The sequence below is a fragment of the Acartia tonsa genome, chromosome 8 (assembly GCF_053477335.1).
Source record: "Acartia tonsa isolate MP-2025a chromosome 8, ASM5347733v1, whole genome shotgun sequence".
NCBI lineage: Eukaryota > Metazoa > Arthropoda > Copepoda > Calanoida > Acartiidae > Acartia > Acartia tonsa.
This window is the reverse complement of record NC_137267.1, coordinates 53,212,811-53,336,284: the sequence shown is the minus strand read 5'-3', so window position 1 is coordinate 53,336,284 and position 123,474 is coordinate 53,212,811. Positions and strand designations below refer to the sequence as shown.

The 123,474-nt window shown below is 33.5% G+C and overlaps 3 protein-coding genes and 2 long non-coding RNA genes across 5 annotated transcripts; 2 read left to right on the top strand and 3 right to left on the bottom strand.

Annotated features, from left to right (window-relative positions):
- Window positions 1–23,949: 23,949 nt before the first annotated feature.
- On the top strand, window positions 23,950–28,497 carry LOC145325730 (uncharacterized). Its single transcript, XM_080168678.1, has 5 exons — window positions 23,950–23,990; window positions 24,704–24,758; window positions 25,159–25,257; window positions 25,470–25,568; window positions 27,997–28,497. Exons 1-5 carry the CDS (start codon window positions 23,973–23,975, stop codon window positions 28,098–28,100), a joined length of 375 nt encoding a protein of 124 aa, XP_080024804.1. The 5' UTR covers window positions 23,950–23,972; the 3' UTR covers window positions 28,101–28,497.
- Window positions 28,498–28,880: 383 nt separating this feature from the next.
- LOC145325729 (uncharacterized) lies at window positions 28,881–36,325 on the top strand. Its single transcript, XM_080168677.1, has 16 exons — window positions 28,881–28,944; window positions 29,923–30,024; window positions 30,270–30,368; window positions 30,454–30,555; window positions 30,787–30,885; window positions 31,091–31,189; window positions 31,395–31,493; window positions 31,904–32,002; window positions 32,128–32,217; window positions 33,339–33,437; window positions 33,523–33,630; window positions 34,213–34,311; window positions 34,816–34,914; window positions 35,070–35,168; window positions 35,400–35,498; window positions 35,949–36,325. The coding sequence occupies exons 2-15, from the start codon at window positions 29,937–29,939 to the stop codon at window positions 35,495–35,497; spliced, it is 1,377 nt and encodes a 458-aa protein (XP_080024803.1). The 5' UTR covers window positions 28,881–28,944; window positions 29,923–29,936; the 3' UTR covers window position 35,498; window positions 35,949–36,325.
- Window positions 36,326–47,996: 11,671 nt separating this feature from the next.
- On the bottom strand, window positions 47,997–66,668 carry LOC145326693 (adhesion G-protein coupled receptor F1-like). Its single transcript, XM_080170059.1, has 25 exons — window positions 66,638–66,668; window positions 66,338–66,415; window positions 65,936–65,999; window positions 65,351–65,403; window positions 64,816–64,877; window positions 64,657–64,733; window positions 63,898–63,960; window positions 63,525–63,592; window positions 63,389–63,446; window positions 62,986–63,088; window positions 62,783–62,895; window positions 62,421–62,473; window positions 62,072–62,151; window positions 61,918–62,007; window positions 58,622–58,724; window positions 58,260–58,341; window positions 55,267–55,364; window positions 53,659–53,745; window positions 52,330–52,434; window positions 52,157–52,211; window positions 51,831–51,901; window positions 49,387–49,453; window positions 49,215–49,306; window positions 48,837–48,937; window positions 47,997–48,576 (listed from the first exon to the last, which is right to left on the bottom strand). Exons 4-25 carry the CDS (start codon window positions 65,361–65,363, stop codon window positions 48,487–48,489), a joined length of 1,731 nt encoding a protein of 576 aa, XP_080026185.1. The 5' UTR covers window positions 65,364–65,403; window positions 65,936–65,999; window positions 66,338–66,415; window positions 66,638–66,668; the 3' UTR covers window positions 47,997–48,486.
- Window positions 66,669–84,185: 17,517 nt separating this feature from the next.
- LOC145325728 (uncharacterized) lies at window positions 84,186–90,121 on the bottom strand. Its single transcript, XR_013881555.1, has 3 exons — window positions 90,059–90,121; window positions 86,325–86,402; window positions 84,186–84,229 (listed from the first exon to the last, which is right to left on the bottom strand). It is a non-coding gene; the product is annotated as an uncharacterized LOC145325728 (long non-coding RNA).
- Window positions 90,122–109,257: 19,136 nt separating this feature from the next.
- Window positions 109,258–111,000, bottom strand: LOC145325727 (uncharacterized). The gene is made up of 4 exons (XR_013881554.1): window positions 110,952–111,000; window positions 110,263–110,449; window positions 109,978–110,041; window positions 109,258–109,451 (listed from the first exon to the last, which is right to left on the bottom strand). It is a non-coding gene; the product is annotated as an uncharacterized LOC145325727 (long non-coding RNA).
- Between the last annotated feature and the right edge of the window lie 12,474 nt (window positions 111,001–123,474).

Sequence of the window (123,474 nt, the reverse complement as noted above, 5' to 3'; positions counted from 1 at the left end):
ACCTAACCTAACCTAACCTAACCTAACCTAACCTAACCTAACCTAACCTAACCTAACCTACCTAACCTAACCTAACCTAACCTAACCTAACCTAACCTAACCTAACCTAACCTAACCTAACCTAACCTACCTAACCTAACCTAACTAACCTAACCTAACCTAACCTAACCTAACCTAACCTAACCTAACCTAACCTAACCTAACTAACCTAACCTAACCTAACCTAACCTAACCTAACCTAACCTAACCTAACCTAACCTAACCTAACCTAACCTAACCTAACCTAACCTAACCTAACCTAACCTAACCTAACCTAACCTAACCTAACCTAACCTAACCTAACCTAACCTAACCTAACCTAACCTAACCTAACCTAACCTAACCTAACCTAACCTAACCTAACCTAACCTACCTAACCTAACTAACCTAACCTAACCTAACCTAACCTAACCTAACCTAACCTAACCTAACCTAACCTAACCTAACCTAACCTAACCTAACCTAACCTAACCTAACCTAACCTAACCTAACCTAACCTAACCTAACCTAACCTAACCTAACCTAACCTAACCTAACCTAACCTAACCTAACCTAACCTAACCTAACCTAACCTAACCTAACCTAACCTAACCTAACCTAACCTAACCTAACCTAACCTAACCTAACCTAACCTAACCTACCTAACCTAACCTAACCTAACCTAACCTAACCTAACCTAACCTAACCTAACCTAACCTAACCTAACCTACCTACCTAACCTAACCTAACCTAACCTAACCTAACCTAACCTAACCTAACCTAACCTACCTAACCTAACCTAACCTAACCTAACCTAACCTAACCTAACCTAACCTAACCTAACCTAACCTAACCTAACCTAACCTAACCTAACCTAACCTAACCTAACCTAACCTAACCTAACCTAACCTAACCTAACCTAACCTAACCTAACCTAACCTAACCTAACCTAACCTAACCTAACCTAACCTACCTAACCTAACCTAACCTAACCTAACCTAACCTAACCTAACCTAACCTAACCTAACCTAACCTAACCTAACCTAACCTAACCTAACCTAACCTAACCTAACCTAACCTAACCTAACCTAACCTAACCTAACCTAACCTAACCTAACCTAACCTAACCTAACCTAACCTAACCTAACCTAACCTAACCTAACCTAACCTAACCTAACCTAACCTAACCTAACCTAACCTAACCTAACCTAACCTAACCTAACCTAACCTAACCTAACCTAACCTAACCTAACCTAACCTAACCTAACCTAACCTAACCTAACCTAACCTAACCTAACCTAACCTAACCTAACCTAACCTAACCTAACCTAACCTAACCTAACCTAACCTAACCTAACCTAACCTAACCTAACCTAACCTAACCTAACCTAACCTAACCTAACCTAACCTAACCTAACCTAACCTAACCTAACCTAACCTAACCTAACCTAACCTAACCTAACCTAACCTAACCTAACCTAACCTAACCTAACCTAACCTAACCTAACCTAACCTAACCTAACCTAACCTAACCTAACCTAACCTAACCTAACCTAACCTAACCTAACCTAACCTAACCTAACCTAACCTAACCTAACCTAACCTAACCTAACCTAACCTAACCTAACCTAACCTAACCTAACCTAACCTAACCTAACCTAACCTAACCTAACCTAACCTAACCTAACCTAACCTAACCTAACCTAACCTAACCTAACCTAACCTAACCTAACCTAACCTAACCTAACCTAACCTAACCTAACCTAACCTAACCTAACCTAACCTAACCTAACCTAACCTAACCTAACCTAACCTAACCTAACCTAACCTAACCTAACCTAACCTAACCTAACCTAACCTAACCTAACCTAACCTAACCTAACCTAACCTAACCTAACCTAACCTAACCTAACCTAACCTAACCTAACCTAACCTAACCTAACCTAACCTAACCTAACCTAACCTAACCTAACCTAACCTAACCTAACCTAACCTAACCTAACCTAACCTAACCTAACCTAACCTAACCTAACCTAACCTAACCTAACCTAACCTAACCTAACCTAACCTAACCTAACCTAACCTAACCTAACCTAACCTAACCTAACCTAACCTAACCTAACCTAACCTAACCTAACCTAACCTAACCTAACCTAACCTAACCTAACCTAACCTAACCTAACCTAACCTAACCTAACCTAACCTAACCTAACCTAACCTAACCTAACCTAACCTAACCTAACCTAACCTAACCTAACCTAACCTAACCTAACCTAACCTAACCTAACCTAACCTAACCTAACCTAACCTAACCTAACCTAACCTAACCTAACCTAACCTAACCTAACCTAACCTAACCTAACCTAACCTAACCTAACCTAACCTAACCTAACCTAACCTAACCTAACCTAACCTAACCTAACCTAACCTAACCTAACCTAACCTAACCTAACCTAACCTAACCTAACCTAACCTAACCTAACCTAACCTAACCTAACCTAACCTAACCTAACCTAACCTAACCTAACCTAACCTAACCTAACCTAACCTAACCTAACCTAACCTAACCTAACCTAACCTAACCTAACCTAACCTAACCTAACCTAACCTAACCTAACCTAACCTAACCTAACCTAACCTAACCTAACCTAACCTAACCTAACCTAACCTAACCTAACCTAACCTAACCTAACCTAACCTAACCTAACCTAACCTAACCTAACCTAACCTAACCTAACCTAACCTAACCTAACCTAACCTAACCTAACCTAACCTAACCTAACCTAACCTAACCTAACCTAACCTAACCTAACCTAACCTAACCTAACCTAACCTAACCTAACCTAACCTAACCTAACCTAACCTAACCTAACCTAACCTAACCTAACCTAACCTAACCTAACCTAACCTAACCTAACCTAACCTAACCTAACCTAACCTAACCTAACCTAACCTAACCTAACCTAACCTAACCTAACCTAACCTAACCTAACCTAACCTAACCTAACCTAACCTAACCTAACCTAACCTAACCTAACCTAACCTAACCTAACCTAACCTAACCTAACCTAACCTAACCTAACCTAACCTAACCTAACCTAACCTAACCTAACCTAACCTAACCTAACCTAACCTAACCTAACCTAACCTAACCTAACCTAACCTAACCTAACCTAACCTAACCTAACCTAACCTAACCTAACCTAACCTAACCTAACCTAACCTAACCTAACCTAACCTAACCTAACCTAACCTAACCTAACCTAACCTAACCTAACCTAACCTAACCTAACCTAACCTAACCTAACCTAACCTAACCTAACCTAACCTAACCTAACCTAACCTAACCTAACCTAACCTAACCTAACCTAACCTAACCTAACCTAACCTAACCTAACCTAACCTAACCTAACCTAACCTAACCTAACCTAACCTAACCTAACCTAACCTAACCTAACCTAACCTAACCTAACCTAACCTAACCTAACCTAACCTAACCTAACCTAACCTAACCTAACCTAACCTAACCTAACCTAACCTAACCTAACCTAACCTAACCTAACCTAACCTAACCTAACCTAACCTAACCTAACCTAACCTAACCTAACCTAACCTAACCTAACCTAACCTAACCTAACCTAACCTAACCTAACCTAACCTAACCTAACCTAACCTAACCTAACCTAACCTAACCTAACCTAACCTAACCTAACCTAACCTAACCTAACCTAACCTAACCTAACCTAACCTAACCTAACCTAACCTAACCTAACCTAACCTAACCTAACCTAACCTAACCTAACCTAACCTAACCTAACCTAACCTAACCTAACCTAACCTAACCTAACCTAACCTAACCTAACCTAACCTAACCTAACCTAACCTAACCTAACCTAACCTAACCTAACCTAACCTAACCTAACCTAACCTAACCTAACCTAACCTAACCTAACCTAACCTAACCTAACCTAACCTAACCTAACCTAACCTAACCTAACCTAACCTAACCTAACCTAACCTAACCTAACCTAACCTAACCTAACCTAACCTAACCTAACCTAACCTAACCTAACCTAACCTAACCTAACCTAACCTAACCTAACCTAACCTAACCTAACCTAACCTAACCTAACCTAACCTAACCTAACCTAACCTAACCTAACCTAACCTAACCTAACCTAACCTAACCTAACCTAACCTAACCTAACCTAACCTAACCTAACCTAACCTAACCTAACCTAACCTAACCTAACCTAACCTAACCTAACCTAACCTAACCTAACCTAACCTAACCTAACCTAACCTAACCTAACCTAACCTAACCTAACCTAACCTAACCTAACCTAACCTAACCTAACCTAACCTAACCTAACCTAACCTAACCTAACCTAACCTAACCTAACCTAACCTAACCTAACCTAACCTAACCTAACCTAACCTAACCTAACCTAACCTAACCTAACCTAACCTAACCTAACCTAACCTAACCTAACCTAACCTAACCTAACCTAACCTAACCTAACCTAACAAGGACTTACCTACCCTTTTCTCGCACACTTGCACACTTGCACACTAAGGTAGGTTTGAATAACGTGCAGCTAACTGTGCGGGCTAAGTTAGGTTTCAAACTTAGTCTTTTTTTATTGGAGTATCAGGGGGGGTTCAATGTTTTGGGGCATAACTTCCTTATTTATTGTCCGATTTTAACCATCCGGACCTCTATGGAAACGGGGGAAGCTAACCAATACAGCCAGGGTGTTTTTAAAGGGGAGGGGGGTGGGGGGAGGGGAGAAAAAGGGAAGGAAGCTAACCAAAGTTAACTTTTTATCATATATTGTCTGTTTTTAGTGATGAAGTATCCATGGATAGGTGAACTTTGGGGGATTTTTCAAGGGCGAGGGGGGGGGGGGAGGGAGAGGGGAAGGAATCTAACCTAACCATCATAACTTCCTTATTTATTGTCCGATTTTAACCATCCAGGCCTCTATGGAAATGGGGGAAACTGCCCAATACAGCCAGGGTGTTTTTAAAGGGGTGGGGGGTGGGGGGAGGGGAGAAAAAGGGAAGGAATCTAACCTAACTATCATAACTTCCTTATTTATTGTCCGATTTTAACCATCCTGACCTCTATGGAAACAGGGGAAGCTAACCAATACAGCCAAGGTGTTTTTAAAGGGAAAGGGGGAGGGGGGAGGGGGGAAAAAGGGAAGGAAGCTAACCAAAGTTAACTTTTCATCATATATTGTCCGTTTTTAGTGATGAAGTATCCATGGATAGGTGAACTAAACAAACATTTTTCAGGGGGGGGGGTGACCTAACCTAACATTGTAAATTTTTCTAAAACTGTTCAGGGAGGTGGGGGGACCTAAAAATACATTTTTCAGGGGGGGGGGGTGACCTAACCTAACATTGTAAATTTTTTTAAAAATGTTCAGGGGGTTGGGGGGACCTAAAAAAACATTTTTCAGGGGGGGGGGTGACCTAACCTAACATTATAAATTTTTCTAAAAGTGTTTAGGGGGGTAAGGGGACCATGGATAGGTAAACTAAACAAACATTTTTCAGGGGGGGGGGGTGACCTAACCTAACATTGTAAATTTTTCTAAAACTGTTCAGGGGGGTGGGGGGACCTAAAAAAACATTTTTCAGGGGGAGTTGGTGACCTAACCTAACATTGTTAATTTTTCTAAAAATGTTCAGGGGCGTGGGGGAGAGACCCCCCCACCCCCCAAAAAAAATTTTTTTTTTAATTTTTTATTTTTTTGTCAGGGACATGGGGGTAAACTTCTCGAAATTTTTTTTTAAATTTTTTTTGTCAGGGACATAGGGGTGACCAAACCCCCCCAAAAACCTAATTTCTTTGTTTATGGACCGATTTTAAAAATTCTTTCAACATCCCTTAGGGTTGGAGGTGGGGGAGTCTCGGCGGGGGGGAGGGACCCCCCCACCCCCCCAAAAAAAAAAAAAATTTTTTTAATTTTTTTTTTTATTTTTTTTGTCAGGGACATTGGGGTGACCCCCTCGAAAATTTTTTTTTTTTATTTTTTTTTTCAGGGACATGGGGGTGACCACACCCCCCCAAAAACGATAACACGATAAACAGAGTAATATTCAAAGCAGATTCATAGGATGGTTTAGGGAATGGGTTCGATCCCCACTTGTTTTAACACAATAAACAAAGTAATATTCCATGCAGATTCATAGGGTGGTTTAGGGAATGGGTTCAATCTGGGAATGGGTTCAATCCGGGAATGGGTTCGATCCCCACTTGTTTTAACACAATAATAGTTAAGGGAATGGGTTCAATCCCCACTTGTTTTAACACAACAATGGTCTAAAAATGTTCAGTGGGGAGATGTTTGGTTAGGTCAACCCCCCTTAAACATTTTTAAGAAAAATCAATGATATTTGGTTAGGTTACCTCCCACCCCCCTGAACGTTTTTTTAAAAATAAAATTTTTTGAAACTTTAAACGAGTGTAGCGCACGAACCCCTATAGCTAGAGTCCAGCAGTTAATTTCATTCAAAAGCTCTCAAAACGTACATGCGATTTGTTGTCTTTAAAAGCCAAATCGGTCCAGGAATCGCCCTGTATGATTAAAAACCTGATTTTGCTTAAAATCGCCCTAGTCTAACCTAAAGTTTCGAATTTTGCGCTTTTTTTTACATGCGCTGATAAATATTTACTGCCCCTTGCTTATGGTGAAAACTAGAACCCTGTAGGTTGAGTGAATCACGCAACCTTTCCAAAAATAGGAAAAACCTAACCTAATTTTCAAATCGTTATTACTCGGTAACCACTGAACCGAATTGGACAAGACCAACGTGGTTGAACGCGTCTTGACAAGACAATTATTTTGAGTACTTACACGTCATTGTAGCTCAAAAATTGACTGTTTGACAGATGTATTTTTGACATTTTTAAAAAAAAATGTCAAATGATTTTTTGAAACTTTAAATGAATGTAGCGGACAAACCACTGGACCAATCGGTTTAAAATTAAAACCATTCAAAAGCTCTCAAAATGTACATGCAATTTGTTGTCTTTAAAAGCCAAATTGGTCCAGGAATCGCCCTGTACGATAAAAGACCTGTTTTTGCTTAAAATCGCCCTAGTCTAACCTAAATTTTCGAATTTTGCACTTTTTTTTACATGTGCTGATAAATATTAACTGCCCCTTGCCTATGATGAAAACTAGAACCCTCTAGGTTGAGTGAATCACGCAACCTTTACGAAAATAGGAAAAACATAACCTAATTTTTAAACCGTTATTACTCGGTAACCACTGAACCGATTTGGACAAGACCAATGTGGTTGAACGCGTCTTGACAAGACAATTATTTTGAGTACTTACACGTCAATGTAGCTTAAACATAGCCGAATTGAGATCAAAAAACTAGCTAAGACGTTTTTTGATCTCATTTCGGTTAGGTTAGACCTAGGAAGCTGGTCAAGTACTCTAAATGATCGTCTCAACGAGACAAACAACTTTGTTTTCCATGGTCTGGAGCTGAGACTAATTTTAAGACACGTTTTACAAGGTAAAGCGATGAGGCTAAAAATTACGTTTCATAGGTTAAGTTAGGTTACGGTGAACCACTGGACCGATTTGGACATGACCAACGTGGTTGAATTCGTCTTGAAAAGACGAATTTTTAGAGTACTTACACGTCAATATAGCTTAAAAATTGACTGATTGGCGTCAATTTTAGAAAATTTTAGGATTTTGAAGAAAAAAATTACAAGTGTCTTTTTTAGTTTTTCGAGGCTGGAGGCCGCCAGAGGCCTCTGGCGAGGTCGATTACATCGGACACTTTTGAAGAGCTCGTCGCGCTGATATCCGTAGACACTTAAAATGTTAGATTCGGTCAACTAGAACCGAAGTTACGAATTTTCTTAATCTAGACAAAAATAGGGATATATATGTAAGTTTCAAAATATGGTCTATTTTCTGGGGTATAGGTTAAAAATCTAACCTAACCAAAGAGGAGTCGATTTTTTCAAAATTTTTTTTTATAGGCATCAAGAACATGCCCATGAAAGCTTAAGTTATAAAATGCTAAGATTTTTGTTGAAAAATAAGCGCGCTACAGGCCTCGCACACTTTTTTTGCTTTTCGCACAGTTTGCAAGTGTGCGGCACAGTTCTAGGTTTGAGGCCTAACCTAACCCACTTCTAAGCTACTTTTTAGGTTAGCATTTTTTAGGGAAGCCTTAGTAGGTCCCAAACTACCTATTAATAAATTTGCTAACCTAAAAATGTTAATATTTAAAAGCTAGGTTAGTCAACTTAACCTAGATTCTGCACAAAAGGGTAGGTTAGTTTTACCTAACCTAACCTAACCTAACCTAACCTAACCTAACCTAACCTAACCTAACCTAACCTAACCTAACCTAACCTAACCTAACCTAACCTAACCTAACCTAACCTAACCTAACCTAACCTAACCTAACTAAGGCTTCACTACCCTTTTCTCGCACAGAAGCACACTTGCACACCAAGGTAGGTTTGAATAACGTGCGGGCTAAGTGTGCAGAACAGGGTAGGTTTCAACTTAGTCTTTTTTTATTGGAGTATCAAGGGGGTTCAATGTTTTGTGGCATAACTTCCTTATTTATTGACCGATTTTAACCATCCAGACCTCTATGGAAACGGGGGAAGCTAACCAATACAGCCAGGGTGTTTTAAAAGGGGAGGGGGGTGGGGGGAGGGGAGAAAAAGGGAAGGAAGCTAACCAAAGTTAACTTTTTATCATATATTGTCTGTTTTTAGTGATGAAGTATCCATGGATAGGTGAACTTTGGGGGATTTTTCAAGGGCGAGGGGGGGGGAGGAGGGAGAGGGGAAGGAATCTAACCTAACCATCATAACTTCCTTATTTATTGTCCGATTTTAACCATCCAGGCCTCTATGGAAATGGGGGAAACTGCCCACTACAGCCAGGGTGTTTTTAAAGGGGTGGGAGGTGGGGGGAGGGGAGAAAAAGGGAAGGAAGCTAACCAAAGTTAACTTTTCATCATATATTGTCCGTTTTTAGTGATGAAGTATCCATGGATAGGTGAACTAAACAAACATTTTTCAGGGGGGGGGGGTGACCTAACCTAACATTGTAAATTTTTCTAAAACTGTTCAGGGGGTTGGGGGGACCTAAAAAAACATTTTTCAGGAGGGGTGGGGGGTGACCTAACCTAACATTGTAAATTTTTCTAAAACTGTTCAGGGGGGTGGGGGGACCTAAAAAAACAGTTTTCTGGAGGGGGAGGGTGACCTAACCTAACATTGTAAATTTTTCTAAAAATGTTCAGGGGGGTGGGGGGACCTAAAAAAACCTATTTTTAGGGGGGGGGGTGACCTAACCTAACATTGTAAATTTTTCTAAAAATGTTCAGGGGGGGTGGGGGGACCTAAAAAAACATTTTTCAGGGGGGGGGGTGACCTAACCTAACATTATAAATTTTTCTAAAAATGTTCAGGGGGGTAAGGGGACCTAAACACACATTTTTCAGGGGGAGTTGGTGACCTAACCTAACATTGTTAATTTTTCTAAAAATGTTCAGGGGCGTGGGGGAGTCTCGGCGGGGGGGAGAGACCCCACCAACCCCTCAAAAAAAAATTTTGTTTTTTAATTTTTTAATTTTTTTTGTCAGGGACATGGAGGTGACTCCCTTGAAATTTTTTTTTTAAATTTTTTTTGTCAGGGACATAGGGGTGACCAAACCCCCCCAAAAACCTAACTTCTTTGTTTATGGACCGATTTTAAAAATTCTTTCAACATCCCTTAGGGTTGGAGGTTGGGGAGTCTCGGCGGGGGGATAGGACCCCCCCACCCCCCCCACAACAAAATTTTTTTTCTTAAATTTTTTTTTTATTTTTTTTGTCAGGGACATTTGGGTGACCCCCTCGAAAAATTTTTTTAAAAATTTTTTTTGTCAGGGACATGGGGGTGACCACACCCCCCCAAAAACGATAACACGATAAACAGAGTAATATTCAAAGCAGATTCATAGGATGGTTAAGGGAATGGGTTCAATCCCTACTTGTTTTAACACAATAAACAAAGTAATATTCCATGCAGATTCATAGGGTGGTTTAAGGAATGGGTTCAATCCGGGAATGGGTTCGATCCGGGAATGGGTTCGATCCCCACTTGTTTTAACACAATAATGGTTAAGGGAATGGGTTCGATCCCCACTTGTTTTAACACAACAATGGTCTAAAAATGTTCAGGGGGGGGATGTTTGGTTAGGTCATCCCCCCCCAAAACATTTTTAAGAAAAATCAACAATATTTGGTTAGGTCACCCCCATACCCCTGAACATTTTTTTAAAAATCAAATTTTTTGAAACTTTAAACGAGTGTAGCACGCGAACCCTTTTAGCTAGAGTCCAGCAATTAATTTCATTCAAAAGCTCTCAAAACGTACATGCAATTTGCCGTCTTTAAAAGCCAAATCGTTCCAGGAATCGCCCTGTACGATTAAAGATCTGATTTTGCTTAAAATCGCCCTAGTCTAACCTAAAATTTCAAATTTTGCACTTTTTTTTACATGCGCTGATAAATATTAACTGCCCCGTGCCTATGATGAAAACTAGAACCCTCTAGGTTGAGTGAATCACGCAACCTTTCCAAAAATAGAAAAAACCTAACCTAATTTTCAAATCGTTATTTCTCGGTAACCACTGAACCGATTTGGACAAGACCAACGTGGTTGAACGCGTCTTGACAAGACAATTATTTTGAGTACTTACACGTCATTGTAGCTCAAAAATTGACTGTTTGACAGATGTATTTTTAACATTTTTTTAAAAAAGTTCGATCCCCACTTGTTTTAACACAACAATGGTCTAAAAATGTTCAGGGAGGGGATGTTTGGTTAGGTCATCCCCCCCCAAAACATTTTTAAGAAAAATCAACAATATTTGGTTAGGTCACCCCCAACCCCCTGAACATTTTTTTAAAAATCAAATTTTTTGAAACTTTAAACGAGTGTAGCGCGCGAACCCCTTTAGCTAAAGTCCAGCAATTAATTTCATTCAAAAGCTCTCAAAACGTACATGCAATTTGCCGTCTTTAAAAGCCAAATCGTTCCAGGAATCGCCCTGTACGATTAAAAATCTGATTTTCCTTAAACTCGCACTAGTCTAACCTAAAGTTTCAAATTTTGCACTTTTTTTTACATGCGCTGATAAATATTAACTGCCCCGTGCCTATGATGAAAACTAGAACCCTCTAGGTTGAGTGAATCACGCAACCTTCACAAAAATAGAAAAAACCTAACCTAATTTTCAAATCGTTATTACTCGGTAACCACTGAACCGAATTGGACAAGACCAACGTGGTTGAACGCGTCTTGACAAGACAATTATTTTGAGTACTTACACGTCATTGTAGCTCAAAAATTGACTGTTTGACAGATGTATTTTTAACATTTTTTTTTAAAAATGTCAAATGATTTTTTGAAACTTTAAATGAATGTAGCGGACGAACCACTGGACCAATCGGTCTAAAATTAAAACCATTCAAAATTTCTCAAAATGTACATGCGATTTGCCGTCTTTAAAAGCCAAATCGTTCCAGGAATCGCCCTGTACGATTAAAAATCTGATTTTGCTTAAAATCGCCCTAGTCTAACCTAAATTTTCGAATTTTGCACTTTTTTTTACATGCGCTGATAAATATTAACTGCCCCGTGCCTATGATGAAAACTAGAACCCTCTAGGTTGAGTGAATCACGCAACCTTCACAAAAATAGGAAAAACCTAACCTAATTTTTAAACCGTTATTACTCGGTAACCACTAAACCGATTTGGACAAGACCAACGTGGTTAAACGTGTCTAGATCAGACAATTATTTTGAGTACTTACACGTTTCTGTACCTCAAACCTAACTGATTTGAGATTCAAAAAACTAAAAAGACGTTTTTTGATCTCATTTCGGTTAGGTTAGACCTAGGAAGCTCGTTAAGTACTCTAAAGACGCGTCTTAATGAGACAAACAATTTCTCTTTCCATGGTCTGGAGCTGAGACTAATTTTAAGACACGTTTTACAAGGTAAAGCGATGAGGCCAAAAAATACGTTTCATAGGTTAAGTTAGGTTACGGTGAACCACTGGACCGATTTGGACATGACCAACGTGGTTGAATTCGTCTTGAAAAGACGAATTTTTAGAGTACTTACACGTCAATATAGCTCAAAAATTGACTGATTGACGTCAATTTTAGAAAATTTTAGGATTTTGAAGAAAAAAATTACAAGTGTCTTTTTTAGTTTTTCGAGGCTGGAGGCCGCCAGAGGCCTCTGGCGAGGTCGATTACATCGGACACTTTTGAAGAGCTCGTCGCGCTGATATCCGTAGACACTTAAAATGTTAGATTCGGTCAACTAGAACCGAAGTTACGAATTTTCTTAATCTAGACAATAATAGGGATATATATGTAAGTTTCAAAATATGGTCTATTTTCTGGGGTATAGGTTAAAAATCGAACCTAACCAAAGAGGAGTCGATTTTTTCAAAATTTTTTTTTATAGGCATCAAGAACATGCCCATGAAAGCTTAAGTTATAAAAAGCTAGGATTTTTGTTGAAAAATAAGCGCGCTACAGGCCTCGCACACTTTTTTGGCTTTTCGCACAGTTTGCAAGTGTGCGGCACAGAGCTAGGTTTGAGGCCTAACCTAAGCTACTTTTAAGCTACTTTTTAGGTTAGCATTTTTTAGGGAAGCCCTTACTAGTCCCAAACTACCTATTAACAAATTTGCTAACCTAAAAATGTTAATATTTAATAGCTAGGTTTACTGCCTTAACCTAGTTTCTGCACAAAAGGGTGGCCAAGCATAACCTAACCTAACCTAACCTAACCTAACCTAACCTAACCTAACCTAACCTAACCTAACCTAACCTAACCTAACCTAACCTAACCTAACCTAACCTAACCTAACTTAGGCTAACTGAGCTAAAACTGAGGTTTTGAACTCAGAATCCTGAGTTCAACTCAGTTTAACTGAGTTAGAGTCTGAGTTCTAACCTCTTGAGTTAGGTAGGTTCAACTAACTTTCACTGAGGTTGTTAGTTGACAATACCTTCTCAACTCAGTTAGTGCTAACCTTAGGTTAACTTAAGCTAAATTTTTTTTTTGTCAGGGCCATGGGGGTGACCACACCCCCCCAAAAACCTAACTTCTTTGTTTATGGACCGATTTTAAAAATTCTTTCAACATCCCTTAGAGTTCGGGGTGAGGGAGTCTCGGCGGGGGGGGGGGGGACCCCCCCCACCCCCCCCCAAAAATTTAAAAAAAAATTTTTTTTTTTTTTTTTTTTTTTCAAGTTAGGTTAGCAATTTAGGTTAACTTGCAAATTTTTTTTTGTCAGGGCCATGGGGGTGACCATACCCCCCAAAAAACCTAACTTCTTTGTTTATGGACCGATTTTAAAAATTCTTTCAACATCCCTTAGAGTTCGGGGTGGGGGAGTCTCGGCGGGGGGGGGGACCCCCCCCCCACCCCCCCCAAAAAAATTAAAAAAAAATTTTTTTTTTTTTTTTTTTTTCAAGTTAGGGGTGGGGGAGTCTCGGCGGGGGGGGGGGGGGGGGGTTACCCTCTCACCCCCCCCCAAAAAATTTTTTAAATATTTTTTTTTTTTTTTTTTTTCAAGTTAGGGTTGGGGGAGTCTCGGCGGGGGGGGGGGGTACCCCCTCAACCCCCCCCAAAAAATTTTTTTAAAATTTTTTTTTTTTTTTTTTTTTCAGATTAGGTTAGAAAGTTGGGTTAACTTGCAAGTTTTTTTTTGTCAGGGACATGGGGGTGACCACACCCCCCCAAAAACCTAACTTCTTTGTTTATGGACCGATTTTAAAAATTCTTTCAACATCCCTTAGAGTTCGGGGTGGGGGAGTCTCGGCGGGGGGGGGACCCCCCCACCCCCCCAAAAAAAATTTTTTTTAAATTTTTTTTTTTTTTTTTTTTTTTTCAAGTCTCGGGGGGGGGGGAACCCCCCACCCCCCCAAAAAAATTTTTTTTTAATTTTTTTTTTTTTTTTTTTTTTCAAGTCTTGGGGGGGGGGTCAGCCGATAACACCATCGGCTTCTCCTTGATTAGTAGATGCTTTTAGACACTTAAAACGTTAAAATCCATTAATAAATAAAGAAATGACAAGATTTTTAAACTTAAGTACAAATTTTTTCACTGAATAACAAGGAAGGATTCGAACCCGCGGCTATAATAGGTGATTTATGGCCGCGGTTTACGGGCACTTAGAGTGCTCCTAGAGGCCAGTTTACATCAAGATGATTTGTTCTAAATTGCCTCAAGACACTCTCCACAAAGATTTGTTTGGCTAACTTAACTGTAGATTCCCTGGTAGAGGGACAAAGTAGACGGATTCGAACTCGCGGCCATAATAGGTGATACATTTATTATTAAGTAACCAAGTAATATTCAATGCAGATTCAAATGGGCAAAAGATTTGGAAATATTGGAGTGTGTAGATATGATTAGCCACAAAAAACATGCATTTATGTCAATAAATCACATAATATGACTTTTAAAATTTAAAAAAAAAACGTAATTTTCAATCAATTATTACTCGGTAACCACTTGACTGATTGGGTTCAAATCTTCTGCATAGTCAAGGGGCAGTCCATATTCATCAGGGCATGTAAAAAAAACCTCAAAATTCAAAACTTTTTATAGAAAGCAAAATCCATTTAAAGCCAAAATAAATATTTTTTTAAAAATTGGTTCAAAATTGGGTCCAGTGGTTAGATCTTTTTATGAATCAAAAGATAATTATAAGACAATGATTTTAGAAAAAAAAAATATTAAAATTGCTTAATTTTTGATTGATTAATAATAAAAATAAATTTTAAAAATTTTCAAAAACATTAACCACTGACTTTATTTTCAAATTACACGATAACCACTGGACCAAATTGAGATTGGTCAACAGATTCAACTTTACCACGTTCCGCTGATATTTTTAGACACCTTGGAAATCCAAATTGGACAAGGAATCACCATTTTATGATGAATTTTTACCTAACTTGACCGACAACCAAATAACGACCGAAATCCGGCTTTTTCGGCCGAATTTCGGCCGGCCGATAACAGGAATAGCTTTGTCTCGACGAGTACATATTCTTAGCCACCTTGGAAGTCCAAATCGGACAAGGAATCACCATTTTATGATGAAATTTTACCTAACCTAAAATAAAGATTTTTAATCGGCCAAAATCGGCCTTTAATCGGCGAAAATCGGTCAGCCGATAACACCATCGGCTTCCCCTTGATGAGTAGATGCTTCTAGAGGCTTAAAACGTTAAAATCCGTTGAAAACTAAAGATTTTAGAAAGAAATAACTCTAGCCTAAGTTAACCTAAGACCTCTTAATCGGCCAAAATCGGCCTTTAATCGGCGAAAATCGGTCAGCCGATGAAAGAATTAGCTCCCCCTTGAAGAGTAGATGTATTTAGACATTTAAAAAGTTAAAATCCGTTTACAAATAGAGAATTGACAAGATTTTTAAACTTAAGTAAATTTTTTGTCAGCTTACTTAACTTTTAATCGGCGAAAATCGGCCTCTAATCGGCAAAAATCGGTCAGCCGATAACACCATCGGCTTCTCCTTGATGAGTAGATGCTTCTAGATACTTAAAACATTAAAATCCGTTGAAAACTAAAGATTTTAGAACAAAACTTAACCTCATACCAAAACATACTTACATATGAACTTTATATAATCACTCCATTTTTTTGAGACAAAGTTAGGTTTTTAGGGTTTCGTCAAAACATGCCTCTAGAGGCATCTGATCAAAATCTCTCAGAGTAACGACCCCCCCTAAAATGGCCGATTTTGGGGGGGTCGTTACTCTGACGGAAGTCAAAAAAACGACTCCTTCACCCTTAAATTAGGTGAGTTGGGTTCTGAGTTGGAACTGAGTTGACCATCCTGAGTTGAGTTGGGAAATTTTCGGTTAGGTTACTAACAGGGTTAACAACAACTTTTTTGAGATTTTCTTTTAGATTCCGAACTGTTGGGCTCTGAACTAACAACTAACTTGATTAGAATCCCCAAAAAAGGCTTATTTCTCGTACCTAACCTTACGGATTTTTGGCACTTAGGTGGGTTAGCATAACCTAACCTAACCTAACCTAACCTAACCTAACCTAACCTAACCTAACCTAACCTAACCTAACCTAACCTAACCTAACCTAACCTAACCTAACCTAACCTAACCTAACCTAACCTAACCTAACCTAACCTAACCTAACCTAACCTAACCTAACCTAACCCAACCGACTTTGACCAGACACCACGACCCACACAGACCAGATATCCTAATAAAATCAACTTTTGCCGACGTATAATTACTAAACCTAAAAAGTCATGAAGTTACAGCTCTCCATCTTACCTACAAAAAAAATGAGATTGAAAAAACTAGAGGGGGGGGGGGCTTTTTGAGCCCCCTCCTTGATCTGTAAGGGTTAATATTATTCTGACACACAGTTTATTTGTAAATACTTTTTTAATAAAAAGAAATCTTTATAAATAATATTTCTTCTATCTAAAGGGGAGATCTGACTTACATCCTTGTTCCCTTTAAAGTAGCATAAAACCTGTTCTAGCTTTAAAAAAACATGTCTGAAAATTGTAGAATATTTTGTTAGTAGTTTTCCAGATTTCACTGGACATTATATATAGACATAAATAAGGATATGAATATGTTTTATAATAAAAGTATTTTTGGGATTAACAAAACTTTATTAAAGTGTAATTCACAAACAATGTTTAATAAAATCTTCAGAAAAAATTATCTTAATGTAGTTAGATATTTGGAGTTTTTTTATTTATTGTCCCCCTATTAACTCAGCTCCTATTAGAGCTAGAGGGCTTAAAATTTAAGTGTATGTCCTTTGTTTGATAATGAATTTCCAACTATAAGTAAGTCAAAGTCAATTTTCGCTTCCTTCACCCTTTTACTTAACAATCTTTTTTTTTAGCTCCTTTTTCTTAAAACTTCAAAAAGCTGTCATTTTCTTCTTTTTAAAGTTAGAAAAACTATTTTTTTTCAGTTGGTGGTTGGCAGAAAAATGGAAGCAGATCTTTATGAAATTTTAATGCTTTATGTAGACATGTAATAAAATAATAAAGGTGCAATATTTCTTTATAAACAGTCTGGTAAAAGTGGGTTATTTATTGTCCAAACAATTAAAAAGGATATTATCATTTTAAAGAGATCACGAATTAGTTTTTTCAGAATTAATTTTTATTTACCTTTCCATATTTTTAAGTAATTTTTGTACAATAATTTCTTAAAAGCTCCAAGAAGTTAGAAAAAAATTTTATTAAAATGCCAAAATCAATTCCACACAAAGTTAATGTTAAAATTTGAGCAATAATTAAACTAAAGAAAACAAGCCAATTCTTCGCTTGCAGATAAAAACAAAAAAATCAATACTTAGGAAGTAATTTTGTAATAAACCTGTATTAATGTTTGTCTTTGAATTTTCTTTAAAATGTAATGAAAAAGTTTGGTTTATTTTATAAAATCATTAACAAAATTTTGGTATGTTTGAGTTGTTATGAAGACAAAAGAAAAATTGATTAAATCTCTATAAAGAATAATATTTAAGAATTAAATTGTTTAAACAGTGAAAGTATATTATATTTGCTACACACTTTTAGCAAAAGATTTAGTCATTTTACTAAAATATTTCCATAAAAATTAATATTCTTTTTTTTAAGTCAATGAAAGATTAGTAATAATCCACACACACACATTGACACACCCCAATTATCTACACACACACACACTATGTAGCCTAACATTCACACACACACACATGCACACACCCACACACACTCATTCTGCCTAACACGCCCACTTCCCAAATATATCTACACACACACACACACACAAACACACACCCTCACACACTCATTCTGCCTAATACGCCCACTCCCCCCACGTATATACATACACACGCACACACACTCAAACGCAAACACCCACACACACTATTCTGCCTAAAACGCCCACTCCCCTAGGTAGAGTTAGGTAAAAAGATGATGGGTAATAAATATCTGAAAATAGAAATGTAGCATAAAAGTAGCTTAGGTTAGCTTCTAAAAATTTCAATTTCCGCACACTTTGCAAATTGTGCGAGAAGCAAAAAAAGTGTGCACGGTGAATAACATGCTCAATTTTCATCGAATTGACTTCTCCTTTTAAACTTAAGCTTTTATGGGCTGTCTGCAGCTATGTACAAAATTTCAAGGCTCAAAATTGACTCCTTCTACCCTCAGGTTAGGTTTCTAATCTATACCCCAGAAAATAGACCATATTTTGAAACTTACATACGTAGACCTATTTTTGTCTAGATTAAGAAAATTCGTAACTTCGGCCCTGGTTAACCGAATCTAACATTTTAAGTGTCAAATGATATCAGCGCAATGAGCCCGTCATAAGTGCACAATGTAATCGAGGTTGCCAGAGGCCTCTGGCGGCCTCCAGCCTCAAAAAACTAAAAAAAACACTTGTAATTTTTTTCTTCAAAATCCTTAGCTCAGCTATTATTTGACCTAAATCAGTCAATTTTTGAGCTATATTGACGTGTAAGTACTCTAAAAATTTGTCTTTTCAAGACAAATTCAACCAACCACGTTGGTCTCATCAAAATCGGTCCAGTGGTTGTCCGTAACCTAACTTAACCTATGAAACATATTTTTTTGCCTCATCGCTTTACCTTGTAAAATGTGTCTTAAAATTAGTCCCAGCTCCTGACCATCAAAAAAGAAGTTGTTTGTCTCATTGAGACGCATCTTTAGAGTACTTAACAAGCTTTCTAGGTCTAACCTAACTGAAATGAGATCAAAAAACGTCTTAGCTAGTTTTTTATCTCAATTCAGTTACGTTTGAGCTATGAAGCTGGTTAAGTACTCAAAATAATTGTCTCATTTAAACGCGTTTAACCACATTAGGCTTATCCAAATCGGTCCAGTGGTTACCGAGTAATAAGGACTTGAAAATTAGGTTAGGTTTTTCCTATTTTAGAAAGGTTGCGTGATTCACTCAACCTAGAGGGTTCTAGTTTTCACCATAGGTAAGGGGCAGTTAATATTTATCATTGCATGTAGGGTGATTTTAAGCAAAAACAAGTCTTTTACCATACAGGGCGATTCCTGGACCAATTTGGCTTTTAAAGACGGCAAATCGCATGTACATTTTAAGAGCTTTTGGATGGTTTTAATTTTAAACCAATTGGTCTAGTGGTCCGTGCGCTACATTTGTTTAAAGTTTCAAAAAATCTTTGGAAATTTTTTTTAAAAAAATGTTAAAAACACATCTTCCAAACAGTCACTTACCAGACTGTTTATAAAGAAATATTGCACCTTTATTATTTTATTACATCCTTATACTAAAGTAACAAGATGTCTGTGTGTCTCTGTATCTGTGTATCTGTGTGTCTGTGTACTGAAGGATCTCGCTAACTGCTGAACTGATCGGGTTCTCCTTAACAGGGTAGCTTCTCATGGGAAGGTTTATAACTATTTTTTTGGGGGATGGGACACCCCAACCCCCCCAAAAATGAAAAATCCCCCCCCCCAAAAAAAAAAAAAAATTTTTAGAAATTTTTTAACTAAAATTAAAAATGAGGGGGGGGGGCACCCGGCACCCCCCTCATCAAAAAATTTTTTTCCCCCCCCAAAATTTTTTTTTACATTTTCTTTAAAAATTTAAAATAAGAAATTGGGTTATTAAATTTCACTCTCTCCTCCTCAAGTGCCTCTAGAGGCCTCTAGGGGCGTAGCCACTAGTGTCTACATAAAGCATTAAAATTTCATAAAGATCTGCTTCCATTTTTCTACTCTTCTACGATGGTGTTATCGGCTGACCGATTTTTGCCGATTAAAGGCCGATTTTTGCCGATTAAAGGTGTTAGGTTAAGTTAGGCTAGAGTTAAATTAAGATTTTTTTTTTCTAAAATCTTTAGTTTTCAATGGATTTTAATGTTTTAAGCCTCTAGAAACATCTACTCTTCAAGGGGAAGCTAATTCTCATATTGGCTGATTTTGGCAGATTAAAGTTGACCAAAGTAAAAAATCTTGGTTTAGGGAATGGATTTGATCCCTACTTGTTTGAATATAATAATGGTTTAGGGAATGGGTTTGATCCCCACTTGTTTTAACACATTGATGGTTTAGGGAATGGGTTCGATCCCCACTTGTTTTAACACAACGATGGTTTAGGGAATGGGTTCGATCCCCACTTGTTTTAACACAAAAACCCCTTACAGTCGGTCCCCTTGCCGCACCTTAATCAGTTGGGGGGGGGGGGGGGGGGGGTGGGGGCGTTCAACGCCCCCCCCTATTATCTCAGTTCCTATTAGAGCTAGAGGGCTAAAAAATTTTGTGCAAGTCCTCTGTGTTATGATGAATTTTCGACCTTCAGTAAGTCAAAGTCAATTTTCGCTTCCTTCACCCTTTTATTTAACAACCTTTGTTTTTAAGTCCTTTTTTACTTAAAAATTTTAAACGGCTGTTGTTTTTGCAGAAAATGTTTATTTTTATGTAAATTTTATGTTTAAAATATCAAAACATAAATTTCAGCGGCCGCAGCTGTACTTGGCAGCTGCCAGCCGCCGCAGTCGTCGGTTGGCAAGAAAACGGCGGCGGATCTTTATTAAATTTTAATACATTATGTAGACATGTAAGAAAAGCTTAAGTTTAAAATTTGAAGTCTCTAAGTCAAAAATTGTGGCCACAGGAGCCTTTTAAAGATTTCTAGAGACCTGGAGGATCAGGACCTGCAGGATCATACCTGGAACCTGAAATTGACTTCAACACCTGTATTTAATATGAGGATGTACTACTAGAGGATATTTTAGTATTTTGGTAAGATAAAATGCTTTGTTTAAGTCAAAAAAATATTTTGATCTTTACCTGGATGACCCTGCCAGGTTTGCTGGCATCCTGTGCCCGCCAGGATGGAGATATTCAAAAAATTCCAACTCTAAGTTATGTGTCATACCCAAACTTAAAAAGTCAGGCAGTTTGGGCTCTTTATCTTTCACACACAGAAAATGAGATAGAAAAAACTGGATGGGGGGCATTCAACGCCCCCTCCCCCCCTACCATTAAGGGATAATGGTGTAGGGAATGGGTTTGATCCCCACTTGTTTTAACACAACAATAGTTTAGGGAATGGGTTCGATCCCCTTTTGTTTTAACACAATATAACTTAACTATAGATTCCCTGGTAGAGGGACAAAGTAGACAGATTCGAACCCATGGCCATAATAGGTGAGACATTTATTATTAAGTTACCAAGTAATATTCAATGCAGATTCAAATGGGCAAAAGATTTGGAAATATTGCAGTGTGTAGATATGATTAGCCACAAAAAAACATGCATTTATGTCAATAAATCACGTAATATGACTTTTAAAATAAAAAAAAATGTAATTTTCAATCAATTATTACTCAATAACCACTGAACCGATTGGGTTCAAATCTTCTGCATAGTCAAGGAGCAGTCCATATTCATCAGTGCATGTAAAAAAAACCCCAAAGTTCAAAACTTTTTTTAGTAAACAAAATCCATTTAAAGCCGAAATAAATATTTTTAAAAAAAATGGTTCAAAATTGGGTCCAGTGGTTAGATCTTTTTATGAATCAAAAGATAGTTATAAGACAATGATTTTAGGAAAAAAAAATATTAAAATTGCTTAATTTTTGATCTAATAATAAAAAAAATAAATTTTAAAAATTTTCAAAAACCCTTGAAGAGTAGATGTATTTAGACATTAAAAAAGTTTACAAATAGAGAAATGACAAGATTTTTAAACTTAAGTAAATTTTTGTCAGATAACCTAACACCATCGGCTTCTCCTTGATGAGTAGATGCTTCTAGAGGCTTAAAACGTTAAAATTTTAGAAAGAAATCTAACCTAGGACTTTTGTGGCCTATCAATTTAGTTTCTATGTTCACTCCAAGTTTTTGACCTTAACTTAGATTTTAGGAAGTTGGTGAAGGAGGCCCTGGATCGTTTGCGAGCAGAAAAGAGACCCCCCTTAACCCATTAGTGCCGAACCGGGTTTTAAAACCCGGTTCCAGAAAATGTAAAAAAAACGGTTTCCGGCTTCATAATTGCATCATTCTCAGTATGAATCCCCCCTCTACTACCCTGGCTTTCATTTCCCCCTAGAGCAGACAGTTTTGCTTACTTCCGTTTGCCGGTATAGATCAACAAAGTTTGAAAATCATGAAAATTCAAAATACCCCATCTAACTTTTTTGTTTTTATAGTAAAGTCGCTGATTTTTTTCGTTAAATCTAAAGTTTATTGACAAGTACATCTATTTGTGAATTCGTTTTATTTAAATTATTATTTTTTTTCGTTTTTTTACGCCCTATATAAGCCCGGTTCGGCATTTCCATTTGGAGTCTGAAATTATTATTACCTGGTTTCACTAATAGATCTTTTTTGACAACAACAACAAAACAGGGTTTTTTTACCCGAAATCGCCGGCTAAACACTAAATTTGAAATAAATTGCTTCGTATTATACTTGTAGCTCTATAGATTACATGAGGTTGTGTAGTTTTCAATTACGGATCTTATCAAAGTTCTAAAAAGTGTTCATCTCACTTTTGGCGTACAAAAATTACATTTTTCGATTTTTGGTCAAAATAACCGGGTTTTTACAGGAAAACCGGGTTTTAACGCCGGGGGAAAGCACCAAAAACGGGTAATAATGCCTGGTTGGTATTTATGGCCTAGCCGAACCGGGTTTTTTTGCAACTTTCCTGTGCACGCCACTAGAGCAAAACAAAAAAATATGAATTCCGTTTTGACCATTATAAAGCTTCCCTGAAACTTTCAGCTCGATCGGCCAATAAAAGTGGTGCTCGGCACTAATGGGTTAAGATAATTTTTTCTGAAGATTTTATTAAACATTGTTTGTGAATTACACTTTAATAAAGTTTTGTAAATCCCAAAAATACTTTTATTATAAAACATATTCATATCCTTATGTATGTCTTTATATAATCTCCAGTAAAATCTAGAAAACAACTAACAAAATATTCTACAATTTTCAGACATGTTTTTTTAAAGCTAGAACAGGTTTTATGCTACTTTAAAGGGAACAAGGATGTAAGTCAGATCTCCCCTTTAGATAGAAGAAATATTATTTATAAAGATTTCTTTTTATTAAAAAAAGTATTTACAAATAATCTGTGTGTCAGAATAATATTAAGGTTTTCAAACATAAACTAATGTAGAGTGGCTACACTACTTAAATAATAATGATTTTAATGTACAAGGTTATGTTGGTTATATGCTCAATATGACCTTGTGTGCATAGGCATGAGTGTGTGTGTGTCTGTGGGTGTGGTGTGTCCCTGAGTGTAGAATGTTTTGTGTGTGCTTGAGTGTGCATGTGTGCCTGAGTACAAATAAGCATGTGTGTGTGTGTGGGTGTGTGTGTGTGTATGAGTGTTGGGTGTCCTAAGTGTAGAATATTTTGTGTGTGCTTGAGAGTTGGTGTGTGAGAGTGTGTTGGTTTGTATACAAGGGATGTAATGGATATAGTATGCATGGATATTGTGACAGGGTAACCTTTTATTCAATTAGGTTGCTAATATAGTTGCTGAGATATTGGTGAGTATATTCCTCCATGGTCAGGATAGAGGAAAGGGTAAAGTCATGAGAAAGGGTAGGGGGTAGTGTTATATTAGCCAGCTGGGAGAAACATTTAATATTAGTATGTGAGATTCTTTCACAATATCCATGTATTATGTATCCATTTTGGTAGCTAAGCTTTAACCATGACCTTGAATTATCTTTCACAATCTAAAAAAAATTGTAAATCACAGATTTTTATTTATTCAACTATCAAATTCCACAGAATACACTGTCTCACACTCAGTTCTATATTATCTTTGAACTTGGTAACATGGCTAGACTAGGCTTAGTGAGTTATCTTTTTAGTTATTGAGCTGCTCTATGTATAAGTTATGTTATTTAATTAAAATGATCCTATTTTTTAAAATTTTAAAATAAGAATTTAAAAAAGTATCCATATTGATCATTACCCTAATTGACCCCTTTCATTATTTTGTGAAATAGCTTAAAATCAGCCTAGACCAATTTGAAATTATCTTTAAATTATTGAATGCTCAGTACATTTATTTACAAGATCATTTGGAGTATACCAATAGTAAATCATGTTATATAAAACACACGATTTTTGTGATTCACAAAAAATTTATCAGGTGTAATTTACAGATCTTTTAAATCCTATGCATTATGAACAAATGAAATACGTGAATGTCTAATATTTAGTTTGGACACAATGCAATTGCATTAATTTGAACATTTATCCATACCAGGGGAGTTATTTAATGCCCCCCTTAGTTTTTTTGTGTAAAAAATTTAGGGCTAAAAATAATTTACATTTAAAGTGGGTAATTAGGCAATAACAAAGGGAATTTTTGAAGTTCCGAAATAATATAATTCATCACAAAAACATTGTTCTTCTTGATATAAATAATAAAAAAATAAATGATAAAGGAAATTTAAATAAAGGGGTGATATAGGACTTTATAATTTTGTAGTCTTTTAATAAGTCATGAATATTATTAAATTTTGGAAAAGGTTGATATCAATACAACATTAATTGTTTAGATTTGTATACTATTGTATGTTGGTTACAGCAAACCAAATCCGGTTTCTTATCCAAGTAAGTTTTTTTTTCATGTAATTAACAAATAAATGACCTTTCATTTATTTAAAAGACCTGAGTGATTTCACATAAAGTACCTGTGAGGTCTCAAACCCCCCTAAAGAGGAGTTTTTCTAACCTTTGCAGGGGACTCTAACCCTGTGGTGCCTATAAAATATAGGGTTTCATTGCTCAATTAGAGTAAAATAAAATAATTCTTGCTCTATGTTTTTAGTAGAATATGTGATTCATTGAAATAAGTCAGTTACAATTTAATATAGATATGGTAAAGATATTGGTAATTTGATTTTTATCAATGCATTGTTCCTGTCTATTTGCTTTAGAAAAAGGCACAAAAAGTATTATTTAAAATATAACTAATCAATATAAAAAAAAAACACACTGTACTTTTATCTAGGAAATTATAATCTTGTAAATGCAGCAATGTATGGATACACTGATGCTGTGAATTATCTATTAGAAGATGGGGCTGATGTCAATGATGAGGACAATAATGGTAAGATACATAATGTTTTTATTTCTTCTCATTTTACAAAAAGATAAACTTATATTAATAGATTGTTGAAAAAAGTATTGCTTCTTCGGGAAAGAGGGCATAAAGAAATAGGTTGCCAAATTTTATCTGTTTATCTGCATATTTAAAAAAACTCCCTTAAAATTATTAATCTTGTAATTCATAAACTAACTAACTGTATTATCTATGTATAGGAAACACCGCATTGATCCTTGCTGCTAAGAATGGACATTTAGATACTGTTCAAGAGCTCATACAGAATGGAGCTCAAGTGAAACATAAGAATGAAGATGGTAAGATTTCCCTTTCTACCACTAGAAAATATCAAAGATTGCATTTTAACCAACAAAATCTTTGTCTTACTTAAAACAATCTATGCTAATATAAAATACTATTAATATTTTCATATAGCAACCCTTTTAATACATATAATATACATGCTTTTCCTCAACAGTTTAGCCAATTTAAGACCAACACGCAACAAGTTGTCAATGGATCCTATTAATAGATATTTGCTGAATCAAAACTGGTTTTACCTAAATTGTATCTGCTTCTTCTTCATCCTTGTTTATATAGAACAATAAGCAATTTAACACTCAAATTTTGTATAAAAGACACAATTGTATAAGTTATCAAACACATAAACAATAGATTGTTGAAGAAATTAGGCATTTAATTGATTATATCAAAGGAAAGTTATTAATAAGTCTAGTCTAATTAGTTAAAAACTAAATAGTTCATTATACACTAAATAGTTTTACTATTAATTAAATTCGTTGCAAAATACAACATACTGTTTAAGGACGTTCCTACATTTTTAGGACTTTATTATAAATGTGTCTCATTTATAACGTTGTACCTTGTTTTAGTATTTATTACAAAAAGGTTTAAAATCAACTTTTTGTAAACTGCTATGCTTTATAAATCGTACCTTACTACTAAAGGAATAACCATGCCAAGTATGAAATCAATAGGACAATTATAAAAGGCCTAAATTAATGATAAGAGCTATCTGTTATGGACAGACAGACTAACCCTTAATAAAGAAAAGCTTTACTGTTAAAATCAAGCATCAGAAAAAGTCTTGTTTTTAAAATTATAATTATAGATCCACAACGACCAAAATCTTTGACCTATGTAGATTATGATCACATTTGAAAAAGGTTTTGCCATGTCTTAAATAAAATACAAAATTAAATAAAAATTGTTTTCAATTGCTAAATAATCTTTAATAAACAAGATATTAATTTGATGTTAAATTAAAGTATACTATATATATCTCTATATAAAAAAATAGTGATTGTGCCCCTAGCATCTAGTTGGTCTGACTTAACAAAGACTTAAATCTAAAAATCAAATAGCCTGAACCCATCCTGGGACCTATGTGAAGCTCTCCTGTAGTGTAGAACTGAATCAGCTATCAAAATCTTAGGCTACAGACAAAATACATAAGTAATAAATGGTAAATACAGTGTATTCAAGTATATTTTTTAAAAACTGTTATAAAAGAAACCTTTTGTGTCATATATTAACCTACTTACTGTTTCATTATATCATTTTTTTTATCCATATAAAATTCAAAATGGTTTAGAATAGAAAAAGTATACTTTTGTGTAATAAACAGCTAAGTATCTAAATAATTAGGATTAGTGTTTTTTTTATATGACTCTTTATATCACTAATAATCCATAAAATAACCACTGTTATGCATCCTAAGTATACAGCGTTGAATTGTCTATCGAAATATTGTTTTTAAGCCTCAACAAATATGACAAAATTATTCACAATTCATAAACCATAAGATGATTTTTAATTAAAGGTTATTTTAAAGTCAAATAATCACACATTTTTAGTTCAAATCTTTGAAATTCTATAATCCTGTAGAAGGAGCAGAAACAATTTAGGTAAAACCAGTTTTGATTCAGCAAATATGTCTATTTATAGGATCCATTGACGTTGTGTGTTGGTCTTAAATCCGCTAAACTGTTGAGGAAATGCGTGAATAATTAGGGATCTAAAATTCATTTTCATGACTGTCTTGGACTTTGGATACTAGAAATATATCCATCCAGATATCAACCTATCTATTTAATAATCTACCAATCTTCTATCTATCAATATGGTAACTGTACTCTGAACTATAGAATATATAAAGTATCTAATATAATAATTTTTTTATTTGTAGAAAATTTAATTGCATTTTTATTATTATTTTGTGAACACATTGTTTACAAAATATACATACCTAAAAAAAATTTTAAAAAAAGAATGGGGGGAGGATTTTTTGTTTTTTGGGGGGAGTTTTTTATCTAGTTTGTAGTGAACTAATTAGTTTCTACTCTTCAGGAAATATACCACCTGGCCATGTATTGGTCTTAAGCTATTCTCCCCCCTCCTATTTTTTCTATTAAAAAAATAATAAGTGGGTTGGAGTAATCTGTAGTGCACTATGGGGCAAAGTCCGTTTGAATAAAATACCCTCTAAAAATTTCTTTAAAAATAGTAGGAAATTCTAATTTACACCCTAACCCCCCTCTCTGAAAATAAAATCTATAAATTTATTCTGAACAATATGTAATGTATTTAACATATTTTTATCTAAGAATGTCATTTATCTATCTAAAAATCATTATATTACACTATTTAATCCATAAACATCTCCCTGTGTGTCTTTAACTCTACTCTAAACTACAAATATATTAAAATCTAATTTATATCTAGGATGGACCAGTCTTATGTATGCAGCAAGTAATGTAAGAACAGATGTTATGAAGACATTGCTAGAAAATGGAGCTATTATCAATGCAGGAGATTACTATGGTTAGTTACATTATACATTATATGTTATTATATCTTAATATATCCTTCCTGCTATCTGATTATATTTCTACCTACCTATTATCTACATAAACATATCTTTATGTCTGACTATAAATCAAAATATTATACATTAAACGCCTTGGCCCATAAACAGGTGCAACTTATTACCAAGCAAAGTTGAGACTAGGACCAGTCTTATGTATGTGGCAGAGAAAGGAAATACTGATGTTATGAATATATTACTAGAAAATGAAGCTGATATCAATGAGAAGCATAATGATGGTTAGATTATGATTGTTATTATAATACATTATTTTCATAATTTTCATATTATTCATCAGTATATTCTATCTTTATATCTCTCCATCTATCTTACTACACATGGTACTATGTCAAACCCTAGATACATAAAACAATAGATGCAACAAACGCTAGACAGACAAACAGTAGATTGGACTAATGCTAGATTGCAACAAACACTAGAATATGACAAATGCTAGAATTAGTATTTTTGGTACAATACAATTTTTGGGCAAATTTATGTGCACTACTTTGATACTTTACAGATTTTGTCACTACAACTCCGAGCCCAATTATAAAGAAAATGATGTAATTATTCTATATTTCTCATAGAATTGGAATTTATCACTTGTGTCTTGTCAATAACCTGAGGTGAATTCTTTAAAAAAAATTTGCCTCACTACAATAAGTTTGCCCACTAAAATTTTAGTGAGGCAAAATTATCCCCTTTAAATTGTTAATGATCTTCAATGATTTTAGTGGGGCAAACTGATCTTGTAAAGATTTTATTAGAAAATGGAGCTGACATCAATGCAAAGGATAATGATGGTTAGATTTTATTATCATTATAACACATTATTTTCATAATATTTATAATATCTATCAAAATATCTATCTCACTATACATTACCCCCTCCCGTTTTAGAAAAATTTTGTTAAAATTTTGGCCCTCAGTCATAATATGTTAGATTTATGCAAAATAATGACCCATAAAAAATATTTCTTCTGTAATGCAAAAATTGCGATGGTACAAGCACTGCAAAGTTTTTAAAATTTGCAAAAAGACCTGTTTATAAAGCTCTATTTTAAAAATTTTACAAAATTTCAATTCTAGTGTGTCGATATGAACCTAAAATTTATCAAAAAAAATGGGGGCCATCCCAATTCTAACATTTGAAGGACAAAGGTATAGCAAGTAATTTTCCAGAGTAAAAATTGCCAAATTTCACACATAAATAATAGGGTTGGGCTGGATTGGACAGATACAGATATCCAGCTGATTGATAATGCTGGATATCTGGTATTCAGGTTTATATTGACACACTAGAATTAAAATTTTGTAAAATTTGTTAAAATTGAGATGGAACAAAAGCTTTAAAAATGGTCTTTTTGCATATTTTATAAAGTTTGTACCATCTCAATATTAAAGATTTTCACAAAATTTCAATTCTAGTGTGTCATTGAAATTTGACAATTTTTACTTTGGAAAATTACTTGCTACACCTTTGTCCTTCATGTTATGATTGAGATGGCCCCCATTTTTTTTGGTAAATTTCAGGTTTATATTGACACACTAGAATTAAAATTTTGTAAAAATCTTTAAAATTGAGATGGTACAAGAGCTTTCAAACAGGTCTTTTTTGCAAACTTTAAAAACTTTGCATTGCTTGTACCATTGCAATTTTTGCATAACAGAAAAAATATTTTGCATGGGTCATTATTTTGCATAAATCAACCATATTATGACTGGGAGCCAAAATTTGTAAAATTTTTTTCTAAAACGGGACGGGGTACTATACATACTAGGAAAGACCAGTCTTATGAATGCAGCAAAAAATTGGAAAGGAAATATTGATGTGAAGATTTTATTAGAAAATGGAGCTGATATACATGCTAAGGATAACTATGGTAAGATTATTATTATCATTTTAACCCATTGCTATCCACCCAAACTTTTTCTTACATACTTTACTTACTTGCATGTAAATCAAAAGAAATTTTTATTATAACCACTATAACAGAAAATATTACCAATTCTATAACTAGAATCAATTATGATAACTAAAATATCTAAATATATTTTATCTCTCTATGTATCTATAACTCTTCTGTAAGCTACTAAAAATATTAAATTTAATATTTTAAATATGTAGGAAGGACCAGTCTTATGTATGCAGTAAAGCATGGAAACTCTGATCTTTTAAAGATTTTATTAGAAAATGGAGCTGACATCAATGCAAAGGATAATGATGGTTAGATTTTTATTATCATTATAACACATTATTTTCATAATATTTATAATATCCATCAAAATATCTATTTCACTATACATACTAGGAGAAACCAGTCTTATGAATGCAGCAAGAAAATGGAACGGAAATAATGATGTGAAAATTTTATTAGAAAATGGAGCTGATATACATGCTAAGGATAATGATGGTAAGATTATTATTATCATTTTAACCCATTGCTATCCACCCAAACTTTTTCTTACATACTTTACTTAATTGCATGTAAATCAAAAGAAATTTTCATTATAACCACTATTACAGAAAATTTACCAAGTCTATAACTAGAATCAATTATGATAACTAAAATATCTAAATATATTACCTCTCTACTCTACTGAAAGTTACTAAATATAATACATTTAATATTTTGAATATCTAGGAAGGACCAGTCTTATGTGGGCAGTACAGAAAGGAAAAACTGAAACTGTGAAAACATTATTAGAAAACAGAGCTGATATCAATGCTAAGGATAGTAATGGTTAGATTATTATTATCATAATAATACTTCTTGCATGTAAATCAAAAGAAATTTTCATTATAACCACTATAACAGAAAATATTACCAAGTCTATAACTAGAATCAATTATGATAACTAAAATATCTAAATATATTATCTCTCTATGTATCTATAACTCTACTGTAAGTTACTAAATATAATACATTTAATATTTTGAATATCTAGGAAGGACCAGTCTTATGTGGGCTGTACAGAATGGAAAAACTGAAACTGTGAAAACATTATTAGAAAACAGAGCTGATATCAATGCTAAGGATAGTAATGGTTAGATTATTCTTATCATAATAATACTTCTTGCATGTAAATCAAAAGAAATTTTTATTATAACCACTATAACAGAAAATATTACCAAGTCTATAACTAGATTCAATTACGATAACTAAAATATCAAAATATATTATCTCTCTATGTATCTATAACTCTACTGTAAGCTACTAAAAATATTAAATTTAATATTTTAAATATGTAGGAAGGACCAGTCTTATATATGCAGTAAAGTATGGAAACTCTGATCTTTTAAAGATTTTATTAGAAAATGGAGCTGACATCAATGCAAAGGAAAATGATGGTTAGATTTTTATTATCATTAAAACACATTATTTTCATAATATTTATAATATCCATCAAAATATCTATCTAACTATACATACTAAGAAAGACCAGTCTTATGTATGCACCAAAATTTAAAAGTACTGTAAGGGAACCAAAAAAATGAAAGACTGATGTTTGATTTTATTGGAAAATGGAGCTATTATTAATGCACAGAATAAAAATGGTAGTTACATAATATCATTTGTACAGTATTTCTGTCATAGTATATAATCTTAATTTTTCCTTCATTAAATCTGTGTATATTTCTATCTATTTTTCTTTCTCTAAATCACAATATTATAACTAATAACTGTCTATCTCTCTGTGTATCTATAACTCTACTCCAAATTACTAAATATATATAAAATCTAATGTATTTATATCTAGGAATGACCAGTCTTATGTGGGCAGTATTTAATGGAAATGCTGATGTTGTGAAGATTTTATTAGAAAACGGAGCTGATATCAATGCAAAGAGTGATAGTGGTTAGTTATATAATATTACTATAATACAATATTTCATAGTATTATATGTATTATCTTGATTGCTCCCTTATTACATCTCTACTTTAAACTACAAAATATAATAAATCTAATGTATTTATATCTAGGAATGACCAGTCTTATGTGGGCAGCAGAGACTGATGTTGTGAAGATTTTTTTAGAAAACGGAGCTGATATACATGCTCAGGATAATGATGGTTAGATTATTATTATCATTTTAACCCATTGCTATCCACCCAAACTTTTTCTTACATACTTTACTTACTTTCATGTAAATCAAAAGAAATTTTTATTATAACCACTATAACAGAAAATATTACTAAGTCTATAACTAAAATCAATTATGATAACTAAAATATTGAAATATATATTATCTCTCTATGTATCTATAACTCTACTTTAACCTTTAACAGTCGGGCCCCTTGCCGCACCATAATCAGTTGGGGGGGGGGGCGTTCAACGCCCCCCCATATTATCTCAGTTCCTATTAGAGCTAGAGGGATAATTTTTTTTGTACAAGTCCCCTGTGTTATGATGAATTTTCGACCTTAAGTAAGTCAAAGTCAATTTTCGCTTCCTTCACCCTTTTATTTAACAACCTTTGTTTTTAGGGACTTTTTTACTTAAAAATTTCAAACGGCTGTAATTTTCTTATTTTTGAAGCTAGAAGAACAATTTTTTTCCAGAAAATGTTTATCTTTATGTAAATTTTATATTTGAAATGTCAAAATATAAATTTCAGCCGCCGCAGCTGTATTTGGCAGCTGCCAGCTGCCGCAGTCGGCGGTCGGCGGGAAAACGGTGGTGGATCTTTATGAAATTTTAATACGTTATGTAGACATGTAAGAAAAGCTAAAGTTAAAAATTTGAAGTCTCTAAGTCAAAAATTGAGGCCACAGGAGCCTTTTGAAGATTTCTGGAGACCTGGAGGATCAGGACTTGCAGGATCATACCTGGAACCTGAAATTGACTTGAACACCTGTATTTCATATAAGGATGTACTACTAGAGGATATTTTAGTATTTTAACAAGATAAAATACTTTGTTTAGGTCAAAAAAATATTTTTGCTCTTTACCTGGATGACCCTGCCAGGTTTGCTGGCATCCTGTGCCCGCCAGGATGGAGATATTCAAAAAATTCCAACTCTCAGTTATGTGTCATACCCAAACTTAAAAAGTCACACAGTTTGGGCTCTTTATCTTTCACACACAGAAAATGAGATAGAAAAAACCGGATGGGGGGCGTTCAATGCCCCCCCCCCCGACCGTTAAGGGTTAAGCTACTAAAAATAATAAATTTAATATTTTAAATATGTAGGAAGGACCAGTCTTATGTATGCAGCAGATTATGGAAACTCTAATCTTGTGAAGATTTTATTAGAAAATGGATCTGATATCAATGCTAAGGATAGTAATGGTTAGATTATTATTATCATAATAATACTTTATTTTCATAATATTTATCATTTCCATCAAAATATCTATTTAACTATACATACTAGGAGAGACCAGTCTTATGTATGCAGCAGCTTCATATTATGATGAATGGACTGATGTTGTGAAGATTTTATTAGAGAATGGAGCTGATATCAGTGCAAGAAATAATGGTGGTTAGTTACATAATATTATCATAATACAATATTTCTATCATATGTATATTATCTTATTTTTTCCTTTATTTTTCTGTCTATATTTCTATCTATTTATAAAAATATTATTAGCTTTAAGAGAGTTTGCTTGTTTTGATATTTAAATGGTTGGATTATTATTCCTTAATTGCAAAAAAAGCATCTCTTGTGTGATTCACAAATATTAAGCAAAGCTTACCTTTTGTAAAAGTTTTACCTTTCATCATTTTAGTATTAGTAAAATGAATATTCATTTTTACATTAAATAATATAATTGCCTTAAATATAATTTGTAAATATATTTATTCTAACCTTCATAAAAAAAGGGAAATTACTACAGGGCCTTTAAAGTTAGTTACATAATACTGTTTAAATTATTATATATTACTCTGTATATTAATATTAATATGTTTTTTTTTGTAAGAAAATAGTTTTTGCAGATTTGCAGTAACTTTTTAGAGCACAATTATTAAAAAGTGGGTATGGATTATCAAATCACAATACCACTGATCTGTGAACAGAACAGGGTTTTTAAATGCTATTTATTAACTAAATCTTGAATAGGAAACACTCCTTTGTTACATGCTGCTAAAAATGGAAATGAAAATATTGTTGAAGAGCTCGTACAACATGGCGCTGATGTGAATGATAAGGATAAAGATGGTAAGCTTTTTCCCTTTTAGCTTACTGCAACTTCTCTCTTATTTTTATATTAGAATATAAATAAATAGATTTTATTAATTTAAATTTTTTACTGTAGTTTTCATTGTAACTATTTTCTCTATATTATTTTAAGTTCAAGAAAATGAAAAATGCATTACATAGTTTAAGACATTTTAATAATCATTTTGACTATCTCAAATTTAATATACACATAATTTAAAATAATTATATTAACACTGAATTCTTTTTAAAAAATTCTTGATAATTACCTCCTGATAGAAGAGAATATCTATTAATTTAAATGTTACATAAATTTGGAAGAAATTTTTGCCATTATTTATTATTTATAGCTATTGTAAGTATACAGGTTTATATTTTTAAATATTTTTTTTTTGATTAATTATTACCTATCTTTTATACATGATTTATTTTTCCTTAGATTTAGAACATGAAATTAAAAGAGTACTATTTAATCACTATAATTCCTTTGACATAAATTTTCAGGATGGACTCCATTGATGATGGCAGCTCGTAAAGAACATGAAGCAGTTGTAAAGTTCCTCATCAACCAAGGAGCCACTGTGAATGATAAAAATCTGGAGGGTAAGTTCTTCATCTAATATAAAATTATGTTTTAACATTTACAAAATGGAAAAGTGTGCAAATAATGTTTAGATTTTACAATTTATTTATTTTTATTTCTATTTGTAAAGAAAATAAGGCACGCTAGATATTATATTTAACTAGTTCTTGTATAGGAAACACTCCGTTGCATCATGCTGCTAAGAATGAAAATGAAAATATTGTTCAAGAGCTCATACAAAATGGCGCTGATGTGAATATTGAGAATAAATCTGGTAAGTATTTCCCTTATCATCTTCATACAACGGAAAAATATACATTTTACCATCCAAACTTTGATTATTAATTGAAAGTATCCTTGTCTACATTAATTATTTTTTATCGAAGAAAGAAGATTTCCAAAAATAAAGAATTTAATTTATATAAAAAATTAGATTTGTTTTTTTATTCCTCAATTAAAAAAAAAAATATTTAATAACTAAAATCCTTTAACACAACTCTTAAAGGTTTTACTCCGCTGATGTTAGCAGTTCGTGATGGACATAAAGCTATTGTAAAATTGCTCATCAGCCAGGGAGCCAATGTAAATGATAAGAATATATAAGGTAGGTTCTTTATTTCATATAAAAACTGTGTTTTAACATTTATTAGGTAAAAAAGTGTGCAAAAAATGTTTTTCCAGTGTGGCTACAAACTGAATAAAAACCAGTTGTGTGCCACATTGAAGGATCATGTATCATATTGTATTATATCCAGTTTTCTACAAATGTAAAAATGTTTAATAGTAATAATAATACTTACTTTTGTTAGCATGTGCCTCCAGCATCTTGAGTCTAACATAACTGGCTTCAATCTTATAATTGTGTACTTTTATATCTGCAGAAAGCTATTTATAATACTATACATAATCAACTATTGCCATTTCAGAATGTTTTTAAGTATTTAAATTCAATGGAAATAAAACTTACTTTTTTACTATCATATTCTTTATTATGTATAAATAACTAGGGTTCATATTGTACAATTTATTCTAAATATGATATATCTCTATCAAGGATGGACCAGTCTTATGTATGCAGCATTTTATGGATACACAGATGTAGAAAAGTTTTTATTAAAACATGGAGCAAAAGTCAGTGCCATGCTGATGATATACTTTCTTTCTCGCTTTTTGTTTTGGTTTATAATTACTGAATACATTAAAGATTTTTCTCATTTTTATTCTAGTGTCAAATTTATTTCTACCTCCTTTCCTAATTATAGGTTGACCTTAGTTAAATATATATGGTTCTATTTAGCCCTTCATGTGATAAAAGGGAACGTTAAATAAAAATTGAATTTATAAAAGAGTTAATTTATTGTTTTGTTTTAAAGGATCAATTATTTTAATTATGTATACATTACTGTGCTTAATAAAAAAATTCTGAAAATTGTCTTAGTTTCCTTCATAAAAATGTCTTAATTGATTATACAAATAAAATAAATCTATACACATACAAGTAAAACATATTTAGCATACAAAACACAGATGAATTTATGGATACTTATCAATAAAACAATAAAAAACATATAAATTTTAATTAAGTAGATAAAAAGATCCTTTATGTTGTTTACTACTGGCTAAATGTAGAGTCTAGATAAGCTTGTAATAGAAATCTTCACAGTTTTTCTTCAATAGCAGCTGAGGAAGAAGAAAAAATCAAAGTATATCTCAAAAATAACAAAAATATCTATAAAAAAGGGAATTACAGACAAGAAAGACAAAGAGATTATAAGCAGGGATATAAGGAGGGATGGGACAATGGGAAATTAATTTCAATTATTTGTTATCATCATTTTATTTTGTTTGGTCTGCTAGGATCATAATGTATTCAGCAGAAGTCCAAGACAACCAAAATAATCAAAATAACTTCCATTATCCATTCCCTATATCCCTGTATAATATATCAGTGTTTTGATTTGCAGGGAGGGAAAGAACAATTGGCTGTTTATTGCTATAGTCCCCAAAGTTTTATAATAGTTTCTAAAAGGATAAGATGATGGCCAATCCATTGATGATTATCCACAATGATGATACACAAAATTCCCCTTTCTGTATATTATAACCAGTGGTTGAAACGTTTGGACAATCAACTTAATAAACTATTTAATCAAAATTCAATACAGTCCCAAAATTTGTTAAGCCAAGGAATATGAAAACTCTATTATAAAACTTTGACTAGTGTAAAAAACAACCTAATGTCCCCTCCCTCCCTAAGACATGTTACAGTCAAAGAAAGTGAGTTGTCGATCTTGTGTCTGATGCAAATTAAAATGGATGGAGACCCAAATTTGATTATAATATACCAGGGAGGGAGGGGACATTGGGCTGTTTATTACACTAGTCCCCAAATTTTTTTATTAAAGTTTTCTTATTCGCTGGCCTTTCAACTGTGGGGACTTTTAATGAATTTTGATGGTTAGTTTATTAGATTAAGTGTCCAAATTTGGTGCTTATTAGGTATGTTAAAATTGTGCTATTAATTTTAAACTTAGCATGATGATTCCAGTAACAGTTAGGTACAATTTAGGAAGTGTAGCAACTCTAAATTTATTACCAGAAAGTCAGTTTGTCAAATTCCCATATTTAGAGATTTTGGGATAGATATATTTAACAGGTTTTGGTCTATTTAGGTTTAGATGCCAGGGGGATCTAGCGAATCAAAATAATGGGCGATAAATTGATTCACATCCATAGTGATGATACAAAAACTTTCTCTTGTGTAAATTATAATTAGAGGTTAAAGGTTTGGACTTTCATCTTGAATAGCCAACAAATTAAAAATAAATAAAATTCCCCAAAGTTGTTAAGCCAACAAATAAAATTTTAAAACTTAGTTAAATAAACAGCACAATGTCCCCTCCCACCCTGGCTCAAATCCCTAGAAGCTTCCCATACAGCAGAGATCTTTAATTCATTAAAAGATGGACTGAAAGCAAACTTCTTTTTATTTTGTAGTAAAAATCACCAAACCTATGCAAATCTTAAATAGTCCATACATTCTACATTATAAAAAATTTACAAGGATATAACAATGAAAAATTAGGTACTGACTCCCAAGACTATAATATGAAAATAACATAGCCAAAAACCATCTGTGGAATAGGATATATATCATATATGTATGTAAATAGTTAGGAATATTTTGGCATGGGGTCTTGCAAAGCAAAGCTTTTCTAATATAATCTACTAGCGTCCAAAGAGGTATAATTACATCTTTTATTACCTGAGGAGCCTCCACTCCACCATTATTTTGAATAATTAAAAAAAAATTGTTGGGGAGATTTCTTGTTTTTTGGGGGGTTTTGGGGGTGTCCTACCCTCCAAAAAATAGCCTAAAACCACCACAGGACCAGTAGGTATATTCCCTGAAGAGTAGAATCCAATCCTTTTAGTGGTTACCGAGATCTTAAGGGACAGACAGACATCATTCTACTTTGTATTATAGATAAGTATTCATATTCTAAATATACTAGAATGGATAATATCATTCTTGCATTGCACTTTTTACCAGGGATCTAAACAGATAAGACAATGGCCAATAAATTGATTTACATCCCCAATTTGATACACAATACTACCCGCCTGTAGATTTTAGTGGTTGACATGTTTGAACACTCTACTTAATTATCTAACCAATCAAAATTCAAAATTTTCCTCCCTCCCTTTTTACCATGAATATTCCCCTTATTTTAATTGGAATATCAACAAGGATGTCAACATCATAAATAGTAAAGCAAGGAAATGGTATTTAAAGATCCCGGGAGGGCGGGGACATTGGGCTATTTTACACACTAGTCTGATCTTATAATGACGATTTCTTAATCGTTGGCTTAAACATTTTGGTGAATTTTATTAAATTTGATTTGATGGTTCATTTAGTTGCGCGTCCAAAAGTTTCAACCACTAATTGTAATCTACAAAAGAGGTAATTTTGTGTTTCATAATTGGGGATGTACATCAATTTATCATACCAGCTGAGATCATAAAAGGTGACTTAGAGGCATTCCCACCTTTGATCACTATGATATGGAATGACAAGGACAAGGTAATTTAAGCAATCTTAAACTAAATTGTAAGAAAATATGTTGTAAAGCTGTTTTAATACAGGATAATGTTAACGGTCGTACTTTATTGCATAATATACGCTTTAATGAATAAAATGTAATAACTTACATTATTAGGACTTGATTACAGAGATGCTTTGCGTATAACATTTGTTTGATTTAAAAAGGATAATCATACCACATAAAAAATGTTGTCAAAAAAGTAAAAAAATCAACATGTTATAAATGGATGTATGGATATTCTGATAACAATTATAGAGTTTATATGATTTAGGAATCTTTATAAACCATCATGCAAAGTTTTAAATCGATGGGGCAATTCTAACATCTATAAATCAACAAAGCGTTATGCATGGACCAACCCTAATTTTAGAAAAACATTGATTTTAATAACACAGATAGGATTTTTATGATAGCAGAAAGAAATATGATCTATGATTAAAATTTTGTCCATCCTTAAAAAGAAATTAAAAGGATTCCATTTTATACTTTTTAAAAGAAAAGCTTTATTATAAGTATGGTCTGTCTGTACGTAACGGATAGTTTTTTTTTGTTTATTTAGGCAAGTTAGAACTGTCCTATTGATTTTAAACTTTGCATGATGATTCCTGCAGTAGTAAGGTACGATTTAGAAAGTGTAGCAACTCTATAACCATTACCAAAATTTCTGTACGTCCATTTTAAATATGTTTTAACTTTTTTAACAACAATTTTTTATTTGATATAATCATCCGATTGAACTGATTTTTGAAGAACTGATTCCTATTACAATAAGGTACAAAATTGCAAGCAAAGCATTTCTATAATCAAGTCCTAAAAATGTCAGTATGTCCTTAAACAAAATTCTGTATTTCAAGAAGTTTTGCATCAAATATACGTATAATTTTGTAAAAACTTTTATATTTTGTAAATTCACTCTTTAAGAATTAATGTTCGTCTTCATACCGTTTCAGAGCTTCTCTTTTATGGATGCTTTCATCCTTGTTTTATAATAATATCAGCCGATATGATTTTTGTTAATCCCAATTTAAATTTCAGCTTTAAAATTAAAAAGTAGAGAAGCTATGTTGTACAGGAGAACCATGTCGGTCCAGTGGTTAATTTTTTATAAGGATATGAATTTTTTATTTGGTTAATCATACTCTATATTCCTGGATATAATGTTAACTTCTAATCACGACTGGCGTTCACAGCGTTTTGTCAGGGGGGAGGCGGTGCATTCATATTGAGACTTCCTTTGAACCAAAATCGAGGAGGGAGTAATACAGACATTTAATGGGATGTAAAAAAAAAATTAAAATGAAAATTTTCATAAAAAAGAAAGATTCTTATATTGGCATATGAACCGTTTTTTTTGTGACAACCTCCTTAATTTTACGGCAGGTTTGTAGGAGCAATAAATTGTAAGACAATAAATAAATAACAATGGCAGATTAATTGTGTAACATTCCCAAACAAAATTACCCCTTCTAATAGTGGTTGAAACTTTTGGACACTCAACTGATTTAACAAACCAATTATAATTCAATAAAAGTTACAAAACTGTTAAGCCATCTAATAAGAAAATGTTTTTATAAAATGTTGGGGACTAGTGTAATAAACAACCTAATGTCCCCTCCCTCCCTAGAATTGCTGGGAAGGTGGATATGTCATAGATATGGATATGGATATGACTACTCGCCCCTTCTACACGTCAATGCTTCTAATTTTTACTTTAAAGATAAAGCAAAAATTTTAAAACTCAAATTGTAATTATAAGCAAAAATAAAAAATGCATATTTTATTTTACTAATGTCCATACTTAGCTCTGAAGCCAATTAATTTCCGCTGGATTAGAACTGGTTCTGAATTTCTGCTATATTTTTGGTGGGGCCGTTTCTCTTTGGAGGGTTGTGTTAAAACCTGCTAATAAATCAAGGATGACAACATCTATAAAAAGCGAAGCTCTGAAATGGTAGGACAAACGAACATTAATGTAGAGAGCTGAATAATCAGAATATAAATGTAGAAAACTCAAAACAAAATTGCAAGTTAGTTTGTCAAAAAATCTGACTAATTACATGAAAATCTCAAAAATCAGATCAATCAGTTAAATAAATCACATAAAAATTTGTTGTTAAAAAATTTAAAAAAATCAACATGTTTAAAATGGAAGTACGGACCTTCTTGTAATGATTATACTTTCTAAATTGTACCTAACTATTACTAGAATCACAATGCAAAGTTTTATATATGAAATCAATAGGACAATTCTAACATGCCTAAATTATCGCAAATCTATTTTAGACAGATGGACCGACCCTAATTATAGAAAAGCTTTGCTTATAAAACTATGAATGGCAAATATGGAATTAACAAATCTTCTTTGTAACTCACTTGGTCTGTAGGTCTGTGTGTGTATGTGTGTGTGTGTGTGTGTGTGTGAGTGTAAGGGTGTGTGTGTGCGTATGTGTGTGTGAGTGTGTGTGTATGTGTGTGTGTAGGTTTGACTGTTGTATAATGCTGTAAAGCTCATCAAATTTGGTTTACTTTTTTTAATTTAGTGTTTTTGCTTGAAAATAAACAAAATCCAAAAACAACATCCAAAAAACAATCTTCTTAAATTCTAAATATTCAAAATGGTTTATGGACATTTGGACTATTACGTGAAGATTATAAAATTAGTAAAATTTTTTGTCAATTTACTATTTTGATGGCTAATATGGATTTATTTTATTGGTTCCTTCGTTCATCCAGTAGCAGGGAAACTGATGGGTTTAAGGGGGTTGATTGGGGTTATCATTGTTTTAGCCAACTGCGAGTATAACTTTATAAGAGTACATCAAAATCTGATCTAACATCCAAGTAATAGGTAATTGTAATATTGTTATTTTTATTAATGAAGCTAATTATTTATCAGCTGCTAATACAAGATAGACGGCTAGATTATTAAAATATAAATCATCTTCTTAAGAAATTACTTGGTACGTCGGTCTGTCTTTTAAACATAAAACATCCATTAAGTGAAGAATTTTCTCAGCATTTATTACGGACAGACTTTTTGGTATGGCTTCAAAACCAATTCATATCCACAGGAATAGAACAGGTTCTCTGGAATAAAAAACATAATAAATTATATACAATTTTCTATGAATATTAAAATAAAAGTCATAAAATTGATGCCGGTCTTATAAAGCCATGCCTTTGGCCTCTGGGGGGGGGGGGGGGGGGTTGCAACAAAACTGTTTTTAACTTTAAAATTTTACTTTTAATATCCGCGGAGAGCTGTCTATAATATATAATGCAAATATAAATATTTTAGTATGGCTTCAAAACCGATTTAAATGATTATGTATTGTAGGTATTATATTATAGAAAATTTTAAATGCCAGTTTTGTTGGCCACAAATGTCCCATATAATTATAGTTTTTATTTTTATACTTGGCAACTTAAAACTAATGGATGATGTCATTCTTGTTACAATATAAGCTCACCCGGAGTTATTTAAGTCAAGAGAATATTTCCACATACTACAACATTTTAGCACAGTTAGCCTTAAGTAAAAGTAACAGGATGTCTCTTGTATGTGAGTGTGTGAGTTTGTGTGTCTGTTTGTGTGAGTGTGTGTGTGTATGTATGTGTGTGTATGAATGTTTGTGTGTGTATGATTTTCTGTTTGTACGTGTGTGTGTGTGTGTGTATGTGTGTGTCGGTTTAACTAAAGAAAAAAACTAAAACGGAAATATAATAAGGGGGGAGGGCAACTTTTTCCTGCCCACTATCAGTGCCCCTAGAGGCCTCTAGAGAGCGTATCCGCTAGTCCTTATTTAAAGTAAAATTTTAGGGGTTTCATTCTTTTTTAGTGTTTATTTTTTCTTAGAAGGGTAAATCTACCCTCCAACAAAATAGTTTACAGGATCTTTACAGGATCTACATATGTAAAGGAGAACCATATCAGTCCCGTGGTTAGCGAGGTCCATTAGTACACAAGACTGTTGCTTTTATATAAGGATTATCCTGTTTTATTGACTTAATAATGTGATACTTGTGTGGTATTGAAGACTCACTACATATACTATTCAGGGATTTAAAGGGATAAGACAATTGCCAATGATATGATCTACGTCCCCAATGATGATACACTAAATTACCCCTTCCATAGATTATAATTAGTAGTTGAAACTTAATGAACCAACCAATCAAAAATGATTAAGCCTACAAATAAGAAGGCTATATTATATAATTTGTTGGTGTAATAAATATCCCAATGTCCCCTCCCTCCCAGCTATAAACTATTCAGGGATAAAGGAAAGGTCAATGAAAGCTACTTTTATCTCCATTCCAAAAAGTTAAGCTATAATTTTAACATTTGCATTACTAGCGACTTTGTACCTGGAGGCCACTAGGGGCACTTAAGTAAGTAGGAGGGAAATTCATTCTTCAATTTTTAATTTTTATTTTTAAGAGAAACATAAAAAAATTGGGGGTTGTCATTTTCTATGGGCGATTTTTCATGGGAGGATGTAGACATAAACCTTCCCTGGACCTATGTAAAGCTTCACTGAAAAGGAAAACAATTTCTGTACAGTGGTTTGTGAGATCTTTTGCTACACACACACTCACAGAGACAGAAAAACATCTCATTTATATAAGGATGTATTTTTTAAATTATGATCTCATCCCTAGAAGTATTGTTTAATTGTAATGTTTCAGGGATCTAAAGGGATAAAACAATGGCCGATAATTTGATATACATTCCCAATTATGATAAACAACATTACACCTTCTGTAGCGTAAACTATGTGGTTCAAATGTTTGAACACTCAACCTAATAAACCAACCAATCACAATTCACTTAAGTCCCCAAAGGTGTTTAGCAACAAATATATATATAAACGTTATTGTAAAACTTAGGGGACAAGTGTAATAAACAGCCAATTGTCCCCTCTCTCTCTCTCTGGTAATGTTTACCTTTAGAGATAAGCTGAAAAATGTAACACAAAACATTAAATTTATTGCAAAATTAAAAATGCATTTTCTAACTAAAAGGAGAACAATTGTGTCCAAAAGTATGGCAGCAACCTTTTTATTTTCTAAATACAAGTTATTGGTTAAAAAGTTAGGACACTGTCAAAATTAACTAAAAGACAGGGAAAAATTGAAACTTTGGGTACCAACATAATTTACAGTCCAATGTTCACTCCCTCCATAAGTTTACTCCTCCATAATAAGCAGGATTAGTAATTTGTTTAGAATAACAAAACTAATCCTAATATATAAAGTATTAAGCTTTTTTTTTGTCAGTAGCAAAGGATCTCGCAAAACTGCTCAACAGATAAGGATCCATTTTACAGTGAAACTAAATAAAGGTCCAGAGAAGGTTTCTAACTATTTTTAGAGAGGATACATTTAGCCTCTATCCTTGAGTCTAGGGGTGTAGCCGCTATTACAGAATATAGGAGAGGAGAAATTTTAAGATAAAATAAAGAATATACTGGAAAAAATTGAAGCTGTATGGCTGAATGCTCTTAAGCTACGGTAATCGATATATTATTAAGTGGATGTTGCACCACATTTTCATGTACTCTAATAAAGAAATAATCGAAGCTGGCAAAAATAACAATACTTCTTATTCACCCTCGCAATTCTATTCCCTCCCCTCCTAGTGGTTGATTGAACTTACCAATAATTGAGTTTCATATATATTAGTAAGGAAAATACTAAATTAACAAAAAAAATTTCCCTGTCAATATATACAGGGTGGGGCAAATAAGACCGGACAAATTCTAACTTCTGAACAAATGAACATAAAATTGTCAATTTTAAAGATTTTATTGAACTATATATAACTATTACATTATTCAATTAAATCGCTGCCAGCCTCAATCACTGCCTTCACCCGCCCCCTAAACCGCCTGCAGGCCCTGGTCACCATATCCCTGTCCAAGCTGGCGAATTTCTCCTTGATGGTGGCAATAAGGGAGGTCTTTGTTGTATTTGTCTATTGGTGCATGCTTCAAAGTAGCCCCAGGCCTTAAAGTCATAGAATTAAGATCAGGCTGCTGGGAGGCCCCATTTCCTTAGGAACGTGAGTAACCGTAGGATCCAAATTCACCCAACTTTAACACTACCCTTTGACACGGAGGCTCTTATTTGGACCACAGTTGAGCTGGAACGACGTTCAATACCTTTTTGGAAATGGCATGAAGATTCAGCTAGGGTTGTCAGCACAGTCCATAGTCTAAATGTGTTTTTAAGTTCTATATGGGTCTCTAACGTTGAGAACCGAGAAATTTTCACGATTTCACACAATTTTTGACATCAGCCAAGCCACTTTAGATAGAGAGCTCTAGTCTTTTCTAGTGTCTTATTTATGTATCTAACAGTATACCCAGCAAGTTGCATAACTCTACCTCATCTACAGATGGGCTGAGATCCAATTAAGTGGGCCCTAGTCCAGGATACAGATTTTTCCACCGGCGCATTTTGAATCTGCCTTGTTGAACATAAGCGCGACCAGCTCCGAGTACGAGCCCATCTTTGTCCAAAGATTTTTTTTTGCTAAAAAGTAATTGCCTAAGCTTTTTATAGTGGGGTCAAATGTCCTGATTGGTCAAGTAGTTTTGGCGCTATGGCTGTTTAAAGTTTGTTGGGTCTTATTTGCCCCACCCTGTATATTTATATGTTATATCCATTGCTACAGCTTCTATGAAACACTTTTATGTCCATTATTTTTGGGCTTTGAGTGAACGTCTAATAAGATTGAATTCATCTCTATCCCTTTAGAGGTTTTTTTTGCTATGCCTAAACCTATTTTTTTTTCAATCCATATGATAAAGTAACATGATGTCTGTTTGTGTGTATGTTTGTACCAAATGATCTCGCTAACCGCTGAACCAATCAAGTTCTCCTTAACAGGGTGGTTTCCCATAGGTCCCAAGAAGATTAATAACTATATTGGGGGAGGGAACCACCACCCTCCCTAGAGAAATCGACTAAAATTTAAAAATTTAAAAATCGCCGCCCTGCAGACATTTTTTTGCACGTAGCTTAAAACATAACTAACACCATCTTTAGAATAAAAAATTATTTTTTATATTTAACTGATTTTGAAATAGATTAAAAAAAAATTTTTTTTACGTGTAATATAAGTCTCTGGGGGCAAAGCCGCTAGTATAACATTTAATAATGTTAAAGGACATAATTAAGATTTGATTATAGAGATAGTTTGCTAATAATATTTTACCGTGTTTTAATATTTTTTAATAGAATTCAGTATTCCAAAAATCAAATGATATTTTAAAAAAATAAATAAAATTTTAATATAAAAAATCAGCATGTTTCAAATGGACTTACGGTCTTTCTGGTAACAATTATAAAATTGCTGCACTTTCTAAGTCGTACCTAACTGTTATAGGAATCAGCATAAAAAGTTTGAAATTGATAGGACAGTTCTAACCTGTTTAAATCATCAAAACGAGCTATCTGTTATGGACAGACGTACAGACAGACCAACCCCAAAAATAGAAAAGCTTCACTTTTAAAAGTAAATACGCAAAAAATACCTTTTTTTAACATAAGAGTTACAATTATAGTTAATCTACAAGTAAAACATTATGTACAATCCTTTTGTTTTATCATTTAAAAAAAAACAAATTAATCAAATCTCCTAGTCCTGAAAATTAGATGGATGCACTGACTCTACAGTAGTTATCATAAAGTTGCTACACTGTTAAGATTACACAATATTGCTACAGTATTCTTTATGCAAGGTTTAAAATATGTAGGACGATTATAACATTAATTACATGGTAAAGTATCTGCTGAGTAATAATTAAGTTAAGGTTGTAGTTTCATCCTCATAAATTCAAATGAGTCTACACATGCAAAAGCTTTAAACAAAACTGTTAACAAAAATAATATATTAAAGATAATCATAAGTTGGTTGAGCTCTCTGGTCAAAATTTCATTCCTTACTCGTCATGGGGTAATGGCGCAATGGGTAGGGTGTTGGCCTGGTAATCTAAGGGTTCCTGGTTCAAGCCCTGCCATGTGCAAAATTAACTCTGATGAATTGAGCCATACTGATGAGCCCTAAAAGGGCAAAACACTGTGTCTATGGATATATATGCTCGTTCGGTCAGGTATTAGGCCAAACTAGAGCACTCTCAGGGGAATGAAAAACCATACTAATTAGCCATAAGTGCAAGGCCCCCAACTAATCATAAGTTGGTTGAGCTCTCTGGTCAAAATTTTATTCCTTACTCGTCATGGGGTAATGGCGCAATGGGAAGGGTGTTAGCATGGTAATCTAAGGGTTCCCGGTTCAAGCCCCACCACGTGCAAAACTAACTCTGATGAATTGAGCCATACTGATGAGCCCTAAAAGGGCGAAACATTGTGTCTATGGATATATTAAAGATACATCTATATGTTTTAATTCTTAATATTATTATTAACAAGGAAGAAAATTTCCATAAAGCCAAGCTCTGAATCAGTAACACAAACATTAACACATCTAGAGTGTCAAAACTGAATAATCAGATTATAAATGTATAAAAGTCTAAACAAAATTGTTAGTAATTTGTTAGATAATGCTTAACAGCATATTTACATTTTAAAGACTTGAATATAGAGATGCTTTGCTTTCATTTTTTACTTTGTTGACATAAGATTCAGTATTCTAAAAATCAGATCAATTAAATAATAATAATATCACATAAAAATGTTTGAAATGCATGTACGGACATTCTTGTAACGATTATTTACTCTCTGAATTGTACCTAACTACTACAGGAATCACCATGTATAGTTTAAAATCAATAAGACAATTCTGACATGCCTAAACAAAAAGAGCTAACCGTTACAGACTGATGGACGGGCAGACGGAACGAACTTAATTATAGAAAAGCTTTGCTTTGAAAAATGAGAATAAGTAAAAAAACTATTTTTAAATGCAAACAACTATATTAAAAAAATATAAAAAATACATAGAACAATTAATAATTCCTAAATTACTAATTGTGGCCAATCCATTATTCTTTAGTTCATTATACTAATCAATTCCTGGTCGGTAAAGCATGCCTGAGGTAATATCCAGGTTTTTTTGCCTCTCAAGGGGCATTTCAAGTCATTTTCTTTAAATATGTCACAAACATGACAAATTAAAAATTAAGACCATGCCAATGCAACATTTCTATTGAAACAAAATCACATAAATACATGCTGGGTAGAAAGCTTTTGTGAAAATACAAATTAACGCCCCTTAAGAGGTGATGTCACAAAACCTGATTTTTTTTAACAAGTGAAAATATTTAAAGGAAAAATTATTTTATGACTGAAATATCTGAATATCCTAAAGGCTTGCTTTGTACAAAAATCAAATTATGTATTGGTAATAATATTCAAATCTATCTTTTAATCTATGATTATCATGAAATTAAAAAAAAATATTTCATCCATTTACTAGAAATAAAAGTTGATTTTACTGCCTAGACATTATCTAATTCAATCAAATTTATATTCCATATAAGACATTCCATTTATATAGACATTCTTTCTTATGAAGTTCTTCTTCAGATTTCCATATATGTCTACCTGAAAACAAAATAAATGCTATTCATATGATAGGCATTCATTGCACAATATAAAATAGAACAGGAGAAGTGTTTTGACTTTGTGATTTCAAAGTTTCTCACATTAGCAAAAAGACATGAAAACTGTGTGCAGTAGTGATTTTTTGGATTTAATGGCCTTTGTCATTGCAAATGTGAATTCACTAAAGAACCGTTTTAGATAACTTGATAAACAAAATAAAACAAAATCATCAATAGATTTTAGATTTAAACAAGAGTTACCTCAGAGTTGAAAACAGTACTGTTCAACAAGATGAAGAATCCAGGGAAAACATTGAGAAGAACAATGATGTAGCCAAAGATTTGGGAGTCAGCAAAAAAGGCTAAAAAATACATCTATGTACATATATCCACATTAGAGTAGATTTTATATTACTCCAAACACCTTTTAACCAAGGTCTTGGGGTGACTAAATTTAGGTCACATCCATCTTTAGACTTTTTTTGAGGGGGAGTATCAATTAAGTATTTCCATTTATCTTTACTTTTATAAAGTCAGTTCATCATTATGTGAATAAGATGAACCTTAATATTAAAATTTCTTATTTTTAAGTTCAAGTTTAAGAAAAATATTTAAAGTTTATAATGTGTATAAAATTACCAAAGACAATGTTGAGAGTTATCACGAAGGTTAGGACCAATGTACTTCTGAAGGATACCAGAAGATCCAAGATTATTTCACATGTTGTGTCACTAAATAAGTTAAATTATTATCCAATTAAAATATATAGCATTAGCAATCTAAACTTACAAGTGAAAAATAAAACATTTACCTTGAGTTTTTCTTTACCCAAACATATGTCAAGACCATTCTTACTAAGCAAAGAAGCAAAGCAACTCCTTAAAATTTACATTAAATCTTTTAAGGGGATAGGGAATTAAAGGAGGAGGGGGTGTTAGAAAAATATTTTGCACCATTTTGTCTATTTTGATTATTAGAAAACAATAACAGTTAAAATTTTAATAGTTTTCTAAACAAATGATAATGATTTTGTATCATACTAATGCTGATGAAAATAAATTAAGCTTTCTTAAGTTTGATTATAAAAACAATAAGCTTTTTTGTTGCAATGTCCAAATTATTGGGTTCATCAAACAGATAATTTACAAATTACAAGCAATATATCAAATAATAGGTCTTAAAGGGACTGTGAACGTAAATTTTTCTCATCTTAATATCAAATCTTAACATTATCTCATTCATAATATCTCACAGATAGAGCAAAAGCGCTTTTGTTTGCTTAAAAAACGGCTTTTCCCGACGATTTTTATAAGGTAAAGGGAAAGGAAGAAATTTTCCGTATTATATAAAATGTGCATTAAATTGCTTTTTTCTCCCATTATAGCTAAAATTAAACTTTTTCACATAGTTCTTGATTTTTCCTAATGGTTAAGCTGACTTTTAACATAATCCTTGCTTTAAACCAATGTATAGATACTTAGAAATTGATAAAATAGGCAATATGAAAACCAAATACAATAACAAAAGCCAGAAACAGGTTTTTTTATTAGTATCCAATAAACTTAAGATGGCCCATCTCTCGCCCACCTTTAATTACAAATTTGTAAATAATAAAGACGCAATATTTCTTTATAAACAATCTAATAAAAGTGTAAACTAGTTCTCCAACGTGGGTTATTTATTGTCCAACACAATAAAAAAGGATATTATTATTTTAAATTACCTTCAACCCTTTGTAGACAGTGAGGTATTTTTTTGTCAATAATAAAAATTTAAAATAGGTGTTTATTACCTAATTACTACGTTATAAAAAAACTAATAGGCAATTTTATATCATAAAATAAATCCTTAACAGTAAGTAAATTGTTTCAACTATATATGACAAGTTAAATATCCCTACAAACATTATAAGAAACAAAAAACGTTCAGATTTTCCCTGTTTTTTCCTTTTTCCCTCCCAAAATACCATAAAATCAAGGCATTATTCCTGGATTTTTTTGTTAATAGGACGTTTTTGGTTAATCAGTGTAGTGCTTAGAAAATGTTAAGATTTGATAATCAGATGAGAAATTTTTACGTTCACACTCCCTTTAACAAAATTATCTACAATTTAAGGACTTTATTTAAGAGATGATTTGCTTAAAGTATTGTATCTTGTTATTGTTAAATTATTACAAGTTTGAAATATCTATGAGAATTCTAACATGTTTAATTAAACTGTTTTTAACCTATTTTTGAATGGGGGGTCAAAAATATACGAGGACACCTATAGAATCAGACTGCAGAGCCCAAATTTGAATTAAGTCCCCAATAAACTTTTTTTGGGGGATTTAAAAATTAATTTTTAGTGTTGCTGTAATCATTTTGACCGAAGCAAAAGCTCTTTTTTTTACTTCGGGTAATATTGTGGCTTACAGAACATTTTTATATAATTCACTTTATATTAATACAATAAAAAAACAATATTCTGTTCATTGGAAATAATTTTTTTTTCTAAAACAATTAATTTCATTAAAAAATCTAACATTTACAATAAAACAAATAATTCTGAAATCTAACCAATTAGAAGTCTTGTTTTATATAATTCTTTACAATTCAAAAAAAGTGTTTTCACAAAGTGACGTATTTCCAATGTAGTTAAATATTTTTTATTTAATTAAAATGAAAAGAATGAAAACCATACACATAAAAGATACATACTTTTTAAAATTATTTTAAAAGATAAGTTTGAATAATCTTATTTTATAACACATTTGTATATGTTACAAAAATAAATTTGTTGTCTTGCATAAACATTTGTTGTCATTTAACCCTTTACAGCCATTTTTTATGTTTTTAAAATAAGTGAGAGAACACAAACATGTTAATGTTAATTCGTTGATATATTATAAAGAATTAACTTTTTAGTGAATTTTTATAGTAAAATCATAAGGCCTAATTTTACTCTATACCAGAATACAATATTTATGAAGCAAAACACTCTAAAAGCTACAAATTTTACCCAAATAAAAAAAAGACCTTTTGCTTCGGTCAAAATGATCACGGCAACAGTAAAAATTAATATTTAAATCCCCCCAAAAAAGTTTATTCAAACTTAATTCAAATTTAGGCTCTGCAGTCTCATTCTACTGGTGTCATAGTATATTTTTTATATACGTTTTAAAAATAGGTTAAAAACAGTTTAAATAACAACAGCTATCAATTCATTCAGAGTTAGAGAAAATATTTGCTTTTAATACTTTTAAAAAAATAAACCTATGGGAATGATGATTGCATATTCAGCCCAGTCATTCAACCAGCAACTGTCCACATGGCCTTCCACGCTTCTGAAAATAAATATTAAAGTTACAATCTTTAAAATTCAAACATTTCTATTCATAACTCATGCATTTGAAAATATTGACCAGAGAAACATAAATAAAATAATTTTTCATTTGTTTTTTTTCTGTATCTTGTAAAATCTTGTACTGTGTTTGTTTGATTTTTAAAAATGCAAGTTAATTTAGCATTTCTTCAGATCTTAACCGACAGACAAAAAGACATAATTGTATTTTTTGTAATTATATGTATTTATTGTTTACCTCCTCAGGTAGAAATAGGATTCATTTGTCAGACTAGTAATGAGCACTCCTCCAGCTAATAAGAAATATTAATAATAAATTATTTTTGATCAAATAATACTAAAATTTCATTGAAATTGAAAGCTAAAATAAATTCCAATATATAAGAAAAGATTCTAATGAATATGCTTCACCTATTGCAAATGCTAAACCATATGAAGCAATTGAAAGGTAGAGAAGATTTGTCTGTGGTGCCCTCTTGTTGTAGAATTTGTAGTACACTTGTGAACAATCTATTACTAAAAATATAACAAGATTGTTAAGGTTTAGTATCTTAATATGATAGTGCGTACCCAATGTAACTCTACCTAAACTAATTTCAAGCATAAAATTATATGCTTGATAGAAATTTGGAAGGAAACTCTTATTTCTCAAACAAGAACTTCACAAAAACAAATTTAATTCATCATTCAGATATATCTTATTTTGATTTTTAAAATGTTATTGTCATTTTATACATTTAAAATCTTACATAAGGATTCCTGGAGCATTAAAGGAAGCATGCAAGAAATACCACGCTTTAACTGCTGAAAGACTGCCACAAGTAGACCAAATACCCCAAATTTGAAGCCTTCAGCTTCTATAACAAAAAAAGTTCTAGGCATTTTAAAATGACATTTTATGTACAATAGAAATTTTGAAAGAATTGCAATGCTCATGTTGAAAACTTTGAAATTAAACTACGTGGCCTAGAAACAAAATTATAAGCTTATTTTTGTCATAAATTTAGGTTTCCAGTAACTAATTATATTTTTACAATAAAAATACCCATTTTTATAGTCAAAATCATTAAAAAAAATTAAGTTTTACTTGCGTTGTACCGAATGTACTGTAGCCAATCAGAAGGCTGAATCAGCTTAACAACCAATCACAGCTAAGCTTGTATTAGTTTACCCCTTTGTTTCCGCTATGATTTTTGTTTAAAAATGCAATTTAAATCGAATTTTTTTCATAGATTTTGACTATGAAATGTGGTGTTTTTATTGTAAAAATGTAATCAGTTACAGGCAATCTAAGTTTCTGACAAAGATAAAGTTATAATTTTATGTCTAGGCAACGTAATTTAATATTGTTTTTACTTTTATGAGCATTGAAAATCTTTCAAAATTCCATTGTACATAAAATGCTTTTTTGAAATGCCTAGAACTTTTTTGTTATTGAAGCTGAAGGCTTTAAATTTGGGGTATTGGGTCTTCTTGTGGCAGTCTTTCAGCAGTTAAAGCGTGTTATTTCTTGCAGGCGTCCTTTAAGAAATAATTCAAAATAAAATGTTTCCTCTTTATGTAATTTTTAATAAGGTGATTCTCAGGACAATAATGACACAAAAACATATTTTTTTTTTCAGTTTTCCAATAGATTATATAACATTAAATTTTTTTATTTGTAAATTATGAAACTTGTTGTTGATGAATATTTTAATAAAATCAACAACCACATTGGGTTAGAAATATAAGAATTAATACCTATCCATGCATAGCAGGCCACAAACGCAAAATGGGTTGCAGCTCCAAAACTCTCACAAACAGCACAGGGTAAAATATCATTTCTACCTAGGAATTTATGAATATTTTAGACACAGAGTATAACATTGTCTAACCATTCATATTAGAGAATAATTCCAAACCATGTATGGTTTTGGTAGGTTAGAATACTTATATTATTATAACCTATTATTTGTTAATTCTTAAGAGGGAGGAGATTGGGCTGTGTATTAAATGATTATATATTAATGATATATTTTATTATACATCTACTTTAAGAGAGGGAGAGGCAATGAGAGATATTGAGAACAAGCAATATAAAAAAGAATTTTCAAAACAGCGTAGAAAGTTGATGGATATTACATTATAGCTTATTGTAAAACAACAAAAAAAAGAAATGGAATGACCTAATTCTAATTATACATTCTGATATAAAATAGGATTTTTATCATACCATTAAAATTTTTTATAAAATAATATACAGGGTGTTTAAAAAAAAAATGAGTTTTCCAAATTTGGGAAACAACCATTGGGAGTACAAAAAAAGTAATTATATGTCAATATTCTCTATAAAAATATGCATCGAAATTGTTACAGGTGTGTTTAAATATCTCTGAAAATAACGGCGCATTTTAAAGCATAAATATTTCAAAAGATGCGTATGATGCTTTTTTTCTGGTAGAATTTTGTGCCTTAAGGTTGGTTTTTAAAAATGTATTCACTTGAAAACAACATCTTAATACGGCCAATACAATTTTCTACCAATTACACTAAAAATTTCATTTAAAATTCCCTCACTGAAAACAAATATTCAGTTTTTCTTTTTGTATACTTAAGAAACATGACCTTAAAAATTGCTCATGTTCGTAATTCTCCACCCCTCATTTATTCCTATAATCCTTTAATTTGATTGACAGGTTAAGATATAAATTCATAATTTATCCATAATTTGTAATTAAATGCTTTAATAAAAAATTCAAACTTGAATAACTTTTTTGTCTTTAGAGATTTTTTTATCAAATAAAAAGGAGTTTTTTCTTTTTACTGTAACCTATGTTATTAAAGAAGATTCTTTTACTGCAAATGCATCACAATCAAGAAATATGAAAAAATGACAATTTGCAGTTTCTTAAAAATGCTTTTGTGAGGAGCTAAAAAGCATTTCACCTTTAAAACTCATTAAGGTACTTTTCTTATACCTTTTTCTAAATTAATATTGAAATTCTACGATTTTTTTATACATAATAAAAGAGTTTTTTTAATTTTTCTTGCACAACATTTTTCACATAAAGCATTTTTGGAAACTATGTTTTTATCAGAGAGGCCGTATTTTTAGAGGTAATGAAAATCACCTGTTATAAATTTGATGTACTTTTTTACAGAGAATAAGGACATATAATCGTTTTTTCTGTATTCCTTCTGGTTGTGTCAGAAAAACGGAAAACGCAGTTTTTTCTGAAACACCGTGTATTTAATTTCCATTAAAGAAAACCTTAACAAATAATTCAGTCAGATACACAAACATTTTATTTTCAGAGTATCATTATAGAAGAAGAATGTAAGTAGCTTCTTTTATTAATCATTATTTACCTACAAAGATTACAAATCCAAGTTGTGCAATTATCATGCAGAAGTTTAGATTTTTCTCGGCAGACCTCTTCATGTTCACTTCATCATCATCTTTGTCCCTAACAAAAAAATATTCTATATTGAAAAATTCAGATTCAATTTAATGAAAAAGAATAATTGAAGCAATTTAGAGAAAAATATTTATTTCATATTTTTAACCCTTAACAGTCAGACCCCTTGCCGCACCTTAATTGGTCAGGGGGGGGGGGCCCCCTATTATCTCAATTCCTATTAGAGCTAGAAGGCTGCAAGTCCCCTGATTGATAATGAATTTCCGACTTTAAGTAGGACAAGGTCAATTTTTGCTTCACCCTTTTATTTAACAACCTTTGTTTTTAGGTCCTTTTTTACTTAAATATTTCAAACGGCTGTAATTTTCTTAATTTTTAAGCTAGAAGAACAATTTTTTTGCAGAATATGTTTATCTTTAGGTAAATTTTAAGTTTAAAATTTGAGTCAAAAATTGCAGTAACATGAGCCTTTTAAAGATGTCTGGAGACCTGGAGGATCAGGACCTGCAGGATCATACCCACTAGTCGCCAGAAGGGAAAAGCAGTTTTTTGAAACATGCTCTCTAAGATTATTACAGATTCTGATATATACATATATAGACTAAAGAAAAATGCAAAAAACGAAATCAAAAGCGTTCCTTCTTGAGAGAAAATGCGGGAAAAAGATTTTAGCTATTTCTAACTTGAAATTCACATTGGCAAGCCAGTAAAAAATATAAAAAAAATTTAAACATGTCATTGTTCAGCACCTAGAAGTGGCAGAAAAATGCTACACATACAATTGGAAAGCTCATAACCTTTAGTTTTCATATTGGTATATAACGTTTTTGTACTATTATTAGTTTTGAGCTATCATCTGAAGTATACACAAGTTTTATAAATGCAGTTTTTTCTTGAATTTTAAGTTTGATACTTGTTACACAAACCTTTTCAAATTATATTACTTAGCACCTAGGAGTTATAAAAATATTTTATATAGGTAAAATTGTATATTTTGGGTTCTTTCAAATTTTGCATTACGAACCAAGGAGGGAGGGGGGGAGTTTATTCACTTATATGAAATGAAATTCAGTATAAATTTTGCTCTGTATGTTTTTGGGCTTGTTGTTATAGTTTTTAACCTGATTCATTTTGTTAAATCTACCAGTAAAACTTTAAAAATTGAACTTTGGCACTTTTCTTCTAGGGGCTGATGGGTTACTTAAAACAGCCCCTAAAACAATAACATCTAAGGTCTGAAATGAATTTTTAGAAATAACAAGCAAATTTTTTTAATGTAAACTTTTTTGCATAACTGAGCTAAGTAGCCACTAAAGCTTATATTTTGGCACTTTCCTTCTTGAGAACACCCCCCAAAACAATAGAATTTAAGGCTTGAGCTTATTTTTAGAGATAACAAGCTGATTTTTGATGTAAACTTTTTCACACAATTGGGCCAAGTAGCAACTAAAGATTCATTTTAACACTTTCTTTCTAGGGGGGAGTGGGGTGAAACCCCCCCTCCCAATTGTGAACTTATAAGATCCAAGGGGAGGAGGAGAGTTTATACACTTATAGGCCTTGAAATTCAGTATAAAATTTTGCTCTGGATGTTTGGGCTTGTTGTTATAGTTATAAACCTGATCAAAAAATCACTATAGATTTCAATTAGGCACTCTCTTTAAAGGACTTAATTTTTTTTTTCTTCATTATATGAAATAAGTTTTCAATAAATTCAACATGATATCTTTGAAAATAAGCTCAGAGTTCATAATATTTGTATTTTGGAGGGTGTTTTACCCCACTAGACTCTAGAAGGAAAGTGCCAGAATGAAATCTTTAGTGACTACTTAGTTCAATTGTAAGAATAATGTTTACATAAAAAAATAGCTTGATATCTTTAAAAATAATCTCATTACTTACAATTTTAGTGCTTTAGGGGCTTTTGTGCCCCACAAGCCCCTAAAGAAAAGTGCCAAAATTCAATTTTTAAAGCTTTATAGGTAGATCCAATCATGTAAGAAAATTTAAAAAAAGAATCATTTGATAACTATAACAACAAAACAAACAGCAAGGGCAAAATATGATACTGACTTATAATTTTAATGTTTAAGAGGTTGTTTTACCCCACTAGCCCCAAGAAGAAAAGTGCCAAAATGAAATCTTTAGTGGCTACTTATCTTAATTATGAGAATAAATTTTAAATTAAAAAATCATCTTGATATCTTTAAAAATAAGCTCAAGCCTTAAATCTTAGTGTTTTGGGGGGTGTTATATCCCACTAACCCCAAGAACGAAAGTGACAAAGTAAAATCTTTAGTGACTACTTAGCTTAATTATTTAAAAAAGGTGTGAGAATAGAAAAATGAAAAATTTAGTGTTAGGATTTTAGTTTTTGTTTGCTTGTTTCTAATATCCTACAATATAATTTTTTACTGTCTTGCCAATGTGAATTTTAGGTTAGAAATAGCTAAAAAATTTTTCCTGCATTTTCTCTCAAGAAGGAACGCTTTTGATTTCGTTTTTTGCATTTTTCATTAGTCTATATATGTATATATCAGAATCTGTAATAATCTCAGAGAGCCTGTTTCAAAAACTGCTTTCCCCTTCCGGCGACCAGTGTACCTGGAACCTGAAATTGACTTGAACACCTGTATTTCATATGAGAATGTACTACTAGAGGATATTTCAGTATTTTTGTAAGTCAAAATGCTTTCTTTAAGTCAAAAAAATAGTTTTTCTCTTTACCTGGATGACCCTGCCAGGTTTGCTGGAATCCTGTGCCCGCCAGGATGGAGATATTCAAAAAATTCCAACTCTCAGTTATGTGTCATACCCATACTTAAAAAGTCACGCAGTGTGGGCTCTCCATCTTTTACAAACATAAAATGAGAAAGAAAAACCCGAAGGGGGGGGGAGGGCGTTAAGGGTTAAAGATAAGTTTCAAACAGTTTTTAAAATTACCTTCCAAAATAAAGTAACATTTCAGTGACAAGAATAGCCAAGATGGAGGTGGCACCACATATGATGGAGAGAAGCTTGAGTACTGAAAAAAATACTGTTCATACCCTTTTAATGTTTTTAGTAGACCTTTTTAGTAGTAGGTTAAAGATAGTCATACAAAATAATTAATCTTTGATGGCTGCAGAAGTCATTGTCATCATTATGTAGAAAGTTGTAATTTTATGAAAGCTTTGTGTTTGCAATGAAGCATTTAAAAATAGCTCAAAAAATCAAAAATTGTCTAGGACAGAAAGTTAAATGAATAATCTGTATAATAGAGCAAGTCTTAGTTTTTTTTGTTTACTATTGAAAAATAAACTTACCAGGATCATCAGCTTTAACTTCATTGTTAAAATCCATCATGATTCCAAAACTAGTGAGATGATCACACACACATGTCACACTTTTCCCAAACACCTCTTTCCTCTGAATTATATGTAAGTTTAAGTAACTATCACGAGTATAATCCCTTTCATAGCAATGTCACTGTTAAGGGGTGTTTCCTCATATTTTCACAGTAAATTTTCTATTATTTCTAGGCCCTGCAGGGGGCTTTAACCCTGTGGGACCAATTGCCTAACCCTGTGGGGCAATCACCATCCTAACCTAAAATAAATTATCAAAAGCCAATATGAAAATAGGATGAAATGCCACTTAAGAGGCATTGTCAAAAAAAGAACAAATCCAAATAATTTTGTTGTACTCCCAAACAATTAGGTAAACTTTGTTTAGATACTTTCCCTCAAGATGAGTATCTAGGTGAGAATAGAAAAAATTTAAAATTTAGTGTTGGGATTTTAGTTTTTGTTTGCTTGTTTCTAATATCCTACAATATAATTTTTTCTGAAGGTTAGGATTTCAATGACTACTGAACTGAGTGAGTTTTCCTGTTTAGGAAAGCTCTCATGGGCTTATGGTAGATGTACTAGGTTTAGTCATGTAAAGTATAAGTAAATAAGAAGTATGTTTTAATAGAGCTCATAGTTGTTCATCTTATTATAATCTATAATACAAAGTAGCTTGATGTCTGTCTGTCTGTCTGTCCGTCCGTCCGTCTGAAGCTTAAGATCTCGGTAACCACTGATCAATTGGATTCTACTCTTCAGGGTATATACCTATTGGTCCTGTGGTGGTTTTAAGCTATTTTCTTGGGGGGTGGGACACCCCCAACCCCCCCAAAAATGAAAATTTCCCCCCCCCCAAAAAAAAAATTTTAATATTTTTTTCTAATTTTAATGTTTTTTATGTTTTTATATATTTTTATATATTTTTATTAATTTTTATATTTTTTTATACTTTTTTATATTTTCTTTATAGTTTCAATTAATTTTTCTTCTTTTTAAATTTCTTTTCTTCTTTTAAACTTTGTTTTATCAAATTCAAAAAGATTGTGAAAACTTCCTTCTCCTGTGGGGGAGAAGCCCCAAAAAGACTAATGGCAAAGAAATTTTAAAAAACAATAAAAAAAAGAAAAATTTCAAAGGTTTTAAATAATATAAATCAATATAAAAAGTTATAAAGAGTTATAAAATGTTATAAAGAGTTATAAAATGATATAAAGAGTAATAAAATGTTATAAAATACAAAAAATATCTAAAAATATGTAAACAAAATTTTTAAAATTCTCCCCTGAACCTTCAGAAATAAAGCCCCTAGAGGCTAGGGGCGAAGCCACTAGTAACTGAAAATTTAACTGGGTTGTTTGCAGTAGATATATAAAAAAAAAAATTTAAAACAAGAATTAACTATGTAAAAGTTTTTGTTAGTCAATTGTGATCAATTTTCAAAAAGCAAACCTTTAGTATGTTGTTATCAAGATGCTTAAAAAAATAAAAATTGCCTAAGGAATGTACAAGAGTGATATAATAGAGATAGATATTTCAATAAGAAGATTTATAATGTACATATTATACAATATTCACAATACCTTCTTGGACTGACATGTATCACTACAAGATAATTTTTAAAAATGTAGTAGGCATCTTATGAAAAAGGTGTTTTTTAAGATAGGCGATTTCTGAGATGGGTGTATTTTGAGATAGGCGTTTTTTAAATATAGCCTAAAATTTTTGATTTTCATATAAAAACATAGAGTAGATTTTTGGCTATACTCAAAAAACTCCTAAATCAGAAAAATCCTATCTCAAAAAACGCCCATCTCAGAAAACGCCTATCTTAAAAAACGCCTATTTTAAAAAACGCTTATCTCAAAAAACGCCTTTTTCATAAAATGCCTACTACATTTTTTAAAAATAAAGCCTAATTCATAATTAGTATCCAAGAGAATAATAAATACTTGTCATTCATGATCTCTAATCTAAAACACAAATAAACAGTTACCAAATCAACCAGTCAATAAACTATGTACAAAGATGGATATAATGGTAAACTAAAGAGTGACTTCTATAATAAGAGAATAGGGATACTTTAAATAAATGGAAAATGGTGGATGGGAGAAAATTATTGGATAGAGAACTCATTAGAGGAAAGGGTTTAATTATTGAAGCTTATTCAAAAGTACATAATTTTTAATCTGATAAACATAAGAAGGAATATAGGGATGAGACATTTAAATAACCTGACCCTATTTTTCCCCCAAAATATATCATCTATGGAAAGTAAAATTTAACAAAATGTTAAATTTCTTTATAACTTAAAATAATTATTCTTGTATTCATTCGAATCACTAGGTAAAAGTTTTTGTTATTTAATTGTGATTAATTTTCAAAACGCAAACCTTTAGGTAATATATTATTGCTCAAAATGATTAAAAGAATAAAAAGTGCCTAAGGAATGTACAAGAGTGACATTATACTTTAGGGATAGATATTTCAACAAGAAGATTTATAATGTACTTGTTGTGCAATATTCACAATACCTTCTTAAACTTACATGTTTCACTACAAGATAATTTTTAAAAATGTAGTAGGCATTTTATGAAACAGGCGTTTTCTGAGATGGGCATTTTATGAGATAGGCGTTTTCTGAAATAGGCGTTTTTTGAGATGACCCACATTTTTATTTATAAATAGAACTGGTTTTGTATTTGTGTTTATAAAGGTGGTTTATCAATATCACATAAAATTTTAAAATTTGAATGGACAAAATACAACAGTTTATGATCTACCAAATGAAAATTCGTAGCTACCCACTTTTAAAAAAATAATCCCTCTAATTTTGTTTCTTCTATATGGTCCTTTTTTGAATGTACAACTCTGAGCAGATTTGATAATTAAGCTGATGTGATCAAACACCATTTGTCATGTTTTACTCTTATTATTATTTTCTATAATAGTTTAGATTGTTTTAAAACCCATTTCTTTAATTTTATATATAAACATAAAAATATCTAATAAAATCTTAACTTAACATAACCTAAAGTATTAAACATAAATAACAATACCCTCTTGTTTTCTATTTATATCAAAATAGAGGCAAGGGTTAGATTATGTATATATAAAAAAAAAACAGAAAAACAATCTGTACTTAGGACTTAGGATTACAAAAATTGATATGAGACAAGAGTGTAAAGTAACTGTAAAATATTTATCATCAATTGAATTTCTTTTAACATGAAGTTGGTTTCCATCTTCCAACTCATACAATACATAAAACTTACCACACATCCTTTAGTAGACCACTCATTTTCTTCAGTATCCAAGTAGATACAATCTGGATACCCAGGGATAAACTGGCATCCAGGAATATTCTACAAGAATTATGGTAAATAAAATAAAATTATTGACATATTTTCTAGATATTTTCAAGTTTACCTCATATACTTCTCCCATATTAAAAGTTATAGTTGAGATCAGTTTGTCCTTGCTGTTACTTCCATTGTTAATGGTCAGTCCTATTAGATTTTAAATTTCTTTCTATTTACTAATTAAGAATTAACAATATTCAATTCATGTTTATTTATCAAACTATAGATATGGAATAAATTCGGTGAGGGAATAAATATGGTGAGGGAGAATCTTTGTAGTTGCTATAAATATTAAGTCAGAAGATTTTAAATATTGAGTGTGAATTTAGCTGATTAAAAATTTTCTTTCCCCCCCTCATCCTATTTCTGCTAAAATTACTAAATTGTGCATACCCGTTAATATTATCTTAAATTACCTAGGAGTCTATCACCAAGCATACCTCCATTGTTGAGTGATTCCATTGGCAAACTAAAAAAAAATGTTTAAAATATAATGAAATATACTAATTAGAAGCTAAGAAAAAGTTAAAAAGCTAACTGACTATTAATTTTGAATTGATCCTTTTTAGATTTTAAATTCTTCAAGATATTAAGAGTCAAACCTTTAGAATACAGATTATGTAACATTAATGATTTCTTTATTGGTGAAAATGAAACATTTTTTTATGTAAGTTAAAAAATATTTTATTAAGCCGTTCAAACTTTTCAATAATTGCAACAAACTCAAATATTCATTAGCATATTAATTTGTAATTTGAATAATAGTAAATTAACTTACTCTGCAAATATGGGGGAGTTCTTGTCATTAACATCTTGTTTTGACTTGATTGATGTCACCACAAAAATATTACAATCTCCTTTCTCCAATTCCAACTCAACACATATTGTTCCCTGAATAACATACGTAAAGTTCTTTGATTATCTCTATTAGTATTGATAATTAGATATTCAATTATCCAAAACATCTTAATATATGATTACTTGGTTAAGTTGAAAACAGTATTCATCTGAATCTTGATTTTTGACTAGAGTTTTCACTTGAAGCTCTATTGCTGCAAATTGTTCAGTAACTGAGTCTTCACATCTGAAGAGCAGAATTAAAACTTGAATTTACTTTAACAAAGTTTAGGTATAAAGACTTATCTATTTTTTATTTTGTTTTTTTCTTTTCTTTCTCTGCCCGGTTTTCCTTTATTTTCAACAATAAAATTAAAAAAATATTAACCCAACAGGAAATGCGGTGCTTTACACAGTCTTAATGAAAATATAATCTCAACAGTTTTTGTAATTTTAGTTTTATCAAATCTGCTTTCAATTATCTCCTTTACTATTAAAGAAACTCTCTTAGAATTTAGATTGGATTAATAAAATAAAATGAGATTACCTAGATTTTGTATTGACTAATGCATTTCCCAGCTTGTATCCCACTTGATCAATTGTTTCTAAAATACAATGTAAAGATAATAAAAAAGATTTAAATTACATGCAAGTGTATAAAAATTTCTATTATATATTCATACCTAGATTTTTAACTACAGTTTTCATTTTAGTTTCCATATCAGTAATTTCCTCCCAGCCAAGATAAGACCTAGATATGTTATCATTTGTATATATCATATTGGTTTGAATAATCATAATACCATATCCTTTAGTGATCTAATATGACTTTCAATTTCAATGTTCTGATATATTATTGCCCTTTCTGAAACTTATGTACTTAAATGAGGTTACATTCACTTAACAAAACAACAAAAATTATATTTAAAAAATTGTAAATAGTTACCAATTTAAAATTAGCTTTCATTTAGAGAATGTATACCCTACCCCTACCACAATAAAAAAGTTTTGACATCTTTCAACATAAAATATATATTTAGAGAATTCTTTTTATACCTAAACATCTGATCTGTCACATTCAGGTATGTGTTGACAAAATTGGTATCATAACCATCTTCACTAGAGTACATAAAAAAATATTAGACTTATATGCCCTCATGTATATATTCAATTTATTTTAAATGGGGTGGAGGGTTCCATTGCTTACAGGCACTTTAACAGTATCAAAGCTTTTTATAAATATATAGAAAAAAATCTACAGAGCCTGCATGAAATGAAATATAAGTCTCTTTTTTTAATCAAACTATAAATATTTTTTTTAATTATCTGAACAAAAGGTAAATTGTACAACCTACTACATGCTAAAGTACCTGAAATATGTTCTTGCCAAAAATAGTTTAATTTAAAATTACATTTAAATTTAAGTTATATTTTCCATAAAAAATTACTCAAAATCAGAAGAGTGGCAGATCTTTCTGGGATATAAAATTGAATAAAAAATGTACAGTATATATGCTTGTGAAAGAACCAAACTATATACACTTGATAATATAACAACTGTGTATGAATTTCTGTAAATAAAGTAAAGGTTTCTGCAATTTATAATTTGTACTAATTTGTTACAGGAATCACCATATCAAGTTTTAAGACTAATCTAAATCAACAGTCAGTGCTATTATGTTTCAGATTTACCTACTGTTTAAAGCTAAATGTGAAAATCAGTATTTTAAACAAGAACAGCAGGAAAGAATGAAAAAAAAACAAGGCTTCCTGAAAAACGCTTTATTTGGCATAACAATTTAATGTAAACTTTACCTGGACTCATTTTGTCCATCAAACACAAGTTTATCTAATGCCTCTGTTAATCTGATTATAGTTCCTCCAAATTGCTCCTAATCAATATAAGAAAATAAATAACACAAAATGATAATTACTTTAGATTTTCTAGGTTAAAGAAGAGAAAAAAGTCAATACCTTGTTATCCTGGCTCAATTCTTCAATGATGTAATCAACAATCTCATTGTCTGTATTGGAACCTTTAAAAACATGATTTGAGTATTGTTATTGTTGATTATTTAACTGTAAAGTAAAGTAAAGAATAACAGACAATATTATTTCTATTCAGATGGATGTCAGTAAAAGCTTAAAAAATATAATAATAATTTGTCAACAGAAAATGAGAAAATCTCATTTTTGACCAAAAGACAGACAGGGAGGAATTCAAAAAAGAAATGTATTGTTATAAATACAAAGATATTATAAAAACAATGAAAAACAAAAGGAGAGGCAGACAGAAAAAAGACCACTGTAGCTGCCCTACTTACAAAGTTTGGGTTTCTGATGTCTTATTTCTTTGGGAAACTATCAACAATTCATGTTATATGAAGTTTACTTTCTTATGAAGATTTTGTATCAACACAATAATAATCTTATCATTTAAAAAATCATAATATGTAAAAAGTAGCCTTGATCCATTGTTTAGTAAAATAACAGTTCAAAAAATTTTCACCTTCATTTATCATGTTGTCTATGTCCGCTACCCAGGATTCATAACATTGGCTCCTAAAAACAAGTTTTGTTTTCATCCTTTCTTACAATTGTTAAGACCATTTGTTTAAGGACCTTTAGGAACATTTCACTCCTTTTATTTTAGGGTGTTAACCCATTAGTGACGAACCAGGTATTAAAACCCGGTTCCGAAAAATGAAAAAAAAACTGGTTTCCGGCTTCATAATTGCATCATTCTCAGTATGAAACCCCCCTCTACTACCCTGGCTTTCATTTCCCCCTGAAGCAGGCAGTTTAGCTTACTTCCGTTTGCCGGTATAGATCAACAAAATTTGAAAATACTGAAAATTCAAAATACCCTTCTAACTTTTTTGTTTTTATAGTAAAGTCGCTGATTTTTTCGTGAAATCTAATGTTTATTGACAAGTACACCTATTTGTTAATTTGTTTTATTCAAATTATTATTTTTCATATGATTTTTTTATCGTTTTTTTACACCCTTTTTACACTTTCCTGTGCACGCCCATAAAAGTAGCGCTTGGCACTAATGGGTTAATCTATTTTTGTTGATTTGAATAAATCTTACCTATCAGGCTCTGAACTGTTGAAGTCTCCTATAATTCCATCACAAAACCAATATGCATATCCTTCTGAAATATTTATATAGTACCTCAATACTTATATCTCAATGTACATTTAAGGTTTAGTTACATAAGAAAACATTTCTTTGCTTTTCTTAAAATACTTTTCAGTAACCTGTAGCATTTATATACCAAAAGTCCTTATTTTGGTTAACCTTAACATTATTCAGACAACTGACTTTTATATATTTTAATCAATTTAGATAAATTGGAAACAGACTCAAGTTTACATTTACAATTTCAGGTTTGAAAGGATCACTTAAAAACTTAATCATAAGATAAACCATGTCTTTTTATAATATGTTTAATCTAAACCTTTAAACATTGAAATTGACAGTACACTGCACCTGTGGAATTGGAAGTTTCAGAACAGTTTTTTATTGCTAGTTCATTAAATAATGCCACCCATTCCAGACCACGCTTATCTGTAAATGATAAACATAATTCTACAAATGCAAAAATAATTAAATGTAACTATAAAACTCTATGTACTATTTATTTGGCCTTTTGTTTACTACTTTTCATTGGAAATTGATTTAAATTTTGATTTAATCCCAAAACATCTTTATGTAGGATTCAGAATAGTCTAATCTATTTTAAAAGACAAGAAGTCAATTTATGCTCTGTCTATTAATTTATTTTATTACCTATTTTGGTACATTCTCTAACTGTTGCAGTAGTGGTGGTAGTTGTTGTTGATAGAGTTGTAGTAGTTGTTGTTGATAGAGTTGTAGTAGTTGTTGTAGCAGTGGTAATGGTGGTTATGGTTGTTGTTTTACTATTGGTAGTAGTTATTGTTGTAGTAGTGGTATTTGATGTAGTAGGAGTTGTTGTTGTTGTAGCAGTTGTGGTAGTTGATGTTGATAGATTTGTTGTTGTTGTAGTAGTGATGGTAGTTGTTGTTGATAGAGTTGTAGTAGTTGTTGTAGTAGTAGTTTTGGTTGTTGTTGTTGTAGTAGTGGTGGTAGTTGTTGTTGAAAGAGTTGTAGTAGTTGTTGTAGTAGTAGTGGTAGTTTCTAATTGTTTCTGAATAATAGAAAGATATCATTAAGAAACAATAGTTTTTCATTACCTAAGTCCTATGTTCCAAGGATAGGCTTAGTTGCATCATGATATCGAGTTATCAAACTACAGTGTGTTTTTTTATGAGAACTTTTTGAAAGCAATTTAATCTTACTCTTAGTTATCAGAATTTAATGATTAATGGCTTATTTTCTTCGTTTTTTAAGACCATTAATAGAACAACAAAGAAATATTTAAATTTTCATTTAAAAGAACAGTAAAATAAAAATTCCAAAATTAAGTGTCAACATCTAGAAATGGTTTTAGCTCATTATCGCATTTTCCTTATGTTTAAATCTTCTATCCTTTTCAAGAATGGCTTCAAAACCCTTTAAAATGAGATATAGAGCTATTGGGGATAAGTACAAGAACATATTAAAATTTGAAGGCCATATCTCTACCAGGGCATGAGAAGTGCCCACAATCAACTTTGAAGCGTTTTGCCACCATTCTAGCAAAGGATAGAAGAATTGAGCATAAGAAAAATATGCTAAAACCAATTTTAGCTGTTGACACCTATGTTTTGAATTTTTTACTATACTTTTTAAATAAAACAGAAATATTTCTTTGTTGTTCTATCAATGGTTTTAAAAAACGAAGAAAATAAGCCATTAATCATTAAAATCTGATAACAATTAGAGGGGTAAAATTGATTTTTAAAAAGTTTGCATAAAAAATACTGTATAACCCTATTGCAGGGGTGTTGAGACATTCCTTATTCTTTGAGGCACTGCAGGTCAAAGCCAAGATTGGCAGACATTTTTCCAGATTATATAAATGTGCAGTTAATTGTTTTCTTTATGAGTATCCAATTAACTTTAGTTGGCCTATCTCATGCCCACCTTTATTTACAAATTCTTATCAATATTTGTAAAATATTATTAATTATTAATAGTACAGTCTAATAATAATCCTAAATCCTAAATGTGTTTTCTTTTATCATCTAACAAAATAAAAAAGAGTATTATTGTGATGTAAAGTCCCTTTCTCCCTGCCTTGAGAGCATTGTATGTATTTTATATATTAACTTGTGTCACCTATCTTGGAGCAAGTCTTTGCTCTGCGATTCGGCACGAACCTAAAAGTGTTAATATTATTAATATATATTTTGTATGTTTTATATGTCTTTGAATTAATACACTTTATTAGAATATTTAGCTGTTGATTCCTATTATTACTACACGTCATTTTTGGCGCAATAGTGTAGTACGAACCTACGGCTCAGATTTTCTTTTAATTGTATTATTTCTTTGCTTTTGGTTTTTGTTCAGGATATTTGCAGTGACCAGGATGGACATTGCTGAGTGGAGGAAGATGTCTCAGGAGGAGAAGGATGTGTATATGGTTAATTTTATGGGTTCGGTCAAGAATGAGATTCATGCTCTTGGGACTAGAATTGATAATGTGGCAGCGGAGATGGGTGGGCGTATAGTGCCGCTGGAGACGAACATTCAAGAGTTGACGGATAATGTTACTACTAATAGTGCTGCGGTTACTGGATTAGCTACTCGTATGGATGATTTGGAGGAACGCCTTGCTAAAGTAGTGGTGCCTGATGTTGAGAGTAACATCAAAGCCGAGAATGTGACGGTTGTTGATGAGTTTATGACTGGCCAGCAACAAATTTTGGATAGAATTGCGCGGCAAATCTGAATAGCTCTATGCCTTGGCAGAGGACTGCAGGAGGATCTGTGCCGGAGGATAAACCTGGATTGTTTGTTAGCGGCTCTCGAACTATTTTTGGAGGGATGCAAGATCAAGATGATAAGATCATAAAACTATGGGAGCTTTCTAGAGTTGATGCTACGGATAATATCTACAATGGAGTTCTCATGTGGTGGCCTGCCATATCTGAGGTTAAAGCGGAGGATTTTAACACGCTCAATTTTTTCGAGGCGGGGCTGAGTGAACCGCAGGTTAGTTGGTGTAAAAATCTTGTTTATGTGCCAGATAGATCTTTGTATATATCGCAGGGGGAAGAGAATGTTCATAGGTACAATGAAACGTGTGCTAAGCTTGATGATCATTTCAGAAAAAATGCGCCTGAATTTTTAGTAGACGATGATGTGATTTTCTTTGATGATTATTTGGAGAGATTTTGGATGACTACTAGACGGTATCATATGACTAATCATCAAGTGTGTAAGGAAATTCTGTTTGAAAAGTGTGTGGGTGTGAGAACCGCTTGTGGTTATACGCTAAAACCTGCTGATATTGAGAATAGACGATTAACATTAAAGGGATATTTGTGTAAGATGCGAGAGACATTTTTACCACCTGACATGAAAAATGTGTGTAAAGATGCGTATTTGTGTGTTAAGCAACATGAAAATGATAAGATTGATGCATTTTTTGATAAGATATTATCATTCTGGAAACATGCTTATCCGAAACCAACTGATGATATGTTTATGGATTTCTATTCTCAAGTGTGTAATGTGATTTTATCTCCAGTTTTGGCTAACCAAATGCGTCAATTTTCGTTAGATTTGGAGCGTGACGGACAAGTGCGAATGATAACTAAGTTTCAAACTGAGTTAATAGTTAAAGCACAGCTGATTGTTAAAGGGTTACAATTTAATCAAATTTCAGGATCAATGGCTAGAGGATGTACAACGAACCAGATGGCATTGGCTAAGACAATGGTTGGTGGCGTTGGTTCTAAGTCAAATCCTGTGACTATCGATCAGGTTAGTGATGAAGATAATTTTTCATATGAGATAAATCAATGTGAAATTGATTTGGCTGATGAATTTGAAGGACCAGCTGAACTTATCCCTCTAATTGGCGCAATTCAAGGTGGTTTTACTTGTTATTATTGCAATAGGAAAGGGCATATGATGAGGGAATGCTTTGATATTAGAGATAAAAAGTTACCTAATCCTAAAGGGAAGTACTATTTACGGTGGGGAAATAAGCCTTTTGTTCCCTATAAGACGGGGCAAAAGAGTTTTAAAAAGGATGAACATGGAACTGATAAGAAGAAATTGGTCGGTGAAGTTGAAGGAGGGGTGAAAGATAAAGAGGATACGAAGGAAGTGTCGTATGTTGATGGTTTAGGGGCATGCGATTATGAAGATGACCTTGTAGCGGAGGTTGATGATGATGCATGGAATAGTTCTATTATAGATGAAATTTTATGGTATTAATATTTTGTATGTATTAAGACCACTAAACCTTATTCCATTTTCTACATGTTACGCGGCATTGTCTGGATTTATGCGCGTTGTAAATAAACAAAACAAAATTAATGATAAAGGAGTGAACGAAGCAACTCTAAAATTGTGATAGACTTATTTTGATGGTTTATTTGAATTATGGAAATATAACATGTTGTTTACTATCGTATATGAGTTTATGAGATTATGTTATTATGGAAATCAAAATATGTGCTTTTAGTTTTTTTTTGGTTATGTTTTGTTACAATAAAATTAGATAAATTTATTTTTGTTTCAGACTGTTGTGGAGTCTAACAGAGATAAGAATAATAAAGAATTGAAGATAGATTAATTTCAACGAAAATAGGAATACAATTTTGTAAAATTGTTAATGAAAGAAAGTTAATTTTATTAAATGTTAATATCGTGATTTTATGAAAATTGGATAAAAATTTGAAATTAGATATTTTAAAAGTATTAGAATTTTGATGAAAAGGTGAAAATTGTTTTAAAAGTTGAGTCAGTTATTATGGTTCTAAGTATTTAGTTTTAAAACAATTATATTGTGATTTAGTAATGTTGATTCAGCAAAAAATAGTTGTAGAATAAAATTAGTTGTGAAGGATATAAGTTATTATTCTGATAATCATAGAATAATTAGGTAAAGATTTTATTGTATTAGAAAATATATATTGTATTAAGAATTATTTTTTAGTTGCTTGGTAATCGACAAATATTTGATTAATATTATATTTCTTAATACATCTTTTAAGTAAATGTGTTGAAAATTTATTTGTTAAGTGATAACATTTAAGTATGGCATCTAAAATAATTGTATTATGTTTTAGATTGGTCGAAAAGAGGAATAGTTGTGGTGGTTGAGATACACTATTACTTGATGGTGAGTTTAGTTGTTAAGATTTTACTTTATGATGTTCAACATTTGATTAATGTTATATATATTACTACCTGTTAGAGAAATCGATCAATATTGATAAACATTTGATTATTGTTATAGATATTAATACCTGTTAAAGTAATTTATTTATTTTGTTTGAATGAAAATAAAATGTACTAAAATATTGAGTGGCATCTAAAATGTTTGTAATATTTTAGATCGGCCGTAAGAGAAGTTTTGGTGGTGACTGAGACCTAGTTTTGAATTGAACCATTGTTGTTTTGACGTTGAAATTGTCGGTGAGTGATTTGTTTTATTTTATGAAATAGATAGAAAAAAAAAGATTAGATTGGATAGTTACAACCTCATAACTGTTGGTGTTGGTTAGATAGCTATTTTCTAATTTTTATGAAGAATCTGGGATGGCGGCTGAAGTCTACGTTCCAACGAAGATTGGTGACATGGAGATCCTGGCCTTAGTGGACAGCGGTAATGCCCGTGGCTGCCTCATCTCTCAAGTGTTAGCTCGAAAACTCAAATGTACGATTGAAGAGATGGATTCAAAGGCATCAGGAGTGCAGGGTTCCAGCATCAAGATTGACGGTGTTGTTCGGAAGGTTGAATTTCAGATTGGAGGCCACAGTTTCAAAGAAGATTGCTATGTGATTTCTGGCATGACTGTACCTATGAACCTAGGTAGTCATTGGCTTAACAGAAATCATGTGAAGACGATATTTGAGAAAGATGGAAACAGAATTGAGATGCATGGAATCAGTGTGAATCTGGTGGCTAAACGTAAGATTGTAGTGAAGAATTTGGTTCATACTGTTCTGGAAAAGATTGAGAAGGCAAGAACTAGGAAACCTGAAGTTAATGTGGCTGAATTACAAGAACAAAAATGGATTTGTTCATTGAAAGATCGAATAGAAATTCCAGCATTAAGCACAGTTGTGGTAGAAGTTTCAACTAAAGGAAATATGACTGAAGGACAGTTGTGTTATATAGCTCCTAGACAAGGTTACTGTAGCCGAAACAATCTGTTAATAAATGAAGGAATTACGGAGATTGGGAAAAACGGTAGAATTATGACTAAAATTACGAATTTTGAGACTATTAAGAAATCTGTTCCTGCTGGTACTTTGGTAGGAAACTTGTTTTTGGCGGAGAAAATAGCGATGTTGCAGGAAAATAGAGTTAAAGAAGATGTGTCAACTACATTAAAGAAAATTCGTTTTATTAAGGATAAATTGAAGTTAGATAAAGTTCCGTTTTTGAAAGATAATGTTTCTTTGAAAGGAAGAATAGTTGGTTTGTTCCTGAAGAATTTCAAGGCATTATCAGTTGAACCTACTGATATTGGATCTTGTACTTTAGAGGAGTATGATATTCAGTTGGTTCCTGGAGCTCAACCTTTCAAGAATAGAATGATTAGACTTAATCCTCATCATGCAGAGAAACTAAAAGAACAAATTGATTTATGGTTGGAAACAGATGTTATTGAAGAATGTAATTCACCTTTTAATTCTGGAATCTTTGCTGTTAAGAAGAAGGTGGGGAACACTAACGAGGTGAAGGTTAGGTTTGTACTGGACTATCGCTCGTTGAATGAGATAACTGAGAAGATATGTTATCCTTTGCCTAACATTGGTGAATTATTTGACAAACTGGGAGGAAAGAAGATTTTTACGTCCATTGACCTCACTTCGGCATATAATTCGATGCATTTGAAGGAATCTGTTAGGAAATATACCGCATTTTGTTCTAACAGGCGGCAGTACTGCTTCAAGAGGCTGCCGTTCGGTTTGACCAATGCTCCAAGTGCATTTGTAAAATTGATGGATAGAGTAATGGATTTGAGCCCTGAATTGAGAGCATTTTGTCTCGTCTATTTAGACGATGTTCTGGTGTATAGCATGAATGCTGAGGAACATCTGGAGCATCTGAATATACTACTACGAACTTTCTGTGAAGCAGGACTCAAGATTAATCTTGGAAAATGTACATTGTTTGCAGAAGAAGTGAAATTTCTGGGTCATATTATAAATGCAGAAGGCATATTCATGGATCAAGCATATATTGAAAAAATTAGAAGTTGGCCAGTACCTGAAACAGGCAAAGATATTCAAAGATTTACTGGTTTTATAAACTATTATGGTTCATATTTTAAGAATTTTTCTGATATTACGGCACCATTGAACAAATTCAGAAACAGTAGTAAAATAGAATGGGATGAGAAAAGTATGGAAGCTTTTACAAAGACTAGAGAATTGTTCTGTGAGGAAATCAGTAAATCATTTCCAGATTGTTGGATACAGATTGGTCGTCTACAGCTATGTCTGCAGTATTAAGTCAAAAACAAAATGGTCAAGAAAAGATGATATCGTGTTGGTCACGTGTTTGTTCAACTCATGAAGCCAATTATGCAGCACTTAAAGGAGAATTATGTGCATTAGTAAATGCTGTTGAAAGATTTGAATGTTATTTGAGACACAAGAAATTTATTGTTAGAACTGATTCAGCTGCACTGAAACATCTATCTACTTGGAGACAAAATGGATATTTTGTTGGTCTCACCATAAGGTGGATCAACTTCTTATCCACCTTCAGTTATGAGGTTGTACATAGGCAAGGCAAGAAGCATACTAATGTTGATATATTGTCACGTACTACGTTAGTGGATAGTAAAGATAGGATATCTAAATTATCGACAGACGAACAAGGAGAGCTAATATTAGACACTGTATATCAATTAGAAGATCCTAAATTATGTCTTATTGCAGGTATTGGAGCAGAGACAGCCAGTAAGATTGCAGACAGATTGAAGGCACGGGAATTCAGTCGTAGTCTGGAGAAGGATTCTGTTTTAGTGGAGGTAAGAAAATTCATTGTAAATAACATTATACCGACGTCCAGAGAATTGTCTCAACTGCCTTACCGTGGTAAACAAATATTGAAGTTTTTCGAACATTTGAGTTTTCGTAATGGTTTAATTATTTTGACTTCACCTATGCGGCTCCAGAAAGAGTTTCAATTTATAGAGAGGGTAGTAGTACCTATCGGGATGTATAATAAAGTTTTTATGTTGGCTCATGCAGATGTTACAGCGGGACATAGGGGTTACCTGGAGACCTTGAGTAAAATAAACAGACACTTTATTTTTCCCTATGTATCTAAATATGTAGCTGCGGCAGTTGCCAATTGTGTTATTTGTTTGAATAGGCGTAAAAAACCGAGACATAATCATACCATTGAATTTTCACCTTTGGCTGGGGAGGCTATGGCAGAGTTAGCCATAGATGCGTTAGGTCCCTTAAATGAGTGTGAATATAATGGAGTCATTTGTAAACATATTTTGATAGTGGTTGACAGTTGTACTAGATATGTGTGGTTGTTTGCTATTGAGGATGTTAAAGCTGAAACAATTATCGAATGCTTTAAGTTTAACTTATTTTCTGTCTGGGGATTGTGCGAGAGGATTAGGACTGACAATGCTCAAAGTTTTAAATCGAAAGTTTTTAGGGAAGTTTGTTTGAGATTGGGAATTGAACAGATCTTTATCCCTCCCCGCTCAGCAAATTCAGTGTATTCGTTTCTTAAGACTGATTTACGATTTCAGGATGGAGATTGGGCTCATAAACTTAAAGCTACGCAATTTTGTATGAACACTTCTTTTAATCGGAGGCTGGGATGTTCCCCGTATTTTAAGTTTTTCTTACGCAACCCTAAGCTTCCACTGGACGCATTTGATCCTTTAACACGCACCAAGATTAAATATATGAATTTTTCAGAACTGTTGGATTGTCTTGACAGAAATTGGAGAACAGGACAGGAGAGAACTGAGAAGTATTTACAGGTAGAGAATACAGAAAGGATAGGTAGACCGATAGCTATAAATTCCTATTGTTATATTTATTATGACGTCACTACAATTGGTGTGGCTCGTAAACTCTGTTCTTTATGGGTGGGTCCGTGTCTAGTGACCAAAGTGATTTCTGACAGTTTGTTTGAGGTTCAACCTTTAGAGAAGTGTAGACTGAAAGACAAAGGGGTTAGAATTGTGCCAAGGGATAAAATATATGTTATAGAAAGTACTCTAGATTTGACTCCAGACGAAAAGATTGACTTAGTGGTTACAGATGAGTTTTTTTCTGTGGACAATGACTTGAAAGTTAACTATGACTTTCCCAATACCTTAAGAAATTTATCTTGTTCAGGCGTTACAGAAGAAGAGAATAGTTGTGGCTCTAGTCCAGAAGTGGTTAGAAAGCGGAAGGATGGACAACAGGTAATGCAAAATTCTTTTGAAGATTCTTTCCTGGGTGTGGGCTTGTCACAGCAAAGGTCAAATGTATCTAAAGATAATGAATGTTTAGATGATTTAGTTGAGGATCTTAGTGATACTTTAGAAAGTACTCATATTTCTGAGAGTGTAGATATTGATGATAAAACTAAGTTAAATTCTACATATTCTACTATTAGTAAAGATAGTGTTTTTAATGGGGATTATTCGAATGATAATAGTTTAATAGACAACAGTTTGGGTGTAGAGGATATTAACATGGAATCTGCTAGAGAATTAGAGTCTCGAATGAGTATTTTAGAAGATACTTTTTCAAAAGTTCAGAATAAAATTGTAAATTTGGAACAAAGGAGGGGGAGTGTTAAACGGGGCAGGGATGTTGAGGAGGATGATTTGGATAGATCATTAGATAATGCAAAATCGCAAAAAATGTCTGAAACTATTCCTGTGAAGGGTCGTCCTAAAGGTTCTACAAAGGAAGTACAATTACAAAGATTGGATGAGGATAGACAAAGTAGGGATAAAGATAGATTAGAACGTTATTCTGTAGCAGATGTAGTAACTAGAAATCTTGCAAAATTGATTAAAAAATAATATTTGTAATAATTTGTATAATATTTGCAGGAGAAGAGATTACCATGACAATCGTCGGGATCGTGACGACAAACGAGGAGGTGGTGGAGGTGACAGGCATGACCGGAACAGAAGAGAAGTAAATGATCGTGGAATGAGAAAACGGTCACCTGACGCTTGTAGTTCGAAGAGTGGACGTTCTGGACCGATACCTGTGAAGAAATCCAAGGAGGATAGAGGCGGTGTCAGGTACTTGGATATTTTGCTATTTTTTGTTGTGATGCAGGCATATTGTTTTGTAATTGTTGGTTGTATGTATGCGTCACAGGATCCACGGTTAGAGGCTTATGATTGTTCTCAGATAAGTGCTGTTGAGCTTAGATCAGCTGCCTGTTTGCATGATAGGATGGAACTAGTCAGATCTGTGGAATTACTTGGATTGGCTGAAACTGATTTTATTTTATCGGAAGCTATTAGTTGTGAGGTTAGGCTAAAGTTGGAGCGCTGGTTCTGCGGCACTGCGAGTCATGTGCACGTGTTAGACGTGCCACATGAAACACAGGTAGAGTTAAGTATGGATGAATGTAGAAGGGTTTTCCATTCTGGCAAGTATCAACATGATGGTATTAGTTTTAAAGTGAATATAGATTTGCCAACTGTTCACAGTTTTACGGTTAATGGAACATTGTCACCTTTTAATGATGTTGGTGGAGAAAATATTCAATGTAAGACACTGGGAGTATATGCGCACAACATGTGGTTCGACTTAGGTTTCGCTATTGGGACTTTGCATATTTTAGTAAAAAATACTCCTGTTTTGATTAAGGGAAGTGTTGTTATGGATTATGATAAAAAGACAATTGTGGCGAATTTTGAAGAAAATCATTTGTGGGCAACATCAACTTCACGTTATTATCCATATGTAGTACGGAAACCGGCCAGTAATTTCAAGGTAGTTTTTCAAGATACATTCATTTTAACTACATGGAATGATCAACTTTTTGTTTCTAACTCAGAGAGGAATATTTTAGTTAAAGTTATGGGAACGGAGAAATTTGTTTTGCAGCATTTGGATTTTAAGATTTTTGTAACAGAATTGGAAGGTATTAAGTTTTTAGAGGAACCGAAGGCGGCTGTTAGAAATTATTTTGGAGACCTCTTGAAGCAAGAAGCCAGGTTTGATTTAAATGCTATGTTTTTGGCTAGTAGAGAGAGGAATGAGAGGATGATGGAACTTCTTAGTATTTCTAGATGTGCTCAAACGGAAGTTAGATCAAATGTACAGTTGCATCATGGGTTCAGAATTATATACTTGGGAGAGATTGCTAAGTATGAAAAATGTACAGCGGTTGAAATTCCAGTAAAGTTAGGTGTGGATTATGGTTGTGCTGTAGGACATTTATAGGTGGAGTATAAAGGAGAAACAGTTGGGATACAAGAGTATAGTAGAATGATTGTTACAGTAGAGGAAATAAAATTGTTGAATTGTTCTCAAAGCCCGGTATTTTTGAAGTTGACAGCTAATTTGTTTCTTGGAAATCAGGGGCAGGGACTCGAGATTCTTCACATTAAGAATGAGAGATCTGAACATGTGGGACAGAAGATTTTTCTGAACGATGAGAAAGTGTTTATTGCTGATTTTAATAAGACTATTAGATATCAGGGTCTAGAAGATTTTGAGGATTTTAATGGACAGGCTTCTAAATTGGATTTTGTTGATCATAAGTTGTCATTTTTCGAACAAGTTACAGGCTCTTGGTTTGGTCTAGAACATTTGTTTAAAGATATACTACCATTGTTTGCTAAGTTTGTGTTGATTGCTTTGATGTTGTTGTTAGGTATAATTCCTATGTTGGTAGTTTTGTATTGCTGCTGCTCATGGTGTTATAAAAAAAGATTTACCGAAGAAGAATTTAATGCTAGGTTTATACATTAAATTCATTATGCTGTAATTTAATTATATTGTTTTTTTGCAGGTTGGTTACGGCGGCAACAATGAATCAAAAGTTATTGAGCACCGAAGAAAACGGCCGCCACAAACAACCTTCGGATGAAAGAAATCAAGTCAAACCTGGCCTACCTGTATGCGCGTTGGTTAGCAATTCCGCATCCAGGCTGGTGTTGATAATGTCGCGTGTTGAGTTGCCAACGTTGAGTGTGGGCAGAGCGTCGAAGAATGTGTTTCTCAACAGTGAAGACATGCCACTTGCAGACTTGGTTCGTCTTATTGATAATGAACCGAGGTTCAAATTAAACTTAGTGAATATGCTTTCACTGCAGCTTGAGTTTGGGAGATGTATAAACTCATTAGACTGGGCCTTAGACAGGATTCCTATCTATACCAGCCAGAATTCAAGACACTTAAACCTGGTAGCGGCTGGTGAGCATTCCAAGGCCATAAACAGAAAGCTGTTCTGGAACGAGACAAATAATTTAAACAAGTTAAGTGCAACCATGTTTCTCTCAAAGCTTGTTTGCGAAATGTTGCCAAGTCTGGTGCTTCTTGCTAAGATTGAGTACCTGGATGGAGATGAGAGAAAAAGCTGCCAAACGGTGGGAGAATTGTTGCCTATAATCAAGCACATGGGAGAACTGGATGATTGGCACCAACTATCAAGAGTTGAAGTAATACCTGCAGATGGTCGTATGAGCCTTCAGTCTGTGCTGAGAACGGTGGACAATAGTATTGATATTCGTTTGAAGACGCAGGTTGTATCAGCTATCCGGCTTCTGGCGCATTGGAGAGACGTTGTAAATAAGATTTCATTTATTTTGAAACAGATGCCATCCACAACTTTATTCGAGTTACAGAAAGAGTGGCTTGAAGGAAAGTCTGAACAGGATTTGAGTGCTAAAGTTTTTATTGACGCTATTCATGTGAATGAATACGCGTACCTGTCGGTTTTTATACCATGAATCTTCAACGTAAACTCGGTCAGTTTAATTACCAGTGGAGAGATGCCAGCTGAGATACGCTATGTTAGATTGGATGCGCAAAAAGAAATAATTGAGAAGCTTGTGAGTGCGACATATACAGGTAGTTTGGCTAACAATGGAGTAGATGGAAGAATATTGGCATGGGAGATGCAAATGAGATGCAAACGTTTGCGTCCTACTCTGGCTAAGCAGACGTTGCTTTGTGAGCCAGGTACTACCTTAGAGGACGTGGCGAAGGAACTTAGCCTGGAGTTGGATGGAAAGATTCATACAAGTTTGCTGGCAACAAATCTCGAATGGAAGTTTAATCCTGAACACAGAGTAAATGATTGGTTTGATGGCGATTTTAAGTTGATTACTCGGTTCGGGGGTCCTGTTTGTATCCAGCAAGATCGTCCTCTGGATCAGAATATTCCTGTTTGTCTAGATCTTGAATTATCAGGCCAGCAATGGCGAGTTGATGAACAAGCGATGGAGGAAATGAGGATGGAACACACGCCTGGAATATTAACGATGCTTGGTAAATTCGGGGAGGAGGTTAGTCGCAAGAATCAAAAGATTTTAGATAATCAGGAGGAGGCTGACAGCGTTTCGACCTCGATATCGATTGCGATAAATAACGGATTTGAGAGATGTCTACATATGCTTGGTGATACTGAGGCAAGGTTGCCTCAAGACGGCCTTTGTGACGAGACCGCAAAACTCGGAATTGATAATAAGGCTAACATTCCTATGGATATTGAAGAATCTGGCAAGAAAGGAAGAGCAGCTGGAAAAAGAAATAATAATTATAGTTTAATGTGTGTTAATTCATAGTTTTATTTTTATGTATTAATGTTTATGTATTTGTCGAGGCAGTAGTAGTCTCTGAAGGTTATATTATCAATGTGTTTATACCAATGCATCTCTAATGATATGTGTTAATCAATGCATTTCTGATGGTTATATGTTAATCAATGTTTTTTTATATCAATGCATCTCTGATGATTATATGTTAATCAATGTTTTATAAAATATATATAAAAGAAAAAAAAACCCATAAAGAGTAAAAAAGGAAGATAAAAAAAAACATAAAAGAGTTTTAAAAAAACCAAATATAAAAAAATATATATATGAAATGTTAAAAGATCTGAAAAGAAAATAAAAATTTATGACAGGTTTCATACCAGATCAATCATTATTTAGTTGATAAGCATTTAATGCTACCTATACCATATTTGATAAATAACATGTAATAAACATATTGTTATATTCAACATGTAATGTTACAGTTTCGAAATTTATGTTCATATTAAAGCCGGGGAGAAATGTGATGTAAAGTCCCTTTCTCCCTGCCTTGAGAGCATTGTATGTATTTTATATATTAACTTTTAGTTCTTGTGTCACCTATCTTGGAGCAAGTCTTTGCTCTGCGATTCGGCACGAACCTAAAAGTGTTAACCTTGTAATATTATTAATATCTATTTTGTATGTTTTATATGTCTTTGAATTAATACACTTTATTAGAATATTTAGCTGTTGATTCCTATTATTACTACATGTCATTATCATCATTAACCCTTACAGATCGGACCCCAATTCCCACCTTATCAGCTCCTGTTACAGATAAAGACGTAAAAAAATTTTCTGGTGGTTCATGTGTATTTTTAGAGAAAATTACTGTTTCTAGTCATAGCGGTCAGACCGCTCCTTAGCTGCTAAATTATAAAACAGCTGTAGAGTGGCCAATTTTGCTGGATAACCAAATTTTAGGACGAACTTTTATTTTTCATAACAAAAAATATACTTTATCTGATCATCTTTGAGCCCCCCCCCCCCCCCAATCTGATAAGGTGGGAATTGAGGCCCGATCTGTAAGGGTTAAAGGAAATTATCGACTATGCCCTAAAGGCCTCTAAAAAAGTTTTTTTTTTATTTTAAATATCTAATTTGAGAAATAATTTGTCTATTTTAGGATCAGCTGTTTTTTATTCATTATTCTATGACACTGCAGAACTATTTCAAAAAGATCCTGTTAATTTATAATAAGGAATATCTGCTTCTCTATAAATTGTTCAGCCAAGATTTACAACAAATGGGTTTTCTGTTTTTGGCCTTTTCTTGTTAATTTTCATCCTTTTACCAATAGAAATTGTCCATTCTTTTTGGAGATTTATTTTTATTTCTATTATTTTTTACCTTGCAATAAGAAGAATCCATGCCACCTGGACACCCCAAATTAGTGTGTGGTACCCAGGCTAAACAAAAATAACTAATAGTGTAAAATTCAACACAAGTTGAAAGAGTTCATGAACACTTTAAAAGTTTTTTTCATGACAGCTATGACAGTTAGGTGGCTGAAATTATTCCAGTTCACTCTATTGAACATACAGGGGATTGCAAAAATCGGCCAAAAAGATATCTTTATATATAAAGATGAAATGTTAAAGGTCAAATTATTAATAACAGTTCTGCCTTTATAAAAACTGTTTCAACCTCCTAACTGTCTGAATCTGATTTATGTGTGTTGTATTTAATCTTATCTAGAGAAATTTAACTGTATACACATATTATAAAATAATCTTTAATCCAAGCCTCAGGCTCCTTGTGCCAACAAATGACAAATTATAGCAGCAAGTGTTTCAGTAACCCCCTCCCCTTCTTGTTTTTAAATAGATTGAAAAAAGTACTCATTTTCAATTAAGTGTAAGGATTAAAACACCTGCCTTCTTTAAAATTAATCTTCATAATACTTTGGGGGAGGGGTTTGTAATTACCAGGCACTTTTGGGGGAACCACCATCAAATGTTTCAATTTTATTAACCCTTAACGGTTGTGAGGGGGGGGCAGTTGAACGCCCCCCCCTCTCCGTATTTCTATCTCATTTTCTGTGTGTTAAAGATAAAGAGCCCAAACTGCTTGACTTTTTAAGTTTGAGTATGACACATAACCGAGAGTTTGAATTTTTTGAATATTTCCATCCTGGCGGGCACAGGATGCCAGCAAACCTGGCAGGGTGATCCAGATAGAAAGCAAAAATATTTTTTTGACATAAACAAATCCTTTTATCTTACCAAAATACTAAAATATCTTCTAGTAGTACATGCCTACAGGAAATACAGGTGTTCAAATCAATTTCAGGTTCCAGGTCTCAAGAAATCTTTAAAAGGCTCCTGTGGCGGCAATTTTTGACTGAGAGAATTAGAATTTTAAACTTTTCTTATATGTGGACATAACATATTAAAATTTCATCCGCCGCCGTTTTCCTGCCGACTGCGGCGGCTGGCAGCTACCAAGTACAGCTGCGGCAGCTAAAATTTATGTTTTGATATTTCTCTTATAAAGTTTAAATAAAGATAAACATTTTCTGTAAAAAAATTGTTCTTCTAGCTTCAAAAATAAGAAAATTACAGCTGTTTGAAATTTTTAAGTAAAAAAGGACCTAAAAACAAAGGTTATTAAATAAAAGGGTGAAGGAAGCAAAAATTGACTCTGACTTACTTAAGGTCGGAAATTAACTATCAAACAGGGGACTTGTACAAAAAAAATTTTGCCCTCTAGCTCTATTAGGAACTGAGATAATAGTGGGGGGCGTTGAACCCCCCCCCCCCCCCAACCGATTAAGGTGCAGCAAGGGGCCCGACTGTTAAGGGTTAATGTATCCATGATAATAGGCAAGCACATGGGGATATTAGGCAGTTATTTGCAAGAACATTTTTATGATACCTCATTTTGTTTCACCTGTTACAAAGTAGAACGATGTCCGTCCGTCTGAAGCTTAAGATCTTGGTAACTGCTGAACCAAATGGGCTCTACTCTTCAGGGAATGTACCTATTGGTCCTGTGGTGGTTTTAAGCTATTTTCTTGGGGGGTGGGACACCCCCAACCCCCCCAAAAACAAAAAAAAGCCCCCCCATTTTTTTTTTAATTTCTTTTTTTTTTACAAATTTTACGAATTTTATGAATTTTACGAATTTTACGAAATTTACGAATTTTACGAATTTCGCGAATTTAATCGCAAAATGTTTTCCTGCTGGGTAGGTGCGAAAATTTGTGATCCGTTCTGCTGGGTAAGTAATGGAAGATGTAATTATACCTCTTGGGGCAAAGCCCCTAGAGGCTAGGGGCGAAGCCACTAGTTTACTTATAATTTAACTACTACACCCCTATTAATTTGAAGGGATATGGCAGATAAATATTTTAAAACCATATCCCGGCTTAAAAAAGAAAATAGCCTAAAACCATCCCAGTACATATAAGAAGCTTCACTGTAAAGGAGGACCATATTGGTTCACCGGTTAGCAAGATCCTATGCTACAGATAAAAAAAAGCTTACTACTTCATATAATAGGATAGTGAAATTTGCTTGGTGTTGATCATTCTTAGACTACTATGTCTGTCTGACTACGTGCTAATAGAAATTGGATATGATGTATAATAGATAAGGTTTTTCAATAAAAGATTCTAAAAATATATGCCATAATTAATTACAATTAATTTGGTGAGCTTTGCTTTTATGATTGTTTACATTCACTATTAAGCTTAAAAGTGTAATATAATCTAAATTGAATACAAATTGTTACCTGTTCCTTCCCGACACAAATTATCATCTAATAATATTTATAATTAGGTATGCAATATTAAAATTTATTCTTTTAAATCATTGAATGTCACAACTCATTTCTTATATAAGTTAAAATACTAAAGCTTCTCTATAAACGTCTATATAAAATAGCTAAAATAAAACTAAAAGAATGACTTATCCATACATTCATAAAATTGCTGATTAAATAACAATCTTTGGTCAAGCATTACCATAAACAATTTAGATACATTGATTTCATATTTATGTATCTTGCATATTATTGGAAATTGTGAGAATTATATTATAATGTTTGTTACTATTTTAATATTTACTTTACTCCTATTAGAGACAGAAAGAAAAATTGATGCTCCACTTACACACACAACCACACACGCACTAACACACACACACGCACTTTGGCACTAAAGTTTGTTGAATGCATAAATTCACATACATGCAGACACATACTCTTAAGCAGGGCATAGAGTACTTATTTATTTGTTACATAAACTTATATCATTTAATGTTCTTTGTTTTTTTTTCTTCATATTGTTGCTGTGCTACTAATTTATAAAGATAATTAATATTATATAATTTATGTTACTAAATCAATGATTTGATTGTTGAATCTAGTAGGGATTTGATGTGTTAAGATTTGTACAAAGTGGAATAGATTAGATTTAAAAATAATAACTTACATATATCGACTTTACCAGCATAACATCTCCAATAACCATGACAATTACCTAAATATGAATAGCATGTTCTTAGCATAGGAACATAGATTTTTCTCATTATTTTGCATTATTCTATTATTTAAAATAATAATAAGGTTTTTTCTCAGGCTACATTGAAAATGGATTAATATCCAGTGGATTAGAACCAGTTTTAATCTTATATTTGTACATTTTATATCTGCGGAAAGCTATTTATAATACAATGCGAGAAACAACTATGTATGCACTACACTTTTTTCTACACTTGGATACAGAGAGCACCCTAGATACTTGGTGCGCAGCCAATAGTTTGATATAAAAGAGACATGTCTGTATTATTGGTTATTTTACTAGCAATAAATGAACTTTAAATTTTAATGTTTTATTAATCTATTGTTTTGTTTAGGTTTTAGCAGGAAATTTAATTTGAAAAAAATGTATTGATATTTTAGAAGGCTTTGTATTGGCAAATTAACAGATGGATATTCAGACAAATAAAAGCATTTATAACAAATTTTAACTTATTACAAACCATAGGCCAATGTATTTTACTTTATGATATACTAGTAAATTTGCCCTAGAAACTGCATCTATAGGGGAAGGTGTGGGATAGGATTGTGTTTAAGTTAAAGAGTTAAGACTCTAAAGGGCTAGGTGTCACTTGGGTACTAGACCTCTCTCCACGCACCTTGGAACATACATACAATACAATTGGGCCCCTTGCCGCACCTTAATCGGTCGGGGGTCCCCCTATTATCTCAGTTCCTTTTAGTCCCCTGTTTGATAATGAATTTCCGACCTTTTATAAGTCTAAGTCAATTTTCGCTTCCTTCACCCTTATTTAACAACCGTTGTTTTTAGGTCTTTTTTTACCTAAAAATTTCAAACGGCTGTAATTTTCTTATTTTTAAAGCTAGAAGAACAATTTTTTTCCAGAAAATGTTTATCTTTATGTAAATTTTACATTAGAAATATCAACATATTTAATTTCAGTGACCGCAGCTGTACTTGGCAGCTGTCAGCCGCCACAGTTGGTTGTTCGGCAGGAAAACGGTGGCGGATCTTTCTGAAATTTTAATACGTTTTGTAGACATCTCTAAGTCAAAAATTGCGGCCACAGGAGCCTTTTAAAGATTTCTGGAGACCTGGAGGATCAAGACCTGCAGGATCATACCTGGAACCTGAAAGTGACTTGAACGTCTGTATTTTATTTAAGGATGTACTACTAGAGGATATTTTAGTATTTCGGTATGATAAAATGCTTTGTTTTAGTCAAAAAAATATTTTTACCTGGTTGACCTTGCCAGGTTTGCTGGCATCCTGTGCCCGCCAGGATGGAGATATTCAAAAAATTCCAACTCTCAGTTATGTGTGATACCCATACTTAAAAAGTCACGCAGTTTGGGCTCTTTATCTTTCACACACAGAAAATGAGATAGAAAAAACCGGATGGGGGGGCGTTCAAGGCCCCCCCCCCCCCCGACCGTTAAGGGTTAAGCATTGTGTTTCAGTTACTCTTACTCTTCTTTTAAAACATGGAGAATTTTTTGATTGGGTTTGACCCCCTTAAAAGTTCAGACTACATACTTCTTCTTTGTATTATAGACAGATGTGCCCCCAGACTCAACAATATGCAAGAAAATTGCATAAATTAACCCTAAGATATACATACATGAGTTAAAAGCATAGATCATTAACAGATATTTATGCTATTCTTTGCTGGAAACAAATACAGAAAACATAAAATAAAAGCTTTCCTCACATCCGTCAGGAAATATACATTTACACATCAAAAAATTCTATACAGCACAAGCAAAATAATGAACATGTTAGGGTGATCTTTTGCTTTAGAGTAGCTTATCATCTAAAAAAGACAAATAATGTTTACTTTGTTTTTTTTATAAAAGTTGCTTTGCCCTTAGCCACTATAAAAATGTGTTGGAGGGAAAAACTGTAACTTATAACTATACCAAGACATTTATAAAGCTTTCCTTTAGAGCAATTCCAGAGATCTTTAGCTCTATACTAACTGTATACTACTACTTAATATTATAAGATGCTGCCTAACAACAAGGAAAAAAAACAGAAAGTTAAAGATTAAACTGATGAAACTAAATAAACTCACATGGAAGGGGAAACCAATCAGAATATCCATCTTGAAATGTTGTGCAGTTTCCATTGGTGGGTAATTCACAATTTCCATCTAAACACATGAATATATAATTTGACTGTATCTAAGGATACTTCCTGAATCAAGAATAATTCAAAACATAGAATATATATGTATAATGATATCGCAATTCACTTTATAAATAAACAATGATGATAATATAACTAAAAGCAAAGCACAAAAATCAAATTTGTACCTAATGGTCATAGAAATCATATGCAAAATTTGATTATAATGTTGTCAAAAAAATTAAAAAATCAACATGTTTTAAAAAGATGTACCGACTTTCTGGTAATGATTATAGAGTTACTACACTTTCTGAATTGTAACTGTCATAAGAATCATCTTGCAAAGTTTTAATGAATAGGATAATTCTAACATGTTTATTTCAATAATTATAGCATACAAAAATGTAGTCAAAATAATTCTAACATGTTTATTTTAATAATCATATTTAAAAAAAATGTTGTCAAAAAAGGTTAAAATCAGCATGATTCACCAACTTTCTGGTAAAATGACTTTTTTTGGTGAATACTTAGATATCAATGAACATCTGAGAAAAAAAAGTGTTATGACCGTTTGACCGCTTGACCGCTCCCTGACCGATTTTATGGCCGATTTTTTGTCCATCTCTTACTATTGACATATATCATGAATATCATGGTTTCTATAACAGCTAGAGACCTAGATATTTTTTTGGTAAATCCTTGAGCAAAACTTCCGTGAACAGTAGAGTCATGACTGGTTGACCACTCCTTGACCGATTTTTGACCAATTTTCTATTTCCTACCTGTAATTTTGCTGTTTGTGAGCTGCCAGCTGCCGAATTTTAAAACAGCTCTAGACCAGCCAAATTTTTTATCTGGTCTTTTATTGTGATAAGAAACAGATAAAAATATTTATTGGCGCCGCCAACCGCCGTTTTACTGCTGTTATTTGCCGTTTTTCGGCGATGGTAGGAAAAAGTAATTTTTTTGTTATGAAAAATAAAAGTTCGTCTTAAAATTTGGTTATCCTAGCTTTAAAATTGACCGCTCTACAGCTGTTTTAATATTTAGTGGCTGGCCGCTAAAAAGCTGCTAAGGTGCGGTCTGACTGCTATGACTAGAAAAAGTAATTTTCACTAAAAATACACATGAACCACCAGAAAAAAAATTTTATGTCTCTATCTGTAACAGGAGCCCCGATCTATTAAGGTGGAAATTGGGGCCTGATCTGTAAGGGTTAAAAAATCAGATAAATAGGACAATTACAGCTATGACAAAGTTAAAAATTATCAGGTTTTAATTGGACACACATACTTTATAGTAACAATTATAGAGTTACTACACTTTCTTAATCATACATATCTTTTACAGGAATCATCATAAAAAGGATAGAACAATTCTAAAATGCCAAAATCAACAATAAGAGCTGCCCAATATTGACAGACAGATGGGCTGACAAACCCTAATAATAGACAGGCTTTGCTTTAAAAAATGGTAAATCACTGACCAAACATCATTATCATTCAATATATTTTATAATGGTATTATGATAAATATGTGCATTATTCAAATACATTTGAATTTGTAAACATTAATTTAAAAACATGGATGACAACATAAATGAAATGAGGATCTGAAACAATAAGCAATTAAACATTAACCCTTACAGATCGGGCCCCAATTCCCACCTTAATAGATCGGGGGGGGGGGGGTCATATTGACCCCCCCCCTCTATCTCGGCTTCTGTTACAGATAAAGACGTAAAATTTTTTTCCTGTGGTTCATGTGTATTTTTAGAGAAAATTACTTTTTCTAGTCATAGCGGCCAGGCCGCTCCTTAGCCGCTTTTTAGCGGCCAGCCGCTAAATTTTAAAACAGCTGCAGAGCGGCCAATTTTGCAGCTAGGATGATCAAATTTTAGGACGAACTTTTATTTTTCATAACAAAAAAAATACTTTTTCTGATCATCGCCGAAAAACGGCAAATAACGGAAACCGCCATTTTCGGCGGTTACGGCGGTAAAACGGCGGTAAAACGGCGGTTGGCGGCGCCAATTAATATTTTTATCTGTTTATTGTTGCTCAAGAATTTACCAAAAAATTTATAGGTCTCTAGCTGTAATAGAAGCCACGATATTCATGATATATGTCTGAAGTAAAAGCCGGACAAACATCGGTCATAAAGTCGGTCAGGGTGCGGTCAAACGGTCATAACACCACTTTTCTCATAAGGTCATTGATATCCCAGTATTCACCAAAAAAATTTTAGGTTTCTACCTTATACACAAAAGTCATAATGTAGAAATTAAGATTTATTTAGAATTTTTTTAAATTTTGGTGCTACCCAACCGACTTTGACCGGACACCACGACCGACACAGACCAGATATCCTAATAAAATCAACTCTTGCCGACGCATAATTACTAAACTTAAAAAGTCATGAAGTCACAGCTCTCCATCTTACCTACAAAAAAAATGACATTGAAAAAACTAGAGGGGGGGGGTCAATATGACCCCCCCCCCCCCCCCCCGATCTGTAAGGGTTAACACTTGTAGAGTGTAATAATTAAAAAAGCAGAAAATGTATAAATCTAAACAATATATCAAGTAAATTAGTTGCAAAACTGTGTAAATTTTTAAGGACATACTTACATTTTTAGGACTTGATTAAAGAGATGCTTTGCTTATAATATTGTAATCATATGAATAGGATAATGTATAACATAAAAAACTATTTCTAAAACTGTTAAAAAGCATAATATTTTAAATGGAATCTAGTAGTGATTATAGAGTTGCTAAGATTCCATACTTGTACAAAACTTTTATATCATGCAAAGTTTAAAATTGATAAGTCAAGGAAAATCAATAAAAAGAGCTGGACAGATGGATGTACAGACCAACTGACCCTAATTATAGAAAAACTTTCCTTGAAAAACATTTTAACAATGGCCTATTGAAATTGAAAAAAAACTTAATTTGTCCTTTGATTTTTCAACTCAAGTCATTTTGCGTTACAAAGGTAACAATTAGGATAAAATCCAAATTAATTTTAGATCTTTTTATTGTACTTTAAAATTGCAGCCTAATTTTCTAGTGATTTTTTTAGTGTAATCTATTGTAATCTATTATGTACTGCCTAACAAACTTTTGTGGAAGGAGGTAAAAATTTTAAACAAGAAAAACAGAATATAAGTAAAATTATGCATGTCAAAATGAAACAATTATATTGTTTTGAATTTATAAGCCTTATTTACTTATTCACCGAATAATTATATTATTATTTGGTTCATGCTGTGTCATATATATACCCAATGCAGGTTAACAATTCGGTGAAAATTTGTATAAATTCTTTTCAATGAATTAGTTCAAAGTACAAACTAACATTTTATACACTACCCACTTAGAATTTTATCGTACTTGATGCAAATTTATGCAAAATTATTAATTAGAAGATTAATTATCATGGATATTAAGGGATAAGACAATGAATGATAAATTAATATACACCCCTAATTATAATCTAATACAGTACCCCTTTTGTAGATTAAAATGAGAAATAGAAAAGTTTCAAAAATGCTACCTGATAATATCCAATCAAGATTTATTAAAGGCTCTAAAGTTAAAGACATCTAGTAAGAAAATATGTTTATTTTAATTTAGAGTCCAATGTCCCTTTCTTTCCTGGTAAAAGTAAATATTTTACCTGTTTTACAGATATCCCAGGGAATGTCAGCTACATTCACACAACTTCCATAAAGGTGCACATCTAATGAACAAAAATAACATATTTAATATTTCAATGTAAATAATAACTAGGACATTTAAAGGGTTAAAAATGATTTTATATTTATTATTGTCTTATGTTAGTATTTTTCAATGTACTGAAATATAAATAAACTTGAAAATTAATTCAGACAAAAAATTACAGTATTTATCACTATTATTTTTCTTTCAAAATATAGATAAGCAGACATGCTCTAATTGTATAGTAACCTGTGACAAATGTGTAGGGAGACTATGACATGTGTATTAGTGAAAGATAGGGGTTACATTCGAATAAGATTTTTTGTAAAGCTTAGCTTTCCTTTATTTATTTAAGTATGTCTGTTCTCAGGTCTATAATAGTATAGTTCTTATTCTTTAATTATTAATATTTAAAATTTAAGCTAATAGGATAAATATAAATAATGTAAATATTTTGTCAAAACAATAAAAAAATTCATTATATTTAAATCATGTTCATTAGGGTGGGTCGATTTTGGAATTTCACATTAGTTCACATTGGCAAGGGTTACTGGGCCAATATAAAACCCTGTGACACTTGAAAGAGGTTTTTTAATCCAAAAACAATGGGCGCGCGGGGGGTATAAAATGTGCCCGCCCCCTTATAAAACCAAAAATTTAAATTTCTTCAAACACAGGCATGTTGCATATCAAAATGACCGTATTGAAATGCTGATTACAGATCTGAAAACCGTTTTGAAAAATATTGATTCAGTCTGAAATGATTTTCAAATAACCTACCAAAATGAACAATTTTGACAAAATCAGCTATTTTAGGTACTTAACCCATTAGTGACGAAACGGGTATTAAAACCCGGTTCCACCCGGTTCCAGAAAATGTAAAAAAAAAACGGTTTCCAGCTTCATAATTGCATGATTCTCAGTATGAATCCCCCCTCTACTACCCTGGCTTTAATTTCCCCCTGGAGCAGGCAGTTTGGCTTACTTCCGTTTGCCGGTATAGCTCAACAAAATTTGAAAACCACAAAAATTTTGGTGAATTCAAAATACCCCTTCTAACTTTTTTGTTTTTATAGTAAAGTTGCTGATTTTTTTTTGTGAAATCTAATGTTTATTGACAAGTACATCTATTTGTGAATTCGTTTTATTCAAATTATTATTTTTTATATGATTTTTTTATCGTTTTTTTACGCCCTATTATGACCCAGTTCGGCATGGCCATAAATGCCTGACAGATTTAAAACCCTGCTCGGTTTTGGTTTTATTACCCGGTTTTAACTTTTCAACCATTAAATATTTTTTTATGATTATTTATTCTTGAGCCACCCTAATCAGTATACCTTAGTAATCTCTATTTGTGTCCTCCAATATTTTTATGCTCGTTTTCTGATATGTAACACCCAAATTTTATATGTTCTTTTTTTGTAGTGTGTGTGTTTTAAAACTTCGAGAAACAGGTTTTTTTCAACCGAAAACGGCGGCACTTATAGCCGAAACACTAAATTTGAAATAAATCGCTTTGTATATTACTAGTAGCTCTATAGATTACATGAGGTTGTGTAGTTTTCAATTACGGTTTTCAGATTTGTAATCAGCATTTCAATGCGGTCATTTTGATATGCAACATGCCTGTGTTTGAAGGAATTTCAATTTTTGGTTTTATAAGGGGGTGGGCACTTTATATACCCCCTGCGCGCTTGTTGTTTTTGGATTAAAAAACCACTTTCAAGTTCCACAGGGTTTTATATTAGCCCAGTAACCCTTGCCAATGTGAACATATGTGAAATTCCAAAAAAGATAGCAAATCGACCCGCCCTAATGTTCATACTTTTTGTGTATTTTTACAAAGAAACTTTAATTTTAGGAGTGTAGGTTATTTATACAGAACTCATTATGCAATATTTGAAATTAATAGCACTATACAAACAGCCTTAGGGTTACAGAATATTAGCTGTTTTACCCTCAGTAAATGCTCCATAATGGGTTAATAAGTTGTAGATAAAGTATATAAAAATAATGAAAAATAAGATTTAATGATGATAATGTAAGCCCCGCAACAACATTGCCGCTTTTATGTTGAAAGATTCTAATGATAAATGATAATATTATATTAAACAAATCAACAAAAGTTTCACTTATTTAAGAGTTTAAATATAATCATAGTATTAATTGTATTATTAGGACACATTCAACAAATAATCTCCATCCTCCCCCATAAATACTCTCTATCTAAGTCCCCCTCTCTTTGCTAGGTATAAATTAATGATGACGGGTAATACATATCTGAAAATAAGCAATGACGCAAGAGAGTACAAATAATACGCAAATTCTGACCACAACTCTTACGTTTATCTAAAAATGCAACATATAATAATAGCTATTAAAACAATTTTAAAGCATAACTTTTATCTTATTAGGATAACAATTAAATAAGAAAAATATTTTTACCATATGAAATTTGTGATCAAACACCTAATTGAAAAAAAATGCAAGACATAGCTTTTATTTTAAGAAAGTCTAGGGGCAACGAACGCCCCCAAGACGCCTCTAGGTGTTCTTAAGGTGGGAGGGGGATAAGTCAACCGCCCTTCTACTTTTTAATTTGAGTTTTTAATAAGAAATATTGTGAGAAAAAAATTTGGGGGGGGATTTTAAATTGGGAGGGTGGAGATACGCTCTCCCAAAATAGCTAAAAACCTTCCCTGTACCTAAAAAAAAGCTTAATTGCAAAGGAAAATTAAACAGATGTCATTTAAAAAGAAAAAAAAATTTAAATTGGCACATTTGTATAAACACAAAATAGGGAAAGGAATAAAGAGAGAGGGTAATTCAAGTTTTAAGATATCCTAAAATAGTTATGATTGCCAACTTCCTTCACCAAATTAATACATCGTATTATATCTATCTATCAATTGCATAAGCAATAAATTATGTCTTGATTATAAGAATACATGAATAATCAAGACAGCTACCTGAACCAAATAGCAGAAACCCTTTTCATCTGCTAACATTTTTTTGGTTCTTTGGTAGGGACCCTGCTGTGTTTATATTACTGAAGTTATAAACTGATTTCAAAGACCAAATACAAAATTGGGACAGGTTTTTTATATCTTATGCCCCCTCTATTCATTTACTTTAATGAATAATCTATTAGTCATTAATTAACTTTTACTCATACTCACTTTCCAGTTGAGAGGTCAAGTACCCCTTCCCTCCCCCCCAGAAAGAAAATTATTACCTTACTTCCCCTCCCCTGCCATATCCTGATTTAGAAACCCTTATTATAGATTTAGACTCCCTATTTTTAATCTATTACAGTAGAAGGGTATAATTATATAGAATCGTTTTTTAATCCAAAAACAATATCAAAAAATCATCTAATTAAAGTTACTCTCTGACTCAATTTATCCAAGTTAAATGCTATCAAATGGTGTTTTAGAGGAACCTTAACCACCCTTATTTGTTTTGAATTAAAAAAATTGAGGGACATTTTTTGTTTTGGGGGGTGAGGGTGTCCCATCCTCAAAGAAATATTTCAAAATCACCCCAGGAACAGTAAGTTTAATTCTATAAGAGTAGAACCCAATTAGTTGAGCAGTTACCAAGATTTTAAGCTTAAGACAAACAAACAGATGTTCAATCAGACATCATTCTACTTTGTTTTATAGATAAATATTAACAAAAACACATTTCTATTTAAAACTTGTATAAATAAAGTATTGTTACATGTTTCTGTTCCATCATATGGTGTACAGATGTCAGTCTGAAGTTTTCCATCCTCACACCACCAGACTTTCTGACAATCACCTTTAAATAAAAATTATAAATTATTTAATAGTTCAAATATTAGATCTTGAATAATTAAGCAATTGTGCAATTATTAAGGGATCTTGTGGGATAGGACAAAGAATGTAAATTGATCCCATTCCCATATGATTAAAAATAAACCAACCAATCAAAATTGAATTAAAAGTACCAAAGATTATTTTAGCCAATGAATAAGAAAGCGTTTTTACAAAACTTTGTGGACCAGTTCTATTTATAATCCAAATCCCTCCCTCCCTAGAAGTAAGTAGTAGAATATTGTTAGGTTGATAAAATGTCAGCCATGGCCACTATTTTAAACTCCATACAATTGATAAAAGTAACTAATGGCATTTGAAAAAAATTCATGTCAATAATATGTCAGTCCTGGCCTTTAACCATTTTAATTAGATTATTTAATTTGCATCATGACAGAAACTGAATCTGAATTTGACATAGCACAAAAATACATCCTGTTTGTAGTGTAAGCTCTTTCCTACCCTTGGACCGTTATGGTTCTTCTTGAAAATAAAGCTTTGTATAGTTCATTAAAAGAAAAAAAAACATTTTTATTATTTATAATTTTCTTTTTAAAGCTAAAATAAAAAGTGAATGCTCAAAAACCACTCCTCACCCCCACCATCTTCCCTTAATTGCTCCTAGAAGCCTCTAGTGGTGTGCCTCTAGTAATGCATAAAATGATTTTTTATAAACTGGGTGTAAAAGACAAAGACAATGCATTTTCCAGTTTATGAGACAACCAAGTAAGACAAAGAATAAACTTATTTAGCTTTTTATTTTCATGAATATAAACAATGTTTATGAAAGTAATGTTTCATAATCAAAAGTGTTTCATTGATCCAAAGAAGCTTAACTGTAAGTCATATTGGTCTGTAGTTTAAAAACTATTTTTACACACAAAGGCATACAGTCACACAGACAAACTAATATCAAGCCATCCTTTCTCCTTTATATTATAATATTTAGAGGGTGATTCAAATAAAACTGCGTTTTCTGGTTTTGGGAAACAACCAGTAGGAGTATGAAAAAAATAATCATATATTCTTATTCTCTATAGAAATATGGATTAATTTTATTAAAGGTGTTTTTTAATATCTCTTATCTCTTATATTAAACAATAGCGCTTTTTAGAGCTTAAAGAATTCAAAAAATATGTGTGTTGCTTTATTGTTGTAGAATTTAGGTCTATAACATTCAACTAAATTCTTTTTTTTACTTGAAAACCACAATATAGCATGCTCAACGAAATATTCTAATAATTACATTTAAAATTTAATTTAAAATGCTTATTCTTGCTTTAATTATGATTCAATTTGCTAGTATTATAAAACCCATGTTCGTTCCTCCCTCCTCCCCCTTTAATCTCCTAATCCCCGTTGATTGATGTATGACATATTAACTCACATAACAAGTAATTAAAGAAAAAGCCTTTTTAGCGAAATTTTGAATCAAGATAACTTGCTTATTTTTAAAGATATTAAAATGAAATAAAAAGTTACTTGTAAAAAATCTAAAAGGGGGACATTGATTTAACCTTTTATTTCTTTAATATTGTACTTTACAACCTATATGTTGCTAAATAAATGAGTTATTTGATCATAATTGTTATCACAGTTTTAGCATCAGGCATTGTTACCCTACAGTACAGCCGCATTTTTAGAGATATCAAAAAACACCTTAAGTAAATGTTATATACATTTTTACAGAGAATATGGACCTATAATTATTTTTTTCATTCTCCTTCTGGTTGATTCCCAAAACTGGAAAACGCAGTTTATTTTGAAACACATTGTATATTTGAATATATCTTAGCAATTTAGTTTACAACTTTTATAATTAATTCATAAATCTTACATGGCCATCTGTTATAGATATGATGCCCTCCAATGTCCACAACATCTTGGCAATTAGCATCACTAGGCTCATTACATGAACCTAAATTGTAAAAACCATGAAGATTTAAAGAGTTTACATTCTAAAGAGCATAATTGTATCTGTAATTGATTTAAATATCTTTCTGCAAGAACTTCCAATTAAGAAAAGAGGATTGCCATTCTTGCCCCCTAAAATCCTCTAAAACACATAGTTCACAGCATTTAGTTTAAACAAGTCAGATATTTTTTTTATATATCCACCAGTTTAACCACTACCCCCAATATTGTTTTACAAAGCCCCTTGTTTATGTAAATTTGCTTCTCATATGCAATGGAAAAAAAATAAAAAGCTGGTAAATTGATTTAAGAAATGCTTAAATTAAAAGTAGATACTTTTTCATATAATACTAATTTCCTAATTCATCAATGAAATTATTCATTTAAAATTCATCATATTATGAAATCTTGCTGAATGAAAATTATTATTCTGCAACACAAACACTATTTGCTATTTGGATCTTTTTTTTTACAAATATAAAATAGTTTTATGACAATGGAATAAACACTAATTGAAAATAAAATTTTAGAAAACATTCTCTGAAAAAATCTTTAAAAATTAGAGAAAGAAACATTTCATAAAACATGAAAAATTTTATCAGATTTTTTTCATAACTAAAAAATATTTAGAAGTTGGTAGTAGAGGTGTTGCCATTACCCCCCCCCCCCCCCCCCCCCCCTAGTCAAACCAAAGCCCATGGGCTAATAAAGGTTAAGACTTTTACCTGTTGCCAATGCAAAAAGCATGAATAGTATAAAAACATTAGCCATTTTGTATGGCTAAATATTAACAACTAACTAATTGTTTTTATCTCTTGTGTTTGCTGTTTATTAGTATCATTATTTTATAACTTACCAAGGACAATAAATTATGTTAATACACTTATGCAAATACTAATAATCTGAAAAGTAAAGTTTAACAGATATAAATCTATCTCAACCATAATATTCAAAATTAGTAACTACTGTTGCTTCACAATAAAATATATTCCAAAGAAAATCTTTACTATCAATGGCCTGTCTTAGTCAAGCAAATGTAGCCTAGTTATTTTAAAAATAAACATAAAGATGCCTTGCTTAAAATGAATCAAGTATAATTTTTAAAAAATAGGACAATAATAGATTATTAATAATAAAAATTAGTAACAAAAAAGATAGAATAAACTTTATCAAAAAGAAAAGGAACAACTAAAACATTAAAATGATATTGGAGAAGTTGGGACACATTTTAAATGTTAAAAACCTTTGTCCCTAAGAATAATCATTGTTAAAACAAATCATATGAAAATTTCTGAAGAATTTAACAAGAACAACAGCTTTCCTCAAGTAGCAAAGCTTATAATTCTAAAAATTGCAGACAAAGGGACAAAATAAAAAGAAACTTTTAGTCAGGGGATATAAGTTAAAACACCAATCTTCCAAAGCAGCCGAGTAAATTACAATAACTCCATAAAAATTAAATTCTCTAAAACAACATGTATATCACAAGCAACATATATTTTTGATGGTTAATTTTGCATGGTAGGGCCCTGTAAGCTGAAAGCCTATAAATATGTGAAAAACTTAAAATAAAAACTGATTTTTTTGTAAAACAAATTAACGATATTTCTAGCCAACTATCATAAATAGCATAAAAAATGTTATTCTTATATTTGATACACTTAGACATACAGATATTTATGTATTAGAGTAGCTTCATAGCCAGGTAGAATTAGGTTTAATTAACGTAAGCATAAGATAAGAAAATTCTTGGAAACTAGAGAAATAAATTCTCTCCGTAAAATTTATCAGAGTATTTTTCATATTTTTTATTATGTATAATGTAGCGCAGCTACTTCATAAATAGGGATTTACAAACTTCTGGATAGTTTGAACCAAACAATCAAGATTCAAATGAGCTCACTAAAGTTTCGAAACCAACAAATGTGAGAGCAAGTTTATAAAATTTTGGGAACCATTGAAGTTTAGAATCCATTAGCTTTTTTATGTTTATAAGGATTTTATCAATGATTTGTCAGGAGGGGGGGGGGGGGGGTTAGAGGTTAGGAGGTGAACATCTAGAGGTTATATCCACCGCCATTCTGCACTTATCTGCTTTTAATCTTATGTGAGGATAAGCTATGCTTGGTTTGTATATTGTCATACTTGTTTAGATAATTCCTTTTTTAAGAGGGAAGCTTTTCTATAATCAGGGTCAGTCCGTCCATACGTCCGTCCGAGATAGATAGCTTTTATTTGTTAATTTAGGCATGTTAGAATTGTCCTATCGATTTCAAACTTTGCATGGTGATTCCTGTAGTAGTTAGGTACGATTTTAAAAGCGTAGCAACTCTATAATCATTACCAGAATGTCCGTACGTCCATTTTAAACATGTTGATTTTTCTACTTTTTTAACAACAAATTTTTATGTGATCTAATTATCCGTTTGATCTGATTTTTGGTATATTGATTCCTGGGACAACAAAGAACAATTTTATAAGCAAAGCAACTCTATAATCAAGTCCTAAAAATGTAAGTATGTCCATAAACATTATCCTGTATCAAGCAGTTTAGCAAAAAATTTACTTACACTTTTGCTTCGACTCTTATACTTTCATATTCTGATTATTCAGTTCAGACACTATACAAGTGTTAATGTCCGTTTGTCCTACCGTTTCAGTGCTTCCCTTTTATGGATGTTGTCATCCTTGTTTTCATATATATTTATACACAGTAATTATAATGTTTTTTCCTCCACGCTAAATATGAAAGATAACAAGGACAATGACATACAATAGTAATCAATAAATTAAATATAAAATAGCCTGCAGGGATACCTAGAAACTAATATAACCTAACCAAACCTTAAATTATAAACAAACAAACGAAAAACTACCCCACCCCCTTATTTTCAATTTTTAAAATTTAGATTTATGGGTTCACTGTTTAACAAGATACTTGGTGGGAAAGTACTGAAAAGGAAAACTAAATGTAGAAATTATAAAAAAAATTTCAAAACTTGTAGAGTAGCTCAGGTACTAAATATTTTCCTTTTTATCAAATAAAATGAATGTACACTTTAAGTTTTATAATCTTTAATAAGTAAACAATTACATATTTCTTATCATTTCATTCTAGAATTTTCCAGTGACGTCATCATGTCAAGCTAAGTCCTGTTTATTCTTACTTGCAGCAGCGCCACTAGAGGCTTATAATGTAACTTGAGGGGGGGGGGGATTGAAATGACCTATCCAATTTTTTATTTCAATTTTAAAAAGTAAAAGTAAAAATACAATATTTTTGGGGGGAATAATTCTTTTCTAGGGGTATAACCCTCTCCAAAAATAGTCATAAACCTTCCCAGGACCAATGTGAAGCTAGATTTGAAGAACATTACGGTTCAGCGGTTTTTTAAGATACTTTTGTACACACACACAGATCCTTTTACTTTATTATCAGGATATACAAATAAAAGGATCCGTGTCTTTCTGTATGTTTTTGTGTCTGTCTGTACAAAAGGATCTCTAAACCGATATGATTCTCCTTTACAGTGTAGCTTTTCATAAGTCTTGGGAAGGTTTAAAACTAATTTGGGGAGAGGGTACCACAAACCCTCCAAAAGTTTCTTTTTAATACAATTGGAAATGTGGGTCGACTTATATCTATATCTCTTAATTTAGCCATTGATATCTCAAAACAGCTGAACCAATTATTTTAACTATTTGTAGGGTAGTTTTTCTTTGTTCCAGTAAAGATTTAAAGGTTAGGAAATCTGTCTATATTAAGATTTCATACAAATGAATTACACACAGTGTAGTTTCAATACTTAAAAATCCTACAGAGCTAGTAAGATAAAGCAAAATAAGGCAAACAAAGTAAAAGAGCAAATTGTTCGATAATTAATATTAATAATATTTTTAAAAATGCAATAATATATTTATCTGTTTCATGGTTACATAGACAGTTGGCCGTAGATAAGAAAATGATTAAAAAGAGATTAATTTTATGATTTTAATTACAACTAGGGGCCTGAAAGTGATTTTTTAAAAATTGATGTAATCTCTTTTTTTATTAGTCAAAATTTGTGCCTATTAAAATGATAAAAGATTATTGTTAGGAGGAAAATACATATTTTTTGCATCCATTGATATATTCGCAAGCTGTAATTGTCATGGACAATGTTATTACTGTTCTTTACTATTCAGTAAGTCAGAATATAATAAATGCAAAATAGTTTTTATTCAGATGTTGTATCTCTATCTTTCAACTTTAGGATTAGTTTTTGGTAGACGAATATGCAATCAATGACAGCTGCCAATATTACAGCCGTTTATAGTTAGCAAGAGAAAGCTATAGCAAAGTCTTCTAGAGACCTATGGAAAGCTTCCTAAAAAGAAGAATTTAATAATTATTGAATTATATATAATAGAATAAAGAGAAAAAGAGAGAAGGAGAGCTAAAAAGTGCCAGAGAGAGAGAGAGAGCGAGTGAGTGATAGAGATACAGAAAGTGACAGGGAGAGAGTGCACGATAGAAGAAAGAGAGAGAGAGAGAGAGTGAGAGAATGATAGAGATTAAGAAAGCGACAGGGAGAGAGAGCACGATAGAGAGAGAGAGAAAAAGAAAGAGAGAGAGAGAGAGAGAGAGAGAGAGAGAGAGAGAGAGAGAGAGAGAGAGAGAGAGAGAGAGAGAGAGAGTGAGATACAGAAAATGACAGGGAGAGAGAGCGCCATAAAGAAGGAGAGAGATAGAGATAACAGAAAAAAGAGACTTTAGGCCTCACGTTTTCTATCTTTTGTATACATACATTTAGTAAAATTAAGAATAAAAGCAACCACAGAAGCGAAGCTAAATATATTAAAAAACAATTCAATGGGATAAACAATCATTAACATTTAGTAGAAACTATATAAAACTCATGTTAAAAAAAAAAAATTGTACCAAATTCTGACTGAAAAAAAAACCCAATTATTTATACAATAACTATTTTGGCATTCTAATAAGGATTTTTGTGTAGTTGTCACGGTTTTTTTCAGATTGTAAGTAAGTGCTAATTTTACCAATATGTTTTACCAATAGGTTTAAATAGGGCTATTATAGTGAGCCTCGATGTGACATGTCGAGCTTCTAACAAATCTAAATAAACAATCAATTACAGAATTAATGACGAGAAGCTTTATTTTTAAACAAGGATGATAACATCCCCCATAAAGAGGGCGGCGTGCCTATTGACAGAGAGAGAGGGAAAAATGGACTGTTTCTTACACTAGTCCCTAAAGTTTTTAAAAAGGTTTTTTTTTATTCGCTGGCTTTACAACTATTCAACTTTTACAATTTTTAATGAATTTTTATTGGTTGAGTATCCAAACGTTTCAACCACAAATATTATTCTACAGAAAGGGTAAATTCGTGTATTAACATTTGTGATGTACATCAATTTATCGGCCATTTACTTATCTCTTTAGATCCCTGGTCTATTGAGCATTCAAATTCCCACCCCCATATTTTGTTTTTAAATAAATTGGTTATTTGTTTATTTATTTGGGTACTGGGTAGCCCTGCAGGGTAAAGGTACTGCAAGATTAGGCCTCATATGGTTAAAGTCCCCTTAGGAAAAACTTTTACTTTCTATATCTAATTTATTTAAAGGATAAAGCTACAGCAATACCAACTCATCTATGCCCTTTCCTGATAATATTTGTCTGTAAGTTCTGAAAGCCAAACACATAAACAGATTTTTTATGTCAAATTTAAGTAGTATTTAACCCCGACTGTACGGTTTAATATAATGTTTTACTATGCTTCTATGGAATAAATTCAAACTGTCCCAATTAAAAGTGAAGCTTTTCTATAATTAGGCTCAGTCCGTCTTTTTGTTAATCAAGACATGTTAGAATTGTTTTATTGAATTCAAACTTTACATTATGATTCCTAAACCAATTAGCTACAAATTAGCAACTCTATAACCGTTACTAGAAACTCAATTTACCCATTAGTGCCTAGCGCCACTTTTATGGACCGATCGAGCTGAAAATTTCAGGGAAGCTTTGTTATGGTAAAAACGGAATTCCAATTTTTTTGTTTTGCTCTAGTGGCGTGCACAGGAAAGTTGCAATAAAACCCGGTTCGGCGCGAGTAAAGAAACCGTTCGGCATAGGTAACCGCTTTTGGCGTTTTTTGATGCTTTCCCCCGGCATTCAAGCCCGGTTTCAAACCCGGTTATTTGGCCCAAAAAATTAAAAATGTAATTTTTGAACGTCCAAAGTGAGTTGTAGAGTAGCTAATACTACGATACAATCCGTAATTGAAAACTACATAACTTCATGTAATTGTTAGAGCTACAAGTAAGATACAAAACGATTTATATCACATTTAGTGTTTTGGCTATAGTTGCCACCCTTTACAGTTAAAAAAGCCCGTTTCCTAGAAGTTTTATAATTTTGATGTTATATGTGGACAGGTATCTTTACTCGCGCCGAGCAGGGCAATAAAACTAGCGGGTATCTTTACTCGCGCCGAGCCGGAGCTATATAGAACGTAAAAAAACGATAAAAAAATCAAATAAAAAATAATAATTTGAATAAAAAGAAATCACAAATGAATGTAGTTGCCAATAAATCACTAACTTTACTTCATAAACAAAAAAGTTAGGAGGGGTATTTTAAAATCACCTCGTTTTCTTGGTTTTCAAATTTTGTTGAGCTATACCGGCAAACGGAAGTAAGCAAAATTGCCTGCTCCAGGGGGAAATGAAAACCAGGGTAGTAGAGGGGGGATTCATACTGAGAATGATGCAATCCTAAAACTGAGAACCGGTTTTTTTTTGGCATTTTCTTGAACCGGGCGTTAAAAGCCGGTTTGTCACTAATGGGTTAAATGTGCTGATTTTTAACTTTTTTTACAACATTTCTATATATGACATGATTATCCTATTCATCTGACTTTGTGTAATAATGATTTCTATGACTGTGAGGTACAATATACTAAGCGCGTCATCTCTATAATCAAATCCTTAAAAATGTAATTATTTCCTTTTACTATATTCTGTATTTACGCACCTTTGCAACAAAGTAATGTGCAAGTTTTATAGACCTACAAATTAATGTTTTGCTTGTTAAGTTTAAACATTCTACAAGAGTTAATATTTGTTTGACCTTCAGATTTTAAGGCTTTTCTTTCATGGCAATTATCATCCTTGTTTTAAAATTAAATGTCCTTCCCTGCCTGTTTTAATGTTCAATTTTTCCTTTCTTATCTTTTTTGTTTTGTAACTAAGCATTTTAAACAATTTTACTCTCGAAATTTCAATTGAATATATGATAAAGTTCACGTTTTATTGACGGATGCATAATTTTTATCAATGTTTTGTTTTTCTTCTCACACTAGAGCCTTCGCATGCATAGGCCTCTAGGAACACTTTCAAAAAGGTATGGGGAGGGGGAGGGGGGGTAGGAACAAAGAAAGAACAAATCTATAGTATAGATGTATATACTGATAACTACTTCCCCCCCCCTTTTTTTCAATGACCTTTTTCGTCTGCTAGCAAATTGTTTTCTGCTTCTTGGCTGTGTTGGTATTCCCATTACCATTGGTTCATTTTCAAAGACCCCATTGTTAGACTGCACAAGGTCATTGCGATAGGGAAATAGAGTTATTTAATCCTTTCTCTCTCTAGTGTTTTACTCTAATGTCAATATTGATTCCCTTGCTTTCAAGTAGATATTTTTTTTTCAGGACGGTGGTATTTATATTAATCATCCTAATACTTTTATAAAGATATCAACGTAACCCCGATCCCTCAGTAACACACCAAACAGCCTAAAACCTGCTAATGACAATACCCACAATTCCCTAAACAGCATGGAGTCATTGATCCAGCAGTTTACAAGACTTTACTGGACAAACACTCTAAAAGTTCAATTAATATTTTAATGTCAAAATCTCAGTGTTTTGTATATTTTAATGAAACTGTACAAAAACGGACTCTGAATTTACCCGTCTCCAAAAAATTATTTGTGTAAAAAAGTCCAATATGCTGCATGCATAAAACTTGAACTTTAACGTGACCAGTTATTTGTAATAAATAATATTAATTAATTATAAAACGTAATTAAAAATGAACAAGCCAGGTTATGTAAAGATAACAAGAAATGTTTTAAATATTATTATTATTTATTATATGGATGTCGCACCAGATTTTCATATACTCTGATAAAGAAATGCTCATCTTGCAGCTGGCTAAAATAATATTACCCACCATCAACCCCTTTACCCCATACCCTCTCCTCCTACTAGAAAAAACGAACTGACCAATAAATGAGGTCCATATTAGCAAGCTAAATTGACGACAAATTTACCTAGTGGCTTCGCTCATATAGGCCTCTAGGAACACTTTAAAGAGGGTATGAGGAGGGGGGGTGGATAAGTTGAGATAACAAATCTATAGTATAGGTGTATGTACAGATAACTACTTCCCTCCCTTTTTTCAATGACCTTTTTTGTCTGCTAGCATATTCTGCTTCTTGACTGTGTTGATATTCTCGTTACCATTGCATTGGTTGATTTTAAGAAACATTTGAGATCAACCAATGCAAGTCGGCACAAGGTCATTGCAATAGGGAAATACAATTATTTAACCCTTTCTCTCTCTACAAGTGTTTTATTCTAATGTTAATATTGATTCCCTTGCTTTCAAGTATATGATTTTTTTAGGGGGGGAGGGGGTTTATTTTCTCATATCACTCTCATGAAATCGATGGTATCCTCCCCAAACATAGTTAAAAACCATCCTGGGATCTATAAGAAGCTTCACTGTAAAACAGAGCTATATCAGAATAGAAATTTTTAATGCAGACAAACAAATAGTCACCCTAATACTTTTATAAAGATATCAACATAAACCCCATCCCTCAGTCACACACGAAAAGCCTAAAACCTACTTATGACATACACTCTAAGAGTTAAATCAATATTTTGATATCAAAATATCTGTGTTTTGTACATTTTACTGAAACTGTACAAAAACGGACTCGAATTTACCCGTCTCCAACAAATTATTAGTGTGAAAAAGGCCACATTATTACAATAAATATCTATAATACAAAGCAGAACAATGTCTGTCTGTCTGTCTGAAGCTTAAGATCTTTTATAATCGCTGAACCAATCAGGTTCTACTCTTTAGAAATTTTGTATTTAGAAAACAAATTAGAGGCTTGGGGGGGGGGGGGCTAAAAGCAACTAGTCCTGTTATATAAAATAGTAAACTTTTTTTGTCTAAAGCAAAGGATCTCCCTAACCGCTGAACCTATACGGTACCCCTTCACAGTGTAGCTTGTCTAAGGTCATTGGAAGGTTTATAACTACTTTGGGGGAGGAGAGTACCAACCCCCTCCAAAGAAAAAAATGACCTACTATATTTTTTTTGCTAGAGTCCTCAAGGGGCCTAGCAACTAATCTATAATACAAAGTAGTACGATGTCTGTCTGTCTGTCTGAAGCTTAAGATCTAAGTAACCACTAAACTGATTGGGCTCTACTCTTCAGGGAATATACCTACTGGTCCTGGGATGGTTTTAAGCTATTTTATTGGGGGGTGGGACACCCCAAACCCTCCCAAAAAAATGAAAAATACCCCCCCCCCCAATTTTTTTTTTACTTTAAAAAAAATCTAAATAACACAAAAATAGGTTGATTAAACCTCTTGGGGCAAAGCCCCTAGAGGCTAGGGGCGAAGCCGGCTAGTTTAGTTATAAAACGTAATTAGAAATTTTGATGAATAAGCAAGGTTATGCAAAGATAACAAAAAAATGCTACGTGTATAAAACTTGAACTTTAATGTGTCCAAGTTTATCTAAAATACACAGTAGAACGATGTCTGTCTGTCTGTCCGTTTGTCCATCTGTCTGTGTGTCTGATTCTTAAGATCTCAGTAACCACTAAAACGATTGGGCTCTACTCTTCAGGGCATAAACCTACTGGTCCTGTGAAGGTTTTTAGCTATTTTATTGGGGGGTGGGACACCCCAAACCCTCCCAAAAAAAATGAAAAATACCCCCTTTTTTTACATTTAAAAAAAAATCTAAAAAACCCAAAAATATGTTGATTAAACCTCTTGGGGCAAAGCCCCTAGAGGCTAGGGGCAAAGCCGCTAGTTTAGTTATAAAACGTAATTAGAAATTCTAAGCAAGGTTATGCAAAGATAACAACAAATAAATGCTTGAACTTTAATGTGACCACGTGTATCTATAATACAAAGTAGAATGATGTCTGTCTGTCCATCTGTCTGTCTGTCTGTCCTTCTGTCTGTTTGTCCATCGGTCTGTCCGTCTGTCTGTCTGTCTGAATCTTAAGATCTCAGTAACCACTAAAACGATTGGGCTCTACTCTTCAGGGGATATGCCTACTGCACTGGTCCTGTGATGGTTTTAAGCTATTTTCTTTTTCCCCCCTCTCACCTTAATTTCTTCTAGGGGCGTAGCCGCTAGTTTGTAATACATAATACTTATAAGTTATAAAACGTAATTAGAAATCCCAATTTATAATACAGCGTATATAAAGATAACAAGAAAATATAGCTACGTGTCTAAAACATAAATTAATATATTATTATATGGATATTGCACCATATATTTCATGTACTCTGAAAAAGCAATGCTCTCAGCTGGCAAAATAATAATACAATACCCCCCATCAACCCTCCTTTACCACATCCCCACCCCCTACTGGATGAGCGAACTGACTAATGAATGAAATCCATACCAGCAAGCTAAATTGACGAGAAATTTACCACTGTCAATATATCCATGTATATTATATATCCAATTAAACATGAATTGAAATTGGAATGGAAATTTCCTAAGAAAAAGTATTCTGTTAAAATGTTTACTTATAATATAAAGATAACAGAACTAAAAGTGTATAGTTTAATGTCATTTTAATTCTCAAACAAACATCCTATTAAATAAAGTATTTTTATTTCATTTCTGCATCTTAAAATTTTAAAGGATAATAAACTGATTGAGTTCTTTATTTTAAGGAAACTTCAAATAGGTCAAATAAGTCAATCTTATCCTTATAATAAATTGGCAGGATGTTTGTCTGTCTCTTTGTTTGTTTATGTTTGTACTGAGCTAACCGCTAAAACAATATGGTTCATCTTTAAAGGGATAGGTCCTGGAAAGGTATATAACTATTTTGGGGGAGGGTACCACCATCCTTCCAAGAGAAATCGCGCATAGAACGAAATAAACCCTTCCCAAATTTTTTATTTTTCTTTTCAAATCTAAAATAAAAAAATGATATTCACCCCTCCCCCCTTTTCTCAATTGCCCCATAAGGCCCCTAGGGGCGTAGCTGCTGGTATATACCTAAATAATATTAAGGCCTTTTCCAGTGGCTTCCAAACCGATTAATATCGGCTGGATTAGAACCGCTTCTATGCCATACTGAAAATTAATTTATTGCATAGAACTATAGCCAGTTTCCTACGAATATTAAAATAAAAATCATAACATTGTTACCAGTTTTGTTAGCCCTGGCCTTCATCTCCCGTAGGTTTAACAATAATGGCTTTAATCTTATAACTTAATATCCGTTGACATCTGTCTATAATACGATACCATAAATACCTAAAAATTCCATTTTTATCTTTTGGAAGGCTTAAATAACATTTTCATATTCGTAGGCTTAACAGCCTTGGGGACTTTTGATTTTTTTATTCATTTAGTTGAGTGTCCAAACGTTTCCACCAATAAGTGTAATCTACAATAGGGAAAATTTTGTGTATCATTATTTGGGATATACATAAAATTGTTGGCCATTGTGTTATTCCTTTAGATCCCTGTTTAAAATGTCACTAATCTTAACATTTATTGATTAACTAAAATAAATCTAAATGGGTATTTTAGATTTAAAGAAAATGATAACAAAAAATAAAGTAATAAAAGAAAATGAAATGAAAAAAAACGTCCCTTCTTCTTGTTAACAAGACCAAAAAGATCATAGATGCGAAGATTATACAAATTATCAAAATAAAACTATGAGGAAGAGAAAGATCATGGTAAAAAATATTGTCAAAAACTTTATATTAAAAACAGCCTAGTGAATGTTGGTATTATGCAGGGAGAGAGTGGACAATGGGCTGTTTATTAAAAACTTAAATTAGTCCCAAAAGTTTTATATTAATTTTCTTATTTGTTGACTTAACTACTTTTGAGACTTTTATCAGATTTTGATTGGTTGATTCATCAAGTTGAGTGTCTAAACGATTCTACCTCAAATTGTAATCTACAGAAGGGGTAATTTTGTGTATCATCATTGTTGATGTATATCAATTTATCGGCCATTGTCTTATCCCTTTATCACTGTGTAATTATGTCAGCTGCAACCACTTTTTATTTAAGCCATATATTGTGGACTTTTGAAATAATATGTCGTTATACTGCCGTTATAGTTCTGACAGAGGCAGAGAGAAAAAGAAGAGAAAAGAATAGAAACATAGAGAGAGAGAGAGAGAGAGAGAGAGAGATGATTTTAGTAAGTTACTAAATACGTAGTTTAGTTATAGGGTAGCTATAGGTATCTAGTATATTATAGCTATACAGGGATCTTAGGGGATAAGACAATGGATGATAGATTATCATAAACAAATAATTAACGCAAATTTACCCCTACAGTTATAAAATAAAATTATTGGTTGAAATGTTTGAATACAATAGTTTGAGTCAACCAATCAAAGATGAATAGAAGTACCCAAAGTTTTTAAGCAAACACATGAGAGAACGTTTTTTTCAAACTTGGATTAGTTACAGTCCATTGCTCTTTCCCTCCCTAATAATTATATTATTGACCAATGGTAAAATTTATAGTGGCATCTCATTGGCTAATTTTTTTTGCGTCATAATCAGTCCGACACTTTTACTGTGTTCTGGTTGAACACTCAACTCAATCAACCAATCAAACTTCACTAAAGTCCCCAAAGTTGTTAAGCAAACGAGTAAGAATTTATTGTAAAACTTTGGGTACTAGTATAACAGACAAAAAATTGTCACCTCTCTCTCTCTGACCCTATGGGCAAAAATAATTAAGTGAGGGACATGGATACTTATATAGATATGCTACCAGGGTTCTAAAGGGATAAGACAATGGCAGATAAATTGATGTACATCCCTAATGATAATACAAAACTTATGCCCTCTGTAGATTAAAATTAGTGGTTGAAACGTTTGAACACTTAACTAATGAATCAACCCTTATTATAATTCACTAAAATCCCCAAAAAATATCTATATAAGGAATAAAAAAAACTTTGCGCTCAAACAGAATTATAAAAAAAATGTAAAAAGAAAACATTACAGACCCACAAACAAACAGACAGACCAATCTACACATAGTAGAGTAATAGAGCTACAATTACAACGAGGTATCAACAATTAAAATTTATTAGATATTAATTATAAAAAAAATTAAATCACAATAATTAAATTATTTTGGATGGTGGAGTGAGGGGCATGCACAGGAACGGCAGGGAGGAGGGGGGGGGTATGGTGTTTTTAAATTCTTCTTTTGGGAGAGGTGTGGTGAAATCCTCTCTGGTAGCTGATTGGTAGCTGCCAATCACTTAAATAAATATATATTAGAAATAATATTAATAAAATTTAGTTTACAATGAAATTATTTTTAAAAGCAATGTTTTTTTTCTGCAATAAGGAACAGTTCGCCTGTCTGTCCCATACATCTCTTAATTTAGTCATTTAAGAATCATCCTATTGATTTCTAACTTTGAATAGTGATTCCTATAATGATTAGATACAATTCAAAAGGAGTAGCATCATTAACAGAAACTTAAAATTTTATCTTACATTCATGTTTATTTTTTATAGTTTGTTTGAATGATGATTCTTAGGATAAGGTATAATGTCATTTGATTTTTAGATATTCGCTTTTATGTATGTTTATCCTTTCTATACTTACTTAGATATGCTTATTCAAAATATTATTCTTTATGTCCTAGGAATCATTGTTTAAAAAAACTTTCTGGTAACAATAATAGAGGTACTGAATTATACCTAACAGGAATCATCATGTGAATGGACGTACAGACGACCCTAATTGTAGAAAAGCTTCGCTTTTAAAGACTTTTTACCTATTGTTGGTGTATCTTCTATGTGTGTGTGGCCTATACATAGTTAATGGTCTGTCAATCTTCCCTGAAAAGAATAAAATATACATAAACTAAATAGTTATAAGATAATAGGATACTTTTTGTTGCATTGGTACCCAAAGTTTTATTATATTGGTACCCAAACTTTTTGTTGCATTGGTACCCAAAGTTTTATTGTATTGCTATCCAAACTTTTTTTTGCATTGGTACCCAAATATTTATAACGTTGGTACCCAAAGTTTTATTACATTAGGAGAACTTGTTTACCTGTTGTGCTGTATCCCAGGAATAGCCAAGAAGCGAAATAAATCTAAAAAAGTATGTGGGGGGCAGATGTAAAGGTTGTCAATTTTACTTCGTGTTGCCCCCCAGCAACGAATAGGTTTCGTGATTTTTTTTCAAATTAAATTTTGCTGCTGGTAAAAGCTGGCTGTACTATCTAGTACAAACTTTCCTGAAAAGAATAAAACATTGAATTGCAATTTTACATATATCTCACAGTAAGACAGCTTAAAGTGGCACCAAAAAAATAGATGTCATACAATAAAGTTGACCAATGAGAGGTCAGTTAACACTGTAATTGACCAATGGTAAAATTTATACTGGCCTCTCATTGGTTATTTTATTGTTTGACGTCAGCTTTTTGACGCCTTTTTACGCTGTCTCCATCACAGTTTTATGTATATCAGGGAGGGGATATGAAAATGGAAGATAAATTATTCTGCAAGTCCTTTTTTAATCCCTATGTTTACAGACTACCAAAGAGAGAATTCTAAAACAGATTTGTTGCAATTTTTTTTATTTATTATTCTATCCCTTGTTCTGTGAAGATTAAAATCAAAAGCAATTTTGAAAATACAAAGAATCGGCCCTTAAGCGGCGTTGGCATGAAAGGGACTATTCCCAAAATTTTAAATAAAATTGAAATAATATTTAATCAAAAAGTTTATGTATACCTTGCAACTTTAATGTGTAACCTTTCTGTATGACAAAATGATAAGGACTAATAACAGTGTGATAAGCATTTATTATATATTCAATAAAACCGTAAAAAAAAGTTTTGTTTTGATATTCTATTATTTTTTATGACATAGATACAGATCTTTACATCTATTGACAATAAATCTATGTGTATCTACTTAAATTAGGTCAGCTGAAATGGATTTCCTATTCGAGCCCTAGTTTCCTAAAGTGTACAGCAGATAACCCAATTATTCCAGACCCTATTTTCAAGCGACTCCGGTCAAATGGAAAAGCGATTTAATTTAAAAACGATTTCTACATTATACATTCAAAAATTTAAATTTTTCAAATTTTGATTATTTTTAAGTTTGAAGCTTTTTTAGCTAGTAGCAAATATTGAGATAGGACGCGGAAGCTACGCACACTTTCGGAAACTAATATCAGTTCATCTTAAATTAGAGTGTCTCTTATGTCATTAAAAGTTTGGACACTACGAGTTTGAAATAATTTATCAAGATTCAATAAAAGTAGCAAGCCGGCTATTAAGGAAGCCTACTTATCAAACTTTTGGGAAAGAAAACAATTAAACTAGGTTATATACAAACAATCCTATTCTGTAAAGTAGTAGGTTGACTATTTGTGTGTGTGTTTGTAGGTCATAAAAGAGGGTAAGGATTAGGGGGGGGGGAGATTGTGAAATCAACCCCTTTTTTTAAGCAACAAAAAATTAATTTGGGAAGAGGGGGGACTATTAGAATGACAATGAATTAAAATTGAGGGTGGTGCGACAATGTGAAAACACCATGAGACACAGAGTACAGGGATCTAAAGGGATAAGACAATGGCCGATAAATTGATGTATTATTGTACATCCCCAATAATGATACACAAAATTTACCCTTCTGTAGATTAAGATTGGTGGTTGAAACGTTTGAACAACTTGAATAAAGAACCAATCAAAATTCACCCCAATGTTGTAAAGCCAACGAATGAGAAAACTTAAAATTATAAAACTTTGGGGACTAGTGAAATAAACAGCTCATTGTCTCCTCTATCTCTGCAACAGAGCTAAAGTAGTTACTAGAGACTTGTGTGATAGTAGTGTCACAGTTTGGGTGAGCTTATAATTGTATTGTGATATATATCAATTTTATAAATTAAAAACCAGATTTCAATTTGATAAAGAATGCATTACTTAAACAAAGGATGTAGAATATACATGGATATTATGACAGGAGAAAAATTAGTGTCAATTTTTGTTGCAATATCCCCTCACTTTTATTGGTCGGAGGGGAGGGGATTGGAAGATCATTATTTTGGCCCGTTAAAGAGTTCACCTAATTAAAGAACATGAAAATCTGGTGTAAGATCCAAGTAATCATAAATCCATTACTTAAAGTTAAACAAAGCATAAAAAAGCGAAGCTTATCAAATAAGACAGACAAGTTAAAAGTGTATTCAATATAGTACAGTGTTTTTTTTATGAGAACTTTTTTGAAAGCAATTTTACCCCACTTATAGTTATCAGAATTTAATGATTAATGGCTTATTTTCTTCGTTTTTAAGGGAAATTATGAAACAACCAAAAAAATTACAGTTTTTGTTGAAAAAGTACAGTAAAGTTGAAAATTAAAAACTTAGGTGACAACATCTAAAAATGGTTTTAGCGCATTTTTCTTATGCTCAAAATTGGATTTTCAGTAGTCGACTTTGGGGGGCCAGTACTTTCTCCCTGATTGAGATATGGCCTTCAAACTTTGACCTATTCTATAGTATTGTGGTATTCGGCAACCGTGAGCCATGCCTATGGCACCCCTGATCTAGGGTTCGGTGGAGGGTCAATGGCCCTCCCCCCGAGTCCTGGGGAAGGGGTCTAGCGACCCCCTCCCTCTGCTTAAAATTAATGATTGAATCTGTCATGTTTATTATGGTTAACTGTATTCTTAATTCTCCCCCACCCTTTTCAGGGATGGGGGATCATTATTGCCCAAACTGACCATTGTATATGTATTATGATGCTTTTATGTTATGATTATTTATTCCTATCCATGTAATTATTGTTTGTTGTATATATCTTCAGTATCTTTTAAACCTTCAATAAAGTGACAACTGAAATAGATGTTGATCATTATCTAGTGAATGCTAGAGAAGCGTAGCTTCTCTATAGTAAGGTGTCCACGTCTGTTACACTGCCGTAATCTAATTGAACTCCGGTGTCTGCCATTTATCCTCGGCGGATACCACAACTTGGTGACAGCTGTGTGAGATTACGGCGAACCACAAGTGTAGAGCAGACGCGCATCTGAGGCTAAGGTACTCCCAGCAGTGAATCTGGCAAAACTGACGCAAGCAACCTGAATTACCCACCCTGGACAGCAAAGTTTAACTCTGCATCCGGCAGTTGTGGAAGCGAGACAGTGAAATTTGACGAATAACCGCGAGCAGCGCTGATATCTAACGGAGAATTGAGCGCTCAAAGGGCTGAAACAGGCCTGCGGACCGGCTGAAACAAGCCAAATAAGTGTAAACGGCTGGAAATAGGCCAACTTTACTGCAAGAAATAGCAGGATCCGAACCAGTGGCGCTAGCAGGATGGGACATTCCCTGCCGCCATCAGCCGGATTTGGATCAGCGGCGCTAGCAGGACGGGACATTCCCTGCCGCCGATAGGCTGAAACATGCCACATAGCTGCAAGCTGCGAGCCAACATACGAGTGTAGTGCACCAGAACAGAGAAAAACTACGTCAACTCCAAGTATCCTGAGAGGCTACAACGCAGCCACCCATCTAGAAAAACAGATATTATGTTACATTGCAGGGATTACCACCCTGGTGTGATGGCTAAACAATAGATTTATGAGCAAAGCTTGGCAAACAAATTGTTGTGTTGTGATAAATCTAAGAATAGAACAGGCTTGGATTTATTGTGTATTGTGATAACATCTAAAAATAGAACAGAGTTGGTAAACAAATCTGTTATGCAATTGTGATAAGGACAAAAATAGAAGCTAGATGTAATATAATAAAGACCCTGATATACAATCAAAACATCTCAAGCCCACAGCACAACAACAATACACCCCTTATTCCAAGGGAAAGGGAGGAGCCCCCCTCCACTGAAGGCAAATACAATCAGGGTGATATAATAGATAAGCCTAGGATTAAGAAGAAAAGGCACTATTACACCAGCACACAGTTACCTCCCTCCCTCACAGGGGAAACGGACGGAGTTACCCCCGTCCCCTCACGCGCTTCCCCCTTCCTACCCACACTAGACTAAGTCCGTCTGTAGTGTGGGGCTAGCGAGCGGACACACAGAGCGCCATTCACGGGTAGCGCAACAGAGTGCGGAAAATATCATAAATTCAACGGACGAAGCGGACCAATGAGAGAGCGAGTTGAGGGGTGAGAGCGCGTTTTCCCCGTGTGCGCGGATTTGACGGTGCGGACGCGCGTTGCAAGGACAGGAGATTTCACGCACACACACACACACACACCGGAGCGGAGCTACTCCATAGCATTTAACAGGGGTATTTTTAGCAAATAAAGAATTACAAGCTTCTCTCCTTCTAGCTCTAGTGTGATAAAGGAAAACCCAATCAGTTCCTGACAGCAGTTCAGACCCTCAACATCTATCTACCCCTACCAGCCTACTCTACAACCTCAGCACCTAACCAGTGATAAGTACAGCTAAGTTATATCTTTGCAACTAAACTACCAACCTAGTGATACAAACAGTGTTGGCTGTTAGGCTAGAAAGCCTCAAGTGACAAACCATTCATTTAGTACTGTATAACTTTGTGCCCGCCGTTGAACCGTTGACCCAATGGACCAGCAGCAAGCCCCAGGAGGTGACCAAGCCCCAGGATGGCTCCAGGATGACCCTCAGCCGGCCCCAGCCGAGTACCGCAAGCTGATGCTGAGCAATCTGCCGGAGTATAGAGGGCCGCCCAAGCAATCCTGGTCGGCACATATCCGCAGACTCGAGATGTCATGGGCGGCTTACCGCGTGCCACCTCATGATTCCCTCAACCGCCGCAATGCCCTCCTACTGTCACTGGTAGGGCAAGCGGCGGAAATGGCGTCCCATCTGTTTGGCGAGGCAGGCCAAGCCTTGACCTACGAACAGGTCAAGGTCGAGTGTGAATTGTTATTTCGCCCTGCTTTTGAATCCCAAACGCTTAAACAAGCGTTTAGGGATTACAAGCAACACTCGACAGAACCTATACAAGCGTACATATCAAGTGCGCCTTGTATAGGGACGCCTACAACCATGAGGATCTTGAGTTGTTGGTGGACGAATTAAATCGTGGAATTCGTAACGCCAATGTAAAACGCCTCATGATGAACCATGAAATTACGAGTGTACCTGAGTACACTCGTAAGGCCATGTTTACCGTCACCATGGTTACTAAGCAACTGAAGGAAGGCGTGTGCTTAGTGGACTCGACCGAAGGGCTGACTGGATCTGCTTGCATCCAGTTGCCCCAATATGACGAGTCGGAGCCAATGGAGATTGGCTCCTTGGCTCCGGGTCTCCACCAGATGGGGAAGGTCGCTCCAGATGACAAGGTCCCAGGTCGCTGCTTCCGCTGCCAGGGGAGAGGCCACCGAGCTCGAGACTGCCCAACGCCTGTGGAAGTTAGCCTAGAGGAGAGACGCACCCAGCCACGCCGTGACCGTTCTGCCAAGTGTGAGCGCTGCCACTATGACGGTCACATGGCGGCCGATTGTAGAGCCGACTGGGCCCAGGTAGCCAGCCGCAGGCGCACCGCCGATAAGGGTGCCCCTCCAGGGAAGCCCAGCAGAGTGGCCAACATGGAAGGGAGCGCGCCCCCAGCACCACAGCAGCAAGCAGCCGCCCCCAGAGCTGCGGACCGAGCCGATGGGATGCCGCAGTTTGGGACTGTCCCAGCTAGGATCAATGTACTGGGCGGCGCGGCTGAACCCAACCAGGTTGGCCTAGGCTTCAGTCTTAACCATCTGGGGCCAGAGCTGATACAATCCAACAACATAGCCGAGCCAGAGGTGCTGAGGCCCCAGCCTTTTAGCCTCAACATGATGGAACCTGCCCGACTGAGCCTACCCAGCAAGAGTGGAGGGGCGCTGCCCAGCGTCCCTGAGACGGTGTATGGGGAGGCCCTGGCAGCCGCCGAACGAGAGAGGCAGGAGGTGCTAGCCAGCGCCTCTGCATCGATGTATGGGACGCCACCCGGCGTCGCCACCTGGGATGATGGGGGGGTGCTATCCAGCGCCTCCCACCTGGTGCCTGGGGCGACAACCGTCGCCGCCACCGAGATACCTGGATCCTGGAACGAGCCAGCCTCCAACCTGATGTCTGGGGCGACAACCGTCGCCGCCACCGAGAGACCTGAGTCCTGGAACGAGCCAGCGGTCCCAGAGGAAGGGGTGACACCCGTCACCCCCAGTCAGCCAGCGCCACCAGCCTGCAGGGAGAGCCCAGCTACATGCCATCCAGAGCCCCCTGCCAGCCAAGGGAACCCAGCTGCTCAACATCAGGATAAGTTGAATTTGTTAAATGTGTTGTATCCAAGATATTGTAAACACCCAGCCTTGCCTGTGCCCCCTGCACCAGAGGCTGGGGAGATTGAAATTCGGGAAAATAAGGACTTGCCTGTGCCACATGCACCTGAGTTCCTAGGGCAGGGGAGGGAAGTGAGTAAGGGCGAGCCTGTGCCACATGCACTTCAGCCCCATGCCACTGGGCATGCTTTGGACAAGGGAAGGGAGCACTTGGGGCTAGGGGAGCCGACACCCAGGCAAGTGCCAGTCGCTTGCCAGTCTGTCATTGGGGAGGGTATCGGGGTGCCTCGGCCGCATACAGATAACGCTCAATGGAAACTTGTATCTAGCCAGGAGCAGCCCAGCCGTGTCCAGTCCCAAGAAGCAGCCGTGACCAGAGCTGAAGATCCCCAGCCGCGTGTACGAGGAAGATGGTTGCCTGGAAGCCTCTCCCATTGGTGGATGGTCCTGTGGGGCCTCCTGCTGGCAGCCGTGTGGCCTAAAACCAGCTACGTCCTGGTGGGATGGGACTGTGCCAACCCCACCCATGTCACATCCTACAATAAAGAAAAGATGTGTAACACGGAGCCCCTACACCAGGAGGTGCCCCTGGGCCATGAAATACACGTCCTGCAGCAAGTCAAGGTGAGGGAAACCACCGGGTACAGTTGTCAGCTCACCGTGTCCTAGTGGACATTCAGGTGTGGAGTATGGGGTCACCTCAAGGTGACCTCGGTCCCCACCCTCATGAGGCCAACCAAGATAGACCCAGAAGCGTGCCGAGACCTGGCCAGGAACCGAGTCTACACGTTGCAAGGCAAGACCCAGCCACTGACGTTCCAGCTGAACCATCCCCTGTTCTTCACCATCGATATGGTGGGCGCCCTCGTCAACAGCCCCGAGGGGGTGGGTTGTAAAGGGGAGGACGTCCACTTCGAGGGCCAGCTATACCGCAACGAATTAGTGCTCCAGGAGCGACGGCTGCTGGTCAAGGAGGAGACCTATGTGGTGTAGGATGGACGGGTGGAGTCCCAGTCTGACCACCTGACCCTAGAGTGTCCCCATTCTGAGCTGTCCTGCATCACTGGGGAAGCAACCTACGTGTGGGACCACCTGGGAAGAGATTGCCCCTTGAGGCTGATCCGCAGCCTCCAGCCCAGCCTGGTGATGGATGCATATCTGGTTGACCATCAGGCCCAGTTTTTCATCAACATGACCAACCCCACCTCGATTGTGAACTGCGACTTCAAGGCCCATGCCACAAACCATCCAGCGTTGTTCGTGGCAGCTGACCCAGCCGCGGCTGCGCTGCCCAGAGTGTCGGCCAGGGATGTTGACATTCCCCTTCAAGCACAAATACATGCAGGGTATATTGGGTTTACCCTGGAAACGCGCATGAAAAGCACCGCAGCAGAAGAAGTAGCGGCCAACTGCTGGAAGCTCCAGCAACTAGACCCGGCCCACCCGGTGCGTGTCCAGGGGAGCACGTTCTCGGTACTGAGGGGAGACATCCTGCTGCAGCTGACCTGCCAACGTCATAAATACGTTGTCCGCGAACACAAGGAGTGTTGGGACAAAGTGCCAGTAGAGCCCACAGGTTTTGTAGACGCTGTGACACGGGTATATAGTGAACACGCCACCAAGATTCCCTGCTCCTCCACCTACCCCCTGACTGTGCACGCGGAGGAAGGCTGGATAGAGTTAACCCCCGCTCCCAAGAAAAGGCCACCCCCGCTGGATACGCCTAAGCAATTGTTGACAGAACCCTTAGATGACTTCAGTTCAGGTGGCTTGTATTCGCAGGCTGAGTTGAACGACTGGCAACAACTGCTGGCGTTCCCAGCATACAAGAGTGCCATGCTGACCGGCCTATCCTATGGCTCCTGCGTTCAGCAAGGCAGCTGTTCGGCCACAGGAGACCATGGGATAGTGTCCTACAACATTGACCGACTGGCGGAGGAAGGAGAGGCAGCCCTGGATGTCTGGGCTGGATTTAGACAAGCCATCCACGAGTGGGGAGATGGCGCAGCCATACTGTGTTTGCTGTTGTTGATCCTCAAACTGCTGGGGGACCTAACCATCATTTCCCTGGCAGCAGCACAAGGAGGAGTCCGGGCAGCCCTGAATGCGATATCACAAGTGTTCCTGTACCATCCAGCTTTGTATAGGAAAGCGCTAGCTAGAGCCAGGCTCAACCATGCCAAGTCCCGGGACTTTTCAGTGGACTGGGATGCCATTCCCATCGGCAGGGAAGCAGCCGAGGAAATGGTGTCTATGAAATCAACTGACAGCGGGCATGACCGCCCAGGTAGGCCAGGACCGCCCTCTGGCCGACCCCGCGGCCCCTCAGGGGGACAGGCCGCTGCTCAGACGATTAACCTGGCAGCCAGCGCCCCAGCCGCTGCCAACAACAACCAGCAGGCCCCGCTGCTGACCGTTCCAGCAACAACTGTGCCACCAGCCAACCTGATACCTGCCGGCGCTGACCAACGTGTCCAACCCAAGCCAGCCTCTGCCTTCTACCCCACATTGGGAGCCCATCAACCCTAAGAAGACACTCACCACTAGGATTCCATTGAATCATTATCGTTTGTATATATATCTTAGCCCTAAGGAGCGGACCGAAGGCCTCAACCACTGTCGGAAGTCTGGTAGGGAAACCATCTCCCAGCCTTCCGAGGGGAGAGTTGTGGTATTCGGCAACCGTGAGCCATGCCTATGGCACCCCTGATCTAGGGTTCGGTGGAGGGTCAATGGCCCTCCCCCCGAGTCCTGGGGAAGGGGTCTAGCGACCCCCTCCCTCTGCTTAAAATTAATGATTGAATCTGTCATGTTTATTATGGTTAACTGTATTCTTAATTCTCCCCCACCCTTTTCAGGGATGGGGGATCATTATTGCCCAAACTGACCATTGTATATGTATTATGATGCTTTTATGTTATGATTATTTATTCCTATCCATGTAATTATTGTTTGTTGTATATATCTTCAGTATCTTTTAAACCTTCAATAAAGTGACAACTGAAATAGATGTTGATCATTATCTAGTGAATGCTAGAGAAGCGTAGCTTCTCTATAGTAAGGTGTCCACGTCTGTTACACTGCCGTAATCTAATTGAACTCCGGTGTCTGCCATTTATCCTCGGCGGATACCACAGTATCTGTATAAATTTATAGCTCTATATCTCAACTTTGAAGCGTTTTGCAGCCATTCTTGCAAAAGGTAGAATATTTGAACATAAGAAAAATGCGCTAAAACTATTTTTAGATGTTGACACCTAAGCTTTTCTGTACTTTTTCAACAAAAACTGTAATTTTTTTTGGTTGTTTCATAATTTCCCTTAAAAAACGAAGAAAATAAGCCATTAATCATTAAATTCTGATAACTATAAGTGGGGTAAAATTGCTTTCAAAAAAGTTCTCATAAAAAAAAACACTGTATTTAGAATCCTAAACAAAAATTTATGCCCATTTGTTCCAGGAATCAGAACTAACTGTATGATGATTTTTTCAAATAATAATAGTTATCACATTTGCTTTGCTACCTTTGGATGTTGTTATCCTTTTTTTGATATTATGTCCCATGAAATGTTTTATCTTTATCATGAAGGAAAAGCATGATTGTTATAAAACATAAAACATAATAGTAATATGCATGGAAACATGCAGATTTGCCCCTCACAACAATTAACTTCAGTTTCATTAAGAAAACAAATATTTTTCCAGTATGGCTTCTTAACTGATTAATAGTATTGGATGATTAGAACCGGTTCTGAGCCATAATGAAATATAGCTTTGCCCATTCGGGTCCTCGGGGCCAACAAAACTAAAATTAATCATGTGGAAAACATGCATCTGTCTTGCCCCCTTTTCGTCCCTCCCCTCCTACTGGATGAACAACCAGGCCAATAAATTAAGTCCATGTAAGCAACCCAGATTTAGGACAATTTTTCTAAACCTGAAAGAAAATTAATTTAACTAATTATAGCAGACTTATTTAGGTTCACACTTTAGGTCTTAGCCAGAAACCTGCCCTGGATTACTTTTATGTATATTGAGGAAAAATTAGTGCAACAGATCTTACAATATGGGAGGTTCATTTCATTAGCATATCTTGCCGCATATCTAATAATTGAAATCTTTTTAATTATTGAACCCATCGACTTTTCAATTTTCATAAAGCTTAACACAAGTCCAAGGATGGTTTCAGTCCATTTTTCATCTTCCGTTTGATAGTTTTAGGCTAGTTTGATAGTTTTCCTCCGAATCTCGTTTAACTTATACATCCAGCTGCTGTAAAAGTTTACAAACACATTTATCCTTAACAAAAAGAAAAGTAACAAGATTTGTGTGTGTGGGTCTCTGTGTGTTTGTAGCAAAGGATCTCCCCGATATGGTTTCCTTAGCAGTAAAGCTTCACATAGGTCAAGGGAAGAATTATATCTATTTTTAGGTTAGAGCACCATTTCAAAGTTAAGTCATTAGAAAGTTTTAGACCCCTTCATCTTCCCTAGTGCTAAGTTACACAAATTTTTGTTAAAAAAGTTAAAATCATCATGTTTAAATATGACGTACGGACAAGGTAATTCTAGTAATGATAACAGAGTTGCTACGCTTTCTTAATCATACCAAACTACTACACCATGCAAAGTTTGAAATTAATAGGACAAAATTTTCATATTTAAAATTAACAAAATAAGCAGTTTGGAAGTTTGGATCAACCCTATTTATAGAAAAGCTTCGCCTTAGAAATTGAGAGAGAGAGAGAGAGAGAGAGAAAGAAAGAGAGAAAAAAAGGTGAGAGAAGGAAATAGTGAGAGATTAAGAACTTTTAGAGATCATTGATACAGGTATAGTAGACATAAAGAAGTAAGGAAGGAAAAAAAATTGATCACTTATATAGAGTAGCTTTGCCAATAAATTTGTTTTCAAACATTTGTAAATTTCTAGTATTTAAATTTTTAGTGTTATAATGTTATTTCGCTAAAACAAACATTGAGAGCAATTTAATTTGGCGAAGAATAACTTAATAATCCTATGGAAACCCTTCACCCCCCCCCCCCCTCAATAAATATAATATTGGTCTTCCCCTTGGGAGCTTTATATGATCATAATATTAGAGTAAAACACTAGAGGGGGAAGGGGTTAAATAACTATATCCACCCATCCCAATGACCTTGTGCTGACTCTCAATTGGGTCTTTGAAAATAAAATATGCTAGCAGATGAAAACTTGACTTGCGAGTAAATCATTAAAGATTAAAGTATATAAATTTTAATTTTTTTTAAAAATTCAAATTGTGCGGCTTGTGTTGCTAGTAGAACAACGTTGTGCATACCATTAGAACCGTTATGAAGTCTATTTTATGGAAATATAAAAACCATTACTGTGCTACTTATAGTTTAGGAGCTACGTAGTAGAATGTCCCAACTGACTTAAAACTTGACTTGCGAGTAAATCATTAAAGATAAAAAAAGAGTGTGCAAAAATGCGGACATTTTTAAAATTCAAACTGCTCGGCTTATGTGAATAGTAAAAAAATGCTATGTATATTGTTAGAACCATCATAAGTTCTATTTGTGCTATTTCTAGTTTAGAAGCTGTATTGATAAATATGAGAAAAGTGGAAATTTTTTTTCGAGTTTTAAGTCAGTTGTGACATTCTACCATATAGCCCATAAATTATACATAGCACATGAATGGTTCTTATATTTTCAAAAAATAGAGTTTATAGCGATTCCATTGGTATGCAAAACATTTTTCTACCATTAACACAAGCTGAGCAATTAGAATTTTAAAAATGTACGTATTTTTATTTGCATAACCTTTAATTTAATCTTTAATGATTTACTCGCAAGTCAAGTTTTAAGCCAGTTGGGACATTTTACCACATAGCTCCTAAACTATATGTAGCACAGGAATCGTTTTTATATTTCCCAAAAATAGACTTCATAGCGGTTCTAGCAGTATGCATAACGTTTTTCTACTATTAACACAAGCCGCCCAATCTAAATTTTAGAAAGGTCCGCATTTTTTTTTGCACACCCTTTAGATAATTTTGCTGACAAAAAACAGGTAGGGAGTGGACATTGGGCTGTTTATTATACTAGTCCCTAAAATTTCATTAAATTGTTTTCTTATTTGTTGGCTGAGCAACTTTTATTGAACTATGATTGGTCCATTCAGGGTCTAAACATTTCAACCACTAATTTTAATCTACAAAGGAGTCATTTTGTTTACCATCATTGGGGATTTACACCAATTTATTGGCCATTGTCTTATCCAAGCAAAAATATGAATTTCAGGAAATAAGGAAAAAATTCTTGTTGTGGTCAATACTAATTTTTTAAAAGCATTTTTAAAGGTAGAATTTTAATCAGAGACTGTGCATGAAATTGAAAATAAAACCCTTGACTAAAGTTTGCCTCTGCTAATTTGAACCAACAAATTAAGATTTAGAAATGTGCCCAAAGTTTTTTAAACTTTAAATACCAGTATGGTTTACACTCTAATGTCCCTTCCTACACTGGATGTATAGTAAGATGTTTAAAAGTAGGTTCCTTATATAGGCATGTTTTTATTTTGATACATAGATATAGAGATATTACACATTTAAATTTTAAAATTTGATGGCTGTAGCTGAAAACCATTGTATTGAAGTGGGATAGCTGTTTCTTTTTCAAAGCTACCAAATTTTATCCAATCTATGCTGTTAGTTGTGTATGCTATTGAATGCCTAAGCTGTTTGAATGAATATTTCAAAATCTTCAGCTGTAAAAAGCAGTTTAGTTAGATGACTGTGGCTGATATATAATTAGATGGTTTCCACAGGAACGCAGCTGATGATGAGGCTTCTGTATGTTATAAATGTCAAATTACATTAATAGTATTTTTATATGATTTTCATTATTTTCTTTTTTTATTATTTTTATTTTTTGATTAGTAAAATATTGATAAAACTCTCCCCTTTATTAATATGAACAGAGACAGATT

What these genes read in the sequence shown, in the direction of transcription:
- LOC145326693 (XM_080170059.1), bottom strand. An exon ending in GATGGACAAAATGAGTCCAG is followed by an intron (nt 63,961 to 64,656) that starts GTAAAGTTTACA and finishes TATGTACTCTAG; the next exon opens with TGAAGATGGTTATGATACCA. An exon ending in GGTCTACTAAAGGATGTGTG is followed by an intron (nt 58,725 to 61,917) that starts GTAAGTTTTATG and finishes CATATAATTCAG; the next exon opens with AGGAAAGAGGTGTTTGGGAA.
- LOC145325729 (XM_080168677.1), top strand. Translation starts at nt 29,937, where the DNA reads ATGAATGCAGCAAAAAATTGGAAAGGAAATATTGATGTGAAGATTTTA. An exon ending in ACATGCTCAGGATAATGATG is followed by an intron (nt 32,218 to 33,338) that starts GTTAGATTATTA and finishes TTAAATATGTAG; the next exon opens with GAAGGACCAGTCTTATGTAT. An exon ending in CAATGCTAAGGATAGTAATG is followed by an intron (nt 33,438 to 33,522) that starts GTTAGATTATTA and finishes TATACATACTAG; the next exon opens with GAGAGACCAGTCTTATGTAT.
- LOC145325730 (XM_080168678.1), top strand. An exon ending in AAATCCGGTTTCTTATCCAA is followed by an intron (nt 24,759 to 25,158) that starts GTAAGTTTTTTT and finishes ACTTTTATCTAG; the next exon opens with GAAATTATAATCTTGTAAAT. An exon ending in GAAACATAAGAATGAAGATG is followed by an intron (nt 25,569 to 27,996) that starts GTAAGATTTCCC and finishes ATTTATATCTAG; the next exon opens with GATGGACCAGTCTTATGTAT.